This window comes from Somniosus microcephalus, chromosome 1, assembly GCF_052327205.1.
Source record: "Somniosus microcephalus isolate GS21.2 chromosome 1, FLI_Smic_1.0, whole genome shotgun sequence".
Lineage (NCBI taxonomy): Eukaryota > Metazoa > Chordata > Chondrichthyes > Squaliformes > Somniosidae > Somniosus > Somniosus microcephalus.
In genome coordinates this window covers 434004816-434148994 of record NC_140987.1, presented here as the reverse complement: position 1 = coordinate 434148994, position 144179 = coordinate 434004816, and the positions used below count along the sequence as shown (strand labels likewise).

The following is a 144179-nucleotide window of genomic DNA, read 5'->3' as shown; positions in this document are numbered from 1 at the left end:
GACTTGTTTTAATGTGTACCTGGACAATCACAGTATACAGTGAGAAAAACCTGACCAGAAACAACACAATATGTCATTTTTTATAGTGCAGATCAATTCACTGCAATTACTGTTGAGTTGGAAGGCAATAGCCGAGAATGGCCAGTGAAAAATGTATTTCCCTCCCCATCCAGGGTAGCACTTACATCCCTTCAGGAAATTCTGCATTAACATTTACCAGTAGCTTTTCAAGTAGAACAGAATCTCCATCAATCTGTTAGCTGATTAAATCAACATGTTTTTATTTTGGTTTCCATGCTGTCAAGTAATCAGCTGGAACAATGGCCACGGAACTCACGCCTCAGGCTGACAGATGGGATTCCAGAGCTGTGTGAATCCCGTGGCCATGTAGGGGAATTTAAAAAGTAGCGTGAGAAAGGCCCTTAAGTGCCTGTAAAGTACCTCATAATGATCTCAATTGGTTCCCCGCCGCTGTAGGGCAGGTCGGCTCCACGATGACAGACATGCCTATGGGAAAGGTGCGTGGAGGCAAGATGACAGCGGGTTCCTGACCCGCTGTCAAAAAGAACAACTTGCCCACCCGACCCATCACCGATCTCACCCGCTACCACCCCGGAAAATTCAGCCCAGAGAGTAGGGATAAAAACTTTGTTCGCTGATTGGCGGGATGTGACAAATGGTGTACCCCAGGGCTCTGTACTGGGCCTCAGCTTTTTACCAAATATACTAATGATTTGGAAGAAAGAAAGACCCCTGCTCTTCTTCGAAATAGTGCCATGGGGTCTTTTACACCCACCTGAGAGAGCAGACGGGGCCTTGGTTTAACATCTCATCCGAAAGACGGCACCTCCGACAGTGCATCACTCCCTCAGCACTGCGCTGGAGTGTCAGCCTAGCTTTATGACCTCAAGTCCCCGGAGTGTGGACTTGAACCCAGAACCTTCTGACTCAGAGGCAAGGGTGTTACCAACTGAGCCACACAGTTGACACAGTTGAGAAGGAGGAGGGGGAGAAGGGCTCTCAGCAGGAGCCCGTATCCACCCAAGGTGTTCAGGGAGCAATTCTCCTACTTGAACCTCAGCGACGACCAATATTTGAGACGTCCATGCTTCACTAAGGAGGTTGTCACTGGAATCTGCCAACTGCTACAGCCACAACTCCAGTCTCAGAACAGGGCAAGGACCCCATTACCAGTGGCTGTGAAGGTGACCGTGGCTGTGAACTTCTATGCGTCGGGCTCCTTCCAGGCTGGTGCTGGAGATATTAGCAACATCTCGCAGTTTGCAGTGCATTGTTGCATAAGGGAGGTCACTGAGGCTCTCTATTCAAAGAGAGATAATTTCATTTCATTCCCTCTTGCCAGAGAGAAGCAGGCGAAGTGAGCACAAGGGTTTGCAAGGATTGCAAGCTTCCCCATGGCGCAGGGTGCCATTGACTGCACGCACATTGCTTTGCGTGCATCTCATGTCAACTCTGCCATGTACCGGAACCGAAAGAGAATCCACTCCCTCAATGTCCAGCTGGTGTGTGACCATAGGCAGTGAATCATGCAGGTCACTGCTTAGTATCCTGGCAGCAGTCATGATGCCTTCATTCTGTGGCGGTCCACTGTGCCAGCTGCATTTCAGCCATCACGACAAACCAAAGGGTGGCTACTGGGCGACAAGGGCTATCCACTGACGACATGGCTCATGACTCCGGTTCGCAACTCACGCACATGTGCACAGCTGCATACAATGAGAGCCATGCTGCCACAAGAAATGTGACAGCACTGACCATTGGCGTGCTGAAGCAACAATTCCGCTGCCTGAACCACTCTGGAGGAGCCCTGCAGTACTCGGCTGAGTGGGTCTCAAGATTTGCGTTGTATGCTGAATGTTGCACAACTCTGCCAACATGAGGGGACAGCACTTGCCACCACCTATCAGGTGAGAAGCTAAGGAACAGGAGCATGAGGGAGAGGAAGAGGAGCAAGAGGAGGATGAGGAAGAGGAGGAGGTGGAAGAGAAGGAAGTGTAAGTGAGGCTGCAACCTAGACAGCCCCATTCCGCCTGGGATCTACGTGAAGAACTAATTCAAGTGCGATACAAGTAAGCTCAACCCTAATTCCCCATTCACCAACAGTTCCACACTCCTTACCTTCCCTCTGTCACTGACCATCACATCGTCCTCTTGGCCACAATGCAAAAATAAAAGCCAACACAAAATACACATTCTAAACCAAATTTGTGGTGATATACTGCATGCTGCAGTTTGTAAATTTGTCAATTAAATCATGCCATATTGCATACAAAATTAAACTAATCAGTCTTGTGCATTCCCATAGTGCCTGTCTTCCATCTGCCTTTGCCTGTCCTAGTGCTACGCAGTGCTACCCCAGTGGCTGCAGCATGGCTGGTGGAAGGCTGCTGACTTTCAGTGGGGGAGACTGCAGAAGGCCTTGGAGGATGACCTCGATTAGCTCTGGGCCTAGAAGGCCCGGCGTCAGACTGCACCATCTCGGTATGTGTGGCAGCAGTCTGGCCTGAGAGCACTAACCTTTGGAGGGAACAGGCTCTACCTTTATACTGTTCGGCTACTTTTGGGCTGCATGTACTCGTAACACTATTGTTCTTATTATCCCACCAAGCTGACACCATGCTACCAACTCCTAATCTCCTTGACCTCCATCTCAGTCTTACAGGCTTGTTATTGTTCTCTGCTCTTGTCCGTAAGTGTCTGGTTCTTTACATGTTATCAGTATCAGCTTACTTATGGCTTTGTATGGTGCCTTTAAATACTACACACTAGAGTAGTTACCTGTGTTAGGTATGTGGGTCTCCTAGCAACTAGACCCTTATCTAGGCATGGGACCTTCTCTTGACCTGGGTGTTTATCATCATTCTGCAATTTCAGCATTTTCTGTCTTTGAGTTTCCAAACTGTCGCTCAGACACAGAGATGCAACTCAGCTTCTGCCCTTTCCACTGCTGGGGCAAAGCGAGCTGGAATGAAGCGACATGAAACAAATACAGGTTAATGGATGGCATATATCATCTGAGGAAATGAGACTCCACACTTGTAAAATTACATTTTCAGGGCCAGAGAGGTTGATCAGGAGTATATATCACTTACTACACCATTGAAAACAGCAAATAATAGATATAAATGTAAAAAAGGAAATATCATTAAAAAGGCTACTGGGAACTTAAAATTGCTACGTCTCTAGCCCCAAACCTTTTCACTCCAGAATACTGCGAGCACTTAGTGATGAAGTAGCAAAGACACTAACCAGAATTTAACAGGAATTTTACCAAAGGACTGACTATTGTAACACACGTGGCAACTCTGACAGTGCAGTGCTCCCGTAGAACTGCACTGAAGTGTCAGCCTAGATTATGTGCCTAAGTCTCTGAAGTGGGGCTTGAACCCACAACCTTCTGATTCAGAAGCAGAGCACTGCCACCAAGCCAAGGCTGAGACAAAGGATGCAAAGACTCGCCATCATACACCTCTGCCCCTTTTTGCTCTGCTTTGTGCCCAAAATAAAGAAAGAACTTACATTTTCATAGCGCCTTTCATGATCTAAGGACATCCCAAAGCACTTTACAGCCAATTGAGTACTTTTGAATCATAGGGCTGGATTTTGTGAATGGAGACAAGTTGGAGACGGGACTGCTGCTTGTCGGGTCTATGTCCCGCCTCCATCATGCTTTGACCAACCAGAGGGATTTTCCCCTGATTGACCTAGTTAAGCCCGTCCTGCGGGCTCAGCAGGCCAATTAGGGGGAAGTCACTGACAGAGCACGTCAACGTCAGACGTGCCATCTGTCAAGACTTCTTGAAAGAAGAAATGTCAGCGTTTGACAGCTCCGTGAAGCTGTCAAACACTGACATTCTGTGTAGTTTGATGAGCCCTTGTGTTCAGGACTCATCAAACCTTTCAACTTTGTAGATTTCAGATGACTGTTGGTTCGGAGGATCCAACAGCCAGTCTGTAAAATCTACAAGGAAGATGTCGGGACTCCTGATCCAGAGCGGATGAAGGCTGTAGGCAGACACCAAGGTAAGTGAACATTTTTTAACACTTAACACTCACCTTACATACTTACCACTCCACACTTGCACCCATCACTCACCTCTACATCTTACTTTCAGGCCCCTCCGACCCCCGCAGACCTCCTACTCAACTCCTCCAACCCAGGGTTCTCCGAGGTCGGGAAGCCTTCACCTGAAAAGGTAAAATGGGACTAATCCTTTTTTCTGCCTGTGAACTACCCCATCCTGCCTCCTGGCAAAAGTGCACAGAGGCGGGATGGGGGTGGGTTTGCCATCCACCCCCACTTTCTGCAACTTTGCCGGCAGTCCTGTCTCCATACCCGCCTCCTCGGGGCTGAGAAAATCCAGCCCAGAGTCACTGTTGTAATGTCGGGAAACACGGCAGCCAATTTGCGCACAGCAAGATCCCACAAACAACAATATGATGACCAGATAATCTGTTTTCAGTGATGTAAGTTGAGGGATAAACATTGGCCAGGACAACTCCCCTGCTCTTCTTTGAAATAGTGCCAAGGGGGCTTTTACATCCACCTGAGAGGGCAGTCGGGGCCTCGGTTTAACGGCTCATCCAAAAGATGGCACCTCTGACAGTGCAGCACTCCCTCAGCACTGCACTAAAGTGTCAGCCAGGATTACATGCTCAAGTCTCTGTAGTGGGACTTGAACCCACAACCTTTTGATTCACAGGTAAGAGTGCTACCACTGAGCAAAGGCTGACAGGTAGTGAATAAATGTCCAGTGAATAAATGTTCCCCAGGCACACTAAATGGACAATATCCCTAATATGTCATCTCTGTATTGCTGCATAGCTACCCTGTAACATATGTGTGAGATACTTACACCAGTGTCAGCTTTTGCCCTGTCTGTAGTACGTTGCAAGTCTCATACTTTTTCAACTGGGCAGCACGAGTTGAAACTTGTGTGGCATCTCTGACCTACAGAGAGGCTAAAATTAGAAGAGTTTCCACACCTGATCATGATCTAATGGCTTGTGCCAGAGAATGCATGTGTGTGCATGTTCAGTGATGAAACAACTGGGTTTAACTGTAATAACAACAGAAAATGCTGGAAAAACTCAGCAGGCCAGGCAACATCCGTGGAGAGAAATTAAAAGTCGACGTTTTGGGTTGAAACCCTTTTTCAAAATTGGAAAGGAAATAAAATAGATTGAACGCAGGGCTGCGATAGAGCAAAAGAGAAGTAAAGAGACATTAAGAGGTATTCAAAACCAGACGAGATGGTAATGGGACAGAGGAGACAAAGATGGCTCAGACTAGGTGTGAAGTGTACTGGCGGGATGAGAAACAGCTGCCATGTGGGAAAGAGAAAAGAAAGAAAAGGGGGGGGGTAAAAGGGAAGACCCAAAACAAAGGGGTGGAAAAGAAATATATAAGTAAAAATGTAATAGGGGCCGAGGTTATGATCTGAAATTGTTGAACTCGATATTGAGTCCGGAAGGCTGCAAAGTGCCTAATCGGAAGATGAGGTGCTGTTCCTCGAGTTTACGTTGAGCTTCCGTGGAACAATGCAAGAGGCCAAGGACAGTGAGGTCCGAGTGGGAATGGGGTGGTGAATTAAAATGACAGGTGACCGGAAACTCGGGGTTACCCTTATGGACTGAACGGAGGCGTTCCGCAAAACGGTCACCCAATCTGCGTTTGGTCTCCCCAATGTAGAGGAGACCGCATCGTGAGCAGCGAATACAGTATACTAGATTGCAAGAAGTACAAGTAAATCGCTGTTTCACCTGGAAGGGGTGTTTGGGGCCCTGGACAGTGGGAAGGGGGGGAGGTATATGGGCAGGTGTTACATCTCCTGCGCTTGCACGGGAAGGTGCCAGGTGAAGGGGAAGGGCTGTTTGGGGTGATAGAGGAGTGGACTAGGGTGTCTCGGAGGGAGCAGTCCCTACGGAATGCTGAAAGGGGAGGGGAGGGGAAGATGCATTTGGTGGTGGGATCACTTTGGAGGTAGCGGAAATGGCGGAGGATGATCCGATGAATGTGGAGGCTGGTGGGGTGAAAGGTGAGGACAAGGGGAACCCTATCGTTGTTCCGGGAGGGAGGGGCAGGGGTGAGGGCAGAAGTGCGAGAGATAGAACAGACACGGTCGAGGGCCGTTTCAACCACGGTAGAGGAGAATCCTCGGTTGCGGAAAAAGGAAGACATGTCGGAAGCACTGGTGTGGAAGGTGGCATCGTCGGAGCAGATACGGCGGAGACGGAGAAACTGGGAGAATGGAATAGAGTCCTTACAGGAGGCGGGGTGGGAGGAAGTGTAGTCCAGGTAGCTGTGGGAGTCAGTGGGCTTGTAGTGAATATTGGTCGATAACCTATCCTAAATTAATCTAAATGTACACTCTTGGGAGCCGCAAGCCTACATTTCGTTGTACTGCACTTGTGCACTAACAATGACAATAAAGTTGATTATGATTATGATTATGAGATGGAGACGGAGAAGTCGAGGAAGGGAAGGGAAGAGTCAGAGATGGACCATGTGAAGGTGAGGGAATGGTGGAAATTAGAGGCAAAGTGAATGAAATTGTCTAGTTCGGGGCGAGAGCAGGAAATGGCACCGATACAGTCATCAATATATCGGAAAAAGAGGTGAGGGAGGGGACCTGAGTAGGACTGGAACAAGGAGCGTTCCACATATCCCATGAAAAGGCAGGCATAGCTAGGACCCATGCGGGTACCCATAGCAACACCTTTGATTTGGAGGAAATGAGTGGAGTTAAAGGAGAAGTTGTTCAATGTGAGAACAAGTTCAGCCAGGCGGAGGAGGGTGGTGATGGATGGGGACTGGTCGGGCCCCTGTTCAAGGAAGAAGCGGAGCGCCTTCAGGCCATCCTGGTGGGGGATGGAGGTGTAGAGGGATTGTACGTCCATGGTGAAAAGGAGGCGGTTGGGGCCAGGAAACTGGAAACTGTTAAAGTGACGGAGGGCGTCTGAAGAGTCACGGATGTAGGTGGGAAGAGACTGGACAAGGGGAGAAAAGATAGAGTCGAGATAGGAAGAGATAAGTTCCGTGGGGCAAGAACAGGCTGAAACGATGGGTCTACCAGGGCAGTCCTGTTTGTGGATCTTGGGAAGGATGTAGAAGCAGGCTGTGCAGGGTTGGGGAACTATGAGGTTGGTGGCCGCGGGGGGGAAGATCTCCAGAGGAGATGAAGTCAGTGACAGTCTTGGAAATGGTGGTTTGATGTTCGGTAGTGGGGTCATGGTCCAGGTGGAGGTAGGAGGATGTGTCGAAGAGTTGGCGTTCAGCTTCCGCTAGATAGAGGTCAGTTCGCCAAACAACAACAGCACCACCCTTGTCAGCGGGTTTAATGACAATGTCAGGGTTGGATCTAAGGGAATGGAGTGCTGCAAGTTCAGAGGGAGGTAGGTTAGAGTGACTGAGGGGAGCAGAGAAATGGTCCCCTCATCCTCCGCCATTTCCGCTACCACCAAAGTGATCCCACCACCAAACGTATCTTCCCCTCCCCTCCACTTTCAGCATTCTGTAGGGACCGCTCCCTCCGAGACACCCTAGTCCACTTGTCTATCACCCCCAACAGCCCTTCCCCTTCGCCTGGCACCTTCCCATACAAGCGCAGGAGATGTAACACCTGCCCCTATACCTCCCCCCTTCCCACTGTCCAGGGCCCCAAACACCCCTTCCAGGTGAAACAGCGATTTACTTGTACTTCTTGCAATCTAGTATACTGTATTCACTGCTCATGATGCGGTCTCCTCTACATTGGGGAGACCAAACGCAGATTGGGTGACCGTTTTGCGGAACACCTCCGTTCAGTCCGTAAGGGTGACCCCGAGCTTCCGGTCGCCTGTCATTTTAATTCACCGCTCCATTCCCACTCGAACCTCACTGTCCTTGGCCTCTTGCATTGTTCCACGGAAGCTCAACGTAAACTCGAGGAACAGCACCTCATCTTCCAATTAGGCACTTTGCAGCCTTCCGGACTCAATATCGAGTTCAACAATTTCAGATCATAACCTCGGCCCCTATTACATTTTTACTTATATATTTCTTTTCCACCCCTTTGTTTTGGGTCTTCCCTCCCCCCCCCTTTCCTTTTTTTTCTCTTTCCCACATGGCAGCTGTTTCTCATCCTGCCAGTACACTTCACACCTAGTCTGAGCCGTCTTTGTCGCCTCTGTCCTATTACCATCTCGTCTGGTTTTGAATGCCTCTTAATGTCTCTTTACTTCTCTTTTGTTCTATCGCAACCCTGCCTTCGATCTATTTTATTTCCTTTCCAGTTTTGAAAAAGGGTTTCAACCCAAAACGTCGACTTTTAATTTCTCTCCACGGATGTTGCCTGGCCTGCTGAGTTTTTCCAGCATTTTCTGTTGTTATTTTGGATTTCCAGCATCTGCGGTATTTTGCTATCGTACTGGGCTTAACTGTGATGCTTTCAACACTTGAGTAGCCTGCCAGTACTAGATACACCTGTGAAAAAGGCCACTTAGGCAAGTTACCACAAGGCTGTTGGCTGCAACTGAATGAGTCAGCACCTTTGAGAGAGGCATTTCTATTATTTAAGTGTTTGAAAGTGGTCTTACTTGCTGCCTATCCAGTTCTATAGCTGTCAATGTCAAGGTGGAGACCTGCAGAGATCAGTACTGTAGAAACCTGCTGATGTGACACGTGGCCTTGCCAAACACCCAGGAGCTGTTCACAAAATAAACCTGTTATGTGACATTAATAATATCAGTGATAAGCTACACAGAAGCAATTCATTTTGGGAGGCAATACAGCTGCATGATAACTCTGTGGCAAAAAGCTCCTCCTATTATGGTGCAAAGCACGGGACGCAAATTCTACCTCAGCTTTATGGTAAGTTAGTTGATCTCAGGAATGGTGTTGAACTAAGCAACCGGTCAACAGCTTGTTGTATTTAAAACAGCCTAAGAGGTCTCCAAGAACAAAACTGTCAATTAATACCTTGCCCAACTGACCATTCCTCATGTATGAGCCTCAACATTAAGTGTTGACAAGTTATTTGACTGTTTAGAGGACATTTCCGCCAAACCTAATCATGACATCCACACATTTTCTTTCCAGCAAAGGTTGCTACAATAAATCAGGAATGTGAATCATAGCAATATACAGCACAGAATGAGGCCATTCAGCCCATCGTGCCTGTGCCAGCTCTCTGAAAGAACTTGCCGTTTAGTCTCATTTCCCTATCACTTCACCATTTATTTTTTACATTTTTCTTTTTCAAATATTTACCCCTTTCTCTTTAAAAATCTGGTATGAATTCTGCTTACACCATTTGGCCAATGTTCCTCCTTCCCAGGGTGGGGATGCTGGAGCCAGTTGTATCGGCCGGTCCACTAACCTGGCCAAGATCAGAAATTTCAGCACAGACCAGTGATCCAATCTGGGAGCTAGTGGCTGTACGGTTCATTCCACACTGGGGGCCGGGGTGGGGCGGGGGGGGGCGCGGTTGGGGGTGCGGGGGGGATGGGAGGGTTGCATTTTCTGACTGAAACATGTCATGTGCAACATTTGCTATTCACCCTTTGAGTTCTGGTCATTAGATTGGCAGCATCCTTGGGGTTAAAGAACATGCATGCTTAAAAATGGCTCTGATTCTAGCACGGCCAAATAACACCTCTGAATACTCACTGTCTTGCCTCAGCCAAGAATATGGAGCTGTACCTCAGCAAGAGCCATGCCTTTAAGAGAGGAAAGGAAAAAACTAGTAAGGGAAAAAGGAGCTCAATCAGAATAAAACCCATTGAAGGCACTGACTCACCCCTCCTGCCCTCTGGAAGCTCTGACCTATGGCCGGGAGTTTACTAACCTCGGCGGGTCCGTGGCAGGCGATGTCGGTGGCGGGTCCTGACCCCGCTGCTGGCTCCAGCCCACTCTGTGAAATGAATTTCCTTTGATGGGGCTTGTTAAGCCCGCCCAGCGGATTCCCGGCCAATTAGAGGAGGCGGGTCTGGTGACGTCATTTCATGATGTGTCATCAGCCGGTTTCCTTAAAGGGACCATGTCCAAATTCATTTTGACAGTTGTGCTGTCAGTGTTCTACAGCATTGAGGAGCTGCAAACACTGACAGGCACTGCACAAAGGCACAGGGCTGCACCCAAACTCTCGCATGACTCCCTCCATATGCTTATGGAGGGAGTCACAGCATGCAGGGAGGTCCTCTTCCCTTCCCATGGGAGGAAGAGGCCTCCCCAGGAGATCAACACAGCCTGGTTACACATTGCAGAGGAGGTCACAAGCGGGGATGTTGTCAGAAGGACCTGGGTGCAGTGCTGCAAATGTTTCAATGATCTCAGTAGATTACGAAACATTAGTACAAAACCACACTCAGCCACATCCTGCTGTGCCTCTCATCACATCCCCATCACTCTGCCTTCCCCACCCTACTCCTGCACATCCTTACTCACACCAACTTACCTTGTACCTCCACCCATCCCTCTCTATCTACATTATCACTTCCCCATCTCACTAGCCACTCCTCACACTCACCCTCATCCTAGTCCAATCATACCAACTAACAACACACAAGGGTAGGCACTTGGGTTTTTTATGCAATGTCCATATAAAGTTTCTGTTATTGTGGTGTCAAACATTGAAACCTTTATTTTCAACACTTTGCATTCTTGGACAGATTTGTGTGCACTTTTGGAAGTGGCTTAGTGAGTTGCAGTGAATGGTGAGACATAACGGTGCCCCCCACAATGGTGATGAGTGTGACAGGAATGGCTTGGGCATTGTAGGGATGCTTTATGGTGTTGGTGTGGGGTGGTGCCAACCTGGCGCATCATGTGGCAGCCAGGTTGTACAGCATCAAGTGAAGTAAATCTGGCCATGGCGAGGCCATCCCTGGCCTCTCGGGCAGCAATGTGGTCAGGTGCTGATGCCCTCTGTCCTGTGCAGCATCAGGTGATTGTGGAGAAGGCTGATGTTTTTGTTGGTGCTGCTGGTGTGCCTGGTGCTGCTGGTATTGGGGCTGATTGTGGTGGGATTCTGATGACCAAGGTGAGAGAGTATAAAGTGCACCCATGCTGATGGAATAGATGGCAGGTGAAGTAGAGATGACAGAAGCGATCTGTCAATGGTGAGAGAGGTAATGAGATCAGACTGGATGGAGACTTGTGTAAAGACTTACAATATGGTGAATCTGTTGTGGAAATGCAGTGAGGAAGAGCTTGTGGCTGTGGGAAGATATCTCTGTAAGGTGAGAGCTTTTACTGTACATTTGAAGCTGTCAACTTAACAGCTGATTCAATGGCCGCTGAACTCCTGCCTCAGCTTAACAGACGTGGCCCATGACCAGCGTGGACCCCATGGGCGAGCATGTAAAATCAAAGGGTGAGCTGAAATGTGTTCTTAATGATCTCTAAACAAGATCATAATGAACTGAATTGGGTCCCCCGCCACTGCGTATCGGGTCTGCTCAGCGCTGACAGACCCAACATCGGGGAAAGGCACATGACGGCGGGTTCACAGCGGGGTCCCGACCCACTGGGGGAAAAAAACACTTTCCCACCCGACCCGCCACTGATCGCGCCCGCTGACCCCCCGGAAAATCTCGGCCTGTGTCTCTGTTTAAATAATGGAATGGTTTTATTATAAAAATAGTTTAACGATGAATATTTTGTTATCAGAGCTTTTCTTTAAAGCTTACACTGGATTTGTGAAATCAAAAGAATCATAGAAAAATTTAAGGCTTAGCAAAACAGGACACAATTCTAAGATCAGTCTCAGAATTCCTAATATTAAAAACAGACACGTTCTCATTCAATGTGTAACTGGTTTCCTACAGTTTGTGTGCAATTATTTGGCTATGCTTTAGGAATCAACAAAAGAGTAGCTACAGGACCAAAAGTTTTACTTGAAAATTTGTGGTTTTGTGCTTAGTGTAATTGGACCAACTTTAGCTGCTCAAAAAATGTGGATTACATTTACACTACGTCAGTGAGAGGCAACAATTAAAATGGATGAACTTTCCATGAGGAAGTGCTCTTTCATGTCTCCTACATGAGGCTTTACCAATTTTCATACCAGTCGGCTGTGGGTCAGTTGGTAGCACCTTGCCTCTGAGTCAGAAGGCTGTGGTTCAAGTTCCACGCCAAGGGCTGGATTTTCTCAATGAGAAGCTTTTGGAGGCGGGATTGCTGCTTGCCGGCTCTCAATCCCGCCTCCATCAGCTTCTGGCCAACCAGCGGGATTTTCCCCTGATTGACCATGTTAAGCCCACCCTGCGGGCTCAGCAGGCCAATTAGGGGCAAGTCACTGACAGAGCACGGCAACGTCTGACGTGCTATCTGTCAAGATGTCTTGAAAGAAGAAATGTCAGCATTTGACAGCTCTGTGAAGCCTGTGATTTTCCACCCATTCATTTAAATAGGAGGAAAACTATGACCTGATTAGTGCTGAAATAGAGGGCAGGCGTTTCCGCTCGGTTGCATAGTTTTTTTCAGCGCAATTCGCCTGAAATTGGCCAAATCAGCGCAGAAGATCGCGGAATTTTAAGCGCAAATTACATCCAGCACCAATCAAGTTTCCACGCCGGTTTAAAAAAATTATGCTAGAAGCCGACCCCGCTCACAAAACTGCCCATGCCCTCAGGTTGAATTAATCACCATTGGGAGTTTCTGCTGTTTGCAGGCCTTCAAGGTGGCTCTTAAAATTAAGCTGCTTTTTTCGGGTGCAAGGGCACTAATAGGCACGTTTTAAAAGCTTTTGAAAACACATTTTTTGAATTTACTAAGAACAGGTCTTCCTGTCAAACTTATGAATGAAGCATTCCCTGCTACCATTGGCACTCCATGGCCCACGTGATCCCAGGGGACGCATCGAACTAACTGCGCCCCTGGGATACGCAAGCACTGTGCGCCGGCAGCTGGAGGAGGCCCAGGATTGGAATTCCACAGGGCCCTACAGCTCAACGGCCGGCGCGCTAGGTAAGTGCAGGTCGGGGGCTTGCAACCGCGGGAAGCCCCGACCCGAATTTCTGGGCCATTATGTTTTAAAAGGCTGCCCGACTGCGCTGGTTCATGGCAGATTTTACATTCTGCAATATGCAAATTAGTTTCAGCGGAAACCTGAGGGGAAAAAAACACTTTTCAAAACTAGCGCAAATTTGGGCGCATTTTGCGCCCTGATCGCCGATGGTGCCCAAAGCGGAAACTCCAGGGCAGAAACTTCAGGTCTCATACCAAAGCACTGGGCGAAGCCCCAATTCACGCTCGGGTAATGACAGTGACTGCCTGCCTTGACATGATATGGATCAGCAACCTTTCTGTTCCAAGATGATGTATAACAGCTCACATTAAAGTCACCAACAATATCCTCTGTGATTGCAACTGCAGCCAATACCCTTCTGTGTCACTCAAAACAGGGCACATACTTAACACAGGATATATACATAACACAGGGCAAACAGTTAACAAAGGGCACACATTAACACAGGATATATATATAACACAGGGCACACAGTTAACACAGGGCACACAGTTAACACAGGATATATACATAACACAGGGCACACAGTTAACACAGGGCACACAGTTAACACAGGATATATACATAACACAGGGCACACAGTTAACACAGGGCACACAGTTAACACAGGGCACACATTAACACAGGATATATACATAACACAGGGCACACAGTTAACACAGGGCACACAGTTAACATAGGATATATACATAACACAGGGCACACAGTTAACACAGGGCACACAGTTAACACAGCATATATACATAACACAGGGCACACAGTTAACACAGGGCACACAGTTAACACAGGATATATACATAACACAGGGCACACAGTTAACTCAGGATATATACATAACACAGGGCACAGAGTTAACACAGTTAACACAGGATATATACATAACACAGGGCACACAGTTAACACAGGATATATACATAACACAGGGCACACAGTTAACACAGGGCACACAGTTAACACAGGATATATACATAACACAGGGCACACAGTTAACACAGGGCACACAGTTAACACAGGGCACACAGTTAACACAGGATATATACATAACACAGGGCACACAGTTAACACAGAATATATAAATAACACAGGGCACACAGTTAACACAGTATATATACATAACACAGGGCAGACAGTTAACACAGGGCACACAGTTAACACAGGATATATACATAACACAGGGCACACAGTTAACACAGGATATATACATAACACTGGGCACACAGTTAACACAGGATATATACATAACACAGGGCACACAGTTAACACAGGATATATACATAACATAGGGCACACAGTTAACAAAGGATATATACATAACATAGGGCACACAGTTAACACAGGATATATACATAACACAGGGCACACAGTTAACACAGGATATATACATAACACGGCACACAGTTAACACAGGATATATACACAACACAGGGCACACAGTTAACACAGGATATATACATAACACAGGGCACACAGTTAACACAGGATATTTTCATAACACAGGGCACACAGTTAACACAGGAGATATACATAGCACAGGGCACACAGTTAACACAGGATATACACATAACACAGGGCACACAGTTAACACAGGAGATATACATAACACAGGGCACAGTTAACACAGGATATATACATAACACAGGACACACAGTTAACACAGGATATATACATAACACAGGGCACACAGTTAACACAGGATATATACATAACACAGGGCACACAGTTAACACAGGATATATACATCACACAGGGCACACAGTTAACACAGGATATATACATAACACAGGGCACACAGTTAACACAGGGCACACAGTTAACACAGGGCACACAGTTAACACAGGATATATACATAACACAGGGCACACAGTTAACACAGGATATATAAATAACACAGGGCACACAGTTAACACAGTATATATACATAACACAGGGCAGACAGTTAACACAGGGCACACAGTTAACACAGGATATATACATAACACAGGGCACACAGTTAACACAGGATATATACATAACACGGCAGACAGTTAACACAGGATATATACATAACACAGGGCACACAGTTAACACAGGATATATACATAACATAGGGCACACAGTTAACAAAGGATATATACATAACACAGGGCACACAGTTAACACAGGATATATACATAACACAGGGCACACAGTTAAAACAGGATATATACATAACACGGCAGACAGTTAACACAGGATATATACATAACACAGGGCACACAGTTAACACAGGATATATACATAACATAGGGCACACAGTTAACAAAGGATATATACATAACATAGGGCACACAGTTAACACAGGATATAGACATAACACAGGGCACACAGTTAACACAGGATATATACATAACACGGCACACAGTTAACACAGGATATATACATAACACAGGGCACACAGTTAACACAGGATATATACATAACACAGGGCACACAGTTAACACAGGATATATACATAACACAGGGCACACAGTTAACACAGGGCACACAGTTAGCACAGGATATATACTTATCACAGGGCACACAGTTAACACAGGAGATATACATAACACAGGGCACACAGTTAACACAGGGTATACACATAACACAGGGCACACAGTTAACAAAGGAGATATACATAACACAGGGCACACAGTTAACACAGGATATATACATAACACAGGACACACAGTTAACACAGGATATATACATAACACAGGGCACACAGTTAACACAGGATATATACATAACACAGGGCACACAGTTAACACAGGATATATACATAACACGGCAGACAGTTAACACAGGATATATACATAACACAGGGCACACAGTTAACACAGGATATATACATAACACAGGGCACACAGTTAAAACAGGATATATACATAACACGGCAGACAGTTAACACAGGATATATACATAACACAGGGCACACAGTTAACACAGGATATATACATAACATAGGGCACACAGTTAACAAAGGATATATACATAACATAGGGCACACAGTTAACACAGGATATATACATAACACAGGGCACACAGTTAACACAGGATATATACATAACACGGCACACAGTTAACACAGGATATATACATAACACAGGGCACACAGTTAACACAGGATATATACATAACACAGGGCACACAGTTAACACAGGATATATACATAACACAGGGCACACAGTTAACACAGGGCACACAGTTAGCACAGGATATATACTTATCACAGGGCACACAGTTAACACAGGAGATATACATAACACAGGGCACACAGTTAACACAGGGTATACACATAACACAGGGCACACAGTTAACACAGGAGATATACATAACACAGGACACACAGTTAACACAGGATATATACATAACACAGGGCACACAGTTAACACAGGATATATACATAACACAGGGCACACAGTTAACACAGGATATATACATCACACATGGCACACAGTTAACACAGGATATATACATAACACAGGGCACACAGTTAACACAGGATTTTTACATAACACAGGGCACACAGTTAACACAGGATATATACATAACACGGCACACAGTTAACACAGGATATATACATAACACAGGGCACACAGTTAACACAGGATATATACATAACACAGGGCACACAGTTAACACAGGATATATACATAACACAGGGCACACAGTTAACACAGGATATATACATAACAGGGCACACAGTTAACACAGGATATATACATAACACAGGGCACACAGTTAACACAGGGCACACAGTTAACACAGGATATATACATGACACAGGGCACACAGTTAACACAGGGCACACAGTTAACACAGGATATATACATAACACAGGGCACACAGTTAACACAGGATATATACATAACACAGGGCACAGAGTTAACACAGTTAACACAGGATATATACATAACACAGGGCACACAGTTGACACAGGATATATACATAACACAGGGCACACAGTTAACACAGGGCACACAGTTAACACAGGATATATACATAACACAGGGCACACAGTTAACACAGAATATATAAATAACACAGGGCACACAGTTAACACAGTATATATACATAACACAGGGCAGACAGTTAACACAGGGCACACAGTTAACACAGGATATATACATAACACAGGGCACACAGTTAACACAGGATACATACATAACACGGCAGACAGTTAACACTGAATATATACATAACACAGGGCACCCAGTTAACACAGGATATATACATAACATAGGGCACACAGTTAACAAAGGATATATACATAACACAGGGCACACAGTTAACACAGGATATATACATAACACAGGGCACACAGTTAACACAGGATATATACATAACACGGCAGACAGTTAACACAGGATATATACATAACACAGGGCACACAGTTAACACAGGATATATACATAACATAGGGCACACAGTTAACAAAGGATATATACATAACATAGGGCACACAGTTAACACAGGATATATACATAACACAGGGCACACAGTTAACACAGGATATATACATAACACAGGGCACACAGTTAACACAGGATATATACATAACACAGGGCACACAGTTAACACAGGATATATACATAACACAGGGCACACAGTTAACACAGGATATATACATAACACAGGGCACACAGTTAACACAGGATATATACATAACACAGGGCACACAGTTAACACAGGATATATACATAACACAGGGCACACAGTTAACACAGGATATATACATAACACAGGGCACACAGTTAACACAGGATATATACATAACACAGGGCACACAGTTAACACAGGATATATACATAACACAGGGCACACAGTTAACACAGGATATATACATAACACAGGGCACACAATTAACACAGGGCACACAGTTATCACAGGATATATACATAACACAGGGCACACAATTAACACACGGCACACAGTTAACACAGGATATATACATAACACAGGGCACACAGTTAACACAGGATATATACATAACACAGGGCTCACTGTTAATACTGGATATATACATAACACAGGGCACACAGTTAACACAGGATATATACATAACACAGGGCACACAGTTAACACAGGATATATACATAACACAGGGCACACAGTTTACACAGGATATATACATAACACAGGGCACACAGTTAACACAGGATATATACATAACACAGGGCACACAGTTAACACAGGATATATACAACACACAGGGCACACAGTTAACGCAGGATATATACATAACACAGGGCACACAGTTAACAGGATATATACATAACACAGGGCACACAGTTAACACAGGGCACACAGTTAGCACAGGATATATACTTATCACAGGGCACACAGTTAACACAGGATATATACGTAACACAGGGCACACAGTTAACACAGGAGATATGCATAACACAGGGCACACAGTTAACACAGGATATATACATAACACAGGGCACACAGTTAACACAGGATATATACATAACACAGGGCACACAGTTAACGCAGGATATATACATAACACAGGGCACACTGTTAATACAGGGCACACAGTTAGCACAGGATATATACATAACACAGGGCACACAGTTAACACAGGATATATACATAACACAGGGCACACAGTTAACACAGGGCACACAGTTAACACAGGATATATACATAACACAGGGCACACAGTTAACACAGGGCACACAGTTAGCACAGGATATATACTTATCACAGGGCACACAGTTAACACAGGATATATACGTAACACAGGGCACACAGTTAACACAGGATATATACATAACACAGGGCACACAGTTAACACAGGGCACACATTAACACAGGATATATACACAACACAGGGCACACATTAACACAGGATATATACATAACACAGGGCACACAGTTAACACAGGATATATACATAAGACAGGGCACACGTTAACACAGGATATATACACAGGGCACACGTTAAAACAGGATATATACATAACACAGGGCACACAGTTAACACAGGGCACACAGCACAGGATATACACTTATCACAGGGCACACAGTTAACACAGGGTTTTACATTTAACATAGGCCATATATTCAACTTGAAGCCTATACCCAACAAGGACATGTTAAGTGAACATGGGCATATACAGAGCATATAGTGAAAATGGAACATGCACAACAACAGACATTTGCATATATATAGCTCTTTTAACATTAAAAAGTATGCCAAGGCACTTCGCAGATAGGAGTAAGGGCAATGGATGTCCAACAGGAAGGGGGAGATTAGGAGGGGTGATCTAAAGCTTGGTTAGAGGGAAATTTTGAGAAGGTTTTTAAAACAGGAGAGAGGTGGAGAGGAGAGAGGTTTAAGGGGGGAATTCCAGAATGTCGAACCTAAGCAACAAACGGATCTACCACCAAAGGTGGGGCAAAGGAAGAGGGAATGCACAAAATGTTGGAAGCAGATGAACAGAGTGCTGGGAGATGGGGAGGCTGAAGAAGATTGCAGAGATAGGATGGGTGAGAACTTGGTTGGATTTAAAGATGAAGACATGGATTTAAAATTTAGCATCTGCCAATTTTCAGCGCCGAAGATCAAGGAAATTCGAGTGTAACTTAGACCGATTTTTTGTAATGCTACGGCCGAGTTTCCTCAATCACTTGTGCCAATTTCACAATTTCTGCTGTAACTCTCTGCTGCTCAATGACATACCTCCAACCCCCATGCAATAGAGCAGATCGTGCAAATTTACATGCATTTACACCAGTTTTCTATGGGTGTAGATTTAAGACAAAAACTTTGGGAGCAGCAAGGACCACAGTCACTATTTCTGGAGTTTTACAGTGATTGTCTCGGCAATTTAAAAAAAAATTATTTGTGAGACCCACACTGTATTTTCTATATCTTCGAATGCTTTTTTAAAGCATTCGAAAAAGTTATATTAAAATTTGAAAAAAGCTTCATGATTGCATCTTCTTGAACATGCTGCGCCTAATGTGTATAAATGATAGGTTAATGGCTTCAAACTTTAATTTTCATAGATAAAGAGGGATCTAATGAAGAAATACAGCTTGAGTTCTGCGCTTTCCTCAGGCCCAGATTTTTTACGCTATGTTCTGTTTGTTTACGATGGTTTTTTTTAACTTTCCGGCATATGCTAATGAGATTGGCAGGAAATGTTGGCATAAGTACCAGTCGGCAAGATCAGCCAAGAAGCCTGGCATACATTTTTGGTGTATTGTTCCATTTACGATGGGCATCTTTAGCACACTTGGCAGCAGAAACAAAGCATTAGGGCACAGAGTTAACACAGGATAAAGGGTCAACATGGGCATACAATCAATACTAGTCATACACTCTACACATGGACATACCATCAATGCTGGTCATACACTCTACACATGGACATACCATCAATGCTAGTCATACACTCTACACATGGACATACCATCAATGCTAATCATACACTCTACACATGGACATACCATCAATGCTAATCATACACTCTACACATGTGCATACAATCAATGCTAGTCATACACTCTACACATGGACATACAATCAATGCTAGTCATACACTCTACACATGTGCATACAATCAATGCTAGTCATACACTCTACACATGGGCATACAATCAATACTAGTCATACACTCTACACATGTGCATACAATCAATGCTAGTCATACACTCTACACATGGACATACAATCAATGCTAGGCATACACTCTGCACATGGGCATACAATCAATGCTAGTCATACACTACACATGGGCATACAAACAATGCTAGTCATACACTCTACACATGGGCATACAATCAATGCTAGGCATAGACTCTACACATGGGCATACAATCAATGCTAGTCATACACTCTACACATGTGCATACAATCAATGCTAGTCATACACTCTACACATGGACATACAATCAATGCTAGGCATAGACTCTACACATGGGCATACAATCAATACTAGTCATACACTCTACACATGTGCATACAATCAATGCTAGTCATACACTCTACACATGGACATACAATCAATGCTAGTCATACACTCTACACATGGACATACAATCAATGCTAGGCATACACTCTGCACATGGGCATACAATCAATGCTAGTCATACACTACACATGGGCATACAAACAATGCTAGTCATACACTCTACACATGGGCATACAATCAATGCTAGGCATAGACTCTACACATGGGCATACAATCAATGCTAGTCATACACTCTACACATGGGCATAAAATCAATGCTAGTCATACACTCTACACATGGGCATAAAATCAATGCTAGTCATACACTCTACACACAGACATACCATCAATGCTAGGCATACACTCTACACATGGGCATACAATCAATGCTAGTCATACACTCTACACATGGGCATACCATCAATGCTAGTCATACACTCTACACATGGGCATACCATCAATGTTAGTCATACACTCTACACATGGGCATACCATAAATGCTAGTCATACACTCTACACATGGACATACAATCAATGCTAGCCATACACTCTACACATGTGCATATAATCAATGCTAGTCATACACTCTACACGTGGGCATACAATCAATGCTAGTCATACACTCTACACATGGACATACAATCAATGCTAGTCATACACTCTACATATGGGCATACAATCAATGCTAGTCATACACTCTACACATGGACATACAATCAATGCTAGTCATACACTCTACGCATGGGCATAAAATCAATGCTAGGCATACACTCTACACATGGGCATACAATCAATGCTAGTCATACACTATACACATGGGCATACAATCGATGCTAGTCATACACTCTACACATGGGCATAAAATCAATGCTAGTCATACACTACACATGGGCATACCATTAATGCTAGTCATACACTCTACACATGGGCATACCAGCAATGCTAGTCATACACTCTACACATGGGCATACCAGCAATGCTAGCCATATACCTGTGATGTTTGTGGGGGCGGGACTTCCTCTTCATCTGGTATTTCTCTTTCCTGTCCATGTGGTCTCACAAACAAAGGACCATTAGCTGGCCCCCGTCCATTTTGAATCCTCACAGACAAAGGAACACATGCTGACGTCCTCCATTTTGAGTCCGTCCGTTATCATCTCACAATTCGTTCGCAATTTCGATCTCCACATGGTAGCAGCGGTTTTAATACGTGTATAGAATCTTACAGTCCTCCCTTAAATGTCTCTCATGTTCATTCATGTGCAGACATTTCACCAGAGTTGGAGTAGTATGTATTCCGACCAGACATAGTCCCCTTTTATCTCCTACAATACAATATCTATACCCCCGTTTCACATTATTAAAGCTGATCCCGTAACAGTTCCATTGCACGCTTAAGTTTTCTTCCCTTGTTCTTTCTTTGTTTACGTCTTGCCCGCATTCCTCATTCCCATATTAGCACGATCAGCTGTAACCATAGCAGAGCTTGTGAGCACAGTCTTACCCATGGAGCTAAGTCTATGCGATTAAATCCCAAATCCCACCACGAAGTCACCTCGTTCATTAACGATGTCATTATTCTGTCATTAACATCATTCCTTCCTTTTAATACTGAGAATGTCCTTCCCACTTCTTCAATTCATTTCACAAACTCAGTGAGATTTTCATTTATCCAAGATAACCCATATCCAAAGATGGACATGTATTTCTCCAAATCTTCTATCCCGGTTGATGCCTTAACATGCATTGGATTCTGATTCATCAAAGGCAGGATAGTCCTGTTCCCGATTCTTACCATCCTTTTAGGTTGGTGGTCCAACAATAGACACCCTGTTCGTTATAAACAATGGTGGTATATTGAGTCGACCTTACGGTAGTGACCTGACACTGATACTTGGATATCCTAGTCAAGTTAAATCCACATAACAGCTCTTCATCGTCCAAGGCATTATACATACACATGGTGGTTCTTCCTTGGGTCTTACATAGATGTAATTTTACCTCATAGAGAGATTGGTTATATTTAACAACATATCCGGGCGATGATGTATATATTTATATAAAACACCATCTTTCAGGAAACCCATATTGGCTACCTTCTACACCCGCAGTGGTGCCCAAGGTTTGGACATTATGGGCATTATGATTCCTATCAAGCTATCATCGCTAGTCTGATTACATTCGTGTGGGGCGACATGTACCACAGTAAAACTTTGCAACTAACACACTGTCAAATTTGACTGATACCTTTCCACTGCCTTTAGGTATTTATCTTCCATCCAAGATGGAACCCTTCCCTCAGCTATTCTATTCAAATTCCTTCCTATGTCTTGTAGAATCCAAGAACTCATCATCGTGCAAGCATCATTTTGTGCTGCCTGATCAGAGGCGTTTCTATCCTCCCTTGCCAAATTGTTTATGGCCTGTGCCTAATTTTCCAACAATTTAACTAACCCTTGCATGTGAATTGTCAAGGTTAATTCTGCTTCTAATTGTACTTTACCTATGCCATTCTGGTTTTTTAATGCCTACTGTACCTGTTCTCTCAATTTTCCCAATTTGATAGTTCAAGCTCATAATATCCCCTGTATTTACCCATCCTAACACGGTATTCCATATTGTTGCTATATTATTAAGCACACGGTGCTTTCTCCTCTGTACCGGGGATTTCAGGGCCCGAGGCTCCTCCCCTATGATCACTTGATCGCTATTTTCCTTCCAAAAGGTTTTTCTTAACTGCGTTTTCCCATCTCTTAGACAATTCCTAGTGGGTTCACTGCACCATGTCAGCAAGGCAAGACTAGACATATTGATAATAACCTCCCATGCATCTAATACAACATCATGTAACATTGACAACTCACTCAGAACCAACACCAATCCGTTAGTTGGAGCAGGGGATGGGGTGGGGCACTCTTCGCTCCCCTCATCGGGTGGCACTGGTTTCTCGTTCACCTTTAATTGAATGGCTTCTTTCGACTGATCAGGACATTGAATATTATCATAACGATTGTCAATTTGAGGATCATCATGGGGGAAATTTCTGTTTACACACATATATACTTCTGTGTGATGACTTGACCAGAAATTTGTCCAACGGTAACTCGTCCCATCAATTAACGGGGTAGCTACGATTCCTCTTGCTTTCCTCAATCTCAGGTTATTTGTGATCTCACCCGGTGCAAACTGAAGTTCCAGGATTGTCCCGTTTGGACTGGTCTCATTTGAGCATTTTAAACAAATCCTTTGTCCCTCATGCACCCTTTACTCCGTTACCCTCACTGTCCAATTATAACATGTTATAGTTTGATTTTTAATTGTTACATTCATCTCATTTACAACAAAAAACCCTGTATCCAGTGAGGTTATGGTTCCATTGGTGCTGTTTCCGAGCTGCTGTGATTCCTGATATAGATCAATCCCATCCACCACGAGCATCAAAGCACTCAATGCATACAGGAGATCCCCATTCTGGAGCTTCTGTAACACATAATACAGTTAATATTCACATACTCTTATTCACACATTCAACATCATTTCCTTTTAGGTTTACTCCCACCTCCTCCTGAGTATGCCGATGTTGTTCCCAGTGGGATCCATGTTAGGTTGATTTTAACTGGCGACAACTCCGCCTTAGAGCGGATCACACCACACCACACTCATGTCCAACCCTTCACTCAGGATCCTGAGGCTCAAAACATTTCCATCATCCTTTTTCCTCCCCAACTTGATCCTCTTAGGTAACTGAACCATGTATACCATAGGACTAGCTTTATCAATAATGTTATACGGTTCCTTGTAAAGGGGTTCAAAAACTCCCACTCGCATAGTTTTGTACCATTACCTGGCTCCCTACTTCCCACTCCTGGGGTTTACTCGGAGCCAAGTGTAATCGGTTGTGTTGCTGTGCCTTCCCAATGTTGTGGGCGGCCCTCAAGTTCAATTCCTTTTAAGTTCCCCACAGGTCGCTCAGGAATTTGTCCTGAGTCACCTCCTTAATTTGTTTATCAGTCAGAGTGGGGATCAACGGGTGTGGGGGTTCGCATGGGTCTCCCCGTTACCAATTCATGAGGGGAGTGACCCATTCCTTTGGATTTGTTACTACGTATCCCCATAAGGATTGGGGGGGGGGGGAAGTACCCCATCCCACTTAGTGTGCTATTCGTTTAATTCCTTTCGCAGGGCCGACTTCAACGTACGGTTCATTCTTTCCACAATCCCAAATGATTGTGGGTCGTGAGTTTCATGCCATTTCCCTTCAATTCCTAGCAATTTCAGAGTGGCTTGCATTCTCTGACCTGTAAAATGACTTCCCTGGCCTGACCCTACCACGGAGGAAGTCCCCTTCTGGAGAATGCCCCTTTAACTAGGGTCTTGGCCGTCCATGAGGCTGTGGCCGACTTGCACAGGAAGACTTCGACCCACCTGGTAATCTTGCATCATGAACACTCATCTGGCCTCCTGCTTAAAAGGAAAAATCAGAAACTCCATTGCAGCTTTCCTACCAGCCCAGTGGGTTAATTCGTCAATTCCTGATTCCCTTCTGTCACTGTGGGGAAACATCCACTCAAATTTAAAAGCTTAAAAATTTAACAATGCCCAAAATGTTTACAAAACGCACAGCAGCTGCTTGTGGAGTCCAGAGCTGCTTGTGAAAAGAGTGAACTTTTTTTTTTGCTTTTCAAAAGAAAACACAGATATCAATTACTGTCAGGTTCTGTCACAAAACTTCTCGCAGCTTTCAAATAAATTTTTAAAAAACAGTTTCTTTTGCAGTCTTTGTGCCTTTAAAATCTTTGTTCAGATCCTGATCAATTCACTTCAGCAGGTAAAAACATCAGACATCCTAAACATTCTGTGAAGCAACTCCACACACAATAGCATTTCCTCTTTTTTCTTTCCTGATCAGACATACTTGCAATTGGTCAGAAATTTCAAAAATACCAATTGTTGATGTGATTGCCTCATGTCTGGAACTAGAGGCTTTCACACAATTTACACCAACCAGAATTTTACTGTGCCCACAATAAAAATCTGGTTTTAAACCAGTTAATTAACCTCAATAACTCTAATTTAATCCAGATCAATTTCTTAAACTAACCAGTATCCCTTGAAAAACACAGGAAGAAGTCACAGCCACTCTAACAAAGAAACATTCACACATGCTTTGTAAACATTCAAAATTAATTTTCTTCCAGGCATCATGGCAACTGTAACTTCCAGGCTGAAGCTTATCTTTTGTAAAACAATTAACAAACTTAAAACAGCACATGCTTGTCAAACATTCAAGACAAGACTACAAAGGGCTAAACAGCTTTAGCTCCAGGCACAGAAAAGTGGTTGGAGCTGAAACAAACACCTCAGACACTTTCTTTCAAGAAACAGACTTGCAGACAAAAGGAATACTGTGACTTCTTAAAATGCATAGTCAGGAAAACTTCCACACTTTAACACACACTTTCACACAAACTGAAATTCCAGCATCCTTTAAGGTTCCTTTCACTCAGAAAACTTTGTGTTTTATTTGTCTCAGCACAGACACTAATAACTTCATGTCGGTAAAACTTTTAAGTTTCCCCTTTTTTTTCCTTCTTTTAAAACTTTGTCCCAGCAGCTTTTCCCTGCTTCCCAAAACCGTGTGTTTTTGCTTCCTTTGCTGCGTTTTCATTTTGACACATAGATCTGTATATGTCTTTTCCACCACTTTCTTATCCAGCATTGTTATTAAAAAAACACTTTTTCCTCTCAAGGTCCTTTCTGGTCACCATTTATGCAAGATTTTCTCTTACTACTGTTCGAACCTCGAGAATTACAAATAAGCGTAACAATGACAGATGAGTTTCTGATCAATAAAAGTGGTCTTTATTCACACGAGTTTAAAAATTCAAGCTTACATAAAAGTACCCTCGGCAATGTTTACGCTCAGTTTATTAATTCCGTACATAGAAGTACTCCTAGCAATTCATATGCTCTTAATACATTTAGGATCCCCTTAGCAATATCTATGCCCACAGTTTACCGTACATAAAAGTATCCCCACAATATCTCTGCTAATCCCTGGCAATTCATATGTTCACAGTTTCATACATAAAAGTACCCCCGCAATGTATATATTTCATGTCTGACTTTCATGCATACACTTTTCCATGGGTGATCAGTCCAGAAGAAGTGGTAGGCTGCCAATACAACAGCTCCCTTTTGTCTTTCTTACTTCGCTTCTGTCTCTTAGGCCAAAAAATTCAGCTGCTTTGCGCCTCCCGTTAGCACCCAATGTGGTCTCACAAACAAAGGACCACATGCTGACCCCCCTCCATTTTGAATCCTCACAGACAAAGGAGCACATGCTAACTTCCTCCATTTTGAGTCTGTCCATTATCATCTGATAATTCGTTCACAATTTCAATCTCCACACGGTAGCAGCAGTTTTAATACGTGTATAGAATCTTACAGAGGGCAGTTAAGAGTCAACCACATTGTCTGGAGTCACTTATAGGCCAGACTAGGTAAGGACAGCAGATTTCCTTCTCTAAAGGATATTACTGAACCAGATGGGTAACATTACTAGCTTTTTATTCCAAATTTATTTCCTTCTTAAGTATATATCAAATTCCCTTTTGAAAGTTGCTATTGAATCTGCTTCCACCATCCTTTCAGGCAGTGCATTCCAGATTATAATAACTTGCTGAGTAAAAAAATTCTCCTCATCTCCCCCCTGGCTTTTTTTGCCAATTATCTTAAATCGGTGTCCTCTGGTTACCAACCCTGCTGCCACTGGAAACAGTTTCTCCCGATCTACTCTATCAAAACCCTTCATAATTTTGAACACTCATTACACTATTCGAATGGAGTATAAAAACAGGGAAGTCTTGCTGCAGTTATACAGGGTATTGGTGAGGCCACACCTGGAATACTGCATGCAGTTTTGGTTTCCATATTTAAGAAAAGATATACTTGCTCTCGAGGCGGTTCAGAGAAGGTTCACTCAGTTGATTCCGGAGATGAGGGGGTTGACGTATGAGGAAAGGTTGAGTAGGTTGGGCCTCTGCTCATTGGAATTCAGAAGAATGAGAGGCGATCTTATCGAAACATATAAGATTGTGAGGGGGATTGATCGGGTGGATGCGGTGAGGATGTTTCCACTGATGTTACATTCCCCCCTTGGATACTCCCAACTTGCTTGTAGTATCCTCTTGAAGAAGTGAACAAAATTTTCTGACCCCCGACAAACAACCATCCCCTGTATTTACCTATAGCTACCTACCACTGATTCCCCGGCCCGTCTATTCCCCTCAAATCCGGAAAAAACCGTGGTACGGTAGGCATTTACAGATACATCAATTACAAAATGTTACAATAAGGGGTCTCATACCCCTACACCACTTGTTACATTATAACATATTACAAAATGTTGCAATCTTGGTTATACAATGTAATCAAGATGATTCCAAGCACGGAGAGGGTCCTACACCTCTGCACCACTTGGAACTGTAAAACAAAATACAAAAATGTCCATTAAACATTTGAAACAAAATGCTGAAATAAACCCTGACCATCACGTGCCAATGATGGGTCGTGAAATTCGAGTGGGTATTGCTCCTCCCACCCGGGCAATAAATGTTCCTTCCACCCCCCCCTTTAATGGTCTTAAACTTTTAAAACATACAGAATGGATTTTACAGAACAGTCTGCTCCGCCAGCCCCGAGCCATTCCCTTATCCCTTTGTGGAGGCGGGGTACCCCTCATGTTTCACAGACCGAGACCAGAGAGTATGGGATCACATCTCCCAGTCCCTCCCCCTCCCGTCTGCCCTTGACTGGCTGGAGAAAATGATGGGTGCCTGTGTGACGGCTCTCACTGGCCCCACACTCAAACTTGGATCCCAGATCCGGCCACCCACTCATCCTTCCCAGCCACACTTACACTACAATTTTGCCCATGGGCCCCGGGTGAGTTCTTCCCTTCCCCGAACGCACCCACGCGACTCTTGGGTCTCCCCCTCCCCTTTACCATCCTTCCCGGGCCATCACCACCCACTCCCGGAGAACGCGTCCCTATCTGACAAGGCGCCCGCACTTCCCCACCATGACTCCTCAATAGCGAGGTCTCCCGCAAGTGAAATTCGGTTAGAATAGTGCTGGGTCAGCTGGGGCCATCTTTTCCACGTAGGATGAGTAGGCAGGTTCCTCTGGACTCTGTCTGGTTTCGCCCAAAGGACGCTGCGGGGTCTCCTCCTGGATTTGTCCAGTGGCGAGGTGATCCCCAACATTCTGTATATCTTCATTTGATGCCCAGCTCGGGCTGGGCGAACAGGGCTGCTCCTTTGTCCCCTCTCCTGAAAAAGCACTTAAAAGGACATGCAGCCAGGTCTCTCACTGACCTGCTGCCTTAGGTGGAGACATGGTCGGGTCCCTCGACCTCGGACCAAGATACAAGCATTTGGCACACTTATAAACTTAGGGCTAGATTTTCAGCATAGACAGTTTTGGGGCGCTAACCTTAGCGCCCGCCCGAAGTTAGCGCCCGCCCCAAAGTAGCGCCCCGTTGCCGGAAATTCAGTGGCTTCGCCCTAAGAGGTTGGTGGAGCGCTAAAAGAGGCGTTCCACTACTATCTTTAGGCGCTAAGCCGGCGGTGCAGAGCGCCGTTTATAGTGCAGGAGGAGTGCCCTTTAATTTGCGCTCCCCAGGGTGTGTTGCGTTCCATTTTACAAACGCTCTGGACGCCAGCCGCACAATGGGGCGGTCCGACTGAAGTTTGGAATCGGGGCGGCCAAAGGGCGTTGCACGAGGATGTGACGTCATTTTCTGCGCGCGCATCCGGGCGGCCGCTAAACTTTGCGCCGGCGCTAACGGCCAACTTAATTTGGGGCGGGGCGCAAACTGCGCTGCGCCCGGGCACTACACGAATAGCGCCCAAAAATCACTTCTCTTAAGGCGCTAACTGCTGGCGCAAGCAACTGAAAATCTAGCCCTTAAACTTTAAACTTAAACCCAAAACTACTAGTAAATTCTAAACTTACAATTTAAACACCTTAAAAGCAAGCTTTAAACATTGGTTACTTAACACAAAGCTATAATACAAATGCCGCCCATCTCCGGATGGCCAGGCTAATCTCTGGTGTCACTGTCACAGATTACTGCTGCCTGCAGCGAAGCTGGACTACCTCCTGCTTCTTGTCCCTGGCAGCTTATGGCTGCTGATTGGGGACCTCTGCCCTTTGGCTTCTCCCTGGTTCGGGAGCCTGCCCTACTCCACTGTAAAGTGGGTGACCATGCTTTCTTGGGCTGGGGCACCCGAAGAGACCTTCTGAGGGGCTTCTCTGTGGGGGAAACTTTGGCTGACGGTCCCTGAGCTTGGGTCACAGCCCTAGCTGGCTGGGAACCTTCTCCCCCTGATACAAACAGCCCGCACTGTTTAATACCTGGCAGCCTGCCGGTACTCCGGGTTTGTCTCCTTTTCCCTACCCACTCCTGTACTGGGGGGCAGGTATCCCCTCACCACCCACTGCTGGTGGCTGAAAATCTTTCTCTCCAGGTCCAAAACCTGGCGCCAGCCCCTTCCATATGTCCCCCGCAAGAGGAATTGCAATCCCTTCCTCCCCAGAGTCCCACACCATAGGGGGAACCACTCTAGAAGCGGGCTGGGAAGCTTGTCCCTTTAAACAGGTGACTGCACCTGCGTGAACCTCCTCCCCGGAGTCCCCCGGCAGAGGCTGTGAAACCTCTGTATTCAAACAGGCGACTGTGCCTGCACGGCAAAATTGAAGAGGAGCCGCAGGGGTCACAGGCTGGGGAACTGCGCCTGTGTGAACCTCCTCCCTGGAGTCCCACGGCAGAGGCTGTGAAACCTCTGTCTTCAACCAGGCGACTGCGCCTGCGCAGGGAAACTGAAGAGGAGCCGCTGGGGTCACAGGCTGGGGGACTGCGCCTGCGCGAACCTCCTCCCCGGAGTCCCACGGCAGAGGCTGTGAAACCTCTGTCTTCAACCAGGCGACTGCGCCTGCGCAGGGAAACTGAAGAGGAGCCGCTGGGGTCACAGGCTGGGGGACTGCGCCTGCGCGAACCTCCTGTTCAAAAGACTGGGGAGTTCTCCTCGGTGTCCCAGCCAATATTTATCCCTCAATCAGCATCAGGAAAACAGATTATCTGGTCATTATCACATTGCTGTTTGTGGGACCTTGCTGTACGTAAATTGGCTGCCATGTTTCCTACATTACAACAGTGACTCCACGTCAAAAGTATGTCATTGGCTGTAAAGCATTTTGGGACATCCTGAGGTTGTGAAATACTTTTTTTCCTTCTTGCACGTAAGAATCTAGACAGAGTGTGTTGGCAGCCTATTCAACTGTTGAAGCAGAGAGAGTATCGCAGCCGAACTGAACCTTGCCCCAACCAGACATCCATACGAGTGGAGTTCCCAGAATGGATAGCAATCAAAAGAAGGTACACCGTCTGATCTTTTTCCTTTCCTCAACTTCAGGTGTTGAGGCCAAATATCACTGCCCACCCTGAGATCAGTGAACCCAACACAGACTGCTGTCAAACCTGGGCAGGTCCTGGTCTTTGTGACTCACTTCTATTCCAGGCAGTGCAGTTCCTAACTGAGCAATTGGGAGAGCAGGCAAAACATTTTTTTTAAGTTCCAGGAATTGTTATTATGCATATAACATAGACGGTTGACAGCAGCAAAAAATCTCAAACTATACAGCCTGTTTTTTTTACTTTAATTGCCTTTTGACACACTTCTCCTGCTTCATCAGTCATCAGCCAGAACAGTCACTGTTTCCACACAGTGAGGCTGTACAGGAGGCTTGTTAGAAATTCTTATTCTTAATATCTGAAATCTTTGTATCACTTCACTCTCAGTATGGAGGATGATATGTGTTTCTTTGAAGAGCTTTGCAATTTATTGCGCAGCAGGTGTACACTATAGAACTACTGTACACGCCAGAGATGGAAGAAGAATGAATATCTGCTGTGAAACCATCAATGCTGGTGTAAGGATTTAGAAATTGACATCTTTTGCTGCCTACTTTGCCATCATGTCTTATGCAGTCAAATAGACCTAGTTTAAACCTAAAAACAACTGCTGATGCATTAAGAGAGAACTATTAGAACTTACATAATCACATCAGAAGGTCACCATCAGATAAGGAAGTGCTAGTATCTCTGAGTACCTGAAACAATGGAAAAAGCAGAACTGGTAAACATATGGGGGAAAAAATTCAGTATCGCCCCGTTTGGGGCACCATTATTAGCCGTGTGCAAAGTTTAGCGCCTGGCGCTAATTATCGCCTCTGACGGCAAACTTGGCTTTTATCGCTCCTGGAGGTGATTGGAGTGCTAAATCAGGCGCTTCACACCTGTCTTAAGGCGCAAAGGCAGAGGAGCGAGGCGCTACCTCAGAGCGCTGGCGAAGCAAGGAAGGGCTAATCAAAATGAACCTGCAAAGTGCTGCTCAGCACCCAAAACTCCTTCACACAGCGTTGAATCTCTCCAGAAGTCTCTCTCTCTCAGAATGCGTGGTGCAAAAATGTCACCAACAAAAAGAGGCAGGAAGCGGTCGCCTTTAAATAGCGCTCCCCCAGTCCCTTTCTGACTGCAAAACGCTCCCCTCAACCTGTCGTTGCTAGCGGCAGGCAGTAAGGCAGGGGGCGCCACTCAATATCCAGTCCAGGACGCTACCGGGGCGTTGTGCATTTGACTGACGTCACGATCTGCCGGTGCAGGAGATCGTGGCGACAGTGTTTAGCACCGCCGCAAAATGTCTAGTTAATTTCGCAAGCGGCGCAAACATCGCTGCGCCCGGGCGCTAGTTGCTTTGCGCCCCATTAGCGCCCTCTTAAGGTGCTAATGAGAGGCGCAAACAACTGAATTTTTCCCCCATGGTCCCTGATCACATTAAACAGCTGGGCTGTGAGTGAGATGGATGGGCTGTGAGTGAGACATCTCATGTTCCTCTGATACGCCAGAAGGAAACAAAGGTTAACTTGATTAAGCAGCCAGGTCAGAAAGCAAACAGCATACACACAGACTGATAAGGGAAGACGAAACTGGTAAGGTGCTAACCACAACAGTTTTGATGGTTTGGGGGGTCACGTGAGTGAGTATAAGAACGCCATATGAAACAGCTTCTAGTTGTAGAGGGTGAGATGCCGCACCGGAAGGGCAGCTGGACTACGTGCTCTACCCAGAGGAGGTACAGGATAATACTATTTCACTTCTCTGTAAATTACTGCTTAAATAATGAAATGTATTAATACTCATTTGTGCTTGAAATAAAGGACTGTTATACCCAATTTGGTGTCACCTCAGAATCTATTACACTTGGTTGTCCTGCTCTTAATTATTGGCATGTATGATATAGTTGGCATTGAGATTTGTATTTAACATATGTTATCAGTCACAATGGATTTGTTATTTTGAATCCATGTGCACTGTACCATGCCATACAGTACCATGTGGTTTATTGGTATACTGTGCACTGTTTATACAGTACCAGACACGTGTGATTTATTGGTATACTGTGCATTGTTTATACAGTACCAGACATGTGTGGTTTATTGGTATACTGTGCACTGTTTATACAGTACCAGACACGTGTGGTTTATTGGTATATACTGTGCACTGCTCATACAGTACCAGATGGGAAAGAATCACTGCCCTTTAAACTCTATACATTATGAGCATGGTGCCAGTTCAGAGTGAATTGTATCCCTGTATCTGTGTATCATACAATACTATACAAAGGTGAATTAATACAATTTTTGTATTGTACATTGTTGTACTGTGTTGCATATGAATGCTGGGTATTTTCATTTGTCTGGTTCTCTAAAAAAAAAATTTTTTTTATTCGTTCATGGGATGTGGGCGTCACTGGCAAGGCCAGCATTTATTGCCCATCCCTAATTGCCCTTGAGAAGGTGGTGGAAAGCCGCCTTCTTGAACCGCTGCAGTCCGTGTGGTGAAGGTACACCCACAGTGCTGTTAGGGAGGGAGTGCCAAGATTTTGACCCAGCGACGATGAAGGAATGGCGATATATTTCCAAGTTAGGATAGTGTGTGATATGGAGGGGAACCTGGTGGTGGTGGTGATATTCCCACGTGCTTGCTGCACTTGTCCTTCTAGGTGGTAGAGGTCGTGGGTTGGGTGGGAGGTGCTGCCGAAGAAGCCTTGGCGAGTTGCTGCAGTGCATTTTGTAGGTGGAAAACAATGCAGTCACAGTATGCCAGTGGTGGAGGGAGTGAAAGTTTAAGTTTAAGGTCACGGAGTGCAGCTTGGCGCAGAGTGAACAACTTGGGAGTTTGGTAAGTGTGGGAGTTCAGTGAAGTGGGGGAAGGAGGTGCTGCTTTGCCTTGCTTTTCCTAACTGCTCCCGCAGAGCAGTGGCAGAACTGAGTGGGAGCAGACTGAGGCCAGAGAGCGGGGATAAAAGCAGCAGCAGACCTGCAACTACAAGAGAAAACTACAGTGTGACTTCACAGGTAAGGCAGGTAAGTGATTGGTAGTGACTGTGGGCTAAGTTTTAAGTTACCATATAGCATATAACTAAATTTTAAAAACAAAACTTAATTTAATTAATTTAATAAACTAAATGAGGTAAATAATTTGCTTAACACCAAACAAATTAATTAATTAAATAAATAAAATAATGGGAGAACAGGAGATGTGTTGCTGCTGCAATATGTGGGAGCTTGTGGACATTTTTTTCCAGGGCGACTACATCTGCGGTAAGTGTCTGCAGCTCGAGGAACTTCGACTCTGAGTTGAGGAGCTGGTGACCGAACTACAGGCAATGTGAGACATCAGGGAGGGAGAAAGTTACCTGGACCTTTTACTCCAGGAGGCAGCCACACCCCTTAGATTAAATACTTTAGAATTGACACGAGGTCAGGGACAGAAGGGTATGACTGCGAGTGAGGCAGGTACGGGGATCCAGGAGGTAGTATTGCAGGAGCCGCAGCCCCTGCACTTGTCCAATAGATTCCAGGGGCTAGATTTTCAGTATAGACAGTTTTGGGGCGCTACCCTTAGCGCCCGCCCGAAGTTAGCGCCCGCCCCAAAGTAGCGCCCCGTTGCCGGAAATTCAGTGGCTTCGCCCTAAGAGGTTGGTGGAGCGCTAAAAGAGGCGTTCCACTACTATCTTTAGGCGCTAAGCCGGCGGTGCAGAGCGCAGCGCCCGAGTTCGGGCGCAGCGCACAGCAGACACTCTGGTGCCAGTGAGCTCTTAAAGGGGAAGGGTGCATGTGTTGTTTTCAAAGGCAGAGTCTGGGGGAGGAGGAGGAGGAGGAGGAGGAGGAGGAGGAGGAGGAGGAGGAGGAGGAGGAGGAGGAGGAGGAAAACATAAATACACCGTTCACAACAACACACTGGATCCTTCCACACAACACATGCAGACTGCCTTTTATAGTGCAGGAGGAGTGCCCTTTAATTTGCGCTCCCCAGGGTGTGTTGCGTTCCATTTTACAAACGCTCTGGACGCCAGCCGCACAATGGGGCGGTCCGACTGAAGTTTGGATTCGGGGCGGCCAAAGGGCGTTGCACGAGGATGTGACGTCATTTTCTGCGTGCGCATCCGGGCGGCCGCTAAACTTTGCGCCGGCGCTAACGGGCAACTTAATTTGGGGCGGGGCGCAAACTGCGCTGCGCCCGGGCGCTACACGCATAGCGCCCGAAAATCACTTCTCTTAAGGCGCTAACTGCTGGCGCAAGCAACTGAAAATCTAGCCCAAGGTTCTTGCAACCCTTGTGGATGAGTGCAGAGACTGCAGGAAAGATGAACAAACTGACCACAGCACCGTGGTACAGGAAGCTGTTCAAGTGGGGGGAGTAAAAAGGAAGGTGTTTGTAGTAGGCGACAGTATAGTTAGGGGGATAGATACTGTTCTCTGCAGCCAGGAGCATGAGTCCCGAAGATTTTGTTGCCTACCTGGTGCCAGGGTAAATGACATCTCCTCCGGGCTGGAGAAGAACTTAAAGTGGGAGGGGGAGGATCCAGTTGTCATGGTCCACGTAAGTACCAATGACATAGGTAGGACTAAGAAAGAGGTTCTGCTGAGAGAGTTTAAGCAGCTCGGGACTAAATTAAAAAGCAGAACCACAAAGGTCATAATCTCTGGATTACTACCTGAGCCATGAGCAAATTGGCATAGGGTCAATAGGATCAGGGAGGTGAATGCGTGGCTCAAAAATTGGTGTGGGAGAAGTGGGTTTCGATTCGTGGGGCACTGGCACCATTACTGGGGAAAGCGAGAGCTGTTCTGTTGGGACAGACTATACCTGAACCATGCTGGGACCAGAGTTCTAGCGAATCGAATAACTAGGGAGGTAGATAGGGCTTTAAACTAAATTGGGGGGGGGGGGTCCCGGTGGAGAGAAACCTAGAATGCTAAAAAGAAAAGACAAGGAAGCAGTGCAGGTAAGTGATTGGGGTAAGGATGACCAGATTGTGTCAGGAAGGGACAGAGCGTACAAACAAAAGAGTGCACTAACAAATAGGGTCTGGGGAAGAAAAAATGGTAAGACAAATAGGGCTAGATTTTCAGTATAGGCAGTTTTGGGGCGCTAACCTTAGTGCCCGCCCGAAGTTAGCGCCCGCCCCAAAGTAGCGCCCCGTTGCCGGAAATTCAGTGGCTTCGCCCTAAGAGGTTGGTGGAGCGCTAAAAGAGGCGTTCCACTACTATCTTTAGGCGCTAAGCCGGCGGTCCAGAGGGATAGCGCCCAGGCGGGGCGCAGCGCGGGTGCGGTCAGTTTTGGACTGACAGCAGACCCCGTGGCGCCGACCAGCTCTTAAAGGGGGAAGGGACGAATTGGTCTGCTGCCACGCCCTGCACACTGCAGCCTTGCAAAGAGGCCTCAACACTGCTGCTCAGCCCCAGGGAGTCATGGCAACGCGCCCTGCGCTTCTCAGAGGGTGATCTGGACATAATGGTCACAGCTCTGGAGGTGAGGCGCAAGATCTTGTTCCCAGAGAGTGGGAGGAATCCAACCCACCACGACTACACCAAAGCCTGGAAGCAGATCGCCCAGAGGGTGACGTTCACCGGCGATGCCCCCAGGACCCACAAACAATGTCGTAAAAAATACAACGACCTGACCAGGATTGTCAGGGTGAGTACCCTTTCCAGTCTCCTCCTCATCCTTGCATGTACACCTGACATGATGGGCAAAGGGAGCTGAAAGTCCTATTGGCCAGCCCTCAGCCAGCAGCATTGGGACAGTCATGAGCATCAATTGGCCATTCGGCACTCTACACTCTGGCCAAGCTATTCCACCATGGGAGGCTGTGCACACTACATCAGGGCTTCACTCTGTCCAAGCTATTCCACCATGGGAGGCAGTGCACACTACATCAGGGCTTCACTCTGGCCAAGCTATTCCACCATGGGAGGCAGTGCACACTACATCAGGGCTTCACTCTGGTCAAGCTATTCCACCATGGGAGGCTGTGCACACTACATCAGGGCTTCACTCTGGCCAAGCTATTCCACCATGGGAGGCTGTGCACACTACATCAGGGCTTCACTCTGGCCAAGCTATTGCACCATGGGAGGCAGTGCACACTACATCAGGGCTTCACTCTGGCCAAGTTATTCCACCATGGGAGGCAGTGCACACTACATCAGGGCTTCACTCTGGTCAAGCTATTCCACCATGGGAGGCAGTGCACACTACATCAGGGCTTCACTCTGGCCAAGCTATTCCACCATGGGAGGCAGTGCACACTACATCAGGGCTACACTGCGCACTTACAGCCCGTCCTTTCTCTTGCAGGCTAAAGTAGCCTTTAATCGCCAGGCCCGTGCCAGGGGTGGCCGCGCCAAGCTGCAGAAGCTCACTCGGCTGGAGGAGCGCGTGTGTGTGCTCATGGGAGCCCGTGTGCTCGTCCCCACAGCGTGCGGAGTAGCCGACCCTCCACTGCCCGGCAATGGTAAGGACCTCGCCTTTTGGCCCTCTCGCGTCGCACTGGCCCATCCGAGCTACCTCCTTTGCCACTGTCCCACCAATGCGCTGAATGCCACCAGTCCTAACTCCCTCGCTGACGCCGTCTCCTCACTCTGAAGCTACTCTTGTGCATTCCTGCTTTCAGCTGGTGACGACCAGGACCCTGAAGCTGCCAGTGACAGCACCTCCGAGCAGGAGGAGGAGGAGGAGCAAGCCGGACCATCGGGGGAACAGTCACGTCCCGCAGGAGAGGAGGAAATGCTTGACACCTCCTCAATGGACGAGTGCCTGGAGGAACTGTCGCAGGGCAATGCAGCTTCTGGGACCAGTGGCGTCCAGCCACCCAGGAGCCGTGCGCGTGGCCCGCGGCCTTCCCCCCAAAGGGGGCAAGGATCAGAGGGGAGTGCTGCTGATCGGCACACTCGCCGCCACCAACGTGGCAAGGGTCCCCTAGTTCGGCCCCCTCCTCCCCAGCGGGAGAGTCGCGACTCCAGTCCGGACACCTTCACCTCGGAGGAGGTGCAGAATCTGGATAAGATGGCCGAGGATTCGGACCGGCGCCACACGGAGCTCATGAGCGTGGTGGGGCGCATGCCTGAGGCCATCGAGTCACTGGCGACCAGTGTGCGCGAGTTCGGGGCAGCAACTGCCGCGAGTGGCCGCATGCTGACTGATGCCGTCAAGACCCTGGCGGATGTGATGCGGGCGCACACCAGGACAACAGGGGCACTCACTGCTGCCACACGCGCTGTCTCAGGCAGGCATCGCCAGGGCAGCCGCCGCGCTGGACCATCCCAGCAAGCCGCCCCTCGGCTGATTGTTGCGGATCCTGCAGTGCGGGCCCGGCCGAGTGCCACCGCGCCACAGCACCAGCCAGCGCATCCCAGACGCCAGCTGGCCCACATTGCGCCATCCGTCGCCGCCATTCCCCCACTGGGGCGTCAAGGGCAAGCGGCTGCAGCTGATGGTGGCCAGGCTCAGGTGCGCCACTCAGCAGACGGCCCCTCGAGGCCCAAACGCCGTGTAGGCCGCCCCCCAGCGGCATCTGGTGGAAGGGCATCTGAGCCTCAGGCGCCTTCCCCCAGCCTCGCAGCAGCCGCTGGGCAGAGCTTGCGAAGGAGCAGCAGGCCGGGCAGGGGAGGCAAAAGGCTGGGCAAGGTCTCGCCCTCGCGGGCCACTCAGTAGAGGGTGTGGCCAGCTTTCCTTTTATATGGCGGTGGCCATCTTTATTTTGCCCATGGTTGTGTTGTTGGAGGGCTTATTTTTTGCGTTAGGCCGACGTTGAGGCCCGGTTTGAAGAAATGTGGAGTGACTCTTCCCCAGTTTGTGGGAGTGAGTCGTTTGTTGGGCTTTTTGTGGGGCCCGTTTATTGTTTTTGGGGATTCATGTGGGAAGGGCTTTTCATTTTTGTGTAATAAATAATTATCTTTATTCATGCAGTCTCCATGGTTGTTCTTCTTAGTGTTTGTTGGCTTCGCCGGCTGAGGGCTTGCGGAGCGGCTGCATTCATCTTCCCTCATGGCCCCTGGCCATTCCCTGACAGGGGGCTTAGAAGTACCGTGTAATAAGGTGGCGTCGTGCGGCCCTTGGCCCTGGTCGCTCCCTCCTGGGAACGTACTCCTGCTCCTCCTCCTCCTCCTCCTCATGCTCCTCCTGCTCCTCCTCCTGAGGTGCTGGTCCAACGTCAGGTGGCAGTGCCTGAGTCCTGCGGATAGCCAGGTTGTGTAGCATGCAGCAAACCACCACAAATTGGGAGACCCGGTCCGGCGAATACTGGAGAGCTCCTCCGGAGCGATCAAGGCAGCGGAACCGCTGCTTGAGGACCCCAATAGTTTGCTCGATGATGTTGCGGGTGGTTTGATGGCTCTCGTTGTAGGCCTCTTCAGCAGCGGTCCTGGGCGCGAGGAGCGGGGTCATGAGCCAGGTGCACAAAGGATAGCCTTGGGGGAGGATGTGCCTGGAACATGTCATGCACAGCACTCTGCCGCAGGATAAAGGCATCGTGGCTGCTGCCTGGGAAGCTGGCATTGACTGCCATGATGCGCTGCTTGTGGTCACACACCAGCTGCACATTCAGAGAATGGTAGCCCTTCCTGTTGCGATACTGCTCGCCATGCTCCAGAGGGGCCCGCAAAGCCACATGCGTACAGTCAATGGCGCCCTGCACCAAGGGGAATTCCCCGAGTCTGGAAAATCCCAATGCGCGCTGATGCTGGCTCTCCAGGGCCATGGGGAAGGAGATGAATTGGCTTCTCCTTCTGAACAGTGCTTCGGTCACCTGGCGGATGCAGCGATGCGCGCCGTACTGGGAGATGTTTGCTATGTCCCCAGCAGCGTATTGGAAGGAGTCGGTGGCATAGAAGTTCAATGCCACCGTCACCTTCACTTCCACCGACAGAGACGTCCTGCACCTGAGCTTTGGCCGCAGATCTCGGCGAAGCAGGTGGCAGATCTCTGCAATCACCTCCTTTCGGAATCGGAGCCTTTTAACACATCGCGCGGCACTCATGTTTAGGTAGGAGCGCTGCTGGCAGTATAGCCTGACTGGGTAAGGCCTACGTGGCTGACACCTGTAGCCCCCTCTGCCTCTAGCCAGGGCTGCCCCTCTCACAATGCGTCTGCGAGCCCTACGGACATGGAGCTGCAGCTCCGCGTTGGCACCCCATGCAACCCCCATCAAATCCTGGCAAACACTCAAATTTCCAAAAGGCCACTTGCAGCGCTCTGGCCTGAGTCCAAAAATACCTGAGCTCTTGCTGCTTGAAACCAGTTAGCTATCCTCCTTGTTGTGTCTCCAGAAATGCGTTGCACAAGAGTGTTTTCTGAAAAAAGGCTGGCCTTTATACTGGAGAGCACGTCCCCTTTAATTTGCACCCCCCGGGGCCCGCGCTGGTTGTGTTGCGTTCCTTTTTCCAAACGCTCCGGCCGCCAGCCGCACAATGGGGCGGTCCGACTGAAGTTTGGAATCGGGGCGGCCAAAGGGCGTTGCACGAGGATGTGACGTCATTTTCTGCGCGCGCATCCGGCCGGGCGCTAAACTTTGCGCCGGCGCTAACGGGCAACTTAATTTGGGGCGGGGCGCAAACAGCGCTGCGCACGGGCGCTACACGCATAGCGCCCGAAAATCACTTCTCTTAAGGCGCTAACTGCTGGCGCTAGCAACTGAAAATCTAGCCCATAGGACCATAGTACAAAAAAAATGTTAAGATGTCTACAAATGTTAAAAAGACAAATCTAAAAGCATTGTATCTGAATGCACAAAGCATTCGTTATAAGGTAGACGAATTAACAGCGCAAATAGATGAAAACAGATACAATATAATTGTGATTATGGAGACATGGCTGCAGGGTGACCAAGACTGGGAGCTGAATATCCAAGGATATTGGATATTTCGGAAGGACAGGCAAAAAGGAAAAGGAGGTGGGGTGGCGTTGTTAGTAAAGGATGAAATCAGAGCAATAGTGAGAAAGGATATTGGCTCAGAAAATCAAGATGTAGAATCAGTCTGGGTGGAGCTAAGAAGCACCAAGAGGCAGAAAATATTGGTGGGTGTTGTCTATAGGCCGCCAAACAGTAGTGGTAATGTAGGGGATGGCATCAAACAGGAAATTAGAGATGCATGTAACAAGGGTACTACAGTAATCATGGGTGACTTTAATCTACATATAGACTGGCCAAACCAAATTAGCAATAATACTGTGGAGGATGATTCCTGGAGTGTGTACAAGATGTTTTTTTAGACCAATACGTGGAGGAGCCAACTAGGGAACAGGCTATCCTAGATTGGGTATTGTGCAATGAGAAGGGGTTAATTAATAATCTTGTTGTGTGGGGTCCTTTAGGGAAGAGTGACCATAACATGATAGAATTCTTCATTAAGATGGAAAGTGAAGTAGTCCAATCTGAAACTAGGGCCCTAAATCTAAACAAAGGAAACTACAAAGGTATGAGGAGGGAGTTAACTATGATAGATTGGGGAGCTTCATTAAAAGGCATGATGGTGGATAGGCAATGGCTAACATTTAAGGAACGAAAGCATGAATTACAACAGTTATACATTCCTTTCTGGTGCAAAAACAGAAAAGGAAAAGTGGCCCAACCATGGCTAACAAAAGAAATTAAGGATAGTATTAGATCAGATACAAAGTGGAGTCATATAAAGTTGCCAGAAAAAGTAGCGAGCCTGAGGATTGGGAGCAGTTTAGAATTCAGTAAGACGGGACCAAGAGATTGATTAAAAGGGGAAAAATAGAATATGAGAGTAAACTTGCAAGGAACAGAAAAGCGGACTGTAAAAGCTTCTACAAGTATGTAAAAAGAAAAAGATTAGTGAAGACAAATGTAGGTCCCTTACAGTCAGAAACGGGAGAATTTATACTGGGGAACAAGGAAATGGCTGAGCAATTAAACAAATACTTTGGTTCTGTCTTCACGGTAGAGGACACAAATAACTTCCCAGAAATGCTAAGGAACCGAGGGTCTAGTGAGAAGGAAGGATTAAAGGAAATTAGTATTAGTAAAAAAATATTGCTGGAGAAATTAATGGGACTGAACGCTGATAAATCCCCAGGGCCTGATAATTTGCATCCCAGAGTACTAAAAGAGGTAGCCATAGTGGATGCATTGGTTGTCATCTTCCAAAATTCTATAGATTATGGAACAGTTCCTGCAGATTGGAGGGTGGCAAATGTAACCCCACTATTTAAAAAAGGAGGAAGAGAGAAAACAGGGAACTACAGACCGGTTAGCCTAACATCAGTATTAGGGAAAATGCTACAGTCTATTATAAAGGATGTAATAACAGGACATTTAGAAAATATCAACGGGATTAGACAAAGTCAACATGGATTTATGAAAGGGAAATCATGTTTGACAAACCGACTGGAGTTTTTTGAGGATGTAACTGGTAGAATAGATAAGGGAGAACCAGTGGATGTGGTGTATTTGGATTTGCAGAAGGCCTTTGATAAAGTCCTACATAAGAGGTTAGTGTGCAAAATTAAAGCACATGGGATTGGGGGTAATATACTGGCATGGATTGAAAATTGGTTAACAGACAGGAAACAGAGAGTAGGAATAAATGGCTTTTTTTCGGGGTGGCAAGCGAAGACTAGTGGGGTACCGCAGGGATCAGTGCTTGGGCCCCAGCTATAAACAATATATATATCAATGACCTGGATGAAGGAACCAAATGTAATCTTCTTCTTAAGCAGTCCCTCGGAACTGGGGATGACTTGCTTCCACATTAAAAATGAGTTCCCAAGTGACTGATGAGTCCAATGCGGGAACTACAGTCTCTGTCACAGGTGGGGCAGACGGTGGTTGAAGGGGCGGGTGGGTGTTGTGCTTGGGTTGACGTGCGCTCCTTGCGCTGCTTGCGCTTAGCTCCCGCTTACTCCCAGCGAAGAGACTCAAGGTGTTCGGCGCCATCCCAGATGCTTCTCCTCCACTTTGTGCGGTCTTGGGCCAGGGATATTTCCAAGTTTGCTGACGACACAAAACTAGGTGGGATTGTGAGTTGTGAGGAGGATGCAAAGAGGCTTCAAGGCAATTTAGAAAAGATGAGTGAGTGGGCAAATACATGGCAGATGCAGTATAACGTGGATAAATGTAAAGTTATCCACTTTGGTAGGAAAAACAGAAAGGCAGAGTATTATTTAAATGGTGAGAGATTGGGAAATGTTGATGTACTAAAGGGACCTGGGTGTCCTTGTACACCAGTCACTGAAAGCAAAGACGATAGCAAAATACTGCAGATGTTGGAAATCCGAAATAACAACAGAAAATGCTGGAAAAACTCAGCAGGTCAGGCAACATCCGTGGAGAGAAATTTGAGTTGACGTTTCGGGTCGAACCCTTCTTCAAAACTGTAATTTTTCCACTCCTTTCCCCCCCCCCTTTCCTTTTGTTTCTCTCTCACACCTGGCAGCTATCTCTTGCCCTGCCAGTACACTTCACACCTAATCTCAGCCTATTACCATCTCGTCTAGCTTCGAATACCTTTTATTGTCTCTTTTACTTCTTTTGTTTCTTTTAATTCTTTTGTCCGATCACAGCCCTGCCTTCGATCTATTTTCTTTTCTTTCCAGTTTTGAAGAAGGGTTCGACCCGAAACGTCAACTCAAATTTCTCTCCACGGATGTTGCCTGACCTGCTGAGTTTTTCCAGCATTTTCTGTTGTTATTTCTGAAAGCAAAGATGCAGGTGCAGCAAGCAGTTAGGAAGGCAAATGGTAAGTTGGCCTTCATTGCAAGAGGATTTGAGTACAGGAGCAAGGATGTCTTACTACTGTTATACAGGGCATTGGTGAGAACACACCTGGAGTACTGTGTGCAGTTTTGGTCTCCTTACCTAAGAAAGGATATACTTGCCATAGAGGGAGTGCAGTGAAGGTTCACCAGACTGATTCCTAGGATGGCAGGACTGTCATATGAGGAAAGATTGGGTCAACTAGGCCTGTATTCACTAGAGTTTAGACGAATGAGAGGGGATCTCATTGAAACGTATAAAATTCTGACAGGGCTAGACAGACTGGATGCAGGGAGGATGTTTCCCCTGGCTGGGGGGTCTAGAACGAGGGGTCACAGTCTCAGGATACGGGGTAGGAGGAGAAATGTCTTCACTCAGAGGGTGGTGAACCTGTGGAATTCTCTACCACAGAAGGCAGTGGAGGCCAAGCCACTGAATATATTTAAGAAGGAGATAGATAGATTTCTGGAGTCAAGGGATATGGGGAGAGAGTGGGAATATGGTATTGAGATAGAGGATCAGCCATGATCATATTGAATGGTGGAGCAGGCTCGAAGGGCGGAATGGCCTACGCCTGCTCCTATTTTTCTATGTTTCTATGTTAAGGTGGTGGATTGGGTGCCAATCAAGCAGGCTGCTTTGTCCTGGATGGTGTCAAGCTTCTTGAGTGTTGTTGGAGATACACTCATCCAGGCAAGTGGAGACTATTCCATCACACTCCTTACTTCTGCCTTGTAGATGGTGGAAAGGCTTTGCGGAGTCAGGAGCTGAGACACTTGCCACAGAATACCTAGCCTCTGACCTGTTCTTGTTGCCACTGTATTTATGTGGCTGGTCCAGTTAAGTTTCTGGTCAATGGTGACCCCCAGGATGTTGGTGGTGGGGGACTCAGTGATGGTAATGCCGTTGAATGTCAAGGGGCGGTGGTTAGACTCTTGCTTGTTGGAGATAGTCATTGCCTGGCACTTGTGTGGTGCGAATGTTACCTGCCACTTATCAGCCCAGCCTGAATGTTGCCCAGGTCTTGATGTATGCTGGCATGGACTGCTTCATTATCTGAGGCGTTGTGTATGGCACTGAACACTGTGCAGTCACCAGCGAACATCCCCATTTTTGACCTTATGTTGGAGGGAAGTTAATTGATGAAGCAGCTGAAGATGGTTGGGCCTAGGGCACTGCCCTGAGGAACTCCTGCAGCGATGTCCTGGGGCTGCGATGATTGACCTCCAACCACCACAACCATCTTCCTTTGTGCCAGGTATGACTCCAGCCAGTGGAGAGCTTTCCACCTGATTCCCCATTGACTTCAGTTTTCCTAGGGCTCCTTGATGCCACACTCGGTCAAACGCTGCCTTGATGTCAAGGGCAGTCACTCTCACCTCACCTCTGGAATTCAGCTCCTTTGTCCTTGTTTTGACCAAGGCTATAATGAGGTTGGGAGCTGAGTGGTCTTGGCAGAACCCAAACTGAGCATCAGTGAGCAGGTTATTGCTGAGTAAGTGCCACTTGATAGCACTGTCGACGACACCTTCCATCACTTTGCTGATGATTGAGAGTAGACTGATGGGGCGGTAATTGGCCGGATTGGACTTGTCCTGCTTTTTGTGGACAGCACATACCTGGACAGTTTTCCACATTGTCAGGTAGATGCCAGTATTGTAGCTGTACTGGAACAGCTTGGCTAGAGGTGCAGCTAGTTCTGGAGCACAAGTCTTCAGCACGACAACCGGGATGTTGTCGGGGCCCACAGCCTTTGCTCTATCCAGTGCGCTCAGCTGTTTCTTGATATCACGTGGAGTGAATCGAATTGGCTGAAGACTGGTTTCTGTGATGGTGGGGACCTCAGGAGGAGGCCGAAACGGATCATCCACTCGGCACTTCTGGCTGAAGATGGTTGCAAACGCTTCAGCCTTGTCTTTTGCGCTCACGTGATGGGCTCCCCCCTCATTGAGGATGGGGATATTCATGGAGACTCCTCCTCCCGTTAGTTGTTTAATGGTCCACCACCATTCACGACTGGATGTGCTAGGACTGCAGAGCTTTGATCTGATCCATTGATTGTGGGATCTCTTAGCCCTGTCTATAGCATGCTGCTTCTGCTTTTTAGCATGCATGTGTCGCAACTTCCCCAGGTTGGCACCTCATTTTTAGGTATGCCTGGTGCTGCTCCTGGCATGCTCTTCTACACTCCTTATTGAACCAGGGTTGGTCCCCTGGCCTGATGATAATGGTAGAGTGAGGGATATGCCGGGCCATGAGTTTACAGATTGTGGTGGAATACAATTCTACTGCTGCTGATGGCCCACAGTACCTCATGGATGCCCAGTTTTGAGCTGCTAGATCTGTTCTGAATCTATCCCATTTCTATATCTGAGTTTTGGAATCCAATAAAAATGCCAATTTTTAACTGGACTCCAAGGAGAAGCTCTTGGCCCCTCTTAACATGTCCCTTTAACAACACAGCTGTGAACAGAAACTCACCATGAGTTGGAGGGAATTGGTTTGTGTCCTGAGTCTGAATCTTACATAACTGTAGCCCCTTCCGTAGTCTCCATTATCCACAAGTCAAGTATGCTCCAGACTGTTTGTCGTGCATAGTTGTAGCCTACTGTGCCCTTCAGAACTTTGCCATTGGGAAAGGTCTGGGCTTTGACATTGCTGATGAGAGATTCACAATGATCTGCACTCAGGGAATGCCTCAGTGACTGCTGCAAGGGGCATCAGAGCATATCTCCTCACTAAAGTGTTCTCATCTGTGTTACACAGTCTACCTTTGACACTAGAGCCTTACCTCCTGCTCTCTCACCTTGAAATAAAAATACATACCCATGCTACAACATGACAACACATCAGCCCTCTTTGCCTCTACATGACTGTGCCAATGGTCATTACTTCAGTGAATACGTTTACTCCTTCCTGTATGACTCTAACCTGCACAAATAACAAAATATACGTTCTATTTTATTACAATTAAGTCAAAAGTAAACACAAGTCAACCTACTCTTTCCTAACACTCTGCTTCCCTGGATGACTACATGTACCTTTCTTTCCCCTGTTCTAGTGCTTCTCCTAGTTGTAACCTGAGGGGCCAGTATTGCCAGAGGTGGTTGGCTGCTCATGCTCTACAAAAGGGTCAAAAGTGGCCTTCCTCTAATGGCATCTTGCTCCTGGCAGGCAACCGCTGTTGGCTGCATCTCTGGAGCTTATTGGTGGGCAGCCTTGTATTGCCTCCAGGTGTGCTGCTCTGAGAAAGAAGGCTAGAGGCCTGGCATGTGCTGTCCTAAACAATAGGCGGCCTTCTCCTCGGCCTCTGTTGAGAAATTGGCACATGTTCACCCACTTCCCACTCCTCCAGCTATGTCTGTTGCTCGTCATCCTCATCATCCTCCTCCTCCCGTGTCCCCACTGCCGTGCTGGACCTGCAGGAAAGGAGAATAGAAGCCTAAAATGGTTGAGCGTTACCATCTTGGGATTGCACTGTTTGCGGCATTGGGCTGCAGGTGAGAGAGTTGTCGCTCAGTGCCAGAGCCCTACATTACAACAGTGACTACATGCCACAAGTACATCATTGGCTGTAAAGAGCTTTGGGACATCCTGAGGTCATGAAAAGCGCTATATAAATGCAAGTCTTTCTTTTTTTCCAGTTGGGACAAGTGAGATTGATGCTAGGTTGCTGCCATGGACACCCAGCAGTTTATATCTCCTGATTACAATTTCCTCAAAGAGGGCTTGTAGGTCAGAGTCTGTGACATTATGGCATCTTCTTCTATGTCTGTGTGACATGCCCTGGTCCCTTGTTTGGCTGAGTGTGCCAGCTGCTCATCTAGTAGACATCCTTGAAAAGTATCAGAAAATGATTGATACGTCAGGCACTCAAGTGAGTGAGCCAAGCATAGCTCTTTCCTACCTGCTTGTGTGCCCGTCTGTTTCTGCAGTTTTCAGTCAGGGCATTGCTTTAAAAATTGCAATCTAATTTCTATGCACTTCCGCAGATTTTTACCAATCACTACTCTGAGGAACAGCAAATGAGCTGATCCAGGAAACACTTGTGTAGAGGCCTCTCCAGGCAGGTGCAAACCATTGGCGTAAAAGAGGTACAACTCAACGCGTGGAAAATCATTGCCACTGTATCACTGTCCGTCAAATGGTTTCAATGAGAATATACACCTGAAGCTGTCAGCATATCAATGAAATGATTCAAATGCTCAGGCTCATGGTGTGGGAAGGTATAGGTTCAACCACCAACTCTGTTTGGTTCCCAGTCTCAGCCATGGTGCCATGCTCATTGAGTTGCCATGCAAAGGAAAGGAGCGAGAGGAAAAAATTGTTAAGTCAGTCCAACCTTGGTGGGACTTTGTGCTTCCTAGCAGCTGGCCAATGGGGGCACTGGCAAAGATCTGGGTCCAGACCACTTCCCTTTCCCTTTTGGTAGCTAGTCCAGTTGCTAGTCCAGCTGCACAGAAGAAAGAAACATAGAATCACCTTACATGACTTGAAAATTACATTAAAATAAATTATGTAAAAAAGCAAATTGCGAGAGCCTCATTTTTTATATTGGCATGTTACTGAAAGCTTATTCCTTTTCTGTACATCGTATTCATACTCCTGCTTTCTTTATTCTGTAATTTGCTGTGTGATTAGTGAGTATTTATTAAAATGTTTTGTAGTGCAAGCTGCAATTTGCCAAGCTCTTCCACCCTCATCAATGCCACACAGAAAAGGCTGGATAATGATAATTGAACGACATTATGGTAATTTAATGAGTCACACTCTTACTTATTTCTAAATGTGCATTTGCAGAAGCACATGTCCCTGGCATCTGTAATTTAGTGCAATGTTAAACACTTCATTACTGTAAATGATCTAGAAGTAATTTAAGAACAGCTTTGACATTTTGCAATTGATTGCCATCTGTTCAACAATTTTCTCACCTCTACTGTCCAGCCTTTCTCTTCTCTGGAAACTTTCTTCGCTCTCTCTTTATATATATAAATATATATATATATATAGATACAGATCATGAAGAACTCAGGTTCAATTCATAGTCTGTGCTGAGTTACCTCATCTCATTGACAATGCCACCTTGACAGTTCCTTTGAAAGAAAGAAAGACTTGCATTTATATAGCACCACCGGACGTCCCAAAGCACTTTACAGCCAATGAAGTGACCGAATTGGTTTCAGCGGCGGCGGTCCTTCAAACAACGGGAGACCAGGCAACACGGACCTAATTGGAGGTGGTATCAGCGGCGGCCGAACCTTAGACGATTTAAAAAAAAACAAGGAGTGCCATCACAGGACAGCAGGTAGGTGATTGGTTGGTGAGTATTAAGGTTTTTTTCTCTCTCTTTTCACTCTAACCTAGGACAGTGGTTTAAACTAGTTGCAGGAAACTACAAAGTACTGTATTAAATTTATAGCTTAACTAGTTAAACTAATTAATATAACTATAAATAATCATTGAATAAAGACTTTAACTAATTAAATAAATAAAATAAGGCTAGACTAAGATATGGCAGGGCAGGTTGTGTGTCTGGACTGCAGTATGTGGGAGTTTATGAACAGCGAGACTGTCCCGAGCGAACACGTCTGCAGGAGCTGTCTCAATCTCGAATCTCTCCGGCTCAGAGTCATTGAGCTGGAGTGCGAGTTGGAGACACTCTGACACATAAGGGAGGGGGAGGAATTTCTGGACAGTTTTATCCAGAATGCAGTCACACCCCAGAGGAAAGCACAGGTTCAGGAAGGGGAGGGTGTGATTGCTAGGGAGCCAGGAAGTGGGGATTTAGGAGAGGTTGTGAAGGAGGTCCTGCAGACACTGGTCCTGTCCAACAGGTACGAAGTACTCGCTACATGTGATGACAAGGAGAAAGACTGCAGGAAGGACAGCCACAATGCAGACCAAGGCACCGTGGCTCAGAAGGCTATCCAAGGAGGGGGAAGAGTAGAATAGAAATGTGGTAGTGATAGGGGACTCTATAATTAGGGGGATCGTTAGCATCCTCTGTAGCCAAGAACGAGAATCCCGAAGGGTGTGTTGCCTACCTGGTGCCAGGGTAAGGGGTATCTCACGGCAGCTGGAGAGGAACTTGGAAAGGGAGGGGGTAAATCCAGTTGTCATGGTCCATGTTGGAACAAACAACGCAGGTAGGAACAAGGAGGAGGTCCTGCTGAAAGAGTATCAGGAGTTAGGCTCTAAATTAAAAAGCAGGACCTCGAGGGTAATAATCTCTGGATTATTGCCCGAGCCACATGCAAATTGGCATAGAAGCAAAACGATCAGGAGGCTTAACACGTGGCTAAAGGGCTGGTGTGGGAAAGAGGGGTTCCTTTTCGTGGGACACTGGCACCAGTTCTGGGACAAGAAGGAGCTGTACCAATGGTACGGGATCCACCGGAACCGGGATGGGACCCGTGTCCTAGTGGAAAGGGTAAATAGGGAGGTGGCAAAGGCTTTAAACTAATAAGATGGGGGGAGGGTTCGACAAGAAAAGTAACCAGCCTAATTATAAACAAAACAGGAAAAGAGAGCATAGGAAAGAATAAAGTAAGGGAGGACATTGATGGCAGGGGAATAAATAGAGTTATAGAACAGGAATCTAAAAAGATGGTTAAACATAAAGTGAGAGGAAATCCTATTAAAAATTAGTTAAACTGTCTGTACAGCAATGCACACAGTGTCCATAATAAAACAAGGGAGCTGGAGGCAATCATGTGTTGCGAGGAACCAGACATAATAGGGATTACTGAGACATGGCTACAGAAAAATCAGGTCTGGGAATTAAACATTGCAGGGTGTAACATATTTAGAAAAGATAGAGAGGGAAAAAGGGAAGGTGGAGTAACTCTACTTATTAGGGATAACATAATGGCAGTAGAAAAAAAGTTACACAGCTATCAGCAAAACAAAAATAGAATCTATATGGATAGAGATAAAAGATAATAAAGGATTAATCACACTAATAGCTGTAGTCTACAGACCACCTAATAGTGGAAGGGAGGTAGAGGAAGAAATATGCAGACAAATTAGGGAAATGAGTAAAAAACTTAGAATAATAATCATGGGGGATTTCAACTACCCCGATATTAATTGGACTGAAGAGGTAGGTAAAGGGGATAAGGGAATAGAGTTTCTACAATGTGCACAGGACTCCTTTCTAACCTAATAAGTAAAAAGCCCAATAAGGGAGGATTCGCTATTGGGTCTAGTAATGGAGATTGAACCAGAGCAGATAAGAGAAGTAAAACATCTAGGCAAAAGTGACCATAATTTAATACACTTTAAGATGATAATTGAGAAGGACATAAGTATGACAAAAACCAGGGTAATAGATTGGAGAAAAGCTGATTTTGAGGGGCTGAGAATAGAATTTGGGAAAATAAAATGGGCCACAATATTGGCAAACAACAATATAGAACAGCAATGGGAAACTTTTAATACGGTGTTCAACAGAGTGCAGGAACAATATATTCCACTAAAAGAAAAGAACAAGCTAAACACTAATGAGACTCCATGGATGAATAAAGCCATAAGGGAACAACTGAGGGTAAGGAAAGAGGCATACATTAATTACATAGACAGCAGAGGAGTGCATGATAAAGGAGAATACGAAGAGATTAGGAGAGAAGTCGAAAAAACAATTAGGAAGGCAAAGAGGAACAATGAAATTAAATTATCAAGGACCATAAAACAAAATAGTAAAATATTTTACAGGCACATCAATAAAAAAAGGAAGGATAGGATGGGAATTGGGCCATTAATGGACAGACAGAATAACACCACAGGTAACAATAGAGAGAGGGCAAAAATATTAAATAATTATTTTGCTTCAGTATTCACCAGGGAGATAGAGCAGGTGGACATGACATTGGATGATGAGATTAGTAATGAGATAAGTGCATTTAAAATAAAAAGAGGAGATATATTAAATAAACTAATAAAACTCAAAGAGGATAAAACCCCTGATCCGGATAGATTACATCCACGTATTTTAAAAGAATCTAGGAAAGAGATAGCAGAGGCATTACTACACATATTTAATAATTCATTAGAAAAAGGTGTAGAACCAGAGGACTGGTGGATAGCTAACGTAATACCGATATTTAAGAAGGGGGACAGAACATGTCCAGGGAATTATAGACCAGTCAGCTTAACATCGGTGGTGGGAAAAATAATGGAATCCCTAATAAAGGAGAAAATAGAAGAACATCTAGAAAACAAAAACATAGTAATGAATAGCCAGCATGAATTTCAAAAGGGAAAGTCTTGCTGGACCAACCTCATTGAATTTTTTGAAGAGGTAACAGAGAGAGTAGACAAGGGTAATGCAGTAGATGTAATTTACCTAGATTTTCAAAAGGTCTTCGATAAGGTACCCCATAATAGATTGATGAACGAGGTCAGAGAATGCGGAGTCAGGGGACAAGTAGCAGAATGGATAACTGGCTGGCTTCAAGACAGAAAGCAGAGTGTAGGGGTAAAAGGTAGTTATTCACAGGACCAGAAGGTGAGTAGTGGTTTTCCACAAGGATCAGTGCTGGGACCACTGTTGTTCACAATTTATAATAATGATTTAGACTTTGGAATCAAAAACACAATTTTTAAATTTGCAGATGACACCAAATTGGGGGGGGGGGTTAGTCAATACTGAGGAGCACTGCAACAAATTACAGGAGGACATTAATAAACTTGCAGAATGGCCATATAATTGGCAAATTATGTTCAACACAGATAAATGTGAAGTATTACGTTTTGGTAGGAAGAATAGGGAGGTCACTTATTACTTGGAGGGTGCGAGTCTAGGTGGGGTAGAGGAACAAAGGGATCTCGGAGTACAAATACACAAATCACTAAAAGTTGCGACACAGGTTAGCAAGGCCATAAAAAAAAGCAAACCAAGCTGAAGAGATCGCAAAGTCCCTGTTTGAAGAATGGACTCAGTCGAGAATAATTTTGTGGACTTTATGGGCTGAGGGTGTTTTCCCTGTGGTGGGATCACCCTGTGCAGATGCGTGGGGGACTGGTTTGTTAAAACTCCAGAGAATGCATGGCAGTTGGCTGTGACAAAAGAACTGTCAGTCATCCAGAATGTATGGGTTCGCCCGACAGTCCTGGAAAAAGGAAGGGGGCCGTTGAACTTGAACTTATTAGAAAGCCACTCTAATATGCAAAAGAACTTCTCACCTCCATCTCAGAAGAGAAGTAGAACAATGAACCCACTAGCCTCTGCCAGCCGAAGAGGAGACAGTTTTTCCCAACACAAAGACCAAAGATATGTCCCAGATTTAGGGCCATTAATCCAATCATGGAATACTCATGGGTCCGATGATGACCCATCACTGATTAAGCACCGGAGTGCTTAGAAACAAAAGGATTTTAAAGATTGTCGGGAAAGATAGGGGTAGCCAGACTCCTATAAAGATGGACTCTTTTCCACCAATCTCTCTCTCTCTCTCTCTCACGCTCCTGCTCCAACAAGATCGACCTAACAAGAAGTACCAGAGGAGCCACCAAGCGGAGCGATCAAAACCGACCGCATGTGGGGGTAAGCATAGTCTCGAGTATCCCAAGCCGGTAACCCGATATCCCAGGCAAGCTGGTTGAGCTGTAAGGGCTCAGGGTTTTCTCAGAAGTGAAGTTTTTGGGCTTTTCCGAGGGTGGGAGCTTCGTTTGGTTCAGCCAGGCGAAGGGGTTTATGCGACTGGGTAATTCGTTGGTAGGGGTGGAATTAAAGTCCACCACAGCAACAAGAGAATTACTGCTGGTTATAGTCCCCAGTTTTGTACTGTATGTATGTTGTTTGTAACCTGGATCTTATTCTCCACAGAGACAGTGATTTCGTTTAGTGGTGCATGTTTTAGCCAGTGTATGTTAGACCAAATAAATATAAGTTTGATTTTTCACCGGAGCATTCCTGTCTGTGACTTATTTCATTTACACTCTGAATAATAATTCCCGGGTATAGAACTTTCGTAAGGCGGGGGCGATTCGAACCGTCCGTCTAGCAATTGGGCTAGGATCAAAAACGCTTACAAAGCACTAGGTTTTTTTTCTAGAGGGACAGAATTGAAAAGTAGGGAAGTTATGCTAAACCTGTATTGAACCTTGGTTGGACCACACTTAGAGTACTGCGTACAATTCTTGTCTCCATATTATAAAAAGGATATAAAGGCACTGGACAGGGTGCAGAGAGGATTTACAAGGATAATAGCAGAAATGCGAGGGTATACATATCAGGAAAGGATGAACAGGCTGGGTCTCTTTTCTCTTGAAAAAAGGTGACTGAGAAGTGACCTAATAGAGGTTTTTAAAATTATGAAAGGTTTTGATAGAGTGGATACAGAGAGAATGTTTCCACTTGTGGGGAAGAGCATAACTAGAGGCCATCAATATAAGATAGTCAGCAAGAAATCCAATTGGGAATTCAGAAGAAACTTCTTTACCCAAAGAGTGGTGAGAATGTGGAACTCGCTACCACAGGGAGTGGTTGAAACAAATAGTATAGATGCATTTAAGGGGAGGCTAGAAAAGCATATGAGGGAGAAGGGAATAGAGGGTTATGCTGATAGATTTAGATGAGGAAAGACGGGAGGAGCCTCGAGTGGAGCATATATGCCAAAATGGACTGGTTGGGCCGAATGGCCTGTTTCTGTGCTGTCTATCCTATGTAATCCTATGTAAGTACTTTTTGAAGTGTAGTCACTGTTGTAATGTAGGAAACACGGCAGCCAATTTGCGTACAGCAAGCTCCCAAACAGCAATGTGATAATGATCAGATAATCCGTTTTAGTGATGTTGGTTGAGGGATAAATACTGGACAGGACACCAGGGAGAATGCCCCTGCCCTTCTTCGAAGTAGTGCCATGGGATCTTTTACATCCATCCAAAAGAGCAGACGGGGCCTCGGTTTAACATCTCATCCGAAAGGCAGCACCTCCAACAGTGCAGCACTCCCTCAGTACTGCGCTGAAGTGTCAGCCTAGATTTTTGTGCTCAAGTCTCTGGAGTGGGTACTTGAACCCACAGTCTTCTGACTCAGAGGTGAGGGTGCTACCAACTGAGCCACAGCTGACACTGGTTCTGTCAGTAAATGCATCATCCAGTGTGTGTCTCAACAAGGTGGCAGAGGGGGTGTTGCAATTGGTCTCAGCACCCCTGAACTAAGGAAACAAAATTGAATAAGGATCCCTGCTCCTAGTAGCTACCCAGTGCCACATGTTGGAACGTGTTCACCCTCCCCACAATCAAATAGCAAATCAATGTTTTCTGTCCAGGTTCATACGGAAGAATGCCCACTTGGGTGAGGTGTCTGAGGGTGAGCAGCTCCTATTGTACCCAATCATGAGCCAGTATCACCAAGAGAGAATGGGGAAAGAGGGTCTAAAAAGTAAATACAGAAGTAAGCCTGGAAATTCTGGGGTCCCTGATGCGGTGGTGTAAGTGTGGCCTGATGTGATGTGATCAGAGGAGAGGGACCCTGTCAGATATCTGCTGATGAGCGGATCGGAAAGCAAAAATCACAGTATTTAGGACAGGTGGGATCATCCCCTCTGGCACTTGTATGCGGCTGCCACTGGAGGGGAGGGTGGGCGGGCACTTCATCAACGCGCCCTGACACTGAATGGAATGTATACTGAGGCGTTTGTGCAGCAGGACATTGGTGTCCCACAGCCCCATCAAAATTAAGCTGAATGTCACTCAATTAGTATGTATTCAATCACCTTTAACTCCCAGCATGTGTTCTCTGCATTTAATAGAAAAAGAAAATAAAGAAAAAACTTGCATTTATATCTTTCACAACCTCAGGATGTCCCAAAGTCACTGAACTGCTCATCCATGTCTTTGTTACCTCTAGACTCGACTATTCCAATGCTCTCTCTGAGGTCTCTGTGCTCCTCCAATTCTGGTCTCTTGCGCATCCCCGATTTTCATCACACCACTATTGGCGGCCGTGCCTTCAGCTGCCTAGGCCCGAGGCTCTGGAATTCCCTCCCAAATTCCCTCTGGAATTCTCCATCTCTCTACCTCTCGCTCCTTCTTTACGGCGCTCCTTAAAACCTATCCCTTTTGTTCACCTGCCCTAATAGCTCCTTATGTGGCTTGATGTCAAAATTAGTTTGATAACGCTCCTGTGAAGTGCCTTGGGATGTTTTATTACATTAAATACACTATATAAATGCAATTTGTTGTTGCTGTAATGTAGGGAAGCACAGCAACCAATTTGCGCACAGCAAGGTTCCACAAACAGCAATGAAACAAATAACCAGATAATCTGTGTTAGTGATGTTGGTTGAGGGATAAATGTTGGCCGGGACACCTGGAGATCACCTCCGCTCTTCTTTGAATACTGCCACGGGATCTTTTACGTCCAGCTGAGAGGGCAGACAGGGCTTTGGTTCAACATCTCATTCAAAACTGGCCCCGATTTTAACTCCAGGTGGGTTCCCCGCTCAGGCCTGAGTTAAAATTATAGTTAGGTCTCAATGATGTCATCGGGCCGCAACAGGCACATGTAAAGAAGGGCCCTGTTGGCTCCGGGCGCGTGTCCTTGCTGCCTGCTCAGAAGAGCAGGTTAAAATTGCAAACGCTGTGATCATGGCGGCTTTCAGACAGGTACGAACCACAGTGATTTTAACTGCCCACCCGCCAGGTTTCGGCCGAGCGAGTCGGGTTAAAATTGCCCCTATGTGTCTGACAAACTTCATAGGAGTGTCAGCCTAGATTACGTGCTCAAGTCTCTGGAGTGGGGCTGGAACCCACAACCTGCTGACTCAGAGATGAGAGTGCTACCCACTGAGCCAAGACAGACACCTAATAAAACACAAAATTAAAGATAATAACAAGTACAGTTGTCTGCACAGCACAATCTCGGCACTGTAATTAGTGCTTCTGATATATTGTTCTTGTTAACTACAATTATGCTAATGATACAGTTCTCATCAGTGAGACTCTTTGATCATTTAGCGCTTCTTCAGTGCACCTAATTCTCAGGCTCTGCTTCATATAGTAAGCGCCTTGTTATTATCTAACCATCTGCCCAATAGATTGTGAAAAGCAACTTTTTGGCATGCTTTGTGTAGGGAAGAGCATGATGGACGCAGACACAAGTACATTTGACTGAACAGTTCCCTACAATCCTGAATCAATCAATATTTTAAACATCAAATGTGTTTTTATTTCTTGCTCACAAGCAGTGGGTGCATGCACCACGTATGGTGATGCTGAGCCACACAGACTGGAGAGTCCCAGGTCAGTCCCAAAATCTGACACAATCCCAAAATGTTCTGATGACCAAAAATGTGACAACACATGGAAATAACTTATCTTAAAAGTGATACAATGACAAAATACTGCGGTTGCTGGAAATCTGAAATAACAACAGAAAATGCCGGAAACACTCAGCAGGCCAGGCAGCATCCGTGGAGAAACAGAGTTAACGTTTCAGGTCACAGAACCGCTGGGGGCGATCTTGCCCACCCCGGGGAGGCGGGTATGGAGGTGGGACTGCCGGGAAAATGGCAGAATCTGGGGGCGGGTACCCATCCCGCCCCTAACCCGCCTCCGTGCCATCTTGCCAGGAGGCGGGTAGTCGACCTGCGCCAGGTCCCGTCTCCTGGAGGCGGGAAGGGGATTACAGCCAATTAATTGCTTGTTAACAGGTAGTTAACAGGCAGATAAGAGGATTATCCCCATTTTACCCACAAAAGTGCGGGCTTCCCGAAGGCTGCGAACCCCGCCAGGGTCACCGAGGTGAGTAGTGGGTCGGAGGGGGTCGGAGGGGTGCAAAATTGTGCTGTGGAGGTAAGTGATGGGTGCAAGTGTGGAGAGGTAAGTATGTGAGGTGAGTGGAAAGTGATAGAAAATGTTTACTTACCTTTGTTTCTTCCTGCAGGCTTCAACCGTTGGGGATGCGGAGAGTCTCGCATCTCCGCGGCAGAGATGACAGATGGCTGCTGCATTCTCCAATGCAACAACCATCTAATTTTTGTTAAAGAAAGAGGTTTGATGAGTCTTGAATTCAAGAACTCATCAAACTACAGAGAATGTCACTGTTTGACAGCTTCACAGAGCTGTCAAATGATAACAATTCATCTGTCAAAAATTTTTGACGGATAAAACGTCATACGCTGACATTCTCTGTAACCGGCTTCCCCTTAATTGGCCTGCTAAACCCGCTGGGCGGGCTTAACAAGGTCAATCAAGGGAAAATAGCGTGGGTTGGCCACAAGTCGATGGAGGTGGGACTACAACCCGACAAGTGGGAGTCCCGCCTCCAAAACTTCCCCATTGGCAAAATCCAGCCCATTGTTTCTCTCTCCATGGATGCTGCCTGGCCTGCTGAGTGTTTCCAGCATTTTCTGTTGTTATCTTAAAAGTGAGCTCATTTACATGAGGACCAGCGGCACTGCAGCCCCAAGTTTCCTGCTTTTACACTCGCAATACATTAGTGACAAATTCAAATGAGAATTATAAGGCATGGCTGCTGCCAGGATCAGCTGAGAAAGGGCAGAAATGAAGGGGTTTGTGAGCCTGAAGAATATGGAGAGTTTCAATAACAATTTCTGCAGCTGAGAATGACTTTTTGCATCAATCTTTTTGGCGTACTGCCTGTGCAGACCTGGACTCCTGACTCCATCTAGAAATGAAAGAACTCCCCCCCACGCTCCCCCCCTCCCCCACCCCCCGCCACTCCCCCAACACCCCCGAACCCCACCCGCAGTGAGGGCTTCTCAGAGTCAGGTATGGCATTCCCTATGGGTATGCCTTTATCATGGAGGAGGAGCAGGATTACCACAGGATGGAGCAAAGGAGAGTCAGGCAGCACTTAAAGAGGACGGACCTCTTCATTTATTCCCCCCGATAAAATATAGAGGCAACATAGGTCATATAAGGACCTTAGTGAGGAGAAAAGCATTTATTCCCCATCCCTAATTGCCCTTGAGAAGTTGGTGGTGAGCCGCCTTCTTGAACCGCTGCAGTCCGTGTGGTGAAGGTACTCCCACAGTGCTGTTAGGGAGGGAGTTCCAGGATTTTGACCCAGCGACGATGAAGGATCGGCGATATACTTCTAAGTCAGGATGGTGTGTGACTTGGAGGGGCATTCGGAGGTGGTGGTGTTCCCATGCACCTGCTGCCCTTGTCCTTCTAGGTGGAAGAGGTCGCGGGTTTGGGAGGTGCTGTCGAAGAAGCCTTGGTGTGTTGCTGCAGTGCATCTTGTAGATGGTACACACTGCAACCACGGTACGCCGGTGGTGGATGGGGTGCCAATCAAGCGGGCTGCTTTGTCCTGGATGGTGTCGAGCTTCTTGAGTGTTGTTGGAGCTGCACTCATCCAGGCAAGTGGAGAGTATTCCATCACACTCCTGACTTGTGCCTTGTAGATGGTGGAAAGGCTTTGGGGAGTCAGGAGGTGAGAGACTCACCGCAGTATTTATGTGGCTGGTCCAGTTAAGTTTCTGGTCAATGGTGACCCCCAGTTGCACTCAGTGTTACCAGCAAGTTTCCTGCTCATGGACACCCAGCACTCCGCCTCTCCTCTGTCCTATATCATCCAGCAGGGTTTGTAGGTCGGACTCGGTGAAATTCCATTACCTTCTTCTCCACCTCTGTGCCATGCCCTGCTGCCTGCTTTGACTGCCTCTGCCAGGTTCTCCTGCAGTCGACAGCCAGTCGAGCTAGCTGTCAGTCAACGCACTGAGCCAAGCACTTTCCTTCTTACTTGCTGCTTCCCTAACCTGCTGCTGCAGTCTCCAACCGGAATGCTAATTTCCATGCACCCCAGCACCTTACTCCCATTTTACACTGGGTTTACGGCAGTGACTGGTCCACTGGATATGCAAATGATCTGACCCAACTCTGGTCTGTATGTTTTATTACCAAATTTACCTATCGGAGTTGGTGGTGGTAAAATGTTTTATATATTTAAAAGGCTGCTGGGACAAGTTTACTTTTTACTAACATTTTGTAGTAAAACATTTTTTTTTTTAAATTTCAGGATGTGAGTGTCGCTGGCAAGGCTGGCATTTATCCCAAGTTACCCTGAGTTTGATACAACTGCGTAGTGTGCAGTTAACAGTCAACCATGTTGGTGTGGGACTGGGGTCGCACATAGACTGACGACACCAGGTTTCCTTCTGTCTAGGATGGATTTATGAAAGGCCGACAGCTTCATGGTCACTTTCTCTACTGCCAGCTTTCCATTTTTTTTGTTAGAAACTGAATTGAAATTCCATAGTGGGATTGTGAATTTATATTCTCTGGATTACCGACCCAGGCCTCTTGGATTACTAGTCCAGTAGCATAACCATTTCACTACCATAACCAATGGTTTATGAAGTTTAAAAAGTCATATTGCTTGGGAACTTTAAAATTTGCCATTACATCGGCTGCATTTATAGCACAGATCATTGGGTGTTGAAGAGTTGTGAGACTACCTACTCCAGGAGGTCTATCACCCCCTATGTTCAACTGAATCAATCATAGAATCATAGAAATTTATGGCACCGAAGGAGGCCATTCGGCCCATCATGTCTGTGCCGTGCGAAAAAGAGCTATCCAGCTTAATCCCACTTTCTATATCTTGGTCCATAGTTTTGCAGTTTACGGCACTTCAAGTGCATATCCAAGTACTTTTTAAATGTGATGAGGGTTTCTGCCTCCACCACCCTTTCAGGCAGTGAGGTCCAGACCCCCACCACCCTCTGGGTGAAAAACTTTCTCCTCAACTCCTCTCTAATCCTTCTACCAATTACTTTGGGGGAAAAATTCAGTTGTTTGCGTCTCCCGTTAGTGCCTTAAGAGGGTGCCAATTGGGGCGCAAAGCAACTAGCGCCCGGGCGCGGCGATGTTTGTGCCACTCGCAAAATTAACTAGACATTTTACGGCGGCGCCAAACACTACCGTCACGATCTCCTGCACCGGCAGATTGTGACGTCAGTCGAGTGCTCAACGCCCCGTTAACGCCCCGGACCGGATATTGAGTGGCGCCCCCTGCTTTACCGCCTGCCGCTAGCAATGACAGGTTGAGGGGAGCGTTATGCTGTCAGAAAGGGACTAGGGGAGCGCTATTTAAAGTCGACCGCTTCCTGCCTTTTTTTGTCAGTGATATTTTTGCACCACGCATTCTGAGAGAGAGAGAGAGAGAAACTTCTGGAGAGATTCAACGCTGTGTGAAGAAGTTTTGAGTACTGAGCAGCACTTTGCAGGTTTATTTTGATTTGCCCTTCCTTGCTTCACCAGCGCTCTGAGGTAGCGCCTCACTCCTTGGCGTTTGCGCCTTAAGACAGGTGTGAAGCGCCTGATTTAGCGCTCCAATCACCTCCAGGTGTGATAAAAGCCAGGTTTGCTGTCGGAGGCGATAATTAGCGCCAGGCACTAAACTTTGCACACAGCCAATAACGGCGCCCCAAATGGGGCGATACCGAATTTTTCCCCCTTTAAGTCTATGCCTCCTGGTTATTGACCTCTCTGCTAAGGAACTAGGGCCTAGACATTCAGTTGCGTGCGCCAGCCGTTAGCGCCTTAGGAGGAGTAGATCTTGAGCGCTAGGCGCTTAGCGCCCGGGCGCAGCGCGATCTGCGCCTCGCCCCAACTTCTGTAGACATTTAGCACCGGCGCAAAGTCTTTGCGCGCGCCCTGCTGCGCGCGCAGATTATGACGTCATTTCCTCGTGCAACGCCCTTTGTGCGCCACAAACCGGAACTTCAGTCGCGCCGGCCCATTGTGCGCCGGGTGGCCCTAACGACTGTGGAGTGGAACGGTGCACAGCCGAAGCGAGCCGCGGGGAGCGCAAATTAAAGGGCACTTACCCTGCACTATAAAGGGCAGGCATTTTGCAGCAATCACTCCTGTGCAACGGATTTTTTGAAAAAAACCAAGGAAGGGAGCTTACTGCTTTGGGCCAACACTAGGACAGGTATTTTTGGCTTCAGGCCAGAGCTTTGCAATTCGCCTTCACTGATATCTCATTGTTTGCCAGCATATTATGGGGGCTGTATGGGGTACCAATGCTGAGTTTCAGGATTATGTCGGAAGGGCTCGCAGACACTGTGTTAGAGGGGCAGCCCTGGCTAGACGCAGAGGGGGCAACAGGTGTCGGCAATGTGGGCCTTACCCACTCAGGCAATACCGCCAGCAGGTCTCGTATCTCAACATGACTGGCGCGCAATGTGTTAGGAGGCTGCGATTCAGAAGGGAGGTGGTTGCAGAGATCTGCCATCTGCTTCACAGAGATCTGCGTCCACAGCTGAGTTGCAGGACGTCTCTGTCGGTGGAAGTGAAGGTGACGGTGGCTCTGAACTTCTATGCCACCGGCTCCTTCCAATCAGCTGCTGGGGACATTGCTAACATATCCCAGTTCGCCGTCCATTGCTGCATCCACCAGGTCACCAATGCCCTTTTCAGAAGGAGACGCCAATTCATCTCCTTCCCCATGACCCTGGAGAGGCAGCAGCAGCGTGCAGTGGGATTTGCAAGAATCGCGGACTTCCCCATGGTGCAGGGCGCCATTGACTGCACGCATGTGGCTTTGCGGGCACCTCTGGACCATCCCGAGGATTACCGCAACCGGAAGGGCTACCATTCCCTCAACGTACAGCTGGTGTGTGACCACAGGCAGCGCATCCTAGCTGTCAATGCCCGCTTTCCAGGCAGCAGCCACGATGCCTTTATCCTGCGACAGACTACTGTGGCTGACATCTTCCAGGCACAGCCTCACCCAAGAGGATGGCTTATCGGGGACAAAGGCTATCCTTTGTGTACCTGGCTCATGACCCCGCTCCGCGCGCCCAGGACCTCTGCTGAAGAGGCATACAACGAGAGCCATCAAGCGACTAGGAACATCATAGCACAAACAATTGGCGTCCTCAAGCAACGGTTCCGCTGCCTGGATCGTTCCGGCGGATCTCTGCAGTATTCGCCGGAGTGAGTCTCCCAGTTCGTGGTCGTTTGCTGCATGCTGCACAACCTGGCTATCTGCAGGACTCAGGCACTGCCACCTCACGCTGGAGCACCACCTCAGGAGGAGGAGCAGGAGGAGCATGAGGAGGAGGAGGAGGAGGAGGAGGAGGAGGAGTACCAGGCCAGGAGGGAGGCACAAGGTCCAAGGGCCGCCCGTCGGCGGCTTATTGAACGTCACTTCTAGGCCCCCTGTCAGGGAATGGCTTGTGCCAATGAATGAACATGAATGCAGCCGCTCCGCAAGCCCTCAGCCGCTTAAGGCAACAAACACTTCAAAGATCAAACATGGACAAGCTGAATAAATAAAATGCTTTATTGAACAAACTCAGGGCCCTTCCCACATGAAACCCAAAAACAGACAACACCCCCCAAAAAACAGTCACACACATGACTCACTCCCACAACCTGGGGAGGAATAACAAAACATTTAAACAAAAATGGCCTTCATCCTCGGCCTTAACAAAACAACCATCCCCAGAAACAAAACAACCATCCCCAGAAACAAAACAGCCATCCCCAGAAACAAAACAACCATCCCAATATAAACAAACATTTGTCCACACCCTCTACTTTGTGGCCCGCGAGGGCGATTCCTTGTCCAGCCTTTGGCGGCCCCTGGCCGCCCTGCTGCTCCTCCTCAAACTGTGCCCAGTGGCTGCTGCAAGGCTGGGGGAAGGCTCCTGAGGGGCACATGTCGTCACGGCAGATGCCCTTGGGGGTCGGCCTAGACGAGGTCTGGGCCTCGAGGGGCCGGCTGGTGAATGCTGCAGCTGTGGCTGGCCAGCATCAGTCAGACCAGCATCTCGTGGCAGCTCCACTGGGGGAGTGACAGTGGCGGCTGGAGGAATGGGGGCAAGCTGGCGTATGGCAGGCGGCCGCTGGTCAAGTGACACACTGGCACTCGCCCGGGCCCGCACTGCAGCATGCGCTGCAATGTGCCGAACGACAGACCGCTGTGCTGCTACAGCGCAGCGGGTGTCCTGGTGATGCCTGGCTGACGCAGCGAGTGTGGCAGCAGTGAGTGCCCGTGCTGCCCTGGTCTGTGACCGCATCAGACCAGCCAGTGACTGCACGGCACCACTGATCACCTGCCCACTCGCTGCGTGAGCTGCCCCGAATTCCACCCAACTCGCTGCCTGTGCTGCCACGAATTCGGCACAACTCGCGTCCTGTGCTGCCCCGAATAGCTCCAAACTCCTGGCCTGTGAGGCCCCGAACTCGGCCACACTATGAGCCAGGGACTCGATGGCCTCAGGCATCCGTGCCACAACCCCCATGAGCTCGGTGTGCCGGCGCTCCGAGTCCACGGACATTTGATCGAGGAGGCGCAGCTCCTCGGAGTTGACCATCGCCGGACTGGAGGCCGGACTCTCCCTCTGGGGAGAAGGCCGCTGAGCTGGCCGACCCTTCCCGCGTTGCTGGATGCCACTGGGCCCAGCAACTACACCCCTCTGGGAAGAAGGCCGCTGAGCAACCGCACACCCCCTGCGTTGCTGCACGCCACTGGTCCCAGGAGCGACACTCCCCTCCGACACTTCCCCCAGGCTCTCCTCCAGGGAAGACGTGTCCCCTACATTGGCATCCCCTGGCGCGGGTGAGGGTTCCCCTGATGGGCCGCCTTCCTCTTCCTCTTCCTCCTCCTCCTCCTCCTCCTCTTCCGAGGGGCTGTCACTGGCAGCTTCAGGGACCTCCTCCTCACCATCTGAAAGCAGGAAGGGACAAGAGTAGCTTTAGATTGAGGAGAGGGCGTCAGCGAGGGAGGCATGAGTGGTGGCATTCAGCGCATTGGTCGGACAGTGGCAAAGGATGTAGATCTGATGCGCAAGTGGGATGAGAGAGGTCCAAAAGGTGATGTCCTTACCAATGGTGGCCAGAACAGGGTCGGCATCTCCACTGGCAACGGGCCCAATCACCCGGGCTCCCATGAGGCGACCCACGCGCTCTTCCAGGTCAGTGAGCTGCTGGATCTGGGGACCGCCTCCCCCGGTCTCAGTCCGGCTCTTCTGATTGTGGGCCAGCTTGGCCTGCAAGAGAAAGGACAGCCTCTAAGTACAGTGTGGAGCCCTGATCTGGTGTGCACTGCCTCCCATGGTCGAATAGCTTGGCCAGTGTGGAGCCCTGATCTGGTGTGCACTGCCTCCCATGGTCGAATAGCTTGGCCAGTGTGGAGCCCTGATCTGGTGTGCACTGCCTCCCATGGTCGAATAGCATGGCCAGTGTGGAAAGTGCAGAATGTGCAATTGATGTTCATGCCAGTCCCATAGCTGCTGGATGAGGGCTGGCCATTAGGGCTTTCAGGTCCCTTTGCCCATAATGTGAGGTGCACATGCAAGGATGAGGAGGACGCTGGAAAGGGTACTCACCCTCACAATCCTGGTGAGGTCATTGAACTTTTTTCTGCATTGGACAGAGTTCCTGGGGACCTCGCTGTTGGCTGTCACCCTGATGGCGACCTCCCTCCAGGCTTTCCTGTAGACGCTGGTCGCAGGCTTCTTCCCATTGTCCGGGAACAGGTCTTTGCGTCTCCTCTCCAAAGCCCCAACCAGCAGCTTCAAATCATGGCCAGAGAAGTGCTGCGCTCGTTCACGGGCCTTCTGCATCTTTCCCGGTGCTATTTCTGTTCAGCAGCAGTGTTTAGGCCTAGCTGGAGGGCTGCAGTGTCCAGGGCGTGGCAGCAGACGAACTCGACCCTTCCCCCTTTAAGAGCTGGCCGGCGCCAGGGTGTCTGCTGTCAATCAAGAAATGACCGCACCTGCGCTGCGCCCGGCCTCGGCGGCTTAGCTCAGCACCGCCGGCTTTGCGCCTAAAGATAGTTGTGGAACTCCAGTTTTAGCGCTCGAGCAAACTCTTAGGGCGAAGCTACTGAATATCGGCGAAGTGGCCTCGACTTTGCGTCGGGCGCAAACTTTAGCGGCCGCCCGACTTTTCCGCCCCAAACGTGGCTATACTGAATTTCTAGGCCTAGGTCCTTCCTATCAACTCTATCGAAGCACCTCATAATTTTATACACCTCAATCGAATCTCCCCTCAGCCTCCTCTGTTCCAAAGAAAACAACCCCAGCCTATCCAATTTTTCCTCATAGCTAAAATTCCCCAGCTCAGGCAACATCCTCGTAAATCTCCTCTGTACCCTCTCTAGTGTGATCACATCTTTGTTCCATGATGAGGCTCTTGCTTTTCTTCATGGATTGAGCATTGTATATACTACATGTAGGATATTCACTAATCAAGTATAAACCTGCAACCAAATCGACTCCGCAACACCTTTCTTCCAATCACATAGGCCCAGGTATTTACGGGGAGGTGGGGAGGGAGTGGGGGCAACAGTCAGCCGCCAGGAAACCCAGAAATACAGGAAAGGCGGAGGCCCTGCTGAGTTTAACGGTATTGCCTCATTTGAATTTTCCGCCCGGCAGCTGGCCAGATTCAGAAGCTGACCGTCTGCCATGCAGGAAAGCTTGATGTTCAAGGCCGCAGCTGGGGATAGGGTTGCCAACTCTGGTTGGATGTATTCCTGGAGGTTTTATCACATGATCTCTTGCCTCCAACCGCCCCGCCCCCAACCTCCCGCCATTGGTCGCCCGACGTGTCCACCCTTGCGAAGCCTCGCCTTCCCACGCCAAGTGTAAAGTGAACAGACTATTTGTTACTCGATTGGATGGTTCTTGACTCTCAGTCAAACAATCAAATCAAATCAAATCAAAATCAAATCAACTTTTATTGTCATTGTTAGTGCACAAGTGCAGTACAACGAAATGTAGGCTTGCGGCTCCCGAGAGTGTACATTTAGATTAAGACATTTAAACATTCAACATACATTTGGCTTGTAATACATTAACATAAACATAACCATAATAAAGTGCATTGGCAGATGTGCAGGCTTTAGAGTTTATTTGTGGAGTTCAGTAGGATGACAGCCCTGGGAAAGAAGCTGTTCCTAAATCTGGTCGTACGGGTGCGAATGCATCTGTAGCGTCTCCCAGATGGCAGGAGGGCGAACAGACTGTGGCTGGGGTGGGTAGGGTCTTTGATGATGGACCGTGACCTCCGTAAACAGCGTTTCTGGTATATGTGTTCTATGGTCGGTAGCCGGGTGCTGGTAATGCATTGGGCAGTTTTGACTACCCGCTGCAGGGCTTTCTGGTCATAGTAGCTACAGCTGCCATACCATACTGTGATACAGTTTGTCAGGATGCGCTCTATTGTGCAGCGGTAAAAGTTAGAGAGGATCAGGGGTGACAGGTTACATCCCTTCAGCCTCCTTAGGAAATTCTCCCATCTCCAATATTTTTGCAACGAATAAATGAAAGTGCGCAAAGAAAATTTAAAAAAATCACACAATTCTTTTTCTTGCCCCTATGTTTTTCCTCTTGGGTTTCTCGCAGCAGTGTCCTGGAGATTAGTCTTTAACCTGTGGGTAGCGGAGCGGGCCCAGGGGCCGTGTAGCCTGATCCTGCTCCTATTTCGTGTGTCTAATTCTGTTAGATGCAGGAGATGGTTCTGTGATAGTGGATTGGCAGTTAGGATCAGATCAGCCATGACCTTATTGAATGGCGGAGCAGGCTCGAGGGGCCGATTGGCCTACTCCTGCTTCTATTTCTTATGTTCTTATGTTCTAATTCCTGGAGACTCCAGGGCAATCCTAGAGGGTTGGAGAGGAGAGAGTGAGGGAGGGAGAGATCGCGGCGGGGCGGGGGGCGGGGGTGGGAAGAGGTTGCGGGTGAGAGATTGAGGGGAGGGGGTCTGGAGATCAAGGGGAGGGGGGCTGGAGATTGTGGGGGGAAGAGATCGCCCGGGAAGAGATCGCAGGGAGAAGAGATTGCGGGCGAAGATCTCGCGGGGGAAGAGATCGCAGGGGAAGAAATCGTGGGGAAGAGATCGCAGGGGGAAGAGATCGCAGGGGAAGAAATCGCGGGGAAGAGATCGCAGGGGGAAGCGACTGCAGGGGAAGCGATTGCGGGGGGAAGAGATTGCAGGGGAAGAGATCGCAGGGGGAAGGGATCGCAGGGGAAGAGATCACAGGGGGAAGAGATCACAGGGGGAAGAGATCACAGGGGGAAGAGATTGCAGGGGGAAGAGATTGCAGGGCAAGAGATCGCAGGGGGAAGAGATTGCGGGGGAAGAGATCGCAGGGGGAAGAGATTGCGGGGGAAGAGATCGCAGGGGGAAGAGATTGCGGGGGAAGAGATCGCAGGGGAAGAAATCGTGGGGGAGAGATTGCAGGGGGAAGAGATTGTAGGGGGAGAGATCGCAGGGGAAGAAATCATGGGGAGAGATTGCAGGGGGAAGAGATTGTGGGGGGAGAGATCACAGGGAGAGATTGTGGGGAGGGGTAGTCTGGAGATCACAGGCGGAGAGATCATGGGGAGGGGATCTGTAGATTGCGGGGGTGTCAGCCAATCGTTGGGAGGAAGGCAGATCATGGCAGGTTAGCTTGAGGGGCTGGGGGGAAGCACTCCAGCTAATCATGGCCCACAAGCAGTGCTGGAAAAGCACTTACCTGCTGGATCCAGTAGTCCTCACCTCCCTTTAGCTGCCGGCTTTCCCGCAGTGGCAAATGGCTGCTAAAATCTGAGGGACGCAGCTTCATTAACATATTATAATTACTGACATGCATCTTGCGAGCAGGTTGCTTGCCTGACCCCCAACCCGCCCCAGTTAAACTGGAAGTAGGTAGGTTCACGGTGGGTTGGGGTCGGGTTTCCCATTTTTAATAATTTAACCCCCCTGCTCCTCTCTAGCCCGTCCTGTGGGGGGTTAAAATTCCCGCCATGATCTCATACAATACAATTACTTATGTGTGCAGTGCTCAACCACTGATGTCAAACAGCAGAGCCTGTCCACCCACACTGGTTCTGGATATATCCTGACTTTCTGACAGTTACTTTGCATGGATTTGTAAGATTGAGCTCCTGATACTTTATGCATAATCCACAAATTTTCTATGACACCATCTTCATGTTATATGCATCTGATTAAAATACAACCAGAGACACAACATAATTTTTAGACTTAAACACACCAAGAGTATTCCTGTCGCTAATATATTTAAGAACTCATTGCTGAAAGCAAGAGAGAACTACAGGAACTAATAGACATTCTGGTCACGTAGAAAGAAAGAAAGAAAGACTTGTATTTCTATAGCACCTTTCACGACCACCAGACGTCCCAAAGCGCTTTACAGCCATTGAAGTACTTTTTGAAGTGTAGTCACTGTTGTAATGTAGGAAACATAAGCAACTGATGTGGACTCCAAGTTATCTCCAGGAAAATAAAAGTGATGACATGCAGCAAAGGATCAAGAGGAGTCGAAATACAAATCAATGGTGAGTGGATTGAAGAAGCCAGTAGATTCTGCTGTTTGGCATCTCTTCAAATATTCAAAAGAAACAAGAACTAGCCTGGATCCCAGCAAGAAAACTAGCTGAAAGGTTAAACAAGATTCATAGGGGTAGAGGCATATCTTGCAGACTAAAGAGGCTGCTGGAAGCTTTTATATGGGCAGTCAATTGATGTGAAGTATGGGCACCGAAAATAATCAACCGAGAAATGTTGCAAACCTTTGAGATGTGAGATCACAAAATCTCCAGAGCCCCATGAACCACAAAGAGGAGTAATGGATAGGTGCTTGAAAGACTAAAGAATGAAGAATGAAGCTTACCAAGGAAACAAAAAGAAAGGTCATGCTGAGAGAAGTGACAGTTCAAAGGACAAGAGAAAGACTCTGTAGGCCGTGGGAACCTGACATTTTCATGTCTGTCTTTTTCAGTGTCCGCGCTTCACATCAGTAGAGAGCTACTGCCCATGTCATAGTTTCCAGTACTCTCTTCTTTTTGCAAGATGGCTGGATGGTATAAGAAACCGCACAGGAATCCCAATCAGTCTGACAGTAACAACGACACATGCCAGACAATATTGGCGCAATGATAGACACATGGCCATCAGACACCAGGGACGTGAGCACAAACGTCTGGGCTGACACTCCACTGCAGTGCTGAGGGAATGCTGCACTGTTGGAGGTGCCGTCTTTCGGATGAGACATTAAATCGAGGCCTCGTCTGCTCTCTCAGGTGGACATAAAGGGCTCGAATTTCCAAGCCCCGTAGAGGCGGGTTTGGAGGTGGAAGTGGGGAGAAAATTGCAGAATCGGGGGGCACGAACCCCTCCCGCCCCCAACCTGCCTCCATGCCCGTTTCTCAGGAGATGGGTACCCGACCTGTGCTGGGAGCCACCTCCCCGAGGCGGGAAGGGGATTAGTGCCAATTAACTGTCTGTTAACAGATAGTTATCAGGCAGTTTTTGGCCTAATCCTTATTTTTAGCCCTGAAGTGCAGGCTGCCCGATGGCTCCAAACCACGGCAAGTTAGCGAGGTGCAGCGTCGGGCTGAAGGGCTTGGATGGGTTCGAGATGTCCGGTGTTCAGGTGAGTGATGGGTGCATGAGTGCAGAGGTAAGTGTGTTTGGTGTGTGTAAAGTGTTTAAATAAGTTTTAATTACCTTTACTTACTAATGCAGGCTTCCTTCCTTCAGGTCTCAGGTGTCCCTCATCTCATCGGCACAGAAAGCAGAATGGCCGCGAGCTGTCAAAAGTTGCAGCATTCTGCTTTCTGTTCTGGAGAGATTTCTAACTGAGTCTGTGGAGAAGGACTCAAGTTAGAAGACAGATTGTCAGTGCTTGACAGCTTCACAGAGCTGTCAAACGCTGATATTTCATCTGTCAAAAGCTCTTGACAGATGAAATGTCAATCCCTGACGTCATCTGTAACTGGGTGTCCCTTAATAAGAACATAAGAACATAAGAAATAGGAGCAGGAGTAGGCCAATCGGCCCCTCGAGCCTGCTCCACCATTCAATAAGATCATGGCTGATCTGATCCTAACCTCAAATCTTCTATCACTCTCCATCCCACCCGAACCCATGTGATCTCCCGGGAGAGGCGAAAAACCAGGTAAAAACCCAATGGCCAATTTGGGAGAAAAAATCTGGGAAATTCCTCTCCGACCCATCTAGGCGATCGAAACTCTTCCAGGAGATCACTCTGTCCCTATATTTTCTACAGTACTTACCTTCTGTAAAGGCGATCTCCACCCCAGCCAGGAACAGGAATAAAACCATCTCCTGAAATCTAACACAGAATTAGAACACAAGAAGTAGGAACAGAACCAGGCTACACGGCCCCTGGGCCCACTCCACTACCCACAGGGCCATGACCATTCCGAACCTAGACTCATGTCCAATTTCCTGCCCGCTCCCCGTAACCCTTAATTCCCTTTACTTCTAGGAAACTATCTATTTCTGTTTTAAATTTATTTAATGATGTAGCTTCCACAGCTTTCTGGGGCAGCAAATTCCACAAACCTACCACCCTCTGAGTGAAGAAGTTTTTCCTCATCTCAGTTTTGAAAGAGCAGCCCCTTATTTTAAGATTATGTCCCTAGTTCTAGTTTCACCCATCATTGGGAACATCCTCACCGCATCCACCCGATCAAGCCCCTTCACAATCTTATATGTTTCAATAAGATCGCCTCTCATTCTTCTGAACTCCAATGAGTAGAGTCCCAATCTACTCAACCTCTCCTCATATGACCACCCCCTCATTCCCGGGATTAACCGAGTGAACCTTCTTTGTACTGACTCGAGAGCAAGTCTGTCTTTTCTTAAGTATGGACACCAAAACTGTATGCAGTATTCCAGGTGCGGTCTCACCAATACCTTGTATAACTGCAGCAATACCTCCCTGTTTTTATACTCTATCCCCCTAGCAATAAAAGCCAACATTCCATTGGCCTTCTTGATCACTTGCTGCACCTGCATACTAACTTTTTGAGTTTCGTGCACCAGGACCCCCAGATCCCTTTGTACTGCAGTACTTTCCAGTTTCTTGCCATTAAGATAGTAACTTGCTCTACGATTTTTCCTGCCAAAGTGCATAACCTCACACTTTCCAGTATTGTATTCCATCTGCCAAATCTCTGCCCACTTACTTAGCCTGTCTATGTCACTTTGCAGGTTTTTTATGTCCTCCTCACTCACTACTTTCCCTCCCATCTTTGTATCATCTGCGAACTTTGATATGTTACACTCGGTCCCCTCCTCCAAATCGTTAATATAGATTGTAAAGAGTTGGGGACCCAGCACTGACCCCTGCGGAACACCACTAGTTACTGATTGCTAGTCTGAGAATGAACCATTTATCCCAACTCTCTGCTTTCTGTTAGAGAGCCAATTCTCCACCCATGCCAGAATATTACCCCCAATCCCGTGATTTTTTATCTTGAGCAATAATCTTTTGTGAGGCACCTTGTCAAATGCCTTTTGGAAGTCTAAATACACTACGTCCACTGGTTCTCCTTTATCCACCCTGTATGTTACTTCCTCAAAGAACTCAAGAAAATTTGTCAAACATGACTTCCCCTTCATGAAACCATGCTGAGTTTGTCCTATTAAATTATGTTTATCCAAATGTCCCGTTACTGTCTCCTTGATAATGGACTCTAACATTTTACCAACCACAGATGTTAGGCTAACAGGTCTATAGTTTCCAGCCTTCTGCCTACTACCCTTTTTAAATAAGGGTGTTACATTAGCAGTTTTCCAATCTGCCAGGACCTTTGCTGAGTCCAGGGAGTTTTGGAAAATTATTACCAATGCATCCACAATCCCTACCGCCACTTCCCTCAAGACCCTAGGATGTAAGCCATCAGGTCCAGGGGATTTATTCGGCTTAAGTCCCATTATTTTACCAAGTACCACTTCCTTAGTGATTTTAATCATATTTAGCTCCTCTCCCCCTAGGGCCCCCTGTTTGTCCAGTGTTGGGATATTCTTAGTGTCCTCTACCGTAAAGACTGATATAAAATATTTGTTCAGCGTTATTGCCATCTCCATCTCTGCTGGCCGGGCTCAACAAGGTCAATCAAGGGAAAATCGCGTGGGTTGGCCACAAATTGATGGAGGCGGGACTACAACCCAAAAAGTGTGAGTCCTGCCTCCATCATGTCCCCATTGACAAAATCTAGCCCAAAAGATCCTGTAGCACTATTTTGAAGAAGAGCAGGGGAGTTATCCCCGGTGTCCTGGCCAATATTTATCCCTCAATCAACATAACAAAAACAGATCATCTGGTCATTATCACATTGCTGTTTGTGGGAGCTTGCTGTGCATAAATTGGCTGCCATGTTTCCTACATTGCAACAGTGACCACGCTTCAAAAGTACTTCATTGGCTGTAAAGTGCTTTGAGACGTCCGGTGGTCGTGAAAGGCGCTATATAAATGCAAGTATTTCTTTTATACTCGAAGTAAGCAGCACATGATTGTGACAACTCTTCATGTCAATGCATCCAGAATTTTCACTAATGATCAGAGAAACAGCATATAAAATGTGCATTATTATTTCTTTTTACATGTCTGATCTAATCACTTGTGGTGTCGTTGTTTACTGCACCTACTGGTGTTACACTGTTATAATATTAATAACTAGCCACATCGCCACAATGCACTTATATCTGTCATTAATTCAATTTGCTGCTTTGCAAAATTACAATTTTTAAAACCTCAAGACGTTTCTGTCTTCAAAATGGTTCTAACTACTATTGTTTCCATACATCATTATTTCATTTATTATTAGCACCTCATCAGCATTTCCCAAGCCTCTGCCTAATATAATTATAGCAGGATTAATTTACATTGTAATCAGTAATTGTTACCTTCCCAACTGAATCATTAATACATGATTTAAATGGAAGTTCAGCGATCATGTCCAAATAAATTATTTTGTGAATATCTAATTAGTTCCAACCTGCAATAATTGGTGCTTGAAAAGCTTAAATGGGACTTGTGAAAAAATCATACAGATTTTAAATGTTTGGATTTGAATTTGATGCATTTAAGTTTCTGAAAGGATTTGCTGTTTATACCTGGGTAATTTCTCAAGGGCAATTAGGGATGGGCAATAAATGCTGGGCCTTGCCAGCGACGCCCACATCCCATATACGAATAAAATAAAAATTTCTATATTTTTATCCAAAGCAGAAAGAATATCATTAGAGAAGAAATTGTGGTCAGGTGAAGTATATGATCCCTGATGACTCAGTTGGTTAGTGCATTCTAGTGTGGAGCCGAACTGTGCAGGGTAGGGAGGTCTCCAGTTTAATCCTTAGTCAGTGCTGAGTTCACGCGCAAGAGCAACACAAAATAGTGAGCAGATTTAAAATAATCAAATATATACTTTTGTTCGGCTTTTTTGCCAATTAGCTGCTCGTCGGTTTGAATGCCGTCACATTCCAATGGCATGAATTATACTGGTGGTTGGTATCAGCACTGGGTGCACATGAACAGACTCCGGACTCAATAACATGACCCCCTCCCTGCAGTGGCTCAGTTGGTTAAGCTAGTGAGTAGTTGAGTTGTACTGGACCAGAAATGTTCCAGATTCGATTCCCAGTCTGTGCTGAATTAGCTGACCTCAGCTAATGTTGGCAGTAGAGGTGCTACAATTGGCCTTGATGTTCTACAATGACTTGGATTTGGGCTCCCACTCCTATTCCAACAACCATACTGGAAAGGCAAGTGTGTGAGAATAGGATTGGCCTCAGCTGTGATGCATTTACAGCTAAAACGCCCGCCAACTCCCAAGGCAGGGGATTTCTGCTTCAATGGTTACCAGTCGATGACTTTCCTGCCGATTCCTGCCCATTAGGTGTCAGCTGAGACTCATTGGCTAGCTCTCTCGCGTCTGAGTCAGAAGGTTGTGGGTTCAAATCCCACTCCAGAGACTTGAGCACAAAATCTAGGCTGACACTCCAGTGCAGTGCTGAGGGAGTGCTGCACCGTTGGAGGTGCCGTCTTTCAGATGAGACGTTAAATCGAGGCCCCGTCTGCCTTCTCAGGTGGGCGTAAAAGATCCCAGGGCACGATTTCGAAGAAGTGCAGGGGAGTTCTCCCCGGTATCATGGCCAACATTTACTTCTCAACTAACATCACCAAAATCAGATTATCTGGTGATTATCACATTGCTGTTTGTGGGAACATGCTGTGCACAAATTAGCTGCCGTGTTTCCTACATAACACTTCAAAAACGTACTTCATTGGCTATAAAGGGCTTTGGGACACCCTGAGGTCACGAAAGACACTATATAAATGCAAGTCTTTCTTTAAAGTGAATGGGAGGAAAATCCTGGGCTGCCGAGCACACAAGCAAAAATTTCCAGCCTTACTGCCCAGGGTCAAACTTGAAGAGTGGCCACTTAGGTGAAACACTGAAAGCTGCTTGGTGCCTGTGGAACTGCACCCCAGCAAGGAATCACCACCTTCAGGGAAGAAGGGAGAACATTGGAAAAAGCAGAAAAAAAGAACTTAACAGCAGCCACACAAGAATAATGGCCAATAATTGATGCTTTGAGCACATAGCAACGATTCACATAAGATGAAGGCGACTTGTTTTATCAGGTGCTGAGGGTGAGATGTGCTGTGCGCCTGTTGTGCGTAATGCAAGATGAAGTGATGGGGAAGCATCTGTGGTGCTGATAACCTGTGCACCAGGCACATGCTATGTCCAGAAAGACCTTAAAAAAAATTGTTAAGGAAGTTCTGGCATCACAATGTAGTCTCAGCATCTAAACAGAGCTGCTGGAGTTCAGTGCCCATATAAAGCTGGCACCGTATAATTGACCCATTCAACTGCGCTGGTTCCAGTTCCTTAGAGGGAAGTCTGTTTGGTAGTCGCATCAAGTAACTGCATATCAAGTAGCAATTTCATTGCTAATTTCAGGTCTCCCTGGAGTTTTACCTTCTCAAAGCTGCACTCCATTTCGCTTCTGTCATGTCTGCTGTGAGCACTGTAATTCAGCTCTTTCTAAATAGGACACTGGACATCCCTCCCTATCTGCTGACTCTGGAGGAAGAAGGGCAGGATCAGAGGACGCATGCGGTAGAGGTGAGCCTAGGAACTAAAGATGATTTCAACCTGTTGTGCCTTACATAATCTCACTCTGCAAAGGGCCATTGTTGTAGAACCGTTGGAGAAGAAGAGAGCCTGTTGACATGAATCAACTGAGCGGCCTGCGGGTGGCGCTGTCCAGGGAGAGTATAAATACTCGGTCACGGGCCCAGCTTGCGCAGGACATTCTTAACAGGAACTAGTGAAGGACACAACTAGACCTCCATGTTGTAAAACAGTTGATTAAAGCTTTGTTTAACGCTTAGACCAAGTACCAAGTAGTTTTCTTACATCACCTGTTTTGACCAGTGGCAGAGGAAGAGCACAGCTACCAGCCACCTTATATGATTCTGTGAACATACAGTCTACAGCTACAGTGTTGGCTGCACTGGAAGACTGAAGTTATTGTCTTCGGTCCCCACCTCAAACTCCATATCCTTGCCACTGATTTCATCCTTTCCACCCCCTCCCCCCCCCTCCACCCCCAGCCACTGTCTCAGGTTAAACCACACCATTTGCAACTCGGCATCCTATCTGATCTGGAGCTGAGCTTCTAACCCTATATAGTATCCTTCACAAAGACCATCTACTTCTACCTGCATAACCTCATCTGCCTCCGTCTATGCCCCATGCTGTAACCCTCATCCACGCCATTGTTACCTCCAGACTCGACTGTTCCAATGCTCTCTTGGCCAACCTCCCATCAACCCACTCCATAACTTCAGCTCATCCAAAATTCTGCTGTTCATATCCAATCCCATGCCATGTTCTACTCAACCATCAAACTGTGCTCGCTGACCTACATTGCGTCCTGGTCCCCAGAGTTTAAATTTCTCATCCTTGTTTTTAAATCCCTGCTCTAATGTCACCCACCCCCTACAATGCATCAAAAAGTCTGCATTCCTCCAACTCTCTTTTCTTACGCATCCCACACTCCCTTAGCCTCAGCATTGCCAGCCGTACCTCCAGTCACCTTGGTCCTAAGTTCTGGAATTTCCTCCCTAAACCTTTCTATCTCTCCACTTTTAAGACTTTTCTTGAAACCCATTTCTTTGACCAAGCTTTTAGTCACCCCTCCTAATATCTCCTTCTTTGACTTGGTGTCCATTTTTGACTGATTACCCATCTGTGAAGCGCCTTGTGACATTTTTCTATGTTAATGGCGTTATATACTGGCTGCAGTGTGTACCATCTACAAGAGGCACTGCAGCAACTTGCCACGGCTTCTTCGACAGCACCTCCCACCCGACCCACGACCTCTACCACCTAGAAGGACAAGGGCAGCAAGCACATGGGAACATCACCGCCACCACTAAGTTCCCCTCCAAGTCACACACGATTCTGACTTGGAAGTATATCGCCGTTCCTTCATCATCGCTGGGTCAAAGTCCTGGAACTCCCTCCCTAACAGCACTGTGGGAGTACCTTGACCACACAGACTACAGCGGTTCAAGAAGGCGGCTCACCACCACCTTCTCAAGGGCAATTAGGAATGGGCAATAAATGCTGGCCTTGCCAGCGATGCCCACACCCCATGATTGAAAAAAATAAATAAATGCAAACTGATTTGTTGCTGTTTTCTCCTTGCCGCATTTCATGGGTCACAGGCCAAATGTATTGATATGTCTGCAATATGGACTGCACTGCTACAACATTGGCATGCCCATGCATTTGGAAAGTAGGTGAAGAGTTACCAGTGTGTTGAATATTTTCCCTCTATGATGCAAGCTTGTAAAGAGGTGCTTTTAAAAGGAAATGTGAGACAGCATTGTAAAATTAAGCCAAGTGTGAGCAGTCTTAGCTTAGCAACCTGTCAGAGACAGGTAAGTTTCTTCTGCACCTTCTCCCGTGATTCTGTCACAAGTGAGACAGCAATAATTCCTTCTGTTACCTCCATGCAGACTACTCTCCACTCCAAAAAGGACCAGGGCTGGAATTTTCACCTTAGAGTCAGTGTGGGTCCGTACGGGCCGTGTAGCGGGTTACCATCCCGAAGTTTTCAACAGAGCGTTCCGCTCAGTGGGTAGCACTATTGCCTCTGAGTCAGAAGGTCGTGGGTTCAAGTCCCCCTCCAGAGACTTGAGCACAAAATCTAGGCTGACACTCCCAGTGCAGTGCTGAGGGAGTGCTGCACTGTCGGAGGTGCCGTCTTTCAGATGAGAAGTTACACTGAGGTCCCTTCTACTCTCTCAGGTGGATGTAAAAGATCCCATGGCACTATTTCATAGAAAAGCAGTGAAGTTGTCCCTGATGTCCTCTCCAATATTTATCCCTCAATCAAAATCTCTAAAAAACTGATTATCTGGTCATTATCACATTGCTGCTTGTGGGAGCTTGCTGTGCGCAAATTGGTTTCTGCATTTCCTTCATTACAACAGTGACTACACTTCAAAAAGTACTTACTGTAATTGACTGTAAAGTGCTTTGGGGCATCCGGTGGTTGTGAAAGGTGCTATAGAAATGTGAATCTTTCTTTCTTAAATGAATTGGATCAATTGAAAGAGTCGTGCGGGTTTCCCGGCCAATTAAATGAAGCAGGTCTGATGATGTCACCGATGACTCACTTTCAGTTCAGATATTTAATAGAGCCTTGCACACATCCCAGCTGAAGGTTGTTGGAGGAGGCTTACAGGTGTTTGGGAGAGGTGGCTATTCTTACCTATCGAAGACTTTTGTGAGGGTGCAAGGAAGGATGGAGTCTCAGCACCAGAAGGCTGCACCCAGGGTCTCGGCTGCCTCCCTGGAAGTCCTGGTCTCGAAATAAGTGGAGTGACAGATCTGCTTGCGGTGGGAGACGGAGAGAGGGGAACCTGCCAGCAACCTGGTGACAGAATTAAATATCCCACATGGCATACAACAGTTACTCATGGTGACTGATGTCAGCAGCCAGTGAAATATCATGAGCATAATGCATAACACATTCTTATCATAAGAGATCTAATTTATGTCTTTACTCTCTCACAGGTCCATCAAGTGCCCCACCCCCACTGTCTAGTCGGAGGAGGAAGACGACTCCTCAGAGGAAGCTGGAGTCTCTGAGGATGCGTCGTCACCAGAGCCATGCGCACCCAGACCCAGAGCAGATACGTGCACGTCGGTGGGTCCTGCGAGACATAATGGCCCAGAAATTCGGCTCTCCACGGGTGAGTACGCACGGGGTACTCACCCGTCGGCCGAATGGAAGTGCGGGTTTCCTGCATGCACTGCGCATGCGCGGGAAACCGGCACTTCCGATCCTCTGAACGAAGGGGTTCAGAGGTCGAACGCGCGCGCAGGGGAGGCTGCGCGTGCGCTTTGAACGTAGTTTTTTTTTACACGTTTTCACGCGAGGTTAAGCCTGTTGGATTTACACATTTAAAAAGCAGGCGTAAGGCCTGCTTTTTACAAGGTAAGTGGTCAATTAATTAAAATTAAAACATTTTTTCCACAGGTTTATTGGCCTAGAAATTGAGTTTTGGCTTAGCCAGGGCTTTAGCGCCGGAAGTTAGTGCCGGCGCTAAGTCCCCCTGCGCGCGCCAAAAATTCAGCAGGGCCGCGCCCAAACGGCTGCCGGCGCTACTGAAGGGTCTTTGCGGTGGTAAATCGGCGCTAACTGCCGTTTCGCGCCGCAATTCCGGCGCTGCGGCACCCGATGCGGTGCGGCAGGCTCGGGAAGTGCAGGCCTCCTCCTTCCCTTAAGGAGGAGCTGCCTGCACCCGGCCGCGGCCCGCGAAAATCTTTTAAAAAATGAGCCCGGCACCTCGGACAAGTGCCGGGCTTGCTTCTGTTCCGGGGGGGGGGGGGGGAAGTCCGGGGAGGGAGCTGCGGCCAGGCGGCCGGCGGGAAAGCGGCCGGCCGCCGCGGGGCCTTTAATGCGCCGGCGCAAAGACTTGCAAGACTCTGTTGCCAGAGTCTAAGGCCTAGAAATTGAGTGCCCTTAGCGCCGATTTTGCGGCGCTAGAGGGCCTAGCGCTGCAATTGGCGCCGGCGCCGAAATTGCCTGGGGCCCTTCCGCCGCGGTAGACCGGTAGCACTGCGCCGGCACCGATGACGTCATCGGTGTGCGCAGCGTCCCGGTTGCCATGCCGACGGGCCCCAGCGCCGAAATTCAGTTGCGGCCGCCTCGCCCGTGGCAGCCGCAACTAAGACTCTGGCAACAGAGTCTTGCAAGTCTTTGCGCCGGCGCATTAAAGGCCCCGCGGCGGCCGGCCGCTTTCCCGCCGGCCGCCTGGCCGCAGCTCCCTCCCCGGACTTCCCCCCCCCGGAACAGAAGCAAGCCCGGCACTTGTCCGAGGTGCCGGGCTCATTTTTTAAAAGATTTTCGCGGGCCGCGGCCGGGTGCAGGCAGCTCCTCCTTAAGGGAAGGAGGAGGCCTGCACTTCCCGAGCCTGCCGCACCGCATCGGGTGCCGCAGCGCCGGAATTGCGGCGCGAAACGGCAGTTAGCGCCGATTTACCGCCGCAAAGACCCTTCAGTAGCGCCGGCAGCCGTTTGGGCGCGGCCCTGCTGAATTTTTGGCGCGCGCAGGGGGACTTAGCGCCGGCACTAACTTCCGGCGCTAAAGCCCTGGCTAAGCCAAAACTCAATTTCTAGGCCTTAGTTGCGGCTGCCACGGGCGAGGCGGCCGCAACTGAATTTCGGCGCTGGGGCCCGTCGGCATGGCAACCGGGACGCTGCGCACACCGATGACGTCATCGGTGCCGGCGCAGCGCTACCGGTCTACCGCGGCGGAAGGGCCCCAGGCAATTTCGGCGCCGACGCCAATTGCAGCGCTAGGCCCTCTAGCGCCGCAAAATCGGCGCTAAGGGCACTCAATTTCTAGGCCATTATTTTTAAATACTTTAAAGCAAGGTAAGTTTATTTTTAGCCCCGTTTTTTTATAAAATTGTTTTTTTCAAAAATTTAAATTATTGGTTAAAATTGTTATTTAATGTACTTTGTAGTTTATTGAAAAAGTGTGATTTAAAAAAAAATGTATTTGAAGGTTTAATGCTATTTTGAGGCCCATAGTATTCATAAGTTTAGACAGGCCTTCCTGTCAATCTTATGAATGGGCTTTTCCCTCCTCCGATTGGCTGCCCATGGCTCACGTGATCCGAGGGGACGCATCACACTAACTATGCCCCTGGGACACACAAGCACAGCACGCCGGCAGCTGGGCCAAGGCCCGGAGTGGAATTCCATGGGGCCCTAGAGCTCAACGGCCGTAGCGCAAGGTAAGTGCAGGTCGGGGGCTTGCACCCGCGGGAAGCCCCCGACCCGAATTTCTGGGCCAGTGTTGTCATCTGGAGTCTCACACGTCACAAGTGAGTAAGAGCAGATGGTGGAGCCAGGGACAGCAGTGGAAAGTCCTCGTTGTAGGGCGCAGGATGCTCCAGGCTCTGCTCAGCTGGATGCAGATGCTGACAAAGAGATTGATCTTGGAGAAGTAGCAACAAATGTGCGAGGCTCTGGCAGCTCTTCCAGCCACAATGTGCTTGATTGTACAGAGAATGGAGCAGTCCATCTCCAACATGAGCAGCACCATGTCGCAGATGATGGCAATGATATGCACTTCCATAGAAAGGATGGCCACCTGCTTGGAGCAGCTAATGCGCCAGTCGAACGAGAACATGCTTGCTGTGAACTACAGATTGCAGACTCTTACTGAACTCATCTCTAGAAGGAATAGCAACGTAGACTTGGGCGTACATCGCCCTACTGCTGTCCAGCAATGACCGCCAAAAGTGTTGAAGCAGTCAGAGCAGGGAAGTGAGCAGCTTGCCTCTACCTCTGCTGAAGTCACAGGGGTTGCACTTTGTAGAAGAACTCGCAAAAGAAAAAAGACACAATCGTAAATGCACAAGGGTATTGGCCAAAATGTTAGTGTTAAGTTTCAGTTCTATTTATGACGCACATAAATTTATTTCTTTGCACCACTTTCCTGTACTGTTCATTTTTGCCTGCTACCTGGGAAGTGGCTTTGTCACTTGGAGTGAAGGGTGAGACATCACATAACCTCGAGCAATGGGTGTGTGTTTGACAGGAATGGTTTGGTCATTTTAGGTCTGCTTTGTGGTGTTGGTGGGGGGTTGCTGGTGGGGAAAGTTGGTACAGCATTTGGGAACCAGATGGGTTCGCTGGTGCAACTTAATAAATCGGGTCTTTATGAGGCCATCCCAGGCCTCCTGGGCAGCAATGTGCGCTGCTGCTGGTGCCATCTCCACCTCAGGTTCCTCCTCTTCCTCCTCCTCGTATTCCACCTGTTCCTCCTCCTCCGAAGAGGCTGTGCGCTCTGCGCCTTGCTCCTCCTGCAACTCCAATCTTCGCTGCTGCACTATGTTGTGTAGTGCACAGCATACCACGATGATTCTGGAGACCTTGGCTGGTGCATACTGAAGGGCTCCTCCAGATCTGTCAAGGCATCTGAAGCGCATCTTCAGCATGCCGATTGCTTGCTTGATGACATAGTTGGTCAACATGTGGCTTTCATTATAGCACTCCTTGGCCTCATTGCTTGCTCTCCTCATGGGTGTCATCAGCCACATCTCAGTAGATAGCCTTTGTCTCCAAGCACCCAGCCGGTAAGTCTGTTTGGAGGTGCGAAGAGCTGGGGTAGGGTGGACTGGCATGGGACGAAAGAGTCATGACAGCTCCCTAGGAATCTGGCACACACCTGCATGATGATCTTTTTATGGTTGCAGACAAGCTACACATTGAGGGAGTGGAAGCCCTTCTGGTTCACGAACACTCCTGGGTGATCTGGGGTTGCCTTGATGGCCACATGTGCGTAGTCGATGATGCCCTGCACCTGTGGGAAGCCAGCCAGAGCTGCAAAGCCATGCACCTGCTCAGTAACACTGGCTTCATCAGTGGCAAAGTGTACATAAGTGGTTTACTTGTGAAACAAGGCGGCCGACTGCGAGATGCCGCAAATGTCTGCTGCAGATCCCTGGAAGGAGCCTGAGGCGAAGAAGTTGAGGGTGGTGGTGACTTTGCCAGCCACTGGTAAGGCGTGCCCATCGGTTCCTCTGGACAGCAGGTCTTCTTCCAGCAAGGTACAAATGTCTGCCACAACCTGGTGAGATAGCCTGAGCCTCCTGAAGCACTGCTGCTCAGTCATATCCAGGAAGCTCATCCTCTGCCTGTATACCCTGTGTTATGGGTATCGCCTCCTGCGCGGTGCACCCCTGCGCTGATCCCGTCTCTCCTGTGGAGCAGCAGATCGGCGAGGAGAAGGCTGCTGGTGTTGTGGCTGTTGCTGCTGTTGCTGGTGCTGTTGCTGCTGGGGCTCATCTTGGTCTGAATCTGAGGTCCAAGGTGAAACAGTATAAGCGGCATCCATGCTGATCTGATAGATGCCAGGTAAAGTGGAGATCAGAGGCACAATCCCCCAATGTAGTGAGTGGCTTCCGAGGTTGCAGAAATCACCTGCAAACTCCTGAAAGCAAAATCTCTGCACAAAACGGTGTCAGCAAGAGCCTTTCCCTTAGGCAAGGGAGCAGGTGTAAGGTGTGTGTATTTATGTGCTTTTTTCCAGCTGTCACTTAATGAAGTAGCACAATGGCCACTGAGCTCCCGCCTTGCCTTCACAGGCGAGCTTCCCGAGGTCCATGAATCCCAAGCACAAGCAGTTGAAGATGAAACCTCACGTTAAAAAGGCTCTTAACGAGCAGTTAAGTATTTCAATAAGGTCGCCAGCCTCTCCTGATAGGGAGGGGTAAGTAAACCAACAACCCTTTGAGGGCTGTGCACCACAAGCAATCTGATGGTATGTAAAAGAGCTGACCATCTATCATAGTGTGAGGTCATCTCATAGTGTTACAGGTGCAAGAAGCACCCAAAAAGCATTGATCCCAACGCTACAGTGCAGGGACTGCTTTACCCGCCCCATAGGAGAAGAAGGGGGAGAATTTACAGTTCTATGACATTGATTGCTTCAGCCAAGTTGTTTAAAAACCCTTTGATTAGATTTAAGTCTGTAACTCATTCCTGAACATCTACTGTTCTACATACAAATTACCCGAGACCATTGATTAAAAGAAAGGCTTGCATTTATACTGCGCCTTTCACAACCTCAGGACATTCCAAACCACTTTACAACCAATGAAGTAATTTTGAAATGTAGTCACTGTTGTAATGTAGGAAGATTCTAGCTTATAACTCCCTCCTCAGTATCCATTACTGTATATTTGAGCTGGCTGAATCCCTAGATCCCTGCTTGAAACTCATTTTCAGTTATCCGTTACTCTTTGCACAATGTCCCTGTCACTCTTGACTATAGCTGCGCTCTCAAAGGAAGATATATTGCAGAGATACTTTAACTGAGCAAGGTTCAAAGATTAGGCACTCTACAGCCCTCTGGACTCAACATAGAGTTCAACAATTTCAGATCATAACCTCGGCCCCTATCACATATATATACATTTTTTATTATTTTTTTATCCACACTTTTGTTTGGCCTTTTTTCTTCCCTCCCACATGGCAGCTGTCTTTCATTCTGCCAGCGCAATTCACACTTCATCTAGAGCCATCCTTTGTTCCTTAACCTGTCCCATTACCATCTCCTCTCGCCTTGAATACCTCTTAATGTCTCTCAATGTCTCATAATCTCTCCTGCTTTCTACCCTATCACTGACCTTCCCTTTTGTTCTTTCATCCCCTCCCCCTTTACCCAGCCCCTAACTTGCTTCACAATCTATTCCTTTTCCTGCTTTTTTCCAGTTCTGACGAAAGGTCATCGACCTGAAACGTTGACTCTATTTCTCTCTCCACGGATGCTGCCCTGGCCTGCTGAGTTTTTCCAGCATTTTCTGTTGTTGTTTCAAAGATTCAACCTCGCTGAGCTGGAGAGCACAGTTTCACACCGGGTAATGCGTTAACCATCAAGGGTGTTGTGTATGTAATATGTATGTTACTTTAAACTTATGGCCAGGGCGGCACTACTTTGTAGGGCGTAGTGATACCATAGTACCACTCCTGGCCATAGGGGTATAAATAGTACTGTGGGTACTGATCTCACCTCAGTTCCCGCCTGTTGGTATTAAGTAAAGACCTACGTTGAACCTCCAAGCTGTCTCTTCATTATTGGATTAAGTATAGACACATACTTTATACTGGCGAAGAGTAAGGTTCGAACTCACCAGTACACGGTGCAACAAAGGAAACCGCCCAGCACTCCAGGTTCGGGAGGAGCAGCAGCAACAGAGAGAGGGAGAGAGAGGGTTCCAACAGAAGCTGCAGCAGCTGAGAGAAGAGGCTGAACGGGCGCTCCAGCCACGGGGCAAAAGTCCACCCAGGGCCAGGTAAACTGAAATCCTTCCCGGGGAACGGGAGCTGCAAGGGCCAGAACGGGCAGGCGATCTGGGGAACAAACGGAACCACGAGGACTAGCAAGCCACGAGAGGGGAAGGTCGTTGTTAATAGCGGCGGTGGCAATAACGGGAGCTGCAAGGGCCAAAAATAACGACGCTGGAGAGAGGTCGTTGACAGCAGAGGGAGAAAAGGCGGGAAAAACGCCATCTAGTGGAGAAAGCGGGAAAAGTTTTTTCTCTTCAGCAGTTTAAAATAAAAAAATAAAAAAAACACCATCTAGTGGACAAAGGCGGGAAAAGCTCTTCAGCAGTTTAAAATGTCTAAAGAAGGTTGGTTGTCAGAATTTGTTGAGGACACAGAAGAGTGGGATGCCTATGTCGAAAGGCATGAACTTTATTGCATAGTACACAAGGTGAAAGATGACAAAAAGGCAGCAACCTTATTAAATTTTATGGGGGCAAAAACATACGGTCTGCTGAGGAATCTTCTTACTCCAGAAAAGCCAGCAGACAAAAAGTATGCCCAAATTGTTGATATGTTAAGGGAACATTTAAACCCTAAGCCACCATTTATAGCGGAAAGGTACTGCTTCTACAGATGCGACCAAAGGAATGATGAGTCGCAGGCAGCCTATTTGGCTGAGCTCAGAAGGTTGTCCAAACATTGCCAGTTTGGAGCCTTTTTGGCGGACGCGATCAGAGACAGATTTGTCTGTGGCATGTTAAATGAGAGTACACGAAAACGGTTGCTAGCCAAGAAACAGCTCAGCCTAGATCAGGCGATTGAAATAGCATCGGTCCATGAAGCAGCAGCACAGGGTGCTGCTCAAATGCGACAAAACACAACCTGCTATGACACCCATGAGGTGACATTTCACAAAGGTAAATGCTACCGTTGTGGCAAAACCACCCACGACCAAAGTAATTGTTGGTTTCGTGATAAAATATGCCGGCAGTGTGGGAAAAAGGGGCATATAGCGAAAGTTTGTCGGTCGGGTACGAAACCCAATAGTGGGGGCAGTCCGAGCAGTACCAAGGCAAGGACAAAAATACATAAGATGTCTGACAGTAGCTCAGATGAGTCACAGGAAGGCACAAAAGCAGAGCCTAAAGGTCTGGGATGTCTCAAGTTATATGGTGTAGACAAAACGGAGGACCACAGCACAATGTGGGTTAAAATGAAGGTAGCAGGCGTCGAAGTTAATATGGAGCTGGACACGGGTTCAGCCCTATCAGTAATTAATGAACAAGATTATAACAGGCTGTTCAAATGCATTCCCTTAAAGGATACGGAAATTAAATTAAAAACATATACGGGACAAAAAGTTTACCCGAAGGGAAAAATGCAAGTAACAGTTAAATACAACGACAGAAAAGTGCCAGGACTTTATTTATACGTCCTACCAAACGGTGGACCACCACTTTTGGGTCGGGAATGGATAAGAAAAATCCATTTCGACTGGAAGTTGATACACGAGTTAAAAGTAGAGACCACCAAGGATGATACAACCATTACAAGCAGGCTGTCGAAAATATTGGCAAAAACGCCAGAGGTGTTCCAACAAGGGCTGGGGACCTTAAAGGACATTAGAGCAAAAATAACTATTGCTCAAGACGTAAACCCCAAGTTTTGTAAGGCCAGACCGGTGCCTTACGCCATTCGGCCAGCTGTGGAAGCAGAACTGGATGCCTTAGAGAGTGCAGGTGTCCTTACAAAGATTGAGTGGAGTGAGTGGGCCACGCCCATCGTCCCAGTTATAAAGAAATCTGCAAATAACACACCGGGGGAACCAAAGAAGGTTCGCATTTGCGGGGATTTTAAGATAACTATTAACCCAGTCCTGCACACGGTACAGTATCCGCTGCCGCGGATAGAGGACATATTCGCATCGTTAGCTGGGGGTAGACACTTTACGAAGATTGACCTTTGTCAAGCTTATTTACAGATGGAGGTGGAACAGGACTCAAAAAAGCTCCTAACGATTAACACACACAAGGGATTGTACCAGTACAATCGCCTGGTATTTGGTGTGGCGTCTGCCCCGGCAATATGGCAGAGGACCATGGAACAGGTCTTACAGGGCATTCCAGGAACGCAATGCTACCTGGATGACATCCTGGTGACAGGACAAACGGATAACGACCACCTCGCTAACCTGGAGCGAGTACTTCTGCGGTTACAACAATACGGACTCAGGGCGAACAAGCAGAAATGTGAGTTTTTCCAGGAACGTATCTCATACTGTGGTCACATTATAGACAAGGAAGGCCTGCATAAGTCCCCGGAAAAGATCGAGGCAGTAGTGAAGGCCCCGCCCCCTGAGAATGTATCTCAGTTACGATCATTCTTAGGCCTTATAAACTATTACCATAAGTTCCTCCCGAACTTATCGTCCACTTTACATCCACTAAATTCATTGCTGCAAAGGGGAGTCTCCTGGAATTGGGACAAAGCGTGTGAGGCTGCTTTTAAAAAGGGTAAACAACTCATTACATCAAAGGAAGTGCTCGCACACTTTGACCCAAAAATGCCAATGAGGTTGGCATGTGACGCCTCCCCGTATGGTATAGGGGCAGTGTTGTCACACAAATTTCCCAATGGGACGGAGAGGCCAATAGCATTTGCCTCAAGGTCGTTAACTACAGCCGAAAGAAACTATGCGCAAATCGACAGGGAGGCCCTCAGTCTGGTGTGGGGTGTAAAAAAATTCCACCACTACCTACATGGGCAACGTTTCACACTACTGACGGATCATCAACCGTTGGTGTCGATATTTAATCCAACAAAAGGGGTGCCCCTGATGACGGCCCAAAGGTTACAGAGATGGTCACTGTTCTTAGGCGGACACCAGTACCTTATCGAATATAAGGGTACCAAACAGCATGGCAATGCGGATGGCCTGTCGCGGCTACCATTGCCTGCCGAGATCGAAGAGATAGTACAGGACCCCGTGGAAATATATCATACGGCTGTTATGGAACACTTGCCCATCACCAGCCAATGTATCGAGCGGGAAACACAGAACGCCCGACACTGGCAAGGGTTTACGAATTAACCGTGAAAGGCTGGCCGGTGCAGGGTGACGCATCATTGCCGGCGTTTTCGGCAAGGAAGGACCAGTTGTCCGTCTGCCGGGGCACATTGATGTGCGGAGCCAGGGTGATGGTCCCTCAAAAATTACAACATAAAGTGTTGCGGGACTTACACGAAGGTCATCTGGGGGGTGTCAAAATGAAAAGCCTCGCCAGAGCCTACGTCTGGTGGCCCGGCATTGACAGGGACATCGAGGAAGTAGCAAAAGCGTGCCAAGGGTGCCAGATGGTACAGAACGTACCACCCCAAGCCCCACTACATCCGTGGGAGTGGCCCTCAACGCCGTGGCAAAGGATCCACGTGGACTTCGCTGGGCCCTTCCTGGATGCGATGTTCCTTATTGTAGTGGACGCCCACTCAAAATGGCCGGAGGTCATAAAGATGTCATCAACGACAGCCGAAAAGACGGTCGCAGTCTTAAGGACCATTTTTGCCCGAAACGGGGTGCCCGAGCAAGTCTGTTCGGACAATGGGCCACAATTTGTGGCAGAAGAATTTCAAGCATTCCTAAAAAGGAATGGAGTGCGACATTATACGTCCGCACCATATCATCCGTCTACAAATGGGCTGGCAGAGCGCTTTGTACAGACTTTTTAAAAGGCCATCAAGGCGATGGGGGGGGAAAGGTTGCCACTACAACACAAGGTGGACAATTTCCTATTCGCGTACCGTAATGCTGCACATACGGTGACCAACCAGGCCCCCGCCGTCATGTTCTTTAATAGAAGGTTAAGGTCTCGCCTTGAATTGCTCAGACCAAACATCCAGAGAGATGTGGAAAACCGAGTATTTCGTAGGGCTCCTGACAGACAGACACGGAGCTTCGAGGTGGGGCAGCAAGTGTTGGCCCGTGATTATAGAAATGAAAAGTGGCGGTCTGGTACGATAAAGGCCCGCCAGGGACCTTTGATGTACACAGTGGATACAGGGGACGGCATAATCAGACGACATGCTGATCAACTTGTGGAGTCCAGAAACCCAACTGATTCACTACCTCAAACGTCTCAGCACATTGCTACAGCGGAATCACGGCCCAGCTCGTCGTTACAGAGGTCTCAGGATTGCGAGGAGTTCAGCACTCCAGTGATCTCCACGGCACAGGATGTGCCATCAGACACCGACGACTCCAGCGATGAAGTGGTGACGGAAGTACCGCCGCCTACACCGAGACCGACTAGAGAAAGACGTTATCCTAGTCGAGACAGGAGGCCTCCTCAGAGACTGAATCTATAACATGTTTCTTTTTATATATATATATAGGTAGACAACTCTGATGTAAATATGTTATGTATATTGTGTTACCAAATGTTATTAGCCCTAGTTATGGTGCATCTGTTGACTTAATTGCACGGGTACGTTTTAATTAAAAGGGGAGGAATGTTGTGTATGTAATATGTATGTTACTTTAAACCTATGGCCAGGGCGGCACTACTTTGTAGGGCATAGTGATACCATAGTACCACTCCTGGCCATAGGGGTATAAATAGTACTGTGGGTACTGATCTCCCCTCAGTTCCCGCCTGTTGGTATTAAGTAAAGACCTACATTGAATCTTCCAAGCTGTCTCTTCATTCTTGGATTAAGTATAGACACATACTTTATAAAGGGAACATTGGTGGATATGGGTTGGCAGTGTAGTGATGGGATGGATGCAAATTCACAGAGTTGCTTCAGGCTCTTCTTTCCTGCTGCCACAATCACAAGATGATTACTGATGACGAAAGCCATTCATTCCATCTTAATTCATCCAGAGAGATCCTAGCATCCCCTGCTACCACCCTCTCCCTCGTTGTAGCATCTGATTGTTTCTTCAATGGTTCTACTGTTTTTTGTCTCCACTACTTTATCTGAAAGTCTATGCCACATGTTCATCACTCTTTGTGTGAAAAAGAATTTCCCTGAAATCAGTCTTAAAATTATTAGTTTGAACTCTTGTCCCCTACAACTACTCCTGGAGTTTGATTTACAGTAATATTCCCGGTTAACTTTTTCTATAGCCTTATCAATCTTATATCCCTCTGTAAGATCACCTCTCAGACATCTCCTTTCAAGGCTGATGCCAAAGCCAAGGCACAACCTATGTCAAAAAGTGTAGAAGAGAGTATGGAATAAATCCAGGTGTAATGGGTAGGTGACATCAAGATTGGGTTTTAAAAGCCTGTAATCTGACACTGTTATCCATCTTTTTAATTTGTAATAAAAAATCATGTTACAGTACTGTATATTGTTAGATTGATCTCTGGGAGGTTTTGTTTCATTGCTTCTGGTGAGGGAAGGGAAATTTGTTACACCTAGGAGAGGCTTTGTGGGATGATTTTAAAAGATTCTTTTTCTCTTGAAAATTATGGCCATGTACAGTTTTCCTATCTTGAAGTAAGTGATTCCCTGGGTGCTAGTCTCCTTGCTGAATTCATGTGTGAGACTTGACAGTGAGTGAGTGAGTGGGTGAGTGAGTGTAGCACTCCTTTAAGTTCAGATATCCTTGTTTGTAACACTTGGAGATTGTGGGTACGGTAGTTTAGAAGTAAATGCTTTCCCTTTACTGAGTGCGAGTCATCAAAGAGTGCTCTGAGTTTGGGTAAGTGTGACTTAGGGTAAGTAGGGTGTTAGGTGCTCTTTTCAAACTTTAACTCTGTGGGTTGTAGTTAATAAGGCCTTTCTGGTGCAGAGTGACTGTTGGTAAACCATTTAACTGGTGTAACTAGAGGGATTGATTTAATTTAAATCCAATTAATTAAAGGGGATACTAGCATCTAAAATCGGGCAGAGGGTGTCCATAACTAATAATAAAAAATTTAATTAATTACATAGAATGGAGCAGGTGATGTGTTACTGTTGCGAGATGTGGGAGCCAGTGAACCCCATTGAGGCTCACGGTGATTACGTCTGTGACAAGTGTCTGCTGCTACAGGAACTCCAGCTCCATGTTGATGAGCTGGAGTCTGAGCTTCAGACACTGCGACACATCAGGGAGGGGGAGAAGTACCTGGACTCTGTGTATCAGAAGGTGGCCACACCTATGAAGTTAATTAATTCAGATGTAGCCCATGGTCAGGGACAGGACGGTGTGACTACGAGTGAGGCAGGTACGGGGATCCAGGAGGTAGAGCTGGAGGAGCCGCAGCCCTTGTTCTTGTCCAACAGGTTCGAGGTTCTTACTCCCTGTGGGGACAGGAGCAGGGACTGCAGGGAGGATGAGCAACCTGGCCACAGCACCGTGGAACGGGGGCCATTCAAGAGGGGGGAGTAAATAGAAATGTTGTAGTGGTAGGGGATAGTATTATTAGGGGGATTGATAGAGTTCTCTGCAGCTGAGAGCGAGAGTCCCGAAGGCTGTGTTGCCTACCCGGTGCCAGGGTTAAGGACATCTCCTCTGGGCTGGAAAGACACTTGCAGTGGGAGGGGGTGGATCCAATTGTCGTGGTCCATGTTGGTACAAATGACATAGATAGGACTAGGAAGCCGGTTCTGTTAAAGGAGTATGAGCAGCTAGGGGTCAAATTAGAAAACAGAACCTCAAGGATAATAATCCCTATTACCTGAGCCATGAGCGAATTTGGCTAGGACAAATAAAATTAGAGAGTTAAATGCGTGGCTCAAAGACTGGTGTGGGAGAAATGGGTTTTGCTTCCTGGGACACTGGCACCAGTACTGGGGCAGGAGGGAGCTGTTCCGTTGGGACGGGCTTCACTTGGCCAGTGCTGGGACTAGAGTCCTGGCGGATCATATAACTAGGGCTGCAGAGAGGGCTTTAAACTAACTAGTGGGGGGGAAGTTTCTAGAGAGCAAATAATAAAAATGACAACAGAGAAGGTCATAGACTTAGGTAGCAGTGGGGAAATTAATAACCAGAGCATGTCAGGAAGGGGCAGAGGTATGGAGTAAAAGGTAAAGTAATAAAAAGGGGAAAAGCAGGAACTAAGTGTCACAAAACATATTTGAAAGTTCTCTATCTGAATGCTCGCAGCATTCGTAACAAAATAGATGAGTTAATGGCACAAATAACTACATATGGGTATGATCTTGTGGCCATTACAGAAACATGGCTGCAGGGTGACAATGCCTGGGAATTAAACATACCAGGTTATTTAACGATCAGGAAGGACAGGCAGGAAGGAAGGGGAGGTGGGGTGGCTATGTTAATAAAGGAAGGAATCACTGTAATACAGAGAAATGATATTGGGTCAAAAGATCAGGATAATGAAACAGTTTGGGTAGAGGTAAGGAATAATAAGGGAAAAAAACACTGGTGGGTGTAGTCTATAGGCCTCCAAACAGTTGCAACTCTGTTGGACAGAGTATCAATCAGGAAATAGTTGAGGCTTGTAGTAAGGGAACATCTATAATTATGGGGGATTTTAACTATCATATTAATTGGACAAATCAAATTGGGCAGGGCTGCCTTGAGGATGAGTTCATTGAGTGTATTAGGGATGGGTTTCTTGAGCAGTATGTAACTGAACCGACCAGGGGGCAAGCAACCTTAGATCTGGTCCTGTGTAATGAGACAGGATTAATTAAAAATGTCCTAGTAAAGGATCCCCTTGGAATGAGTGACCATAACATGGTTGAATTCCATATTCAATTAGAGGGTGAGAAGGTTGGATCTCAAACAAGCGTGCTAAGCTTGAATAAAGGAGACTATGAAGGTATGAGAGTGGAATTGAGTAGAGTGGATTGGGAAAATAGATTAAAGGGTAAGACGATACATGATCAGTGGTGTACATTTAAGGAGTTATTTTACAACTTCCAAAAAATATATATTCCACTGAGAAGAAAAGGGTGTAAAAGAAAAGACAGCCATCCGTGGCTAAGTAAAGAAATTAAGGATAGTATTCGACTAAAAACAAGGGCATATAAGGTAGCCAAATCTAGTGGGAGGATAGAGGGTTGGGAAAACTTTAAAAGACAGCAAAAAATAACAAAAAGATTGATTAAGAAAGGGAAGATAGATTATGAAAGTAAATTAGCAAAAAATACAAAAACAGATAGTAAGAGTTTTTATAGTTATATAAAAAGAAAAAGAGTGGCTAAAGTAAATGTAGGTCCCTTAGAGGATGAGACCGGGAAATTAATGGTGGGAAATATGGCGATGGCAAAAACACTGAATGAATATTTTGTATCAGTCTTTACAGTAGAGGACACTAAGAATATCCCAACACTGGACAAACAGGGGGCTATGGGGGGGAGGAGCTAAACACGATCCAAATCACTAAGGAAGTGGTACTCGGTAAAATAATGGGACTCAAGGCGGATAAATCACCTGGACCTGATGGCTTACATCCTAGGGTCTTGAGGGAAGTGGCGGTAGGGATTGTGGATGCATTGGTAATAATTTTCCAAAACTCCCTGGACTCAGCAAAGGTCCCGGCAGACTGGAAAACTGCTAATGTAACACCCTTATTTAAAAAGGGCAGTAGACAGAAGGCTGGAAACTATAGACCGGTTAGCCTAATATCTGTGGTAGGTAAAATTTTGGAGTCCATTATTAAGGAGACAGTAACAGGACATTTGGATAATCATAATTTAATAGGACAAAGTCAGCATGGTTTTATGAAGGGGAAGTCATGTTTGACAAATTTGCTGGAGTTCTTTGAGGAAGTAACATATAGGGTGGATAAAGGGGAACCAGTGGACGTAGTGTATTTAGACTTCCAAAAGGCATTTGACAAGGTGCCACACAAAAGATTATTGCTTAAGATAAAAAATCACGGGATTGGGGGTAATATTCTGGCATGGATAGAGGATTGGCTATCTAACAGAAGGCAGAGAGTTGGGATAAATGGTTCATTCTCAGACTGGCAATCAATAACTAGTGGTGTTCCGCAGGGGTCAGTGCTGGGTCCCCAACTCTTTACAATCTATATTAACGATTTGGAGGAGGGGACCGAGTGTAACATATCAAAGTTTGCAAATGAAACTAAGATGCGAGGGAAAGTAGTGAGTGAGGAGGACATAAAAAACCTGCAAGGGGACATAGACAGGCTAAGTAAGTGGGCAGAGATTTGGTAGATGGAATACAATACTGGAAAGTGTGAGGTTATGCACTTTGGCAGGAAAAATCGTAGAGCAAGTTATTATCTTAATGGCAAGAAACTGGAAAGTACTGAAGTACAAAGGGATCTGGGGGTCCTGGTGCACGAAACTCAAAAGGTTAGTATGCAGGTGCAGCAAGTGATTAAGAAGGCCAATGGAATGTTGGCTTTCATTGCTAGGGGGATAGAATATAAAAATAGGGAGGTATTGCTTCAGTTGTACAAGGTATTGGTGAGACCGCACCTGGAATACTGCATACAGTTTTGGTGTCCATACTTAAGAAAAGACATACTTGCTCTCGAGCCAGTACAAAGAAGGTTCACTCGGTTAATCCCGGGGATGAGGGGATGGACATATGAGGAGAGGTTGAGTAGATTGGGACTCTACTCATTGGAGTTCAGAAGAATGAGAGGCGATCTTATTGAAACATATAAGATTGTGAAGGGGTTGGATCGGGTGGATGCGGGGAGGATGTTCCCGATGATGGGTGAAACTAGAACTAGGGGGCATAGTCTTAGAATAAGGGGCTGCTCTTTCAAAACTGAGATGAGGAGGAACTACTTCACTCAGAGGGTGGTAGGTCCATGGAATATGCTGCCGCAAAAAGCTGTAGAAGCTACATCATTAAATAAATTTAAAACAGAAATAGACAGTTTCCTAGAAGTAAAGGGAATTAAGGGTTACGGGGAGCGGGCAGGAATTTGGACATGAGTCTAGGTTCGGATCGGACATGGCCCTGTGGGTAGCGGAGCGGGCCCAGGGGCCGTGTAGCCTGACCCTGCTCCTATTTCGTGTGTCTAATTCTGTTAGATTCAGGAGATGGTTCTGTGATAGTAGATTGGCGGTTAGGATCAGATCAGCATGATCTTATTGAATGGCGGAGCAGGCTCGAGGGGCCGATTGGCCTACTCCTGCTCCTATTTCTTATGTTCTTATGTTCTTACAGGCTATGTGCTGAACCTGTTTCAGTTCTGGGAGAAAACGATGGTTGTGGCAATGCTGCCCTCTTCTGTTTGTTACTTTATTGCCTCAGCTATTCTTTCTTTCTTTCTTTCTATCTATCTATCTGTCTATCTATCATCTATCTAATCTGTTGTTTCTCCTGTCACTTGTTCCTGTGTGCCTCTACGGATTTTTCGTTCCTCCATATATCTCTGTATCTCCAGCCTGCCTCATTTGTTTGTGGTTCCTGTCTATCTCCTATCTCTTTGCCATTCCTGTCTGGCATTCTTGCTTATTTCTCCTATCTGGTGTTCCTGGTACAGAGTGCTCAGTTGGTAATGCTCATTTCTGAGGTCAGATGGTACTGGATTGGTTCTAAGGCTACAGTTCCATTGCATTCTATAGTCGCAGGTCCCATTGCTTACAATACTCTGACACTCAACAGTGGCGATACCAATAGAGTGACCCAAAGGTGGGGAGATGAGCCTTAGCAGGTCTCCATACAGGCCCCTGCCACAGTACTGAAACAGCTCTCATTAAAGTCACAAATGACATCCTTGACTGTGACAAAGGTAAACTATTCCTCTTCATCCTTCTTTACTTGTCTGCAGCCTATGATATGGTTGACCACTCCATCCTTCTCCAACACCTCTCCAACATCGTCCAGCTGGGTGGGACTGCACTCGCTTGGTTCCATTCTTATCTATCTAATCGTAGCCAGAGAATCACCTGTAATGGCTTCTCTTCCCGCTCCCGCATCGTTACCTCTGGTGTCCCCCAAGGTTATACCCTTGGTCCCCATCTATTTCTCATCTACATGTTGCCTCTCAGCGACATCATCCGAAAACACAGCATCAGTTTCCACATATACGCTGATGACACCCAGCTCTACCTCACTATTTCTTCTCTCGACCTTTCCACGGTCTCTAAATTGTCAGACTGCTTATCCGACATCCAGTTCTGGATGAGCAGAAATTTTCTCAAATTAAATATTGGGAAGACCGAAGCCATTGTTTTTGGTCCCCACCACAAACTCCGTTCCCTAGCCACTGACTTGATCCCTCGCCCTAACATCTGTCTGAGGCTGAGCCACACTGTTCGCAACCTTGGTGTCATATTTGACCCTGGAAATGAGCTTCCGACCACATATTCGCAGCATAATTATGACCGCCTATTTCCACCTCCGTAACATCACCCGTCTCCACTGCTGCTGAAACCCTCATCCATGCCTTTGTTACCTCTAGACTTGACTATTCCAACGCACTCCTGGCTGGCCTCCCACATTCTACCCTACGTAAACTTGAGATCATCCAATACTCGGATGCCCGTGTCCTAACTCGCACCAAGTCCCATTCACCCATCACCCCTGTGCTCGCTGACCTACATTGGCTCCCGGTTAAGCAACGCCTCGATTTCAAAATTCTCATCCTTGTTTTCAAATCCCTCCATGGCCTCGTCCCTCCCTCTTTCTGTAATCTCCTTCAGCCCCACAAACCCCCGAGATATCTGCACGCCTCTAATTCTGCCCTCTTGAGCATCCCTGATTATAATCGCTCCGCCATTGGTGGCCGTGCCTTCTGTTGCTTAGGCCCTAAGCTCTGGAATTCCCTGTCTAAACCTGTCCACCTCGCTAGCTCACTTTCCTCCTTTAAGGCGCTCCTTAAAACCTACCTCTTTGACCAAGCTTTTGGTCACCTGTCTTAATTTCTCCTTATGTGGCTCGGTGTCAAATTTTTTGTCTTAAAATACTCCTGTGAAGCACCTTGGGATGTTTTACTACGTTAAAGGCACTATATAAATACAAGTTGTTGTTGTTAATAAATTTGGTATACGGATATCTACTTTAATATAAAATGGATGAGAATATTGAAGAGAAAGAACTCTCCCTAGACTTTCCATTCCCTTTCATTTTTGGCCTGCTCCTCCTCTCCTAAAGGCACTGACTAATGCAAAGTTCTCTCGAAGCCGGACTTTCCCATTAATCAGCCGATTTCGCTTTACGTAATGTTGTGATGCCCTCTGGTGGTTAGCAATGTACCAAGCATTGAAAGGCTGAATTCGCAGTCCCTAATATTATAATAGTTGTAAGGCTTTGGTCAAAACTATTAACATTTTGTAGATCAAAAGAGGGAGGAAAAGGCAGAAGAAGTGACGAAAGAGACTTGGAAAGGTGTAACTACAAGCCTGGGGCTGGGGATGGAGGCTGGATAGAGAGGGTGAATAAAGGACTGGGGCTCAGGTTGTATATAGGCTCCTAAGCATGGGCTCCATTATTTTCAATAGTGGTAGATCCAATTGCTTTCAATATATAAAGCTGCGATAGCTTCCTGATGTAATGTCACCAGAATGACCCAGTAATAAATAGACGTGACTTAGTAGGTCCCCATGCAGGTGAGAAATTTGACATAGTATGAAATGTGAGAGTACCCTGAACAAAAATACTCCCTGTAGACTTTCTTCCCCTTTTCATTTCTCCTGTGTATTTCTCTAACCTCCTCTCTTAAAGACATTGGGGGAAAATTGGGTATCGCCCATTTTGGGGTGCTAATATCGGCCGGGCGCAAAGTTTAGCACCTGGCGCTAATTATCGCTTCCGACTGCAAAATTCACCTCTATCGCCCCGGAGGTGATTTGAGCGCTAAATCAGGCGCTACACACCTCTCTTAAGGTGCAAACGTTGGGGAGCGAGGCGCTACCTCAGAACGCTACCGAAGCTCAGGCGATGTCAGTTACCATGGAAGCCAGACAGACTGGTGCCATCCAGTTCTTAAAGGGGAGGGGCCATCTTGCTGGCCAGCCACACCCTGCTCATTGCAGCCTTGAATCTCGGTCTGGCGAGACCCCTAAAACAATTGTGTTGGAAGCACCAATGGATAGGCCCAGGGAAAGAGCTCGGCACTTAGGAACCTCAAAAGTGGTGGCGAGGGCCAAAACTCCTTAGGACAGCGTTAAATCTTTCCAGACGTCTCTCTCCCTCTCAACCTGCGTGTACCAAAAATTTTGACGACAAGAAAAGGCAGGAAGCGTCCGGCTTTAAATAGCGCTCCCCCAGCCCCTTCCCGACTTGAAAACATTCCCCTCTACCTGTCGTTCCTAGCAGCAGGCGCTAAGGCAGGGGGCGCGACTCACTATCTGGTCCAGGGCGCTACCGGGGCGTTACACACTCGAATGACGTCACGATCTGCGGGCGCAGGAGATCGTGGCGGTAGTGTTTAATGCCGCTGCAAAACAACTGGTCAATTTCGCCGAGCGGTGCTAAAATCACCGCGCTCGGGCGCTAAGTTCCGAGCGCCCTGTTAGCGACCCCCGGAGGCACTAACGGGAGTCGCTAACCAACCGAATTATTCCCCCATTGACTCATGTTGGCCAAGTTCTCTAGAAGTCAGATCTCCCTTCACTACATGGGACTTTGAAATGATAATCCAGCATGCATCCAGGACTGAGGGATGAGGCTGGATACACGGGCTGAGTACAGGACAGTGGGCAAGGCGGGATACAGAGGCTGATTAATGGACAGGTAGGAGAACAGATGAGGAAGTGATCAGCAAACTCCAGGCACTGGGAGAGCCGGGGTAACTACAGAAGAGATGTATGGGAAGAGATGTACAGAGTCGAATGATTCCCAGAACTGGGGCAGGAAGGAGCAAGCCGGAGGCTGGTAAAGGGAAAATCAAAGATGAGTAACAGTTAAAGCTGCTTAAGCTAAAAATAAAAGTTGTTTTTGTGGTGTATGTAACCTGTTCCACCTTAGGAGAACTTAAGCCTGTTCCACCTTAAGAGATGTACTACTTTCTCTGGCTGCTGTATACGTAATACCGGTGGTGACCACCGGTATATAAGCACTGTGTAGTAATATTGTATTTTATATAGTCCTGACCTCCAACCAGTAAAGACCTGTTGAACTTTAATCTTGTAGTCTGTGTTAGTAATTACAACTAGAACACACAGACTTAACAGTGGCGACGAGTCCGATTCTCACCCTACGGCAGTTATATCCACGGCGGCTTCGTCCACAGAACGGACGTCGAAGAGAGGCTTCCACCCTCATCACCCTGCTGGAAGACACGTCGCGCGGCAGACATCGAGAAACCAGAGTGCAGAAGACATCCTGAACTCGAAGCCTCCATCAGCGGCTGTCAGCTATCTCCTTTCTACCTCGGTGGTGGGTAAGCCGGGCAGCGACGCGACCAGAAAGTCGGCCGCGTTGGCTGTACAGACGGGGAGGGAAGACGGAGGAATAAGGGCGGTGAGATCGATCGCGACCAGAGATAAGGGCCGGGCCGCATTCGGGCCGAAAGGCGCAGCGCGGGGACATCGATCGCGGCTGGTGATAAGGGCCGGGCCGCATTCGGGCTAAAAAGGCGCAGCGTCTGGGGCAACTGAAGGCGCGAGAGCCGCGGTGAAGCGGAGACAGCGTCGGGGGACGGGTGAAGACCGCCAAGTGCGGGAAAACCGCCATTTTGTAGGCGGAGGACGAAGACAAGAGCGGGAAGCCGCCATCTTGGATAAAAATAAAAATAAATTAAATTGCAATGATGCCTAAACATGGGAACATTAATACCTTTGATAGCGACAGCAAAGATTGGGCCATGTATGTAGAACGCATACAAAATTATTGTAAAGCAAATAAAATCCCAGATGAAGAGAAAGCACTAACATTATTAAACTTAATGGGTGCGAAGACATACGGGCAATTGAAACACTTTTTATCACCAGATGAACCGGCGGATAAGACGTTCGAGGAGATTGTTACTGTCCTGAAAAATCATCTAAACCCCACGCCGCTGATGCTAGCGGAACGATTTAAATTTTACAGCAGAAGGCAGCTGAAGGATGAAAGCAATGCTGAATATTTAATGGAATTGCGTAAGCTAGCAAAGTACTGTCAGTTTGGAACGAGACTGACAGAGGCGCTACGAGATAAATTAGTGTGTGGTTTATTAAAAGAAGATACACAAAAGCGACTGCTCGAGGAGAATGGGCTGACGCTTGAGAAAGCGGTCACTATGGCAGCAGCACACGAAGCCGCAGCGAGAGGCACGGCAGTAATGCAGCTACGGTCACCGGAACTCAGTACAAATAAATTGGGTTTGAGTACTGTAAAATGTTATCGTTGTGGAAAGACAACGCATGATCAGAACCAGTGTTCGTTTAAAAACCAAGAATGCAGAACGTGTGGCAGGCTTGGCCACATAGCTAAAGTATGCCGGTCAGGAAAGGAGACCAGCAACAAAAAGTCACCACAAGGAAAATACATAAAGGTACACAAGGTGACAAAGAACAGTTCGACCGAACAGAAGTCAGATTCAGACGCTAGCAGTAATGAACTGGGTAGCTTAAGAGTACACAACGTTGGTAAGGATGCAGATCTCCAGACAATTTGGGTCACCCTTCAGATAGCAGGAGTCCAAGTAAAGATGGAATTGGACACTGGATCGGCATTGACGGTCATGAATAAGAAAGATTACAAAAGGTTATTCCAACATATTCCCCTACGGGATACGGAGATTATATTGAAAACATACACGGGGCAAAGAGTGTACCCCATCGGAAAGATAGAGGTAAAAGTGGTCCACAAGGGCGAAGAAAGCCAAGTAATGGACTTATATGTGCTACCTGAAGGAGGTCCACCACTACTGGGATGGGAGTGGATTAGGAAAATGAATATGGACTGGCACTCCTTGAAGGCACTAACGGTAGATTCCGGGGAAACAGATGTCAAACCTAAACGATTGTCCAAAATATTGGATGATGCTAAAGAGGTGTTCCAGCAGGGACTGGGAACACTGAGAGGAATTACGGCAAACATCAAGATTGATGAACATGCACACCCAAAAATTTTTAAAGCCAGACCGGTACCCTATGCAATACGACCTACTGTAGAAGCGGAACTGGAAGCGCTAGAACATTCAGGTGTACTGTCTAAGGTAGATTGGAGTGAGTGGGCTACGCCCATTGTTCCCGTTATGAAACGTCCTTCGAGCAACAAGCCAGGAGAACCAGGGAAGGTTCACACCTGTGGAGATTTCAAAATCACCGTTAATCCGGTGCTTCACACGGTGCAGTATCCGCTTCTGCAGATTGAGGATATTTTTGCTTCGTTGTCTGGCGGGAAACACTTCACCAAGATAGACCTGGCACAGGCGTACTTGCAGATGGAGGTTGAAGAAGAGTCACGCCAATACCTCACGATCAACACGCATCGAGGTTTGTACCGGTACAATAGGCTGGTTTTTGGAGTGGCATCGGCTCCAGCAATTTGGCAGAGGGCCATGGAGCAGGTATTACAGGGAATTCCAGGCACACAATGTTACCTGGACGATATTCTGATTACAGGTGATGGTGATGAAGAACACCTCGCAAACTTGGAACTGGTGCTCAACAGACTGAAAGAGTATGGACTTAGAGTTAATCGGCAGAAATGTGAGTTCTTCCAGAAGCGGATCTCGTACTGTGGTCATGTCATTGACCAGGAGGGGCTTCATAAGTCTCCTGACAAGATAGAGGCAGTTGTAAAGGCTCCTGCTCCGGATAATGTCTCTCAGTTGAGGTCATTTCTAGGATTGATTAACTATTACCATAAATTTCTACCAAATCTATCCACGGTACTGCACCCACTAAACGCTCTTTTACAGAAGGGGGTACCATGGGAATGGAGCGAAAACTGTAAGAAGGCATTTCGCAAAAGCAAAGAATTGATCACCTCAGAGGAAGTGTTGGCTCACTTCAACCCGACACTGCCTATTCGGTTGGCTTGTGATGCTTCTCCATATGGTATTGGGGCAGTACTCTCACACAAGTTGCCAAATGGCACGGAAAGGCCAGTCGCGTTTGCATCCAGATCATTGACCTCCGCTGAGCGCAACTATGTGCAGATCGATAGGGAGGCTCTCAGCCTTGTATGGGGAGTGAAGAAGTTTAATCATTACCTGCAGGGCCAAAAATTCACACTTCTGACAGACCATCAGCCATTGGTATCCATTTTTAACCCTAAGAAGGGTGTTTCAGTGATGACAGCACAGCGTCTCCAGAGATGGTCCCTTTTCCTAGGGGCACATCAATATCAAATAGAATTCAAAGGTGCGAAGCAGCATGGCAATGCTGATGGGCTGTCGCGCCTGCCATTACCTGAAGAAGAAGAAACGACGAAAGTTGACCCTGTTGAGTTATTTCATTCGACCATCATTGAGTGTTTACCAGTCACCAATGCAAGTATTGAAAGAGAAACCAGGAACGACCCGACACTGTCCAGAGTCTACGAGGTGACAGTGAAAGGATGGCCAACACGTGGTGATCCTCTGTTACCGGCATTCTCGGCAAGGCGAGACCAGCTGTCCGTCTGCCATGGTACTTTGATGTACGGGACAAGAGTGATTATTCCTCCCAAGTTAAGGGAAAGAGTTCTAAAAGAACTGCATGAAGGTCATCTGGGGGGAGTTAAGATGAAAAGTCTTGCTAGGGCTTATGTATGGTGGCCGGGTATTGACCAACAGATAGAGGAGTTGACGAAAAGCTGCGCTGGGTGCCAAAAAGTGCAAAATGCACCTCCGATCGCACCACTACACCCATGGGAATGGCCTTCAGCCCCATGGCAACGCGTACATATTGACTTTGCTGGTCCATTCATGGACTCCATGTTCCTAATTGCGGTGGACGCACATTCCAAATGGCCAGAAGTGATCAAGATGAATACCACTACTTCAGAAAAGACAATTGCGGTGTTAAGAACAATATTCGCAAGGAACGGATTGCCAGAACAGATCTGTTCGGACAATGGACCACAGTTCGTGTCGGAAGAATTCCAAAAATTCTTAAAGAAGAATGGGGTGAAACATTATACCTCTGCCCCATATCATCCGGCGACAAACGGGTTGGCCAAGAGATTTGTCCAAACATTCAAAAAGGCAATAAAGGCCATGAACGATGATCAGATTCCGCTACAGCACAAGGTGGACAATTTCCTAATGGCATATCGAAACGCCGCTCATGCAGTGACTAACCAAAGTCCTGCCATGATGTTTTATAACAGGAGGTTGCGGTCCAGGTTGGACTTGTTAAAACCAAATGTGCGGAGGGAAGTGGAAAACAAACAGTTCCGGCATATTAATAACAAGACCACTCGAAGTTTCGACGTAGGACAATCAGTGTTGGCAAGGGGCTATGGAAACGAAAAATGGCAGTCCGGAACAATTCGGGCCAGACAAGGACCTCTGATGTACACAGTAGATATTGGTAACAATGTGATAAGGCGTCATGCGGATCAACTGGTAGAATCGAGAGCAAGGGTCGAACCCATGGTTGCGACAGAGACAACTGTGGAAGACGTTAATGAACCTGAAGCATCTACCTCGGCAGGGAATGTACCTGATGATGATAACACCCAATGCACGGGAGACCAACTAGAGGAGTCACCTCAGCAACAGGAATCAGAGACCACTGAAAGGCGTTATCCAAACCGAATCAGAAGGCCTCCTGAGAGACTGAACCTTTGAACTGTTTATACCTGAAGTTATATATGTTATTATGTTATGTTAAATGGGGATATGACTGTTAAGCTAAAAAGGGAGGATTGTGGTGTATGTAACCTGTTCCACCTTAAGAGAACTTAAGCCTGTTCCACCTTAAGAGATGTACTACTTTCTCTGGCTGCTGTATACGTAATACCGGTGGTGACCACCGGTATATAAGCCCTGTGTAGTAATATTGTATTTTATATAGTCCTGACCTCCAACCAGTAAAGACCTGTTGAACTTTAATCTTGTAGTCTGTGTTAGTAATTACAACTAGAACACACAGACTTAACAGTTTTCATAAGCGAGAAATAAACAGAGCTTATGGAACTTAAATGAGCTGATGTCCCTGTAGAATGTCACTAGACTAGGTTGAAAGAAAGGTAGAGACTCAGTCAGAGTTTAAAGGCCTCACAATGAAATATTACTATTCCACTTTGTTAGAGACGCATACACAATGTTAATGGAAGAACATTCACTATAGATTTATGCTTGAAGGTAAGACTCTCTAAGTCCTTGCCCATGGTGAGCAAGTATTGGAAAATTGCAGGCAGTGCATCCACAATTTTCAAATCTGAACTCACAGCCTGCCAGGAATCTCCTACACATGAAGGGCAGGATTTTCATTGGGCTGTGGAGGCAGGATTGGAAGCGTGGCGGGGGGGGTTAAAATCCCGAAATCGGGGGTCCCGACACCATCCCGCCCCCAAGTTTCAAAGGAGGCGGGTACTCGCCCCGCACTGGGAGCCGCCTCCCCGAGGCACGAAGGGGATTAGTGCCAGTTAACTGCCTGTTAACAGGTAGTTAACAGGCAGTTTTTAGCCTAATCCCTATTTTTAAGGTTGAAGTGTAGGATTCCCGACGGCTCCAAACCACGCCAAGTTAGGGGAGGCGGGCCGTCGGGTTGAAGGACTTGGAGGGGTCGAGATGTCGGTGTTCAGGTGAGTGATGTGTGCATGAGTGCAAAGGTAAGTGTGTTTGGTGTATCTAAAGTGTTTAAATGACCTTTTCTTACCTTTACAGCTTTCCTTCCTTTAGGTCTCGGGAGTCAATTGTGGTGTATGTAACCTGTACCACCTTAAGAGAACTACCTTAAGAAGATGGACTACTTTCTCTTGCTACTGTATATTGTAGTACCGGTGGTGACCACACCGGTATATAAGCTCTGTGTAATAATTTGTAAAGCTGTTCAGCCCTGACCTTCAAGTAGTAAAGACCTGTTTAAGTTTTTCCTGTTGTCTGTGTCCAGTTATTTAAAATAAGTATATCTGGAACACACAGACTCAACGTCCCTCATCTCACCGGCACAGAAAGCAGAATGGCTGTGAACTGTCAAAAGTGACAGCCTTCAGCTTTCTGTGCTGGGGAGATTTCTAACTGAGTCTGTGGAGAAGGACTCATGTTAGAAGTAAGACTGTCAGTGTTTGACAGCTTCAAAGAGCTTTCAAACACTGATATTTCATCAAAACCTCTTGACAGATGAAATTTCAGTCTGTGACGTCACCTGTTGCCAGGTGGCCCTTAATTGGCCTGCTGAGCCCGCTGGGCGGGCTCAACAAGGTCAATCAAGTTAAAATTGTGTGGATTTGCCACATCTCGATGGAGGCGGGACTACAACCCCGAAAGTTGTAGTCCCGCCTCTATCACGTCCCCTGAATGAAAATCCAGCCCATAGACTTAGAAAAACTACCTTTTTGTTCTCTATTATTTTCTCCCACTAATTTCCTCAGTTCCTGTCCTGAAGGCACAGACCTCTACTAAGGTATGCTTCCATGGGTACCTAGAGCTGTTTGATACCTCACTTAAGTGGTACATCTTTGTCTTTGAAGCACAGAGTATCAGCAAGCTAATTGCCCATGCAGTCATCATAGCTGATCCTGGTCCTCCCCTCAATACATATCCAGACACATGCACTTGCAGCAGGGGTCACTGGATAGAGATCAGAAGCTGGAACACTGGCTACTTTTTTTTAGTCACTGGCCCAAGAACAGTGACATCAACTTTTAGCACCACTATGATTTGCAAGAATGGTTCCAGGGATGAGGGACTTCAGTTACTTGGATAGACTGGAGAAGCTGGGTTGTTCTGCTTAGAGCAGAGAAGGTTGAGAGAAGATTTGATAGAGGTTTTCAAAATCATGAGGGGTCTAGACAGAGTAGATAGAGAGAAACTGTTCCCATTGGTGGAAGGGTCGAGAACCAGTGGACACAGATTTAAGGTGATTGGCAGAAGAACTAAAGGCGACATGAGGAAAAACCTTTTTACGCAGCGAGTGGTTTGGATCTGGAATGCACTGCCTGAGAGGGTGGCGGAGGCAGATTCAACCACGGCTTTCAAAAGAGAATTGGATAAGTACAGAAAGCCGACACGGGCTCGACAGGCTGAATGGCCTCTTACTATGCTGTAACCATACTATGATTTTACCTACCTACTCCCGCAACTGAAATCAGCACAAACCAGAAATCAAACCTGAGCCTTCTTGGTCTGTATGAGTCTGTACCACAATCATTGGTACATTTACCCACAAACCCTTTGGTGAAGCTCTCGCTTGTTCTACTTTAAGTGAGACATATTGAATATGCCAACAGGTTATACTGGCTGGGCCAATAACTTCTTCTGCAACTCAAAGCCACCACTTGAGTGCGGGGATGTGCGTGCTACGTCACATGCCAATCTAACCTAGCTGCATGCACCCAATACTGTTGTGTATGTAATATGTGTGCTACTTTGAACCTATGGACAGGACTGCACTACTTGTAGGGCGTAGTGATACGCAGTACCACTCCTGGCCATAGGGGTATAAATAGTACTGTGGGTACTGATCTCCCCTCAGTTCCCGCCTGTGAGCATGAAGTAAAGACCTACGTGCAGTCCCTACCTCCAACCAGTAAAGACCTGTTTGAGTTATACGTTTAAGTCTTTGTGTTAATTGTTCAATACAATACACATACTTAACAAATACAAACCAATCAGTGAATCATGACTGATCTAAGGAGTTGGGTTAATACCAAGCGTCAGGATTATGGTGGCTCCAATGCACACTGCGTGCCATGATTTGAGGTATTGTGTTGGCTTCAGTATTAGACTGAACCTGATTCAACGTGATTCACCACCAGAGGGCCAGTTTTGAGTCAGCACAATCAGACTCTCTTTAGGCTCAGCAGGGTTATCATGCCACATTTACGCCCCCAGGAGTAACCCCGCTGAGCCTAAAGAGAGTCTGATTGCGTTGACTCAAAACTGGCCCTCTGGTGGTGAGGCGTGCAGAAACATGCCGCATTATTTGCTTGTATAATAGCTTAGACAGAGGGAAATAATTTAATGGTAAGAAATATAACATCTCAAAAGGTTAAGATTGTAAAATATATTTTAAAATTGGCACTAGAAAAAGCAGTCTCAGAGACTAAGGTTAAATAGTCAAGTGGCTTCTGCTGTCTTGATGTATTTCCAACTGAGCTGCTTTGTCCATGTTTGAGATAACCGGACCTCCCTGTTGATATGACTAAGGTAGTTTTTAAAAGCTAATAGTGGGGAAATCAAAACTACTGGGTCTGATTGCTCTGATGAACTGGTCAGAGGGTTAGTTGCATTGTCCATGAAATACATTTTTCGGGGAGGAACCAGCTATTATTGTAGATGCGCTTTCCAATCTTTCTTCTTTGCTTCATCTAGGGGATTGTCTTTCAGTGTTTGCTGCTCCAACTTTGCATGGCCTAAGTCACAAGTCTTGAAAATGATCTATGGTCCTGGATTTCAGCAACATGTATAAATAGGAATCTTATAGTATTCGATTACTTGTAATGTAAGGGTGAGTCAACTAGAAGTATGAGCAAAGAAAATGCTTACATTACAGCGTTTAATGTTGCCCCTGTAGTGTATGTGCTTTAAGTCAGAACTACTTTTTACAGCTCCTGTATACTGTAGTACCGGCAGTAACCACACCGTATGCCTCTGTACCCCAGGCTAGAGATGACCCTCCTCCAGTAAAGACCTGTTATTTGTTTATGTACAGCATCCATGTAATTCTTTATCCACTGAACCACGGATCTAACAGTGGCGACGAGTGTTGATGCGAATCTGCCTGCAACATTAAACAAAACAAAAAAAAGTCGAGTCCAGGAACACGGGCGTCGACCGCGAGCAACCGCCCAGCAGTCAGGCAGAGATCCAACTTCGCTGGGGAGGCTGTGGAGAGCCGGGCTTGGTTCCCCAGCCACAACGAGCAGTAAGAGACCGACGACAGGTCCAGAGCAGACCCTTCCCGAGCAGCGGCGGCTGGAGCCGACCGACGGCAGAGAGAGAGAGCCGGGCAGCGTCGACGGGGTAAGAAAGAGGGTGAAGAGAGCAGGGCGCAGCCGGGGATTGATCACCGAGCGGCGTCGAGGAAAAATACTGCAAACCGGAGAGAGAGAGGGTAAGAAACAGCCGGGTTCTAGACTGAGCGGCGTCGACAAATATCAAGAGAAGAACGCGCAGAGCACAGCCAGGGATCACGGGCTGATCAGGGTCCGCGGGGCGAAGCAAGGGGAGACGCCATTGAGCCACGGAGAAGCAAGGAGAGCGTGGGAGGCGCCATTGAGCCGCGGAGAAGCAGGGAGAGCGCGGGAGGCGCCATTGAGCCGCAGAGAAGAAGGAAGAGCGCGGGAGACGCCATTTTGCGAAGCCGCAGCGGAGAAGACGGGCGAGCGCGGGAAGGAAGGAAAGCGTGGGAGACGCCATTTTGTGCCAGCGGAGAAGAAGGGGAAGCGCGGGAGGTGCCATGGGGATAGTTAACGCACAACCAAGGATGCCGAAGAGTGGCAGTATCTCTACGTTCGACAATGAAGTCGAAGATTGGGCGACATATGTGGAACGTATTGAGGTGTACTGCAGGGCGAATGAAGTGCCAGATGCTAATAAAGCACTGGTTCTGTTAAATTCCATGGGTGCAAAAATGTATGGGTTACTGCGAAATCTAATAACCCCAGAGAAGCCGGTAAACAAGGATTTTAGAAGCATAGTAGAAATCCTACAGGACCACTTAAGCCCCACACCGCTGCTGATAGCAGAACGATTTAAGTTCCATAAAAGGAACCAACACAAAGACGAAAGCAATGCTGAGTACCTAACGGAACTGCGCAAGCTATCGAAATACTGCCAGTTTGGAGCGGGACTAGCAGACATGTTAAGGGACAAGTTTGTGTGTGGGCTACAAAGTGAAGGAACCCAGAAACGGCTTCTATCAGAAAAGGACCTTACGCTGGACAAAGCTTTCAATATGGCAGTATCACACGAAGCAGCCGCAAGGGGCGCTGCAGAGATACAACGGAGACCGCAAGAATACGGCACCAACGAAATGACCTATGGAACAGGGAAGTGCTATCGCTGCGGCAGAACAACACATGACCAGAAAGATTGTTGGTTCAAGGACCAAATGTGCAGACAGTGTGGGAAAGCAGGACACATAGCAAGAGTCTGCAGGTCTGGGAAGAAAACCAACAGTAAGAAATCTCCACAGGAGAAGTACAAAAAGGTACACCAGGTGATGGACAGTGGTTCAGACGAACAGAAAAGTGACACAGACTCCGGAAGCAAGGAGCTGGGTTGTCTGAAACTACATAATGTAACCGAAATAGAGGATCACCAGACTATCTGGGTTACACTCAAGATAGAGGGAGTCGAAGTGGAAATGGAATTGGACACAGGGTCAGCTCTAACAGTCATAAATCAAAGAGACTACAAGCAGCTATTTTCACACATACCCTTGAAAGCTACAGAGATTGTCTTGAAGACGTATATGTAAGGATTTTGGGGCTTCTTTAAACTGGTTGAAAGTAATTTTCCTGGTCTTGCAGCCTTTGCCTGCACTCAGACCAATTTTAAAATAAAACCAATTTTAAAACAGTGGTTTCGAATCGCTACCCCACCTTCCAGTTCTGACTGCAGGGCTTATAATTATTGATATTAAAACAGACACGTGGTTTGGATGAGAGAAAAAAATCAAGTTTTATTAACTAAAAGAAACTATAATCAAAATATCAAACTATCCCACACGCACACAGTAATTACAGTAAAATTGCTTAACAGGGGTTGCAGACGGCGAAAACGAGGGGTAAGTGACTACAATGTTGGTTAAACAATCTTAGTAATATCCCCTTAAATTACCATCCCCCAAACTCCTGCTAGGTTGCCTTGTTGAGGAGACAGAAACTCTGCTCACCTTTGGTCCAGCGAAGTAAGAGAGCGAGATAGCTTCAGCATCTATCTTTATACCTGGTGAGCTCCCCCCCCTTGCCGTTCTGCCTTGCAAGGGCTGTGTGCAAAATTCCCCACCCAAAGAGGGTCCAATAACAAAAGGGAGATACAGCTGCTCTATTGTCCAGCGCTGGGTGATTTAAAACCCATTCAAATCTTGAACGATTCCCATTCAAGGTGCAAAAGTCTCTTCTGCAGTTTCAGGTGTATCCACTCGATATACAAACAAATGCTAATAGCATTCAGTTGCTTTGTAAACAAAGCATTGTCCTTTGTCTTCATTGAACCTTACTTCCAGATACAGAAAGCTGCATTCCAAGCCTCTTTGTCTCGGCCATGTGGTGACTGCCATTTTTATCCCTGGAAATTTAAAAGCACAACGCTCAGGGATCCTTTAATCAAAAAAATGAATCTTCAGAACTGTAAATTATTGCGAATTCTTACAGTCCGCCCTTGGATACTTCCAGCTTGCTTGTAGTATCCTCTTGAAGAAATGAGCAATAATTTCTGACCCCCCACAAACAACCATCCCCTGTATTTACCTAATAGCTATCTGCCACTGATCCCCGTCCCGTCTATTCCCCTTAAATTCAAGAAAAAAACCATGGTACGGTAGGCATCTTACAGATACTTCAGTTTTCAATAAGGGGTCTCATACCCCTACATGCTTGTAAAATTATACAGTGTAAACCAAATTTACAATCACTTTTTTTTACATCATAAGTTATTACAAAAATGTTGCAATCTTAGTTACACAATGTAATCAAATTATCGCAAGCACGGAGAGGGTCCTACGCCTCTGCTCAACTTGGAGTTGTCACAAACTGGTCCCAAGCATGGAGAGGATCCGACGCCTCTGCTCAACTTGGGGCTGCAACACAAAATACAAAAAATCATTAAACAACATGCACCCCGATCATCACGTGCCGATGATGGGTCGCGAAATTCGAGTGGGTATTGCTCCTCCCACTCGGGCAGTAAAAGTACCTTCCACCCCCCTTTGATCAGCTTAAACTTTAAAACAGGCAGACTGGATTTACCGACCAGCCTGTTCCGCCAGCTCCGAACCATTCCCTTGTCCCTTTGTGGAGGCGGGGTGTGGTAAACCACTGTTTGTATTCCACTGTGTACATGCCTGGACATGCCTCGGCTGACTCCTCCCACAAGTCCTAGTATAAAGGTGACTGCTCCCCAGCCCCTTTGTATTCTGGACCGGTCGACCACTCGAGGCAGACCTTCATTCTTTTGTTAATAAAAACCTTTAGTTACTCTCTTAACTCTCAGTCTTTTATGAGTAATTGATAGCGCATCAATTTTATTAACAAAATTTTTATAATGGAGAAGATCCTCACACCAGCATGCCTGGACTTAGATCATCGGGAGGCGGACTCATCCACCAAGTTTACTCACTAGCTTAAGTGTTTCGAAAAATTCCTGACCGCCTCCGCAGCAATCAAATCGGACGAGGACAAACTGGATGTCCTGACCTCCAAAGTGAACCACCGAGTGTACTCGGTCATCCAAGACGCGACCTCGTACGCGGACGCTATCAAGCTCCTCAAGGACCAGTACACGCGCCCAGTGAACGAAGTGTATGCCAGGCACCTTCTGGGGAGTCGTAAACAACAACCTGGGGAATCGACCGTGGAATACCTTCAGGCACTGTCTGTGCTTGGCCGGGCCTGTGGTTGTAAGGATGTAAAGGTCGCCGTGTACACAGAGGAACTTATCCGGGACGCTTTTGTAGCGGGCCACAGATCCAATTACACCCGACAGCGACTGTTGGAGCAGAGTGACCTCGACCTCAACAAGGCCTCTGAACTCGCACTATCATTGGATGCAGCCTACCGGGGCATGGATGCCTACTCCTCTGCACCGTGGACGCCGCGGGGAATGACAGCCTGGGACATGGTAGGACTGCCTCATAGCACCGTGCCACCCCAGCCACACCCCAGCAACAGCCCAACTACCGCAGCAGTGCCCCAAGGCCAGACAGCAGTGCCCCAAGGCCAGAAATGCTACTTCTGTGGCCAGGCAAAACACCCCAGAGCGCGCTGCCCGGCGAAAAACGCGATCTGCTCGGGCTGCGGGAAGAAGGGACACTACGCTAACGTCTGCAGGGCCAAAGCCACCCCGAACCCCAGCAGCGCCGCGTGTGGGCCATGCGGGCCGCCATCTTGGGCCTCCCCAGCCATGTGCGAACCACCGGTACAGCAGCCATTTTGGACGCCTCCAGCCACATGGGGATCATGGACGCCGCCATCTTGGACGACAGCCGGAACGCAGCAGGCCCCCAACACCGCCTCATCTGACACCCGCAGCGACACACCGACCCCTACGCTGGCATCCGTTACACTGGACCAAGCGAGACCGCACCAGCTGGCCAGTTCCACAATGGACATTAAGGTAAATGGCCACGATACAATCTACCTTTTTGACTCTGGGAGCACGGAGAGCTTCATCCACCCTGACACGGTGCGGCGTTGCTCTCTCGCAGTCCTGCCTGCGCACCAGCGGATTTCTATGGCCTCCGAGTCCCAGTCGGCGGACATCGGCGGCTACTGCGTAGTGACACTCGTAGTAGACGGGACCGTGTACGATCATTTTAAACTTCTGGTCCTGCCCGACCTCTGCGCTGCCGTCCTGCTGGGGTTAGATTTTCAGTGCCACCTTAAAAGTGTTACGATGGCGTACGGTGGACCCCTACCCCCACTCACAGTCCGCAGCCAGCAGCTCCCAAATTGCCCGCCGCGCACCAGGTGCAACCTCTCCACACTCAGAGTCACCCCCCCCCCCATTGTTTGCTAACCTCACCCCCGACTGTAAGCCCATCGCCACAAAGAGCAGGCGATACAGTGCCGGGGACAGGGTTTTCATTAAAACCGAAGTGGAGCGGCTCCTGAAGGAAGGGATTATTGAGGGCAGCACCAGCCCCTGGCGAGCCCAGGTTGTGGTCGTTAAGACCGGCGAGAAGCAGCGCCTGGTCATCGACTACAGACAGACAATAAATCGCTACACCCTGCTGGACGCCTACCCACTCCCCCGCATAGCTGATATGGTCAACCAGATCGCGCAGTACCGCGTCTTCTCGACCATTGACCTGAAATCAGCGTACCACCAGCTCCCTATCCGCCCTGAGGACCGCCAGTATACTGCCTTTGAGGCAAACGGCCGCCTCTATCACTTCCTTAGGGTTCCCTTTGGCGTCACCAACGGGGTCTCCGTCTTCCAAAGGGAGATGGACCGGATGGTAGATCAAAATGCGTTGCAGGCCACTTTCCCATATCTGGACAATGTGACCATCTGCGGCCGTGACTTGCAGGACCATGACGCAAACCTCGAAAAATTCCTCCGCACCGCCCAACTCCTGAACCTGACATATAACAAGGAGAAGTGCATATTCCGCACAAACCGCCTCGCCATCCTTGGCTGTGTTGTGGAACACGGAGTCATCGGCCCCGACCCCGACCGGATGCGTCCCCTTATGGAACTCCCACTGCCCCACTGCCTCAAGGCCCTGAAGAGGTGCCTAGGGTTTTTCTCCTATTATGCCCAGTGGGTCCCCTACTATGCGGACAAGGCCCGTCCGCTGATCAAGTCCACCTCTTTTCCCTTGACGGCAGAGGCCCGCTTAGCCTTCCACCGTATCAAGGAAGACATTGCCAAAGCCACCATGCACGCAGTGGACGAATCCATCCCCTTCCAGGTGGAAAGCGACGTGTCCGACTTTGCCCTGGCCGCTACCCTCAATCAGACGGGGAGACCCGTGGCCTTCTTTTCACGAACCCTCCAAGGCCCGGAGACCAGACACTCCGCTGTTGAGAAGGAGGCCCAGGCGATTGTGGAGGCTGTGCGTCATTGGAGGCACTACCTGGCCGGAAAACGATTTACCCTGCTCACTGACCAACGTTCAGTTGCTTTCATGTTTAACAACAAGCAGAGGGGCAAAATCAAAAATGACAAGATCTTGAGGTGGAGAATCGAACTTTCCACCTACAATTACAAGATCTTGTACCGGCCCGGGAAGCTCAATGAACCCCCAGATGCGCTATCGCGTGGCACCTGCGCCAGCGCGCAGATCGATAGACTGCGGGCCCTCCACAATGACCTCTGCCACCCGGGGGTCACCAGGTTCTTCCACTTCATCAAGGCCCGCAACCTGCCTTACTCTATTGAGGAGGTCAGGACCATGACCAGGAACTGCCAAGTCTGCGCTGAGTGCAAACCGCACTTTTATAGACCAGACAGGGCCCACCTGATAAAAGCCACTCGCCCCTTCGAGCGCCTGAGCGTTGATTTTAAAGGGCCTCTCCCCTCCTCCGACCACAATGTGTACTTCCTCAATATTATTGATGAGTACTCCCGTTTCCCGTTCGCCATCCCCTGCCCGGACATGACCAGTGCCACGGTCATTAAATGTCTGAACGACCTCTTCACCCTGTTCGGTTTCCCCAGCTATATCCATAGCGACCGGGGCTCATCGTTTATGAGTGACGAACCCCGTCAGTACCTGCTAACTAGGGGTATTGCCACAAGCAGAACCACCAGTTACAACCCCCGGGGGAACGGACAGGTGGAAAGAGAAAATGCGACAGTTTGGAAGGCCGCCCTGCTAGCCTTAAAGTCTAGGGGCCTTCCAACCTCCCGCTGGCAGGATGTGCTCCCCGATGCGCTCCACTCTATTCGGTCACTGCTCTGCACTGCCACTAACGCCACCCCTCATGAGAAAATGTTTGTCTTCCCAAGGAAGTCCACATCGGAGACATCGCTACCGCCATGGCTGATGTCCCCAGGGCCGGTCCTACTGAGAAGGCACGTGAGGACCCATAAAACGGACCCACTGGTCGAGAGGGTCGACCTCCTCCACGCCAACCCCCAGTATGCTTACATTGCATACCCGGACGGGCGGGAGGACACAGTCTCCATAAGAGACCTTGCACCCTCGGGGGCCGCAGTAACCCACTACTCACTACCACCCCCCCCCACGATCCGATATCCAGCCCCGGCAGACGGCAGGCCTGGGCCCAGCGACCCGCTCGACATCTACGAGGACGACACGCCTGTGCCACAGCCTACGCGGGACTCGACGCCGGAAGCTCCACTACCCCTGCCGTCGCCACGCCGATCACAGCGGCAGACAAGACCTCCGGAGAGACTCCAATACACTAACTTTTAATACACTTCACCCCGCCGGACTCAATTTTAAACAAGGGGTGAATGTGGTAAACCACTGTTTGTATTCCACTGTGTACATGCCTGGACATGCCTCGGCTGACTCCTCCCACAAGTCCTAGTATAAAGGTGACTGCTCCCCAGCCCCTTTGTATTCTGGACCGGTCGACCACTCGAGGCAGACCTTCATTCTGTTGTTAATAAAAGCCTTTAGTTACTCTCTTAACTCTCAGTCTTTTATGAGTAATTGATAGCGCATCACGGGGTACCCCTCACGTTTAAAATTACCTCGGCACAGACCGAGACCGGGGAGTATGGGATCTCATGACTCCCAGTCCCTCCCTCTCCCGTCTTCCCTCGACTGGCTGCAGAAAATGATGGGTGCCTGTGTGGCGGCACTCCCTGGCCCCACACTGATCCGGCCACCCACTCATCCTTCCCAGCCACAACTTATCTTCTTTGCCCGTGGGCCCCCGGGTGAGTTCCTCCCTCCCCCGACCGCACCCACGCGACTCTTGGGTCTCCCCCTCCTCTATTCAATCATACCCGGGCCATCACCACCCACCCCCGGGGAACGCGTCCCTATGACCAGGCGCACGCGCTTCCCCATCGTGACTCCTCAACAGCGAGGTCTCTCGCACGTGAACTTCGGTCAGGATAGTGCTGGGTTGGGGGCCGTGCCCCACCCAGCTGGGGCCATCTCCTCCCCGTAGGAGGAGTAGGCAAGTTCCTCCGGACTCTGTCCGGTTTTTTCCGAAGACCGTTGCGGGGTCTCCTGGATTCGTCCAGTGGCGAGGTGATCCCCAACATTCCGTATCTTCATTCGATGTCCAGCTCGGGCTGGGCGAACACGGCTGCTTCATTTTCCAATCTCCTGCAAAACTTAAAAGGACATGCAGCCAGGTCTCACTGACCTGCTGCCTTAGGTGGAGACATGGTCGGGTCCCTTGACCTCGGACCAAAATACAAACATTCGGCACACATGTAAACTTAAACTCTTTGCACTTCAACTTAAAACTAGTTAAATCAACAAACTTAAAATACACCTTAAAGCAAGCTATATTCACACACATAGCTATAATACAAATGCCGCCCGTCTCCGGACGGCCAGTCTAATCTCTGTCACTGTCACAGATTGCTGCTGGCTGCAGCGAAGCTGGACTGTCTCCTGTCTCTGGTCCCTCGCAGCTTATGGCTGTTGAGTGGGGACCCCTGTTCTCTGGCTTTTCCCTGGCTCAGGAGACCGCCCTACTCCACTGTGAAGTGGGTGACCATGTTTTCTTAGGCTGGGGCACCCGCTGAGACCTTCTGAGGGGTGTCTCTATGGGGGAAACTTTGGCTGGCGGACCCTGAGCTTGGGTCACAGCCCCAGCTGGCTGGGAACCTTCTCCCCCATGTCCAAATAGCCCGCACTGTATAATGTACCTGGCAGCCTGCCGGTGCAAATCTCTCTCTGGGTTTGTCTGCTCTTCCCTGGAAACAAGTCACATTTCCTGTTTTTGTAGGCTGTGAACTTGAACTTGCATGGACAGCAAACTCATGTTCCCTCACCCAGGTGGCTTTAACTGGGGAATTTTGGACCTGCCCTTTTCCTGGGGCCAAAACTATCCCCTGTGTGCCTCCCTTGTCCTGGATTTCTGCTACTGGGCCTGCTCTACAGGGGTCCGAGAACTCTCCTTTCCTGTTCCCTGGCTTAAACAGCTTACTCTGAATATGAATGGCTCCTCCCCCCACACAAGCCACAGTGCTTGCCTGTGAACTCGAACATGCTGTGGGCTGAGGATTCCTATTCTCAGGCTCACTCCTCACGGGCGGACCGTACCTCCGTTGTTGGAGGGGGTACACTGGTCCTGGTCCCCGCCTGCCTAGCGGGATCTGCTGGTGTTCTCCTACCACCCCATTGTCCACCCCTCCTTGCTGCCAGAGCTCCTCAAAACCCGGAGCTGTGGGCTGCTGTCTTGGGATCTCTAATTCCCTAGCCAGCCTTTCCCTGGGTGTTGCCTCTGGGGCGGTTTGATTTGGGCTGCCAGTAAAATCCAGCTGACCTGCCTTCGGGCTGATCACGCAAATCATTCCCTTTGATGCCTTTAAAGCCATGTTAAGGCTTTCTATCTCTGCCCTACAGGGGCCATGATCTGCTTCACTAAACCTGACATTCTCTTCCCGCAGTCTCATCTCATTTTCCCTGGCCTCAGTGATTTGGTACTTTAGGAATTCTATCTCGTTTCTCGCATGGCTCTCTCTCTCGCTAGCTTCTTGGGTGAGGTGTGCATTCTCCTCTTGTAGCCTCATCTCTCTGTCGCTCGCCTCTGTGACTTCCTGCACAAGGCGCTCTATAAATGCCTGGCATTTCATGACCTCTAGTGTGAGGCGTGCATTCTCTTCCCGCACCCTCATACCACTAGCTCTGGCCTCATACACCTCTCTGAGGCGTTCTACCTCCGCCTGGCATTTTTCAAGCTGGGACTCCCGATTCTTGGCCTCTTTAAACTCCTCCTGCTCTCCCATCTCACCCTTCCTAGCCCAGCCACCTATACCCCGATAGGCCAGCTTACACACTGCCACTACCTTCCGCAGGGCTGCCCACAGACTGAAAGCAAGAAAGAGAATAACTGATGCTTTCTCTAGATCCAGACCACTTATCATATCAAAAACGGCCTGCAGTCCTGCCCGCGGTCGCCATTGTAAGGATTTCGGGGCTTCTTTAAACTGGTTTAAAGTAATTTTCCTGGTCTTGCAGCCTTTGCCTGCACTCAGACCAATTTTAAAATAAAACCAATTTTAAAACAGTGGTTTCGAATCGCTACCCCACCTTCCAGTTCTGACTGCAGGGCTTATAATTATTGATATTAAAACAGACACGTAGTTTGGATGAGAGAAAAAAATCAAGTTTTATTAACTAAAAGAAACTATAATCAAAATATCAAACTATCCCACACGCACACAGTAATTACAGTAAAATTGCTTAACAGGGGTTGCAGATGGCGAAAACGAGGGGTAAGCGACTACAATGTTGGTTAAATAATCTTAGTAATATCCCCTTAAATTACCATCCCCCAAACTCCTGCTAGGTTGCCTTGTTGAGGAGACAGAAACTCTGCTCACCTTTGGTCCAGCGAAGTAAGAGAGCGAGATAGCTTCAGCATCTATCTTTATACCTGGTGAGCTCCCCCCTTGCCGTTCTGCCTTGCAAGGGCTGTGTGCAAAATTCCCCACCCAAAGAGGGTCCAATAACAAAAGGGAGATACAGCTGCTCTATTGTCCAGCGCTGGGTGATTTAAAACCCATTCAAATCTTGAACGATTCCCATTCAAGGTGCAAAAGTCTCTTCTGCAGTTTCAGTATCCACTCGATATACAAACAAATGCTAATAGCATTCAGTTGTTTTGTAAACAAAGCATTGTCCTTTGTCTTCATTGAACCTTACTTCCAGATACAGAAAGCTGCATTCCAAGCCTCTTTGTCTCGGCCATGTGGTGACTGCCATTTTTATCCCTGGAAATTTAAAAGCGCATCGCTCAGGGATCCTTTAATCAAAAAAATGAATCATCCGAACTGTAAATTATTGTGAATTCTTACATATACGGGGCAAAAAGTCTACCCCAAAGGAAAAATAAGGGTGAAAGTGACATATAAAGGTCAGGAAATACCTAAAATGGTAATATATGTATTGCCAAATGGAGGACCACCACTGCTAGGTTGTGAGTGGATCCGGAAGATGCATTTAGATTGGCATTCCATACAGGCACTGAAGGTGGAGGCCAAAAAGGATGACGACGTCACACCTGGACGACTGTCAAAAATGCTAACTGATGCAAAAGAAGTGTTCCAGGAGGGACTAGGAACACTAAAAGGAATAACAGCAACAATTAAAATAGAGGAAAATGCAAGCCCAAAGTTTCTGAAGGCCAGACCAGTGCCTTATGCGATCAGACCAGCGGTTGAAGCAGAGCTGGAAGGGTTGGAACGTTCAGGAGTACTGTCCAAAGTGGACTGGAGTGAGTGGGCTACACGCATCGTTCCTGTAATGAAGAGGTCGTTGAGTAATACGCCTGGGGAACCAAAGAAGGTCCGCATCTGTGGGGATTTTAAGGTGACAGTGAACCCAGTCCTTCACACGGTGCAATATCCGCTTCCACGAATTGAGGATATTTTCACCTCGCTATCTGGTGGTAAACGTTTCACCAAAATTGATCTAGCCCAGGCGTACTTGCAAATGGAGGTAGAAGAAGCTTCGAAACATTACCTTACGATCAACACCCATAAAGGTCTCTATCAATACAACCGGCTGGTGTTTGGAGTAGCCTCGGCTCCGGCTATCTGGCAAAGGGTGATGGATCAGGTCCTGCAAGGGATTCCAGGGACCCAGTGTTAGTTGGACGACATCTTGGTCACGGGCGAAAATGACGGTGATCACCTCGCTAACTTGGAGAATGTGCTCGCCAGATTAAAGGAATATGGGCTACGAGCTAATCGCCACAAGTGCGAGTTTTTCCAGAAACAGATCTCGTATTGCGGCCACGTCATCGATGAAGAGGGGTTACATAAGTCCCCTGACAAGATTGAGGCAGTAGTCAAGGCTCCAGCACCGGAAAATGTGTCACAACTGAGGTCGTTCCTCGGGCTGGTAAACTATTACCACAAGTTCTTACCAAATTTGTCTACGGTACTACACCCGCTGAACACCCTACTGCAAACAGGGGTACCATGGAAGTGGGATGACGAACGCAGACGAGCTTTCCAGAAGTGTAAAGAATTGATCACATCAAAAGAGGTGTTGGCCCATTTCAACCCAGCACTACCAATTCGTTTGGCATGTGACGCATCACCCTACGGCATTGGAGCGGTGCTGTCGCACAAATTCCCAGACGGGTTGGAGAGGCCAGTGGCCTTTGCATCTCGGTCACTAACCTCAGCCGAGCGCAACTACACCCAGATTGACAGGGAGGCCCTCAGCCTAGTATGGGGAGTAAAAAAATTCAACCATTATCTGCATGGGCAGAAGTTCACCTTGCTGACTGACCACCAACCACTTGTCTCCATCTTTAATCCTAAGAAGGGCGTGCCAGTAATGACTGCACAGCGGTTACAAAGATGGTCCCTGTTTCTAGGGGCGAATCAATATGAAATAGAATATAAAGGCACGGAACAGCATGGGAACGCTGATGGGCTATCGTGCCTGCCACTGCCTACGGTGGAGGAAGCACCAGCAGTGGACCCTATCGAGATATTTTATTCGTCGATAATTGAACGATTGCCAGTAACAAACGCGGATATAGAGAAGGAGACCCGCAATGATCAGACGCTGTCACGGGTATATGAATTGACGGTGAGGGGATGGCCAACACATGGTGACTCACTGTTGCCAGCATTCTCATCCAGAAGAGAACAGCTGTCAGTATGCCAGGGGACAGTGATGTGTGGATCCAGAGTGGTGATTCCACCCAAGTTAAGGGAGAGAGTGTTAAAGGAGTTATATGAAGGTCATCTGGGGGGAGTGAAAATGAAAAGCCTTGCTAGGGCTTATGTGTGGTGGCCAGGAATCAATCAACAAATCGAAGACCTAACTAAGAGCTGCTTAGGATACCAGAAGGTCCAAAATGCACCACCACATGCCCCTCTACACCCATGGGAGTGGCCCTCCTCTCCATGGCAACGGGTGCACATTGATTTCGCTGGTCCATTCATGGACTTAATGTTCTTAGTAGCAGTGGATGCTCATTCAAAGTGGCCTGAGGTGATAAAGATGTCTTCAACCACTACAGAGAAAACGATTGCAGTCCTACGGACCATATTTGCCAGAAACGGTTTGCCAGAGCAGATCTGCTCGGATAATGGACCACAGTTTGTGTCCGACGAGTTCCAAAAATTCATGAAAAGGAATGGGGTAAGGCATTACACATCCGCCCCGTATCATCCAGCCACCAATGGATCGGCTGAGAGGTTCGTACAAACCTTTAAGAAGGCGATAAAGGCCATGTGCGATGAGGAAATTCCACTACAGCATAAGATGGACAATTTCTTATTAGCCTACCGAAACGCGACACATGCAGTTACCAACCAGACCCTGGCCATGATATTCTTTAACCGAAGGTTGAGATCTCGTCTGGACTTGCTCAGACCAAATGTGCGAAGAAATGTTGAGGACAAACAATTCCAGCACACCAACGAGAAGCCGACAAGGAGCTTCAATGTAGGGCAACCAGTCTTGGCCCGTGACTATCGAACAGAGAAGTGGCAACCCGGAACGATATGTACAAGGCAGGGGCCATTAATGTACACAGTGGATGTCGGGGAGAACATTGTGAGACGCCACGTCGATCAGATCTTAGCGTCACAGGAGGGCGTCAACCCCATGTCTCGAGTACCTGGGGATGAACCCGACATACCGGTAGCATCTACTTCAGACCCAGTAGCAGTGGAACCCGATGAACTACCCGATGAAAAGGGGTCAGAATCGCCTCTGCACCAAGAACAAGAACCTCCGGAAAGGCGCTATCCCGAAAGGGTCAGGAAGCCGACCCAAAGACTGAATCTATAAATGGACTTTTGTTATTAAATGTGCATGTAAAAATGTAATTGTTATTTGAATATTAAGGGGGGTATTATTAATCTAAAAAGGGAGGAATTGTAGTGTATGTGCTTTAAGTCAGAACTACTTTTTACAGCTCCTGTATACTGTAGTACCGGCAGTAACCACACCGGCATATAAGCTGTGCGCATGCCTCTGTACCCCAGGCTAGAGATGACCCTCCTCCAGTAAAGACCTGTTGTTTGTTTATGTACAGCATCCGTGTAATTCTTTATCCACTGAACCACGGATCTAACAGCCCCAACTTGCGTTATTTTATGTCATGTGTATGGTAGCAAAGAATCATTCTTTTTTGTGTGATTTGAAGTTGAGAACATGAGTGAATATAACATTTAGCCCTACATATATGTGCAAATAGTATCCATATGAAATGATTTTGGATGGTGGTACAGCTAGATGAGACAGGCTGGAGAGTATGAAACTATACAGAGCATATCTACTTGAGAACATAAGATCATAAGAAATGGGAGCAGGAGTTGGCCATTCGGCCCCTCGAGCCTGCTCCGCCATTCAACAAGGTCACGGCTGAACTTTGACCTCTACTCCACTTTCCTGCGCTATCCCCATATCCCTTGGTTCCCCTAGAATCCAAAAATCTATCGATCTCTGCCAAAAATCTATCGATCTTTGAGTGATCGGTGGCATTGCATATGGCCGGTAGATGAGATTTTCTTATATATCAACAAACTAATTTTGTTTTGATTAACCTCTGTGTCCAGCGCTTAGTGGTAATGTAAGGATTATAGCAGGCCGCTTGGCCAGCACTTGCCTTGACCCATACCTAATTATACTTGTCTATCTTGTTCAAAAAACAAATGCGAGAGAGGAGACTTTACAAGAAGAGAAATCGAGAAAGGGAAACAATGGTGCAAGTGAGTGAAAGGCAGTGGGAAGGGCACAGCAAACATAGAAAGAGCTTGACAGACAGAAAGTGAGTGAGAATTGGGACACGGAGAAAGGGAAATAATGAGGCGGAAAGAGAATCAAGGACAGAGAGTAAAAGGAGGCAGAGAATGGATTAGAGGGGACAATAGAGAGAGAAACAGACAAAAAGGAGGAATAGTGAGGGAAAGGGTGAGCATGTGAACAAGAGAGAAAGAACACAGAAAAAGAGAAACTGGCACAGAAAGAAGAGAATGAAAGAGCCTTTAAATCAAACTGTCAGAGGCATGCAATGGGCTAAGATTGTCCAACTTTCATTTTTTTTACTCTAAGTGAATGCTTTGCTATTGTAAATGTAAGGATGCCAAATGAGTCTAATTTCATAGACTGACCTTTAGTAGTTGAATATAAAAGCTCTCATATGTTAAAATTATTGAAAATAAATCACGTGGCCGAAGATTCAGCTCTTCTTAAGTGCAACGCTGATTAATGGGGCAATGGCGGGTATATGGAGTTAGGTCACAGATCAGCCATGATCTCATTGAATGGCGGAACATGCTCGAGGAGCTAAATGGCTTCCTCCTGTTCCCATGTTCCTATGAAACAGTATTTCTGCTGATCTAATAGAAACTTCAAAAATACGATGCTTTCTACCCTTATCTCTGTGAAATGTAAATTACTGTTAAGAGGGTAAACATGCATCAGATTATACATCAATTGAATCTATAACTCACTGTTTTTTTTGGTGCAACTTAGAATACACTTCTCTGGTTCCCAGAAAATATTTCAGATGAAAACTGCCCTAGTGTGTGCTTCACTAAGGGACAGTCTCAAAATTCCTCGCCCTTATTCAAACAGTGGGGCTGATTTTCCTCCTACCTCTCTGCCCCAGCATAAAACAGGTGGAGAAAATTTCTGCGCACCCAACTCCACCTCTACCAAACCCATTTACATGCCATGGGTGAGTGCCAGGTCGGGCTATCATCTTAGATTTGGTGCTCACTCCTGGTAGGGGTCGGGAAGTTGTGTGCAGGGCAGGAATATCAGCAGCATGAAGGCGAGTGAGCATAGCTCCTTTTCTTGACAACAAGAAAATCCTCTCTGCCCAGTTTCCATGGACATCTTTCATCCCATGCCGCTGCTCAGTGGAGTCCCCAGGCAATGATGTGGGTGCTGTTATTATGTCGCTCCTGTATCAATTGCATGAGATTTAAATGCTGCCACCTGTTTCCAACAGGAGATTCTTTCCCCCATCCGGCTGGGCCCAGGAAATGTCTGTCATGTGCAAATAGAGCAGAAATATATCAATACAGGTCTCCACCTCTGTCTCCTGCTCCTAATGCCCCAGGAACAGGCACACATGGGCATTATATGACAGAAAAATCATCTGCATATTGTTTTACATGGGCTATAACATCCCAAATTCAAGTTGTTTATAATCTATATATAGCAGAGGTGTTATATATGATAAATATTGAGCGGTATTTATGTAAAGCCATAATATATTAATAATGGTATATAAAATATAAATACTTGAAGGGGAAAAATTTGCTGGGCTGTGGGGAAAGAACAGGAGGGCAGTGGGACTAATTGGATCGCTCTTTCAAAGAGCCGACACTGGCACGATGGGCTGAATGGCCTCCTTCTATGCTGTATGATTCTATGATTCTATATGAATTTATAGATCAATGTTATGCATTTAACATGTACAGTGGTGCTATTTCTATAATAGAGCAATGTTACGCATGATGTACGTGATTGTTATTTGTAAGAGCTGAATTACATACAATGCATAGATTGCTATTGCTGTATATAATACAGTCCCCACGACTTAAAACGTCCACGTTTAAAAGGGGCAGTCCAAAGAGCGAAAGCCATTAGCCATTTGCATTAATTTCAATAGCAAAATAATGCGGCTGCTGGAAACCTGAAATAACAACAGAAAATGCTGGAAACACTCAGCAGGCCAGGCAGCATCTGCAGAGAGAGAAACAGAGTTAATGGGCTTGATTTTAACTCAGGTGCGGGGAATTGTCGGGTTCCCCGAATTTGGTGTTTCCCACACGAATCTAAATGGGTCTGTGAGATTGATGCAATTTTCACTCAATTGGCCAATTGATTTCCAACGTGTGGGAAGCCTTGGCAATTGAGTATTTCCAGTCAGAAAGTCGCAGAATATGACATCATCATTGCTGCTGCTTTTAAGGTCCACAGCAAGCCTTGCTTCTTCTGCAGGCTTCCAAACTTTACCATTGAGATGGCACAGGAGCCTACAGGAGCAACGGCCAGCGGGAGGGCAAGAGCTGCCCCCAAATTTGATGAGGCTTCACTCCAGGCATTGCTGGATGGTGCTAGGGCCCACAGGGAGGTCCTGTTCCCTTCTTCAGGGAGGAAGAGGCCCCCCAGTCAGACCAAGGCTATGTGGCTACAGGTGGCTGGTGAAGTCAGTCCTTGGGGCTCACATGGTGCACCTGGATGCAGTGCAAGAAAAGATTCCATGACCTTCATCGCACTGGAAAAGTAAGTACTGTATGAAGTTTCCATCACCCTCAATCTGATCTCCATTGCCTTTCCTCACCAGCACTCAGCTTTAGCAATCTCTTCCTCCACATCCCACTTGACACGCACATCCATGCACCCTTACCCATTCCCTCTCTCTCCATGCTCACATTCACATAACTATTCCATCATGCAGCCCTCACACTCCCTATCACTCTGATGCTTTGAACGCAACTGACAACACACAGGGAGGGCCCTTGGTCTTGCAACCTCACTCCATCTTTGTCTCCTTCTAAGTATCTATGCTATGCAATCTCTGCACTCCTTCATTCTCACTCAACCGCCACTTGTCTCCCTCATTGCAGGAAAAGAGAGCTCACAACAGGAGAGAGCGAGCCAGGACAGGAGGAGGGCCGCCCTCATTAGCCCAGCTCACCCCCTGGGAGGAAGGCGTCCTGGAGATTGTCGGGGCTGACATAAATGCGGAAGTTGGGGAAGGAGAGACAGGTGCATCCCCGCAAGCTGGTGACAGAATAGTTTTCCATCTCTCTCATTGGCATTGCATGAGTCGCTGATAATGATTCTGAAGCTACATCATATGGACTTATGATCATCTGCAAAATGCAATGTGCATGTAACCTTTGTAATGATATCAGCAAATAGTGATGATATTTGTCTGTGTTTGATTACTTATGCCTTACAGCATATTTGTCTGTGTTTTTGATTACTTGTGCCTGACCAGCAGAGGTCATGTGAGAGACAAGCAGTCCAGAGGAGTTTTACTTTCAGTTTCATTCTAGCTGCATCACAGCATAGTGAGTTCTGTAAAAAGCTGCAGAAAGTCTTGAACAAGACTTTAGATTAAACAACATTCTCTTTCAGAAATGAGTCTTTATTGAACCCAAAAAGAAACCAAAACATGATGTCAGAAGTGGCTGAAAGAGAAAAAATCTGAAGTTAGCAACTTGATGGGACAGTGAAAGCAGTTGTGGCAAGTAAGCGAAATCAGCTCTCCACAGATTAGCAAGCCAAAAGAGAACATCGTTGCTTACCATTAGAGAATAGCTAACGAAGTGAAAGAATGGAAGGTTTACACCCACCGGTGACGCTTCAATTGACCGGTAATGTGGCTGAAAATTGGAGGAGATTCAAACAACGTGTAGGGCTGTATTTATCAGCAATCGGAGCTGACGATAAAAGTAATAAACAGAAATCGTCCATGTTTTTACATGTAGTGGGTGATGCAGCGCTGGAGGTATATAATAATTTCATATTTGCTGTTGATGGAGACAAAATGAAGCTAGATAAAATAATGGAACAGTTTGAGGCCTACTGCATACCTAAATGCAACGTGACCTTTGAGAGGCACAAATTTTTCACATGTGTGCAGAAAATCGGTACGACTATTGATCAGTATGTGACTGAACTGAGAAACCGGAGCAAATCGTGTGAATTTGGGGGACTCACAGACTCGCTGATAAAAGACAGACTGGTGTGTGGTATTCGAGATAATGGTCTAAGGGAAAGACTGCTAAGAGAGCAAGATCTAGACCTGGGAAAAGCCATAGCACTGTGTAGGGTTACAGAGACTGTGAAGTTGCAGGCAAAGGAGCTGTTCAGTGACAGTAGCTGCAACGTGGATGCAGTGAGAAAGCACGGATACAAACCGTTTACCAAAGAGAGCGCCAATGTGAAAAAAGAGACGTGGCCAGCAAACGGAAATGAAAGAGACAATCGGAAGTCATGTAGTCGATGCGGTACACAGCATCCACCAAGAAAGTGTCCAGCATATGGTAAAATTTGCTATAGTTGCAACAAGAACAACCATTATGCCCGTTGCTGCAAGAACCAAGTGCAACAAAGCAAGGTCCATGCAGTAGATGCAAGCGACATAGAGGAATTCTATGTAGATGTTGTGTCTGAAAACAAAAGAGAAGAAAGAGACTGGATGTTGACACTAAAAGTGAACGACATACACATTCCATTTAAATTGGATACTGGAGCACAAGTTAATGTGATATCAGAGACCGATTTTAAGAGAATTAGACCCAGACCAAAGTTACATGGAATACAAGTGAAAGTGACCGGATACTCAGGTACTGATATACCAGTGAAAGGGAAATGCATTGTCAAAGTAACACACAAGGACAGAGAGCACACGCTAGCATTAATCGTGGTGCCAAAGGATGTGCAAGCCATACTAGGTTTAAAAGCCTGTGAGAGACTGAACCTGGTAAAGAGAGTCCTCGTTGTGGAAAGTGAAAGAGAGACAGTCTATGATGAACTGAATGTTGCGTACACACCGGGTAAGCTGATGTATACAGCAGACACGTTGTCCAGAGCTGTTGACCCAAGTGAGCATGCAAACACCACAATGGATGAAAAAGTGAACGCCTACGTGGACATGATCACAAGTGCACTGCCCATAGCAGATGCAAAAATGGAGCTCATAAAGACTGAGACAAACAAAGATGAAACAATGAGACGACTGAGAAAAAGCATCTTGGATGGATGGCCCAACATGAAGCAAGACTGCTCACCTGATATAGCAGAGTACTGGAACTGCAGGGCGGAACTATCAGTGGTCGAAGACATCATCTACAAAGGCAGTAAAATAGTTATCCCAAAGAGTCTGAGAAGAGAGATGCTAAAAAAGATCCATGGAGGACATCTGGGAATCGAAAAGTGTAAGAAAAGAGCACGAGAGGTGATGTACTGGCCACGAATCAACCAAGATGTGACAAATGAGGTGTCAAACTGCACAATATGCCTGAAATATCGAGCAAGCAATCCGGTAGAACCACTAAAGCCACACCCAGCACCAGACAGACCTTACCAGAAGGTAGGCGCTGACCTATTCATATGTCAAGGGAAGGACTATCTTGTCATCACAGACTATTACTCCCTGTATCCAGAGGTTTGTAGACTGTACACCACCACTGCAGAAGCTGTGATAAGAAGTATGAAAGCCATATTCTCCAGACATGGCGTGGCAAGCGAGGTCTTCACAGACAACGGACCCCAGTTTAACAATGCAAATTTCCGACACTTTGCCAAAGAGTGGGACTTTGTCCACACAACGTCAAGTCCTCACTATCCACAGTCCAATGGACTAGTGGAAAAATCGGTCCAGACAGTGAAAAGACTGATGTACAAGGCAAAAGACAGTGGAACTGACTTCTACCAAAGCATGCTTGTATACCGCACAACGCCGCTCGAGTGTGGTATGTCACCAGCCCAACTCCTGATGGGACGTCGGCTAAGGTCAAACCTACCCATCCCGGAGAACCTCCTGAAAACAAAAGAGGGGGAGAAAGTGAGGAAGTTCAAAGAACAACAGAAAGAAAAGCAAAAGTACTACTATGACAGAGGAACACAAAACCTACCTGAACTCCACACTGGTGACCAAGTAAGGTTGAAAGACAAAACAAACACATGGACTCAGAAGGGAACTGTCCTGAGTGAAGTTCAACCAAGATCATACACCATTCAGACAGATGAGGGTGCTGTTCTGAGAAGAAATCGTCGAGATCTTCTCATGGGACTAGCCACAGCAGGTCAAGAGACTGATACTGGTGAACAACCTGATCACACAGCTGAGAACCAATCATCTGAGGCAACAACTCAGATTCAAGGACAATCAATCAGAAAATCCTCAAGACACGTGAAGCCTCCTGAGAGACTCATTGAGCAAATTTAAGGACTATTGTTAAAGAAGGAAGTAATGTTATCTTATTCTTTCTTCAAGTTCTAGTGTATTGACATATTTCATGTGAACACACAAAGCAAGGGTAAAAAACCTTGATCATGATAATGATAATGTAAGTTCATTAAATGTTGTTAGTTAAAAGTAAAATACTTTTGTTTTAAGAAAGGGAGATGTAATGATATCAGCAAATAGTGATGATATTTGTCTGTGTTTGATTACTTATGCCTTACAGCATATTTGTCTGTGTTTTTGATTACTTGTGCCTGACCAGCAGAGGTCATGTGAGAGACAAGCAGTCCAGAGGAGTTTTACTTTCAGTTTCATTCTAGCTGCATCACAGCATAGTGTGTTCTGTAAAAAGCTGTAGAAAGTCTTGAACAAGACTTTAGATAAACAACATTCTCTTTCAGAAATGAGTCTTTATTGAACCCAAAAAGAAACCAAAACAACCTTGGCATCACATCTCTAACTTTTTCCTTGACTCCCCCACAGGACCATTGCTCATGGATAGAAAATTAATGAGTGTGTTCATTCCTGCCATTATTTTTTTTGTCGTAAGCCCTAAAATAGCTCATTTGTAACTTGTTTGCAACAGAGACGGATAGAAGGTGAAGCAAGGGAATGTGGAGATCAACAAATTTAAATGATTTTTAATTTTATTAACAGTGCCACGCTACGCCGGCCATCGCAGGCAAATCGCGTTCACACGAACACGTCCGCCATAAGCATGATTCACATTGTCCCATTAGTACCATGATTGGCAGCCTCATGGCTTAGCATATGATTCTAATGAATAGCCCTCTAATACATCATCCAAGTGGGCTTTATTTGTGTGTGAACCCTGACCGTGAGCGGCATCAGGCTATTTGACTATACTGGGCAGAATAGTTGACTTTGATTGTATCTGCCCTGGACCTCCACCCTTCAATGCACAATGAACTCTGGCCAATGTGTCCTTTCCTAGTGCAGCCAGACTGAGATCAAGTCAAGACACTCTCCTTCCACTGCATCTCACCGAGCACCCACCCCCCACCCCCCACCACCCCCGACAACATCAGTCAAGTCAGAAATCACTTTAAGCTTTTCTAAGTGATCATTTATATTCAATTGTGTTTCAAAAACAAAGTAGGTCAGGAACATTTGAGCCTGACGCTTAAGAACGATCAAAAGATAAATGTTTTGACGGATTCTAAGAGAGCTGTCACTATTAAATCTTTGGATTTACTGCGAGCCAGACTGGCGCTTCCGGTGATGAGTCCATTTGAATCAGCAAAGTGAAAAAATAATGACAATTGAAGCAAGCTGGTAAAACAGAGACTATTTTTTTTACTGCAATTTTTTTTAAGGATTTGGTTGCGGTCTTCAATCAGTCGAAATATTCCCATAAATCAGAATTGTGTTTTTAATTAATTTAGCTGTTTTAAATTGCATATATAAATGTAATTTATTTTGGCTCAAGATGATTTGTACCAATTGAATAAGAATTTAGACTTAATTTTTATGCTTATTTGGTTTATTATGGTGGTTGTAAATAACGGTTGCAGAATTGTGCAAGTCCGCTGACCTCTAGGCCTGAATCCCTAACTTGCAGTGCTCCTTCATGAGTACTATTCCCATCTGTGAAACAGACTCCTAGCAACAGCAATTGATGCAGTTTTGATTCATTCCATCGAAAGAGCTGGTTAAACATCAGGCTGGGAATGGGATTGGTTTAGGGTTAAGGTTAGGGTTTAGGTTAGAAACCGAGTTGTCAGTAGCAGAAACCTCTATTGACAGTATTGTTGTCGCTAGATGTGGCGTTTAAATATTTAACATCAGGGAAAGTGTTAGAGGAGTGATATTTGCCATTGCCGTGCATTGTATGTTTTCCTGTTGCTCATAGTTAACCTTGATCTTTTAAATTTATATATATTCATTACAAAGTAGCATGTTCTTCAGTGGTTTCATATTCAGTGATAAATGATACCTTCAACAAGTCATCAAGATGTATTTGTGTATATGGTGAATCACAGGATGAAATTCAGTTGAGAGGTACTGTTGTACATATAATAGATAGGCAGAAATGAGTCACTTCCTGGAATCTTGCTGTCTTGTTTACTCCCTTCAGTAAAATCACATCAAGAATAAGAAGAAACACATGAACCCCAAGAACCCGCAGGTCGCCATCTCGGAAGCTGCGCCAGATTCATGCCCTTCAGCCAGACTTTGTGGGGTCAGTGGGAGGGCATTTAATTTGCATGCGGCCCACTGTGGGTACATCTCTGGCCTAAAAATCCCCATTGGTTCGGCCATTTTCCTTCCTGCCTCCACCTGCAGCTCAATTTCCCAGTAAAGTGTAGAAAGCTCTACAGATAAGAGAATAGCAAAGCAAGACTATAGATTGAGACTTGAAAGAGTTTAGTGACTGACAGTAACTGTCATCGGAGCGTGCAACCGTCACCTTGTTGGCACCGATTCAATTCTTGCTAAATCCACAGATCAAATGAAACTTCATATCCAGGCTGTCAGCGTGACCTGAAACTAATTGTTTCCTACAACTGAACAGGAATGAACAATTGCAAGTACAATTAAAAGAATCAATTTGTGTTTAGATAAAGATTATCACAGTACAGCTGGTAGCACTGGCTTCTCTTGATCTGTCGGGCACACCCTCCTGTTCTTAACAGCTAAAAGCAATGCACATATTTCACTATAAGTGAATAGGTGCTGCAGTGTTACAAAGGCCGAAATTTTTTCAGGGGGTCAGCGGGGGCGTTTGGAGGCCGGTCGGCTGGGAAAAAATTTTTTGACAGCGGGTAGGGAACCCGCTGTCCATCTGCCTCCATGCTAGTCTCCCAGATGTCGGGTCTGTCGTCGCTGATCAGACCCGACACCAAGCGGCGGGGGAGGCAATTGATATCATTAGCTACATTGTTAGAGCCAATTCAGTAGTATTTTATGCCTACCTTTCAATTTTACATGTTCCCCCATGGGTTACACGCTGCTCGGGGATCATGTCAGGTAAGGAGGTCGGGTGTTGTGTCAGCATGGGATGATTTCTTCATTTGACAGCTGCAAATTGTCTATAAAAGCTCCCATTTCATAGCTGTTCACTTTCCAAGGTTAGAAGCTGTTACTTACTGCATTTGGAATACATATTGAGCTTTATGCAGCTTGCAAGTGTTTGGGGCTAACTCTCTATCCAGTGTCACCTCATTGGAATAAACTATCTCAACATTGACAGGTCGCTTCTGTCATCTCAATCTCACCTGCCATCTATTCCATCAACATCAGTGCCCTTGAAAAAATCTTACCTTGGTCCTCAGAATCCCACCACGATCAGCCGCAACACCAGCATCACCGGGCACACCAGCAGCACCAACATCCACACCAACCTTCTCCGCAATCACCTGATGCTGCACTAGACACAGGGCATCATCACCCGACCACATTGCTGCCTGGGATGCCAGGGATAGCCTCACCATGGTCAGATTTATTTCACTTGACGCTGTACACCCTGGCTGCCACATGATGCGCCAGGTTGGCACCACCCCACACCAACACCATAAAGCATCCCTACAATATCCAAGCCATTCCTTTCACACTCATCAACATTGCGGGTGGTATCGTTATGTCTCACCATTCACTGCAACTCACTAAGCCACTTCCAAAGGTGCACACAAATCTGTCCAAGAATGCAAAGTGTTCAAAATAAAGGTTTTAATGTTTGACACCACATTAACACAAACTTTACATGAACATTGCATAAAACACCCAAGTGGCTAACCTTGTGTGCTGTTAGTTGGTATGATTGGACTAGGATGAGGGTGAGTGTGAGGGGTGGCTAGTGAGATGGAGATGTGATAATGTAGATAGAGAAGGATGGGTGGAGGTGCGAGGTAAGTTGGTGTGAGTAAAGATTTGCAGGAGTAGGGTAGGGAAGGCAGAGTGATAGGGATGTGATGAGTGGCACAGCAGGATGAAGTTGAGTGTGGCTTTGCAATAACATTTCGTGATCTACTGAGATCATTGAAAGGTTTGCGCCACTGCAGCCTGGTCCTCCTGACGACATCTTGGCTTGTGCCCTCCTGTGCAATGTGCAACCAGGCTGTGTTGGTCTCCTGGGGAGGTCTCTTCTGCTCATAGGAAGGGAAGAGGACCTCCCTACATGTTGTGACTCCCTCCATAAGCATATGGAAGAAGTCATGGGAGAGCCTGGGTGCAGCCCTGTGCCTTTCTGCAGTGCTTGTCAGTGTTTGCAGCACCTCAATGCTGTAGAACACTGACAGCACAACTGTCAAAATGAATTTGCGTATGGTCCCTTTAAGGAAACCGGCTGATGACGCGTTATCAAGTGACGTCATCAGACCCGCTTCCCTCAATTGGCCGGGAAACGCGCTGGGCAGGCTTAACAAGCCCAATCAATGTAAAATTCATTTCACAGAGCGGGATGGAGCCAGCAGCGGGGTCGCACCCCACCACCGACCCCGGCCGCACTGAACCCACCGCGGAAGGTGAAATCGCGGCCAAAGTATTTACAACACAGAAACAGGTCATTCAGCCCAACAGGTCCACGCCGGTGTTTATGCTCCACACGAGCCTCCTCCCACTCTTCTTCATCTAACTCCATCAACATATCCTCCTATTCCTTTCTCCCTCATGTGCTTATCTAGCTTACCCTTGAATGCATCTCTGCTATTTGCCTCAACTACTCCCTGTGGTAGCAAGTTCCACATTTTAACCGCTCTCTGGGTAAAGACATTTCTCCTGAATTCCCTGTTGGATTTATTAGTGACTATCTTATATTTATGGCCCCTAGTTCTAGTCTTGCCCGCAAGTGGAAACACCTTCTTGTAACCGGTTTTTGCAGTGGCCGATTTCCTATGGCCCCTGCCGCAATCGCCAATTATTGGAAGTGATTTCACCCCACCTGTAGCGAGCAAGCAATCCCCCTTACTACAAGTTCTGGATGATAGGGATTACTGAGGACAGATTTGAGCATGGACAGTGTTTTCGGGCTTATCCGTACAGTGTTTATTAAGGTTAACAAAAACCACTCCACTCGCATACAGTACGAGCAGTGTGAACACAACAGTACAGTTTAAAACAGTACAACCCTGACTTGTCCAACAAGCCCCTGCCGTGCTGACTTACCATGGCCTAAAAATACCCTCCCGTGAACTAAACTATCACAGGACCCTTCCAACGCTAAACCCCCTCTGGTTTGGTAGGAACATACAGGCACCCCCTCACACAGCTAAGTGTTCTTGTGGGTGTGTAGGCTTGGCAATGCTCACCTAGATTGCCCTATTAATCTTGCTTGCAGCTTTCTCCCGTACGTCTCGGCTACCTGGTTTCGTACCGGCCGAGCGGCATGCGAGCCCCAGCCTCAGTCGAAGTCCGTCTCGGTGGGAAGAGCAAGGCTCTGCTCCCCTTGATGTTCCGTTGTGTGGAGGGCAGGAGAGAGAGAGAGAAAGCTATCCAAACTGCTCTCTTTTATACCCCTCCAATACACAAACCACAGTCTGTGGTATTAATGGACACATGGCCTGGGGGAATGGTTTTCGATCTCTTGAATGGTTTGAATGTTTTTTTGATCTCTTTTCGATCTTCCTGCCGATTAACTTAACGAGTTCATCTTGACCAGAACAATGAGTCATCAGCCTTGTTAATCAAGACTTGGGAGTGGGCCTCTCAGGCCAATTAACCCAAGGACAGTTTGTTTCCATACAAATAAGTCATCTCCAGATTGAGTGGTTTTTCACTGCTCCCCCCCCCCTCCAAAACAGCCTGTCCAGTTTTTAATAGGGGTTAAAATCTAAAAATACATGAAGTCTGCGCTGATTGCTACAGGCCCCCCTTTGATATTTCAACCTTTCCCAACCAGAAATATCATCAAAAGTTCTGTCGTCTTCCGCTGTGGGAGGCGCACTGTATATCCCAACCAAACCGTACATCAAATTTTACCCCAGGGTCCTGTATCTCACACTTTACACAACAAATCACATCACAGTTACAGGTATATATACAAACAGACAGTCAACTCCGGGCTATTCTTTAATCAAAGCTTGCCACCAGTTTCGGAGTGTTTTACTTTTACTGGAGAAGGTAAAACACTAACACACATTGAACTATTACAATCACATGAGAAATCACACAAATCCATGGGGGAATCTCAATATTCAGACCGACGTCCCACCATGGCGGAGAAACCAGTCCTTTTATCTCATTCCCCGTTTCCCTGTTCCGTTGCTCAAGGGTATAGAAATGCTTTTGGGAGAGTTCAACTTCCTTTATTAATTTTGTGAGGTGTTCGGGCAGAGGAGGAATATCATACCCGTACCGTGTTACGTATTGCTGCAGGTCCTGTACCGTGTCGTTCACCGTGAGGTGTACCGTGGTGGGCTCTGGAATGGGAATGATGCGCTCTTGAGCCACCTGAACTTCTGTGTGGGGTTTGAAGCAGAAAGACCGGGCACCAAGAGTCGTTGTGTACCCGGTACTGGTCCACGCTTGTTGTGAGGCAGTACGTCCCTCTGCCCGCATATGCTACCTGGGGTGGAACGTGGTTTTGGGCCATCACCTCCATGGTGCAATTAATGGGCTCCACACCCTCTGATTCAAACCCGCACACCGGCCGATTAAATGCATTCAAATGCTGGGGACACAACACCACGTGCGCGCCCCTGCTTTGGCATCCATTGAGGTCAGTGCCGGTCATGGTGTGCTCCCACTTTACAACAAACGGTGGGGCCCCATGATGTCGCACGTGCACCCCATCCCTTAGGACGCCAATATTCTCTACTCGATATACCGGTGCCGGCCGCGGTGACCCGCCCATTACTGGCATCCGGAGTACAATCCCCATTACAGTGCGGTTGGACTGGCCACAGTCAACTGGGACATAGAAACATAGAGATAGGAACAGGAGTAGGCCATTCGGCCCTTCGAGCCTGCTCCGCCATTCAATGAGATCATGGCTGATCTTCGTCTGAGATCATAGCTGATCTTACCAGTTCAGTACCCCGTCCCCGCCTTTTCTCCGTAACCCTTAATCCCCTTAGCCTTCAGAAATATATCCAATTCTCTCTTGAAAATATTTATTGAATTAGCCTTCACAGCCCTCTGTGGCAGGGAATTCCACAGGCTCACCACTCTTTGAGTGAAGAAATTCTTCCTCATCTCTGTTTTAAATGATTTGCCCGCTATTTTTAGACTGTGGCCCCTGGTTCTGTGCTCCCCTGCCATTGGAAACATTCTCTCTGAATTCAGCCTGTCCAGGCCTGCCATAATTTTATATGTTTCGATGAGATCCCCTCTCAATCTTCTAAACTCCAGTGAGTACAAGCCCAAACTATTCAATCTCTCCTCGTAGGTCATTCCCGCCATTCCAGGTATCAGCCTGGTGAATCGCCGCTGCACTCTTTCCATGGCAAGAACATCCTTCCGCAGATGGGGCGACCAAAACTGTACACAATACTCCAGATGCGGTCTCACCAGCACCTTGTACAGCTGTAGTAAGGTATCCCTATTCCTATACTCGAACCCCCTTGATATGAAGGCCAACATACCATTTGCCTTCTTAATCGCCTGTTGCACCTGCATGCTCTCCTTCAGTGACTGGTGCACAAGAACACCCAGGTCCCTCTGCACTTCCCCATCTCCCAATCTATTGCCATTTAGATAATAATCCACCCTCCTGTTTTTACCCCCAAAGTGGATAACCTCGCATTTATCCACATTATAGTGCATCTGCCACGTATCCGCCCATTCCCCCAACCTGTCCAAATCGTACTGTAGCCTCCTGACATCCTCATCAGAGCCCACCCCTCCTCCTAGTTTAGTGTCGTCAGCGAATTTGGAAATATTGCATCCAATTCCCTGATCCAGATCATTTATATATATTGTGAACAGCTGGGGTCCCAGGACAGATCCTTGCGGCACCCCGCTGGTCACTGCCTGCCACTCTGAAAACGAGCCGTTTATTCCAACTCTCTGTTTTCTATCCACCAGCCAGTTCTCTATCCACGTTAATACTTTGCCCCCAATCCCATGAGCCTTAATTTTGCATGATAATCTTTTGTGTGGAACCTTATCGAAGGCTTTCTGGAAGTCAAGGTACACCACATCCACTGGCTCTCCCCCATCTATTTTACCAGTTACTTCCTCAAAAAATTCCAGCAGATTAGTCAAACACGATTTACCCTTTGTAAATCCATGTTGACTCTGTCCGATCCTTTCCCCATTTGTCAAGTGCTCCGCTATTTTATCCTTAATAATGGACTCTAGCATTTTGCCCACAACCGATGTAAGGCTTACTGGTCTATAATTCCCTGCTTTCTCTCTACCCCCCTTTTTAAATATTGGGGTAACATTAGCTACCCTCCAATCCACGGGTACTGTTCCCGAGTCAATGGAGTTCCGGAAGATGATCCTTAGAGCATCTGCTATCTCCAGGGCCACCTCCTTAAGTACCCTAGGATGTAGTTTATCAGGCCCCGGGGATTTGTCAGCCTTCAGTCCCCTCAACTTACCCAACACCATATCCCTAGAGATACTAATTTCTGTCAGCTCCTCCCTCTCATTAGTCCCTATGTTTGTCGATATTCCTGGGAGGTTATTTGTGTCCTCCTTTGTGAATACAGAACCAAAGTATGAGTTTAATTGGTCTGCCATTTCCTTATTCTCCATTATATATTCTCCCGAATCGGACTGCAAGGGACCGACTTGGGATTTTACCAGTCTTTTCCTCCTGATATACCGATAAAAGCTTTTGCAGTCTGTCTTTATGTTTGCTGCAAGTTTACTTTCGTATTCTATTTTCCCCTTCCTGATTAATCCCTTTGTCCTCTTTTGCTGTATCCTGTACTGCCCCCAATCTTCCGGTCTGGTGCTTTTTTTTGCCAGTTGATATGCCCTTTTTTTTGATTTTATGCTGTCCCTAATTTCCCTCGTTATCCACGGTTGAGTCACCTTTTTAGGTTTATTTTTATGCCAAACCGGTATAAACATGTTCTGGAATTCTTCCATTCTATCTTTGAATGCTTGCCATTGTCTATCCACTGTCAATCCCCCCAGAAACACCACCCAATCAATCTTACCCAATTCCCGTCTCATACCCTCGTAATTCCCTTTATTTAAGTTCTGGACCTTAGTCTCTGATTCAATTTCCTCACTCTCCATCTCGACTGAGAGCTCGATCATATTATGATCGCTCTGACCCAAGGGGCCTCGTACAAGAAGATTGCTGATAAGTCCCTTCTCATTGCACAATACCCAGTCTAAAATGGCCTGATCTCGAGTCGGCTCCTCGACATATTGGTCCAGATAACCGTCCCGAAAACATTCCAGGAATTCCTCCTCCTCAGAATTTTTACTAATTTGGGTAGTCCAATCAATATGTAAATTAAAGTCACCCATGATGACAACTGTGCTCTTATCGCACGCTTCTCTAATTTCCCTTTTTATGCCTTCCCTCACCTCCATATTACTATTTGGAGGCCTATATATCACACCCACTAACGTTTTCCTCCCCTTGCTATTTCTCATTTCTACCCATACAGATTCCGTTTCATCCGAGTTAATATCCTTCCTTTCCATTGCATTAATCCCCTCCTTTACCAGCAATGCTACCCCACCTCTCCTACCTTTTTGCCGATCCTTCCTAAATATTGTATATCCCTGGATGTTAAGTTCCCAGCCTTGCCCACCCTGCAGCCACGTTTCTGTAATCCCAATCAAATCATACTTGTTTACCTCTATTTCCACAACTAATTCATCCACCTTGTTCCTAATGCTTCTAGCATTAAGATACAAAGCCTTCAGGCTTGCTTTTTTCACACTCTCATTATGAATTAGTTTGGCCCTTTGTGTTTCTCTCCTTTGCTTATTGCTTCTCACCTTTCTACCATCTATTTCTAACTTCATATGACTTCCCTCTTTTCCACTACCTAGGTTCCCATCCCCCTGCCAAATTAGTTTAAATCCTCCCGAACCGCCCTAGAAAATATTACCCCGAGGACATCGGCTCCCTCACAGTTCAGGTGTAGACCGTCCCCTTGGTACAGGTCACTCCTCCCCAAGAACTGGTTCCAATGCCTCGGGTATGCCTTTGAGGCTAGTTGGAGTTGGCACGGGCTCATTAAATTTTCATACGGGCTGAGCGCAGTGAGGTGCCGGTTGCTGACCCACGAAGGGACGCGACCTTGCTGTAGGGCCTCCAAATTACTGCGCCCTTCGTTCAGCAGCCACGCACCGTACAACACACACGCATTGTTTATCGCTGCCTGCGCTGAGACATTCTGATCCTCCCTGATCAAACTATTGATCATCTGAGCGTGTGCCTCCAGCTCAGCTATGACTTCCTTTAAATGTATCGTCATAGCCTGGCCCTCCCGTAACTCCGACCCCTCTAGCTCGTTACCCTCCCCCAGTATCTTTCGCAGCTGGTCCCTTAAGGTGTTGACCTGTGCATCGTCCATACTGTTGATAAGGGACGTGCCCGTGCTGAAGGCTGTAGCTGCATCATTAAATAACCCCCGTCTATATCTACCCAAACCAACGCGATGGTTTACCGTTAAATCGTACAGACTTTCCTGATTCACGTCTCCATAATTTAATTCATAAAATTGTCGGAACATTTCCTTCAACAGGTGCTCATATAATTTTTCCGTTTCTACCGGACACCACCAGGGCAGCTGTACCCGGGTTAAATTTAGAATGACCGACGCGACTTCATAGTGAACGTCTTGGTACAAGACTTTGCCGGTCGGGACTAACCATTCCTCGGTCCCGGTGTGGTGGCGGGGCAACTAATCTGTGTTTCCTGTACCGGTGGGGCTGTGGGCAGGGGCTTCCTCTCGTGTGCTACCAGTTCTGTGGAATTTACTGCATTGGGTGGGTCTGGGATCATGCAGGAGTCCCCACTCTGATCCCATCCGATCCTGGTCCCGGAATCCTGCCACCGCCGCAAGAAGGCGATCGACACACCCGAGGGGACAGACCTGCTCCGACCCCCACATACACACGTAAATTCCCTGTTCCTCTTTCCACCATTTGTTCCAGCACACTTCTACTCCCACCCTCGCCTCCGTAATGTGTCGGTACGTATCGTCCCCCAGTTTCTCCCAGTCCGTGGATTGGTTACCCTTGACCTGGCCCAACTTCCTTAACCACCACCAGCGTCCCAAGGGAATGTGTCCCTCACATCTTAGACAGACGTGTTTCCCCTCGGTCATCCTAACCCGTGTGGCTGTGACCTGCAGTTTGGGACATGGTATGGAAGCTTCTTCATACGTGAAACCCTCGCTGCTGGAGTACCGAGTCGAGTTCGATCCCAGCCACTCTGGCCACCTTCCCTCGTGGAAGTAAGTGGCCATTCCGTCCATGTCCCCTGTCCTACCCCCCTGTGTCACGGTAGGCCTGTTCCCTCCTGTGCAGCTGTAGAGGAAGGACACCTCAGTGTCTCCTCTTTCCATGCTGCCAATCCCGATCATCATTAGGAATAGAAGTACGATATCCATATCCCTTTGTTCCTCCGATCTCCTTTGGTTCCCTGCCAAAACAAAAGCAAAACAGTTCCACTCTGTGAGAGGGTTTTCCTCCATGGATCTGGTTTTGGTTATTTACAAAATATTTACAGTGTTCCTGCTGCATTCACGAGCACCCCACTTAAGAGCTCTCCCATCAGGGCCTCTTGTGGCTCACGGTTGGCGAGTAGGAAGGCGTCCACGGCACCCTAGGCCGTGGGACCCGACTGCTCCTCCTTACCGCCCCGTCCTCCGGGTCATCATCATCCCAGACCATGGGAGGAAGACCCGCGTCCACCAGGCTCATGACTGTGCCCTGGTGCCTCTTGACCTTTGTTTTCCCCTCCTCGGGGTTAAACAACTTGCATTGGTTTACATGAAACCATTTTGTGTGTTTAGAGAGTTTAACTGCATATATCATGGGGCTCGCTTTATCCACGATATTATAAGGCCCTATATACTGCGGCTCAAACGCCCCTACTCGGGCGTAATTATAGACCATTACCTGGTCTCCCACCTCCCACTCGTGGGTTATCTGGGGTTCTAACAGCAGCCGATTTTTCTGGTGCTGGCTCCCCAGGTTACTGGCTGCTTGTCAGTGAATCTGTTTTAAAGTCTCGTACAGATTCTGGACAAACCTGTCTCGGTTTACCTCCCTGACCTGCGCTTCGGTGAAGACCGGCACCAACACATGGGTTGGGTACGCATAATCCTCCCGGTCATAAGCTCGTGTGGGGAGTACCCTATGCTTCTGGAGGGGCTGGCCCAGACACCCATTAAGACTAGAGGCAAGACCTCGTCCCATCTCTGCGGGAACGGGCTTATCTCCTTCCTCAGTCTTTCTTTCAGTGTCCGGTTCATGCGCTCCACAATCCCCAATGACTGGGGGTTGTGAGCCACTTGCCACTTCCCTTGTATTCCCAAGAGTTTTAAGGTGGCCTGCATCACCTGCCCCGTGAAATGGCTCCCATGGTCGGACTCCATGACCTGTGGCAGCCCCCACCGGGAGAACACTTCCCTCACCAGGATTCTAGCTGTTGCTAGTGCCGTGGCTGCTTGGCAGGGGAAGGCTTCCACCCATTTGGAAAATACGTCCACCAGGATTAAACAGTACTTGTTGCCTGCTTTAGTGGTGGGCAGTGGTCCGATGAAATCGGCCTGCAGGGACGGCCACGGCCCCTCTACCCTCCTGGTGTGTCCTATGGGGGCTTTCCTGCGCTGTGGATCGGGGTTATTGGCTGCGCACACCAAACAGTGCGCACAGACAACTCGGACATCCTCCCTGAGCTGCGGCCACCACCTGCCTCCTCTACCCTTTGCCAGGTAGTTTCCGACCTTGGGTGTCCCTCTCCCAAGCCCCCATGGGCCAACTGGAGGAACTCCTCTCAGTGCTGCGCTGGGACTACCCACCGATCCCCTTTGAAAAGCATCCCCTCTTTGATACTAATGTCCGCTGCCCCGAACGGACCTTCTATGGACTCCCCATTCTCTCTCTTTACCAGGACGGCCTTAAGGACAGGATCCTGGGCTTGGACTTACTTTAAGTCTGCGGCCAAAGCTATCCCGTGTGCCTCCCTTGTCCCGGATTGCGGCTACCAGACCTGCTTTGTACGGATCCAAGAATACTCGTTCCCTGGCCCCCTGTTTGGCCAGCTCGTCTGCCTTTTGGTTGCCCTCCCACTTGGGCTCTGTCTTTGAATGGGCTTTGACTTTGTGAATATAGTGATCTCCCCGGGTGCCTGTGGCCTCCAAAATTTTACCTAGCAGTGGTGCTGTTGCTAGGGGCTTCCCATCTGCAGACTTGAATCCGCGCCTGGCCCAGATTGCCAAGTATTCCGTGCATGAGTTGCACGTGAACATGGAGTCCGAGCAAATGGTGTAGGGGGTGGGGAACTCATCGTGGTGGGTGACCACGTACACCACTGCTGCCAGTTCAGCGTGCTGGGCACTCAGTGTGTTGGGGAGTTTAATGGCCTTCGCTATTTCAGCCGTAGGGTCATAGATTCCGCACCCGGTGAGACCCTCCCCCTTCACGACCGAACTGGACCCGTCTATATAGATGTCCTGGCCCGTGGGGTGAATCCCGGCCCGGAATCCTTCATCTACATCCCACACCCCTTCTACTGTACACGTGTGGGCTGTCCCTGGGTAAATCATGTTGGCTGCTAGCTTTGGCTCGGTCAACCCCTGCACTCTCAAGTTCATCTGCGAGAGCAATAAAGTCCAGCGGGAAATGTGAGCACTGCTCACTGTCCAGTCCTTTATTCTCCCATCCAACAACATCTGAATGGGGGTTTGGTGGGTGAGTAGAACTATCAGGATGATCCCGTAAAGAGCTGTGAGCGCTTTATGACCCAATGCGTGGCCAGGAGATGCCTCTCACAGTTGGAATATTCCCGTTCTACCTCGGTGAGAACCCTAGATGAGTAGACCACGGGCCGTAGCTTGTCATGTCGCTCCTGGAGCAACACCGCGCTCAAGCTATCCCCACTGGCTGCTACCTCTGAGAAGAATTCTTCCCCACCGTTGATGGCTCCCAATGCGGGTGCCGTCTGCAAATCCCCTTTGAGGCGAGTGAACGCTTCCTGGCAGTTCTGATCCCACTCCCACTCAACTCCCTTGCGGAGGAGCCAAAGCGGAGGGGCTGCCATGGCTGCGTAACCCTCTATGAAGTCCCGGCAGTACCCTGTGAGTCCCAGAAAAGACCTTACCCCGGTCACATTCTTGGGGGCTGGTAGCTCCTGTACTGCCTTCCTCTTAGCCTCATCTATGGCCCTTTCACCAGCTCTTATGGTCAGCCTGAGGAATTTGACTTCCTCCTGGCCGATCTGGGCTTTCTTGGGGTTGACCTTGAACCCCGCCTCCTGCAACAGCTTTAGCAGCTCGTCCAGTCGTGGCCCGTGGTTCTCCCCCTCTGCGGAGAACAAAAGCAGGTCGTCCACGTACTGGATTAACTGGTGGGGTCGGCTGAAGCCTTTTAATGCGCCTGCCATGCATTGGTGGAATATGGAGGGGCTGTTGTGGAACCCCTGGGGAAGGCATGTCCATGTATACTGCTGCCCTTTAAAAGTGAATGCAAACTTTTATTGGTCTTCCCGTCTGAGGGGAATCGACCAAAACCCGTTGGAGATATCCAGCACCGTGAATGTGGTTGCAGTCGCTGGAATGCTCCCTATCAGATCGGCGACAGCTGCGACTGTGGGCGCGCAAGCTGGGATGTTCTTATTGAGGACCCGATAGTCCATGGTGGCTCTCCACGACTGGTCGGGTTTCTTCACCGGCCAGAGTGGTGAGTTCACGTGGGTGGCTATTAGTCTCAACACCCCCTGTTTTACCAGGGATTCCCAGTGCCGTCTCCAAGTCGGCTTCTGCCTCCTGGGGGAAACTATACTGCTTTTGTGGCCGTGACATGGGGTCCCCTTGCACCCAGACCTCTACCCCGGTCACCCTGCCACAATCGTGTTTATGGGTGGCGAATGCGGTGAGGTTGTCCCGTACATTTGCCTGGTACTGGGCTGGGGCGCTACTAACCAACTGTTCCAGGTCGTAACTCCCTTTGGGTTTCATGGTGCATACACTACCCGCTTCTCCCTTATCTCTGGGGATCACTATCACCTCCTCTGTCTTGTCCGAGACCACTGCCCCCCA

The 144179-nt window shown here is 47.4% G+C and overlaps 1 pseudogene; it reads right to left on the bottom strand.

Moving 5' to 3' along the window:
- Positions 1-47542: 47542 nt before the first annotated feature.
- Positions 47543-139385, bottom strand: LOC147125298 (uncharacterized; annotated as a pseudogene).
- Positions 139386-144179: the final 4794 nt, after the last annotated feature.